This window comes from Chlorocebus sabaeus, chromosome 7 (assembly GCF_047675955.1).
Source record: "Chlorocebus sabaeus isolate Y175 chromosome 7, mChlSab1.0.hap1, whole genome shotgun sequence".
Lineage (NCBI taxonomy): Eukaryota > Metazoa > Chordata > Mammalia > Primates > Cercopithecidae > Chlorocebus > Chlorocebus sabaeus.
Genome location: NC_132910.1, coordinates 51,061,592 through 51,205,770, shown reverse-complemented (window position 1 = coordinate 51,205,770; position 144,179 = coordinate 51,061,592). Strand labels below are relative to the sequence as shown.

At 37.5% G+C, this 144,179-nt stretch overlaps 3 protein-coding genes and 1 pseudogene across 6 annotated transcripts; 2 read left to right on the top strand and 2 right to left on the bottom strand.

Annotated features, from left to right (window-relative positions):
- The first annotated feature begins 35,355 nt into the window (after positions 1–35,355).
- On the top strand, positions 35,356–41,345 carry C7H4orf54 (chromosome 7 C4orf54 homolog). Its single transcript, XM_007999361.3, has one exon. The coding sequence runs from the start codon at positions 35,750–35,752 to the stop codon at positions 41,141–41,143; it is 5,394 nt and encodes a 1,797-aa protein (XP_007997552.2). The 5' UTR covers positions 35,356–35,749; the 3' UTR covers positions 41,144–41,345.
- An 18,738-nt stretch (positions 41,346–60,083) lies between these two features.
- On the bottom strand, positions 60,084–60,939 carry LOC103236696 (large ribosomal subunit protein bL27m pseudogene; annotated as a pseudogene).
- Positions 60,940–67,109: 6,170 nt separating this feature from the next.
- Positions 67,110–125,460, bottom strand: MTTP (microsomal triglyceride transfer protein). 3 transcript variants are annotated; one of them, XM_073017504.1, is made up of 18 exons: positions 125,443–125,460; positions 108,041–108,228; positions 106,617–106,760; positions 100,730–100,837; positions 99,142–99,258; positions 98,707–98,846; positions 95,610–95,760; positions 93,274–93,431; positions 89,758–89,926; positions 88,779–88,886; positions 83,633–83,845; positions 82,449–82,660; positions 80,184–80,281; positions 79,971–80,092; positions 78,280–78,507; positions 72,306–72,430; positions 70,178–70,348; positions 67,110–68,409 (listed from the first exon to the last, which is right to left on the bottom strand). In XM_073017504.1, exons 3-18 carry the CDS (start codon positions 106,758–106,760, stop codon positions 68,238–68,240), a joined length of 2,436 nt encoding a protein of 811 aa, XP_072873605.1. In that variant the 5' UTR covers positions 108,041–108,228; positions 125,443–125,460; the 3' UTR covers positions 67,110–68,237. The 3 variants fall into 3 exon arrangements, with proteins under 3 accessions (XP_072873605.1, XP_007997556.1, XP_072873604.1); XM_007999365.3 differs by lacking the exon at positions 125,443–125,460 and adding an exon at positions 114,840–115,242; XM_073017503.1 differs by lacking the exon at positions 125,443–125,460.
- A 159-nt stretch (positions 125,461–125,619) lies between these two features.
- Positions 125,620–142,328, top strand: TRMT10A (tRNA methyltransferase 10A). 2 transcript variants are annotated; one of them, XM_007999374.3, is made up of 8 exons: positions 125,620–125,771; positions 130,425–130,632; positions 131,580–131,742; positions 132,368–132,439; positions 133,569–133,643; positions 135,834–135,983; positions 138,735–138,840; positions 140,371–142,328. In XM_007999374.3, exons 2-8 carry the CDS (start codon positions 130,448–130,450, stop codon positions 140,637–140,639), a joined length of 1,020 nt encoding a protein of 339 aa, XP_007997565.2. In that variant the 5' UTR covers positions 125,620–125,771; positions 130,425–130,447; the 3' UTR covers positions 140,640–142,328. The 2 variants fall into 2 exon arrangements, with proteins under 2 accessions (XP_007997565.2, XP_007997567.2); XM_007999376.3 differs by having other exon boundaries at positions 125,662–125,771; positions 130,436–130,632.
- The last annotated feature ends 1,851 nt before the right edge of the window (positions 142,329–144,179 follow it).

The following is a 144,179-nucleotide window of genomic DNA, read 5'->3' as shown; positions in this document are numbered from 1 at the left end:
TTTCAGCAGGCTCTAGGGTAGTCCCTAGTTTTCTGGTGCCAGGCCCTGGGGTGATTAGGAAAGTGGTATAGTGGCCCTGAGTGTGAGAGCCTTAGGGAGGAGGTGGTTGGGGGTATGGAACCTTAACTGGTTAGTGCACATATAAAAGACACTCATAGGCTAGTTTCTTACTATCTCTGGGAATTAGCTAGCCCTAGGTGGGACAGGCTTTTCAAAGTCAGCAAGGTTGGAAAATGTTAATGCCCTTTTCATGGAACTCCGCAATTCTACCTCTATGGATGGAAGCTGGGAAGCATGACTATTCTTATCCCATTAAGAACTGTGCTCCAGTTGGCTGTTTCAGTTTGGGAGACTCCATTAAGCTCACTCAGTCTACCCCAAATCGGTAAACATGGTACCAAATAAAGGAAAAGAAATTAATCAAGGGAATAACGAGCCCTTGTAATGACTCGACACCTGCTACACCAGAAGAGACTGGTTTTTGAAAACTCTGACTCCATCTTACTTGACACCTTTGCAGAGGTGCTATAAACTAGGAGAGATCAGTTAAAGGTAATGACAATGTTGGGAAATATTTCCTGATATTACTAAAGTTCTGTTCTGTGAATTGTTCCCTGAGAAATTAAACACCTTCTCATTGAGCCTGAGAACTAGCCCTGAATTTCATGAAAGATTGAAAAGCTCATCACCAGCAGGTCTATTTCTGCTCTCAAGAGAAACTGCTAATCCTCAGAGGCCAGCCCCTTCCCCACCCCTCAGAATAGCTATTGTAGCTCCCAGATGGTCAGAAGTTTTTTTTTTTTTTTTTTTAAGTTTTATCATTCTATATTATTTTAATGGTTTTGTTCCATTATGACCTTGTTCAATTATAAAATAAAATATGAGCTATCTAACTAAATAAGCTTTAGTAAATGCATAGAATTGTACACTGTGATATAGCTTAAAAGTGAGTGTAGAAGGGTGATATCAGCAAGATGGTGGAGGAGAAATTTTCAGCACTTGTTCCTTCACAGAAACACCAATTTGAACAACCATCCATGCATGAAAACATCTTCATAAGAGCTAAGGAATCCATATGAGATATTACAGCACTTGGGTGGAGCATAGAAATAAAAAAAGACACCCTAAAGAAGGTAGAAAGAACAGTTTCACCTTATCTGCATCCCTCCTCCACACAGTATGGAGAAAGATACCCTCCACCTGGGGGAAGAAGAGTGAAGTGAGCACCTGACTTCAACTCTAGTTAACCCTGGCACCAGGCCCACTCCAATGGACCCAAGTGCCAAGCCCATCTCCATGGACTCAGGTGCCAGGCCTGCCCCAGCACCAGACCAGCCCCAGTGGACTCATACTTAAGTCATGCTCCAGCACCAGGTCAGCTCCTACGGAAACAAATTCAGGCTCACCTTTGTGGACCCAGTCTCCAGGCTTGTCCCTGAAGACACAGACTCCAGGCCAACACTTATGGACCCAGTCATGAGCCCTGCCCCATTGAACTCAGGTTCCAGGCATACCCCTGCAGACCCTGGTGTGAGGTCAGTCCACCTAAGTACTCCAACAGGAAGCACACACATGGACCCCACCAGATGGTCCACTCAAAATTTCTAGGCAAGGTGACTGGAGAATAGCTTTCTCTGTTGAAGATAGTTTGTAAATATTGAAAGAGGTATCTATTTCTTAAATGTGTAGACACCAATACAAAGACACAGGGATCATTAATAATCAGGGAAGCACACCACCACCAAAGGAACAAATTAAAACAAAGAAACCAACCCTAAAAAAATGAAAATGCATGAACTGACGAAGCACTCAAAATAATTGTCTTAAACAAGCTCCACCTAGCTACAAGAGAACACAGACAATGAAATAAAATCAGAAAAATAATACATGAGCAAGATAAGTTTAAGAGACAGAAACCATAAACCATAAACAAATACCAATGAGAAATTCTGGAGCTGAAGAACACAATGACTGAACTAAAAACCTCCATGGCATGCTTTAACAGTAGGCTCAGTCAAGCAGAAGGAAGAATCAGTGAGCTCAAAAATACATCACTAGAAATTATGAGAAACAAAAAGAAAAAAAATGAAAAAGAGTGCATAAATCCTACAGAAGTTATAGTACACCATTGAGCAAACCAATCTATGCATTATGAAAGTTTCAGAAGGAGCAAAGAAAAAAGGAACAAAGAAAAAGGGAGCAAAGAAAAAGGGAGCCAAACTCAAAGAATTAAAGAACCTCAGATAAATAAAGAAATGGTCACTGGGACACATTACAATCAAATTCTCAAAAGTTAATTACAAAGGGAGAATTTTGAAAGCATTAAGAGGAAAGTGACTGGTCACAAGTAAGGAACTCTCATAAAACCATCAGTGGACTTCTCAGAAGAAACCTTGCAGACCAGGAGAAAGTGTAATGCTATATTCAGAGTGCTGAAATATAAAAAAAACTCTGTCAGCCAAGGATACCATATTTAAGAGAGCTATCTTTCAGAAATAGACAGAGAGTCATAGACAAACAAAAGCAGAGAGAGTTCATTACTGCTAGACCTGCCTTACAAGAAACACTAAAGGGAGTTTGTCAAGTTGAAACAAAAGGATGCTAACTAACAATATGAAAACATAAAACTCACACTAAAGATGAGAATATAGTCAAATTCAGAATACTTTAATAATGTAACAATGGTATATAAATTACTTTGACCTCTAGTATGAAATATAAAACTATTAAAAATAATCATAATTACAATAATTGGTTAATGGATGGATAATATAAAAAGATGTAAATGGTGATGTCAAAAACACAGAATATGGGAGGAGGAGAAATTAAGCATAGAGTTTTTGTATGTGATCAGAATTAAGTTGTTATCAGTTAAGTTGTTATCAGCTTAAAACAGGCTGTCCTAACTATGAGATGATTTATGTAGGCTTGATGGTAATGACACAAAAAAATGTCTAGTAGGTATAAAAAAGATAAAGGAATAAGCATAACACTGCAAAATCATCAAATCAGAAAGAAAGACATCAAAAGAAGAAGAAGAAAGGAACTACAAAATCATCAGAAAACGATTAACAAAAGACAATAGTAAATTCTTACCTCTCAATAATTATTTTAAATGTAAACAGATTAAAATATCTAATTAAAAGACATAGGGCCAGGCACTGTGGCTCATGCCTGTAATCCTAGCACTTTGGGAGGCCAAGGTGGTTGGATCACCTGAGGTCAGGAGCTCAAGACCAGCCTGGTCAACGTGGTGAAACCCCAACTCTACTAAAAATACAAAAATTAGCCAGATGTGGTGATGGGTGCCTGTAATCCCAGCTACTCAGGAGGCTGAGGCAGGAAAATTGCTTGAACCCTGGAGGTGGAGGTTGCAGTAAGTTAAGATAATGCCACGGCACTCCAGCCTGGGTGAGAGAGCAAGACTCCATCTCAAAAAAAAAAAAAAAAAAAAAAAAAAAAGACACAGACTGGCTGAGCGGATAAAAACAAAATTCAAATATATGCTCCTTAAAAGAGACTCAGTTTAGTCCTAAGTACACACATAGGCTGAAAGTGCAGGGATGGAAAAAATATTTCATAAAAATGTTAATTAAAAGAAAGCAGGGGTGGCTATACTTACATCAGACAAAATTGACTTTAAGTCAAAAACTATCACAAGAAACAAAGAAGGTCATTATATAATGATAAAGATGTCAATTTATCAAGAATATGCAACAATTATAAATATATATTCACCCAACATTGGAGGACCTAAATATATAAAGCAAATATAAACAGAATTGAAGGGAGAGTAGACAGCAATACCATATGAACCAGTAATCTCACTTCTGAGTCTATATCTAAAATATCTAAAGGAAATGAAATCAGTATTCTTTTATTATTATTGTTACTGAGACAGGGTTTTGCTCTGTTGCCCAGACTGAAATGCAGTGGCATGATCATGGCTCACTGCAGCCTCCACCTCCTGGGCTCAGGTGATCCTCCTGCATCAGCCTCCTGAATAGCTGGGATTACAGGTACCTAACACCATGCTGGGCTAATTTTTGTATTTCTTTTTGCTGTTTTTTGTTTGTTTGTTCGTTTGTTTGTTTGTTTGTTTTTGTAGAGACAAGTTCTCACTATGGTGCAGAGGCTGGACTCCGGAACTCAAGCAATTTGCCTGCCTTGGCCTCACAAAGTGCTGAGATAACAGGCATAAGCCACGGTTTCTGGTCCTGAAATAAACATCTTGAAGAGATACCTACACTCTCATGTTCATTGTAGTATTATTAACAATAGCCAATATATGAAATAAACTTGTGTCCATCAAATGATGAATGAATAAAGAAAACATGGCATGTATATACAATGAAATATTATTGAGCCTTAAAAAGGAAGGAAATTGCAACAATATGGATGAACTTGGAGAACACTATGCTAAATGAAACAGGATAGGCACATAAAGACAAATATTGCATGATTTCATATGTAGAACCTAAAAACGTCAAACTCATAAAAGCAGAAAGTAGAATGGTGGTTGCTACAGGTAGGGAGAAGTAGGAGAAATGAGATGTTGCTCAAAGAGTACAAAGCTTTGACTATATAGGATGATAAGCTCTGGAGATCGAATACATAGCACAGTGACTATAGTTAGTAATACTGTATTGCACACTTTAATTTCCTTTTTTGTTTTGTTTTGTTTTGTTTTTTGAGATGGAATGTCGCTCTGTTGCCCAGGCTGGAGTGCAGTGGCATGATCTCGGCTGACTGCAAGCTCTGCCTCCTGGGTTCACACCATTCTCCTGCCTCTGCCTCCTGAGTAGCTGGGACTACAGGACTCCACCACCACACCTAGCTAATTTTTTGGCATAATTCAAATGTTCTAAGAGAATAGATCTTAAATATTCTCAGCACCAGAAAAAAAAGCTAATTATGTGAGGTGATACATATGTTAAGTAGCTTGATTGTGGTAATAATTTCACAGTGTATGTATATATCAAAATATCACATTGTATACTTCAATATACACGATTTCTATTTGTCAATTGTACTTTAATAAGACTGGGGGGGAAGAAGACCCCCAAAAATGAGACGCATAAAATAAGTTGAAGAACAGTACATAAAATGTATTTTCAATTGTGTTATTAAAAAGAAAAGATATTTTAGTGTTCATGAAACATATCTGGACTGAGAAAATGGCTGTCATAGGGAAGAGGTGTGAGGATGTCAGGAGAGTGATAAGACACAGGAGATGTTTTTTTATTCAGAGGTTTTGAAAACATTGTCTGCTTTTCCACATGGGGATTCTCCAGGTGACAGGATGCCATTTAGGAGGCTCATGCCTTGTATGTAATTTAAACCATTAAGCTCTTTATTTGTTTACTAAAGGTTGTACTTTAATTATAGGTCAGAAAGACTCCTAATGAAATAAATTAGTCTTTCACAAAACTGTTTTATATGCCTTTCACTTTTCAGAATGGCTATACCTTCCACCAAAGAATATAGTGAATCTTTCAAGTAACTAATATATATTTCTCTTGTTTGATCAATGCCCACCTACTTGGCACGTTTTTATTGACTCGTAGCAACACTGATTTTGCGGTAAACAGTTACAATAGTTTCTAGGCAAAGAATGCTTTGTATGGTAGACATACACTACCCCCAAAAATGAGACAAGTCATTCAGTGGCTGATCACAGTTGAAAGCAGAATCAGTAAATCTCTGTAACATTGGGCTTGCCAAACAGAGAGAGCCCTGTTGCACTACAAATACACTGACTAGTGAGAGAGAGAACCTCCAGGTCACATCATTCACTCCACACCCCCGACTATCTTCTTCTCGTCCAACTTTTTTTTTCCATGACCATATTGCAGTCTCTGCTGAAACTTAAGAAAGACTAAAAATCAGGGACAGCTGTTGTAGTTGGAAACAACCATGTTTTCTGTGTTATAGTGGCCATTGAGCCCGACAGCTGCACATATGCAAGGCCAGTCAGTGTTCACTTTAATAGAAGTGTCTTCTCTGTTTGGAAGAAAAAAATGCCATCAGAACCTCAGATTATAAGCTGATACTGAGGGTTGGTTCATTTTTGCAGAAGAAATATTTTATCATTTGTTTCTTTCACACATATAAACTTAGATGATGGCACTTGCAGTTAATTTAAAGTCAAAGTGGGGAATCACATAGATATATGTATATATATTTAAATATTTTATTTTTTCTTAAACTATAGAAGTTTATTTATTTCCTAATGTCTAATGTAGAGCCAGTGATGATTTTGGTGTGAACACGGTGTTTGGAGTTCTCTTGTTGCCTCTTTTATGTGAATGTCACTTTGTATTTTGTACAATTTCTTAATGTATTATGCATTATAGATTTATTTAAAGTAGAATTAATACTCCAAGATAGTTATAAAACAATCTGAGAGTAGCTTCCATTTAGATTATTACAATTTTTCCCCAAAGAATTAACTCTTTCATACATAACTCCTCAGCAACACTTCTGGTAGTTTACTGTACTAATACTTCTTAGTATTCATAGAAAAAAATGTATTAGTTCATTTTCACACTGCTGATAATGACATACCTGAGACCGGGAAGAAAAAGAGATTTAATTGGACTTACAGTTCCATATGGCTGGGGAGGCCTCAGAATCATGGTGGAAGGTGAAAGGTACTTCTTACATGGTGGCAGCAAGAAAAAATGAGGAAGACGCAAAAGAGGTTTTTTTTGTTTTTTTTTGTTTTTTTTTGTTTTTTTACATAAACCAATCAAATCTTGTGAGACTTATTCACTGTCATGAGAATACCATGGAAAAGACTGGCCCTCATGATTCAGTTGCCTTCCCCAGGTCCCTCTCACAACACATGGAAATTCTGAGAGATACATTTCAAGTTGAGATTTGGGTGGGGACACAGTCAAACCATATTTTAAAAAACTACTCTCTTTTCACTCGATTTCACTGGCTTATATAATATATAATTAAATCTATATAATTGAAATAACAAGTACAACTGGCATTTACTAGCTTGAAGACAAAGTCCAACTGATCCTTGGGCAGTAAGTGGCTCTCCTGGAGGGAGGAGAGGGGGTAGGTATCTGTGGGAACAGCCCATAGGAGTGCCCCATCAGTCACCAAGTGCATCTATCAGCACATCTTACTTAACTCTGGGAGAAGGTGATGTACATGTTGGTTCAAGGAACATTTGCTGTTTATTAATTTCTTTTAGAAATTTTTAATGCATTTTAAGCAACATGACCCTTTCTTCAGTTGAAATCTTACACAGAAAAACAGAATATCCATCAAGAGAGGAGCTGTTCTGGGGGAATTATATTCCTCATCTCTATTCCCCCATGGTGGTCCTTGAGAAACATCTAGAACTGTCCCAGGCTATATGAAGCACAGTATAACAACCTATGACAGAGTCCAGTCCTTTTGCATTAAGTGATATGCTGGAATCTAAAGATCTTCTGACTGGAGCTCAGTTTTTCTGCTTCCTGGGCTTATACTTTTTCTGTTACATTTTCCATCTTTTACTTCCCATGTGACTTGCAGCTGCCTCTCATGGGGTCTTTTTGACATCTGATTATCTCTGAGTGGCAGCCCAGAGTCACTTACAAGTGCCCAAGTACTCACCTCCTTGGTGTCAGCCCTGATATTTGGCCTAGAGATTAGGAAGGAAAATAGCTTGGCTCAGCATGGCCTTACTCTATATAGTTAACTGAACTTACCACTAGCGACTGATCCCTATGAATCAGGTGTATGGTGGACCAGGCATGAATTTCTTTCTTTCTCAACTTTTCTTCAAGACTGTTACTTTTCAGTAGTCTGTGGGTAAGAGTTTTTTTTTTTTTTTTTTTTTTTTTTTCTGAGACAGAGTCTCACTCTGTCACCAGGCTGGAGTGCAGTGGCACAATCTATGCTCACTGCAACCTCCACTTCCTGGGTTCAGGCGATTCCCCTGCCTCATCCTCTTGAGTAGCTGGGACTACAGGCATGCACCACCACCCCCAGATAATTTTTTGTATTTTAGTAGAGACAGGGTTTCACCATGTTGGTCAGGAGGGTCTTGGTCTCCTGACCTTGTGATCTGTCCCCCTCGGCCTCCCAAAGTGCTGGGATTACAGGTGTGAGCCACCATGCCCGGCCAGAAATATTTTTATTGCCTTCAGATTGCTCCCAGGCGAGGTTGTATACAAGCTGGGCTTGGTCTGTAAAAGGAGATGGAAGGGTAAAAGGAAATTCTAGGCAGAGGGAGTATCAAATGCAGAGGCCTTAACTTGACTTCACCAAGCATGGTATTGCAGAAGCAAAAGGTAAGAACAAAAGCCAGAATCATGAAGGGTTTTATAACTGTGCTAAGAGGGAGTGGAAAGTTATCAAAGTTAAAAGCAAGCAGGGGAATGGTATGATCAGACTGTGATTTAGATGGGTCACCTGTCAACACTGGAAAATGAATGGGGACAAGGAGAGATTGAGGCAGGGAGACCAGATAGGGAGCTGTAACAGTAACTCAGGGGAAGATGATAGAGACCTGAACTAAGGCAATGATAATTCAAATAAAGAGGAGGAGATAGATTCCTAGATATTAAGCATGCCTATACCTAGGACACTTTCCAATGCTAACTGACTAGAACGCTGGATTAAAGTGCCAAAACAATCTTCGGGGACATGAAAGAGAGTGTAGATTTCACATGTAATCAAGCTTCAGTTTCAGTTTTAGGGAATATTGTAGAGCTTCTAGTTTTCCTATTGGGGTTGCCTTGTATGGCTAGATATGCTGTGCACTAACACAACTTTAGTTTTTAAATTTTTTAATTTTTTTTGAGATGGAGTTTCACTCTTGTTGCCCAGGCTGGAAGGCAATGGCACGATCTTGGCTCACCACAAACTCTGCCTCCAGAGTTCAAGTGATTCTTCTGCCTCAGTCTCCTGAGTAGCAGGGATTATAGGCATGCGCCACCATGCCTGGCTAAGTTTGTATTTTTAGTAGAGACGGGGTTTCTCCATGTTGGTCAGGCTGGTCTCTAACTCCCGACCTCAGGTGATCCACCCGCCTCGGCCTCCCAAAGTGCTGGGATTACAGATGTGAGCTACCATGCCCGGCCACAACTTTAAAATGTGCTATGATTATAGACCGGAATGCTTGAAGCCTCTTTGAGTTGTGCAGTGCTTCAACTCTTCTTCTTATGGTTGCGCAAACAAAATTTTCCAAAGATAATCTACTCAGCTTCTTGAGAAATGTCATGTGAGGTATATAAGCCCTAAGATCTAATGTAAGACTGAAACAGTTATTGCTCCACACAAGTGCTGAGAGAGGTAAGAGAGGAATGCCGATGGCAACAGGTTCTCAGGTAGCTGGGGAAGGACCCCACAAGAAGGTAATATAAAGCCCTTTGTATCAAAACAGACTGAGGGAAAACTTCCACTTCCATCAATGTGTCACAGCCTGGAAACCGGTCCCAGTAGGTCCACTCCACCATGGTGCCCAATTCAGGGGCTCAGGATATGGACTGCAGAAGAATGTGGAAGAGTCTCTAGATTGCAAAGCTCCTCCATAGGATCTGCTCCCAAAAACCAACAGTCCTTTTTCTTTCCATTCTCTTTTTGGGAAAGGCTAAGATACATGCACCTTCCTTTGCTTCACTGTAGCCAATAAAGTTTGTAAGTCTTCTAGAAGTAGGCCCTTTGTTCACAATCCATGGTGTATCTGAAATATGTGAAGAAGTAAATGAATGTCTGTACTTGCCCATTTCTGTACACAGTAGATGTATTTCTGATAAGTTGTAGATATACTTCATAGAAACCAAATTTTACTTTTGAATAGTTTTTATCATGATGACATTATAAAACTGTCTAGCAATTATAGTTTATTTAAACATTTATTAAGCATTTTAACCCAGGGTGGACGTCTGTAAGAGAGGAAAATTGCAGATGAAAGTACACACACTGTGTTGATTATAATATCAGTGCTTAACACATATATGTACCTGACATATAGTAGATGCTTGATGAATATTCACTGACCACAAATAAATGAGTCTGTTCAACCAAGAGCTTCTACACAAATTATCTCATCACTAACAAGTCTGTGAAGTAGGTGTTGTTATCTTTGTTTTGCATAAAAGAAAACAGAAGCTCAAAAATGTTAATTGACAAGTCCTAGTTTCTATTCATTTTGAAGATGGAATAATTGAGTACGTGAAGAATATACAACTAGTTGATAGGCACAAAAAGAGAAAAAGAAAAAAGGCAAAATACAAAAAAATCCAGGAAATTTTGACTTCTTAACTCTCCTATTTTGTTCTGCCTATTGTTATCACTTCCTTCATTTTTTAGCTAGCATTATATAACACTTATTTCTTTTTTTTTCTATCTGCTTTCAGATTGAAAGATTTGTTTTCCAAAATTGTTATCCTAATTTGCTGGGTTGACTTGACAAACTGATAAAATAGATATTTTCTGGTGAAGAACAAACAAGCTTCAAAAAAAATAGCAGGTGTTGAAAATGATGGATGGAAGGGGCCATGATTCACTGGGACTCTGATGTTTCCTCTGCACAAAATCTAATGCAGTTGACCCTAATGTTGGGGAAAGCTGGTTTCATAGTGTCACCTCTCCAATATACCACAAAGTAGAGACTCTGCCCATTTGTGGTTATTCAGGTTCCCACATCTCTCCCACCTGCGTGGAGACCTCCTGGGCTAAAGTCAGCTCAAACCATCACATCCTCTCTTGGTGATCCCCATGGCTTCCACTGGAGATCATGTTACTTGGTTCCTGTCCTAAACCAGTGCTGAGCTTTGTACACTTGATGTGCTTTTTCTCTCCTATCTTTTTTTAGGTGAGGGTGAACAGAAGTCCAAGGATCAGGTGCTGGCTACAGAACAGAGAGATTTAGTTTCTGTCAGGATCAAAGGTAAACATAAACCAAAAATAAGGACAGCACCTCCACTGTTAGGGTCCTTTCAGACAATAAAACAGGATACATATTTACAATCTGCAAACACCACTCAGGAGAATTTGTAGCAAGCAATGCACTGTCTTAATTTGATTGACCCAACCCTTTTTTTGGGGCATTGGGTCTCTGCAACCTCAGATGACATTTTCCAAGAACTGCAGAAACCTCAATCTTATCTTTGGTTAAACTTCTTTCATTCAACCTGCTCTGATTCAGAGATCTTTTTATTCATACTTTTTCTAAATCATTGAGCAGGAATTGATTAAATATCAGACTTTAAAACAAAAAATAAATTTGCTGGGGGTTTTAGTTGATAAAAGAATGTCCAATAAGATAGAAATAAATACATGCATGCATGAAATTTTGGTGGAGGTGGCAATGTACTCCCCAGCAAGTAAACTGCAAATTCACAATGGTGTTTACTGAAGTGCACTATTTTTAGAAAAGGCAAGTCTAATAGAGGTTGGCTTTGAGAGCTGTTTGATCCAGCCTTTCATCGCTATGAGGTGGAGACAACTTTGGCAAGCCCTCAGCAGGGAGAAATCACCACCAGGGCTTCCACTGCACGAACCTCTGCTCTGGTGACCAAACATAGACTTGCTGCTTCAGGAAGGTTTGCATAAAAAGGGATTGATTTTCATTTGATTCTGCAAATGGACTCTCTGAGCTAGCTTGGAGGAAAGGAAGAGAATAAAAAGGGGAACAAAATTTATTTGGCAGTTCTGGCCAGCTTCCAAACGCTTCAAGCTGCCAGCACAACTGGCTTAATCTGCTTCTTTAGAGCAGAAGACATGCTTAACTTTCAAGGCCAGAAACTCAAGACTTAATGAGGGATAATCTAAAATTCTGAATCTTTTTTCTGGTAAGAAACAAAAGCAAAAGAGAAAAAAAGCAAGTGACTATTCTTGGACTCTTCTGCACTTAAAAATTTTTTAATTGCAGGAATGGTGGTCGTTCTCCTTTAAAAACATTTTTAAAATTGTAAAAATGTGCAACATCTATAAGAAAGAATCCTCCTGCATGTGTTGTTATTATATTATTGAGTTAAAACAGTTTAAGACAAGAAAATATCTCTCTGAAATAAGATTTATTGAACTTGATCTAAAATTGCTACTTTTTTGCAGACCATTTATCATGGGCAGGCATTAATTTTAGTCTAGTTACAAAGATGAAAGATCAATAAAACATATTCCCTATACTCAGGGACCTCACAATCTAGCAGGAGAAACACAAACTCATGAATATATAAAGATATGTCTCCTAATTTTCATGCAGTATGAACAGCATTATATGAAAGATATGGGCAAGATGTGAAACAAGGTAAGGTAGCAACAAATCCAGCCTAGGTGGACAGAAGTTGATTAAGGCTTCACAAGGATATTAATGTTTGAGCTGGACTTTAAGGAAATATTATCTAACAAGTGTTGGAAGTGAGACCAGGACTAAGTGAGGACTTAGAAAGCACTTGCTAATGGTGAGGTCAGCTCTGTTCAGACAAGGGGGCTGGGCCACACACAAGATTGCACAGCTCCTACCACCTGGTCAGAGCTCCAAGAGACTTCACCAGAACTGGAGCACTAAGCTTCTGACAGGGCTTCTTGCTTTACCCATTATCCTTCTGTAGAAGACTTTTCTCCCCAGAGTGTTAAGACTCAATCCTTTAATATATAAATCATTTATTTCTTAAACACTTATTTATAGAGTGCCTACTATATGTCAGGCTCTCTACTAGACACTTGGAATACACCAGTAAACAAAACAGAAAAAAAGCCTTGCTGAACTAATTCCTTAGCAGTGGGAGATAGTCTCACCATGAAAAAACATAATAGATAAGTATAAACTAAAATTTATAGTATGTTAGAAAGTAGTATTATTTTTTAAAACTATGAAAGCGGATCAGAAAGACTGGAGCTGGGAGGAGGTTAAAGTTTTAAAAAGAGTGGTCATGGTAGACGGCACTGAGGCATTGGTCTTTAAGCATAGACCTGAAGGGGTTAGCCATGTGAGTGATTGGGGAAGAGTGTTATAGGTAGAGGGAATAGTCGATACAAATGACAAAAGTGTTTTCAAAAACCGCAAAGAGGTCATTGTGGCTGGAACAGGGATTGAGGGAGAAAGAAATAAAGTCATCTCACGAAGGGTCAGGGTATTACAAGATATCTGGCTTTGCTTGGTGGGAAATGGGTTTTGAGCAGAGGAATGACATGCTCTGATTTATATTTCAAAATGAAACAACCTGGCTGACTTGAGAATAGACTACAGGAGAAAATGTTGAAATGGAGCATGCTTGAGAGACTACATCAGCAACCAGGAGAGAGGAGGAGGAGGCTGAAAACAGGGAAATAAGTAGAGGAAGTTGGGTGAAGCAGTGAGAGTCTGGATATACTGTGAAAGCAGAGCCAATAGGATTTGCTGATGAATTGACTGTGAGGTGAGAATGGAAGGAGTTGGTGATGACACCAAGGTTTTTGGCCTGAGCATCTGAAAGAATGGAGTTGCCATCCACTGAAATGGAAAAGACTATAGGTAAAACAGTCTTGGGGATAAGACAAGGAGATTAATTTGGGTCATAGCATATTAAGTTTAGACACCCCAACAGAGACAGAAACCTGAGTTTATGGGAGAGGTGAGAATGGGGATATTCATTTGGAAATCAATGGTGTATAAATTGTATTGAGTCATGAGCCTGGGTGAGATCACAAAGTGAGTATGTATACAGGGAGAAGAAAAGAAGATCATGTGCTGGGAAAGGAACAAGCTCAAAAGACTGAGAAGGAGCAATGATCAAGGTAGGAGGAATACCCAGGCAGTGTAGTTGCCTGGAAACCAAATAATGAAAGTTATCATCAAAGAGTAGAAAATGGACAACCCTGTCAAATTCTGATGAAAAAAAGCAGAGAACTGCCCTTTGTATTTATCAGCATACAACTTATTGTTAAATCCAGGGAGTCATTGGTAAATTTTACAAGAGCAATTTTGGTAGAGTGGTCAAGGTAAATCTTGATTGGAGTAAATTATTCACAATTTCTGCTTTGGAGCCATATTCCCAACCTTTTCTTATTTTTGCCCTGCATCTGATCCTCCTACTCACCTTGCTGTTTTCTTTTTTCTCTTCTTCAACTTATATTTTAAGTTCAGGGGTACATTTGCAGGATGTACAGATTTGTCACATAGGTAAAGGTGTGTCATGGTGGTTTGCTGTACAGATTATCCCATCACTCAGGTATTAAGCCCAGCATCCATTAGCTATTCTTCCTGATGCTCTCCCTCTCCCCACTCCCTCAACAGACTCCAGTATGTGGTGTTCCCCACCATGTGTCCATGTATTCTCATCATTCAGCTCCCACTTATAAGTGAGAACATGCATTGTTTGCTTTTCTGTTCCTGTGTTAGTTTTCTGAGTATAGTGGCTTCCAGTTCCATCCATGTCCCTGAAAAGGACATGATCTCATTCCTTTTCATGGCTGCATAGTATTTCATGGTGTTATGTACATTTTCTTTATCCAGTCTATCATTGATTTACATTTAAGTTGATTCCATGCTTTTATTACTGTGAATAGTGCTGCAGTGAACATACATGTGCATATATCTTTATAATATAATGATTTATAATCCTTTGGGTATATACCCAGTAATGGGATGGGGGTCAAATGGTATTTATGCCATTTGTAGATCTTTTAGAAATTGTCACACTGTCTTCTGCAATAGTTGAATAAATTTACACTCCCACCAACAGTGTATAAGCATTCCTTTTTCTCCACAACCTCACCAGCATCTGTTGTTTTTGACTTTTTAATAATAGCCATTCTGACTGTAGTGAAAAGGTATCTTATTGTGGTTTTGATTTGTGTTTCTCTAATGAGCAATGATGTTGAGCTTTTTTCATATGTTTGTTGGTCTCATGTATGTCTTCTTTTGAGAAGTGTCTGTTCATGTCCTTTGCCCACGTTTTCATGGGTTGGTTTTTTTCTTGTACATTTTCTTAAGTTCCTTGTAGTCTCTGAATATTAGACCTTTGTCAGATGGATAGATTGCAAAATTTTTCTCCCATTCTGTATGTTGTCTGTTCACTCTAATGGTAGTTTATCTGGCTCTGCAGAATCATTAGATCCCATTTTTCAGTTTTTGCTTTTGTTGCAGTTGCTTTTGGTGTTTTTGTCATGAAATCTTTTCCTGTTCCTATGTACTGAATGGTATTACCTAGATTTTCTTCTAGAGTTTCCAGAGTTTTGGGTTTTACATTTAAGTTTTTAATCCTTCTTGAGTTGATTTTTGTATATGGTGTAAGGAAAGGGTATAGTTTCAATATTCTGCATATGGCTAGCCAGTTATCCTAGCAGCACAATTTATTAAATAGGAAATCATTTTCCCATTGCTGGTTTTTATCAGGTTTATTGAATATCAGATAGTTGTAAGTGTCAGGTCTTATTTCTGAGTTCTCAATTATGTTCCATTGGTTGATGTGTCTGTTCTTGTACCAGCACCATGCTGTTTTGGTTACTGTAGCCTTGTAGTATAGTTTGAAGTTGGATAGCATAATGCCTCCAGCTTTGTTCTTATTTCTTAGCATTTTCTTGGCTATTTGGGCTCTTTTTTGGTTCCATTTAATTTAAAATAGATTTTTCTAATTCTGTGAAGAATGTCAATGGTGGTTTAACAGGAATAATACTGAATCTATAAATTACTTTGGGCAGTATGGTCATTTTCATGATATTGATTCTTCTTATCCATGAGCATGGAATGTTTTTCTATTTCTTTGTGTCCTCTGGTTTCTTTGGGCAGTGGTTTGTAGTTCTCCTTGGAGAAGTTTTTCACTTCCCCTGTTAGCTGTATCCCTGGGTATTTTATTCTCTTTGGAGCAATTGCGAATGGGAGTTCATACCTGATTTGGCACTTTGCTTATATATTGTTGGTGTATAGGGATGCTAGTGATTTTTGCAAATTGATTTTGTATCTGAGATTTTGCTGAAGTTGCTTATCAGCTTAAGAGGCTTTCGGGCCAAGATGATGGAGTTTTCTAGATATAGGATTATGCCATCTGCAAATGGAGATAATTTGACTTCTTCTCTTCCTATTTGAATACCCTTTATTTCTTTCTCTTACCTGATTTCCCTGGCCAGAACTTCCAATGCTATGTTGAATAGAAGTAGTGAGAGAGGGTATCCTTGCCTTGCACTGGTTTTTGAAGGGAATGCTTCCAGCTTTTGCCCATTAGTATGATATTGGCTGTGGGTTTGTCATATATGGCTCTTATTATTTTGAAGTATGTTTTTTCAATAGCTAGTTTATTGACAGTTTTTAACATGAAGGAAAGTTGAATTTTATTGAAGGCCTTTTCTGCATCGATTGAGATAATCATGTGGTTTTTGTCTTTGGTTCTGTTTGTGTGATGAATCACATTTATTGATTTGTGCATGTTGAACCAACCTTGCACCCCAAAGAAGAAGCCAACTTGATGGTGTTGGATAAGCTTTTTGATGTGCTGTTGGATTTGGTCTGTCAGTATTTTGTTGAGTATTTTGCATCAATGTTCATTAAGGATATCAGCCTGAATATTTTGTGTGTTGTTGTATCTCTGCCAAGTTTTGGTATCAGGATGAAGCTGGCCTCATAGAACAAGTTAGGGAGGAGTCTCTCCTTTCTAATTGCCTGGAGTAGCTTCAGTAGAAATTGTGCCAGCACTTCTTTGTACCTCTGTAGAATTCAGCTGTGAATCCATCTGATTCTGGGCTTTTTTTGGTTGGTAGGATATTCATTAATGTATAAATTTCAGAACTCATTATTGATCTGTTCGGGGATTCAATTTCCTCTTGGTTCAGTCTTGGGAGGATGTATGTGTCCAGGAATTTATCCATTTTATCTAGGTTTTCTAGTTTATCTGCATAAAGGTATTTACAGTATTCTCTGATGGTTGTTTGTATTTCTGTGGGGTCAGGGATGATATCCCCCTTATCATTTGATTGTGTTTATTTGATTCTTCTCTCTTTTCTTCTTTGTTAGTCTAGCTAGTGGTCTATCTTATTACTATTTTTTTCAAAAAACCAACTTCTAGATTCATTGATTTTTTTGAAGGTTTTCTTTCTGTCTCCGTCTCCTTTAGCTCAGCTCTGATTTTGATTATTTCTTGTCTTCTGCTAGTTTTGGGGTTTGTTTTCTCTTGGTTCTCTAGTTCTTTTAGTTGTGACACTAAGGTGTTAACTTGAGATCTTTCTAGCTTTTTGATGTGGAAATTTAGTGCTATAAATTTCCCTCTTAACACTGCTTTAGCTGTATCCCAGAGATTCTGGTATGTTATCTCTTTGTTCTCATTAGTTTCAAAGAACTTCTCGATCTCTGCCTTAATTTCATTATTTACCCACTAGTCATTTAGAAGCAAATTGTTCAATTTCCAGGCAGTTGTGTGGTTTTGAGTGAATTTCTTAATCTTGAGTTCTAATTTGATTTTTCTGTGATCTGAGAGACTGTTATGACTTCAATTCTTTTGTATTTGCTGAGGAGTGTTGTACTTCTGATTATGTGATTAATTTTACAGTAATTCCCATTTTGCAAAGAGAAGAATGTATATTCTGTTGATTTTGGGTGGAGAATTCTTTGATATCTGTCAGGTCCACTTGATCCAGAGCTGAGTTCAGGTCCCGAATATCTTTGTCAATTTTCAGTCTCCATGATCTGTCTAATATTGTCAGTAGAATTTTAAAATCTCCCACTATTATTGTGTGGGAGTTTAAGTCTCTATGTAAGTCTCTAAGAATTTGCTTTATGAATTTAAGTGCTCCTGTATTGGGTGGTTATATATTTAGGATAGTTAGCTTTTCTTGTTGAAAGGTATTACGTAATGCCTTTCTTTGTCTTGTTTGATCTTTGTTGGCTTACAGTCTGTTTTGTCAGAAACTAGAATTGCAACCCCTGCTTTATTCTGTTTTCCATATGCTTGGAAATTTTCCTCCATCCTTTTATGTTGAACCTATGTGTGTCATTGCATGTGAGATGGGTCTCTCAACCACAGCATACCTATGGATCTTGGCTTATTATCCAGCTTGCCAGTTTGTGTCTTTTAATTGGGGCATTTAGCCCATTTACATTTAAGGTTAGTATTATTACGTGTGAATTTGATCCTGTCATCATGATGGTAGCTGGTTATTTTTTAGACTTATTTATGGGGTTGCTTCATAGTGACACTGGTCTGTGTACTTCAGTGTGTTTTTGCAGTGGCTGGTAACAGTTTTCCCTTTCCGTATTTAGTGCTTCCTTCAGGAGCTCTTGCAAGGCAGGCCTGATGGTAATGAATTTCCTCAGCCTTTGCTTGTCTGAGAAGGATCTTATTTCTCCTTCACGTACGAGGCTTAGTTTAGCTGGATATGAAATTCTGGGTTGGAAATTATTTTCTTTAAGAATGTTGAATATTGCACCCCAATCTCTTCTGGCTTGTAGGGTTTCCACTGAGAGGTCTGCTGTTAGTCTGATGGGTTTTCTTTTATAGGTGACCTGGCCTTTCTCTCTGGCTTCCCTTAACATATTTTTTTTCATTTTGACCTTGCAGAATCTGATGATTATGTGTCTTGGGACTGATCTTCTCATGGAGTATCTTACTAGGGTTCTCTGGATTTTCTAAATTTGAATATTGGCCTGTCTTGCTAGGTTGGAAAAGTTCTCCTGGATGATATACTGGAGTATATTTTCCAACTTGGTTCCATTGTTTCCCTCTCTTTCAGGTACCCCAGTCAGTCATAGGTTTCATCTTTTTATGTAATCTCATATTTATCAGATGTTTTATTCTTCCTTTTCATTATTTTTTCTCTATTCTTGTCTGCTTTATTTCAGCAAGATAGTCTTCAAGCCCTGGAATTCTTTCTTCCACCTAATCTATTCTGCTATTGATATTTGTGATTGCATTGTGAAGTTCTTGCATTCTATTTTTCAGCTTCATGTTCCTCTCTAAACTGGGTATTCTAGCTCTCACCTCCTGTATTGTTTTATTGTGATTCTTAGCTTCTTTGCATTGGGTGACAAGATACTCCTTTAGCTCAGTGAAATTTCTTATTGCCCACTTTCTGAAGTCTACTTCTGCCATTTCGGCCATTTCAGCCTCAGCCCAGTTCTGTCTTTGTGGGAGAGGTATTGCAATCATTTGGACGACACAAGGCACTCTGACTTTTTGAGTTTTCAGCATTTTTGCATTGATTCTTTTTCATCTTTGTGGGCTTATCTACCTTCGATCTTTGAGTTTGCTGACCTTTAAATGGGGATTTTTGGAGTTTTTTTTGCTGATGATGTTATTGTTTTCTGTTTGTTTTTCATTTAACAGTCTGGCTACTCTTTAATAGAACTTCTGTGGTTTGCTGGGGGTCCACTCCAGATCCTAGTTTCCTCAGTTTTTCCCATACCTGGAGGTATCACCAGTGAAGTGTGCAAAACAGCAAAGATGACAGCCTGCTCCTTCCTCTGGAAGGTTCGTCCTAGGTGGGTACCGACCTGTTGCCAGCCTGAACTACACCTGTAGGAGGTGTCAGGAGGTCTTACCCAGTCAGGAGGAATGGTAATAGGGACCCACTTAAAGAAGCAGTCTGGCTGCTTTTTGGTAGTGCAGCTGTGTTGTATTGTGGGTGACCCTTCCTCATCTGCACCATCTGAACTCTTCAGAACTGGCAGACTGGAACAGCTGAGTCAATGACACCACAGAGATTGTAGCTTTCCCTCCCCCTTAGAACACAGTCTTTCTCAGGCAGACTCTAGCCTGTTGCTGGCAGCTGGCTGGAATTCCAAGCCAGTGGCTCTTACCTTATGAGGTGCTGTGGAAGGGATTTAAGACAGAAACCAGTGGCTCTTAACTTATAGGGCCTAATAAACAATGCTGCTTGGCTCCCTGGATTCAGCCCCTCTCCTGGGGGTATGCATGGATGGATCTCCCACCTTGCTGGAAATCCTGAGTCAGAATATGCAAAACTCCTTGGTCTCTGTGCATGCCTGAGTGGCTGCTCTGCTGGGACTCCACACTGCTCTGCGTGTTGGAACCACGGCCCTGGTGGCATGGGCTTACAAAGGGATATCCTGGTTGCAAAGATTAGTGGGAGAAGCATGGTTTCCAGGGTGGGATCACACAATCACTCACTGCTTCTCTTGGCTGGGGTGTGGGTTCCTTTGGCTCTGTGCTGCTCCCAGGTGGGCTGTTGCCCCACCCTGCTTTTCTTCATTCTCTGTGGGCAGAGCTATTTGCCTAGTCTGTCCCAGTGTGAGAATCTTGATATTTCAGTTGAAAATGCTAAATTTACTTGCCATTTTCATTCCCTTCTGTGAGTTCTGCAGACTACTGCTGCTTCTAATCGGCTATCCTGCCTCACTGGGTTTTTTGTTTGTTTGTTTCTGTCTTCCTGTCAGGTTTGTACTTGGTGCGTGGCCCCATCTCCATGGTTACAACTTTGCTTCCTTTAAATAATGACTATCTGTCTCAGTCACATTGCCTTCAGATGTGTCAAATACAAACCTCTTCTAGCTCTCGCTGACCCTTATCTCCATGGCTTGTTGCTACTGGATTTTTTGTGGCTTTAGAAGGGACCAGAGACAAGTGTCAAAGAGCTTACTGTAAATTGAATTGTTGGCAAGACTTCCTGGTACACAGATCCTAAACCAAGTTTCCTTTTTCCCTTCAACCCAGTCTGTTTCATTTTCCCTAAGGCAGATTCACCAACCTGGCTGTAACGATTTGTCTACCTTTCCATAAAACTAGGATATTTCATGTCTTTATCTGGCCACAAGACGTAGTTTTTTTAATGGAGAGTTCTATCTCCTGGAAAACTATCTTGTTCTGGATTATTTTGAAGATATTTTGGCATTTTCTACTTCTAAGATCATCCCATATTAGAACTTCCACTAAGTTTTTGTTATCAAGAACAGGTCTAATATTCATCATATTTGCAACACTATATGCTAGGGTCTGCTGAAAGCTAGAGACACACAGATGAAAAGAAGGTCAGGAAGGTTCCTAATACTTTTCATCAAAAGAAATATGATATAGGGTATTCTCCAGGAGCTTGTGCTGATCCTTATGTTTGTTGTGGCTCCATTCAATATCAAGACGTGGCTATAACACCAGCATGACGGTAGATCTAGTATTTAGATTTCCATGAAAATTAAGGGGATGAGGGGATAAGAATAAAGAGTTGTTGAATAATGACTGCTAAAAGACACTCTCCAGGGAGAAAACTAATTTCTCTTTGTTCATATTCTTTAGTCCAAATATTTTATGATGGCTTCCTAAAAATAAACACAGTAGTGGCACCTTAGAATGGCCATAGTGCTTATGTAAGGCATCCTAATAGCAACTGTGTAAAATTCACCATTTACTTAATTTAACAATAATGGAAAATGTTGATGGTAAGCTCTTTGACACTTTGATAAAATGATAATAGCCAGCCTCCAAGATGGTCCCAGTGGTCTCTTCCTTTCAGTATTCCCACTCTTATGTAGTCCTCTTCCATAATATAATCAACAGAATGGGGCAGAAGTGATGGATGCGACTTTCAAAACTAGATTATAAAAGGTGCCATGGATTCTGTCTTGCTCCCTCTCTTTCTTGGATCACTTGCTCTGGGAAAGCCAGCTGCCATGTTAGGAAGCCATTCAAAACTGCCCTGTGGAGAGGCCCATGTGGTGAGGAACTGAGGTCTACCAACAGCCAACAAGGAACTAAAATTTCTTGCCGGTGTATGAGTGAACCTGGAAGTAGATTCTTCAGCCCCAGTTAAGCCTTCGTATATCTTCAGCCCTGTCTTACATTTTGACTGCAACCTCATGAGAGGTTTCAAACCAGAACCCACTAGCTAAGCTACTTCCAAGTTTCTGACTCACAGAAACTATGCGAGATAGTAAAAATTTGTTGTTTTAAGCCACTAAATTGTGGCATAATGTGTTACGCAGCAATAGATTACAAATACAGTGTTTTATGGAAACTTTTGAAGGTACTATCTCCTCTCAAATTCTAGAACGCTAATAAAATAATTGACTTTGTTTAGTGTCTCTGCGTACAATTTAATTTCCCTTTGAAAATGTTTTCAGAATTCTGGAAATTTTATTTCTTTACCTTGATATTTACCAAATTTTAACAATAGCACTAAATGATTCAAAAGTTGGGCCTTGGAATCAACAAACTTTAGTTTAAATCACAGTCCTGCTATTTGTTACCAGTATGACCTAAAGAAAGAAGTGCCTCTGTTTTCTTGTCTGTATCATGATTATAATAAACACCTAACCTAAAAGACTAACATAAGGATTAATTTGATAATTGCAAGATCCCCCAGTTCCTCTTGCTTTCTTCCTGTGTCCTTACTGAAAATCACAGAGTGCCTTGACCATTTTGTGAGCCAACCAGCCGCAGGTTTATCCCAGCAGGCCTGAACCCAAACTGGGGCCTTGAACATTCATAGATACTGATAAAGGTCTCTAGGTTGTTGCCCAAAACACTGAGAGGAACTGGCTCCAGCCTTGAGCAAAAAATTTTAAACCCTCATATAAACTCTGTACCCTGACCCCCTCTCTGCAGACATACCTAAGTAAAATATCATTTTTCTCTCACTATCTGTCACAAGGATTAGTGCAGCACTCTGTAATTAGGTTCACCTCATAAATGCTTTGGGTCGATTACCCTGGCATTTATTGCTTCTTTCTTTGGAATCCCAACTAGCTCCATCTCAGCTTGGTGTGTGGGCACTCCTCTGTAGGAATTCCCCTGACACTGCTTTTGGGGTGATTCCAGCCTCAATGTCAAAGGACCAAAACAAAAATAGATGTAAAACAGTATATTGCTAGCTTATAACAACTACTCATTAAATTGTACCGAGGATGATGATATGATGATGATGATGATAATGTTGACATGATGATGAGGATGATGGGAAAGGAAAAAAAATCTCCTTGTTTTTAACCTGTAGGTAAATTCTTTATGAAGTAAAAGATAGAACATTTGCATTTCTGTATTATGATGTTCTCAGTTTATTGCCCTGTATTTTCTTCTTGAACATGTATAATTACATCTTTAATAATCATTATTTAACTTGGCAACATAACTCCCTAGCTTCTTCACAGTTTTCCATAGCCCATGATAAAGAAGGCATGTTGCAGTTATTCTCATGATAAAAGCACATACTATTGAGTCAATTAAAGGACAATTTTAGCAATGAGTTTAATTTTGGTCATTATTTAGATTCCTATTGATTGCTTTTTCTGCGGTTAGTTTACTTGATAGTAAAGAGATAATGAAATGCATAAATTGTTCAACTATTCAACTCTTTGTAGAGATGTACAACCATATCCTTTGGCCAAGTGTCTGAAAACCTTGTGAGGTTAGTTAAATCTCAATAGTAGGATTAATTTTAAAAGCTACATAGAGTTCACTTTCTTTAACAACATTTTACTGTGTTTCAATCTCATAGTTAAATGTGAGTTTGGATTTCCTTTCCCCATGGAGTTTAACAAATGAGCAAAGAAGACCTACTTATTATCACTGATATGACAAGAATTTGGTGCTTCTCTTAGTCTTAATTTTATTATCTTTAAAATAAGTGGATTGAGCTAAATGACTTACAGAGTAATTCTTCTTACAGATTTCTACTCATGCTCCAAGCGGTGAACCACAAATCCACTTCCCAACAAAGGCTACAAAATAAATGCTTCCCTGAATTGTCTTTGTTTCTAAATGAATATCTAGCATTAGAGGAGAACTCTACCCAGCCTTTTATATGTCTTTGGAGTACCTGGGGTCAGTAAGTTATGAAAACTTTGCTAGATGTTCCCCAAAAGATCAAAACTCATTGCTAGGATGTCCTTTGTGATGAGACTGCAATAGAAATGATAGCAACAAACAACAATGATGGGCTCACTGTAAGCTGGGCACTGTTTTAAGCAATTCACATGTATTATCTTGTTCAATCCTAAATCTGACTCTATCAGCTATTGCTATATTTTACAGGGTCACCTGTTGTCTCACTAAGAATATTCTACATTCTCTACTTCCAGACACAAGAGAGATCATTCTTATTCTCTCTACAGTGTTCTGGCCTAAGCAATTGAGTCATCAGCATTGTCTTCTTCATGCCAGTAGCCATGGAAGCTGAACTTTTAAAAAGTGTAGTTCTGCAAACCTAGAACTAAGTAAGAAAATGTCCATTCACAGCAAAAGGATAAATGTGTGGTTTAGAAGTCCGTTTTGAGAGATATAAACACTTTGCTCAGAAGCTGGGAAGCCCAGTACTCCCCTACCCTTTCACTCCATTATAAACACAAATACTGTATACACATACAGGAGGAGTTCACTTGTGCCATTTTACATAACCTAAATTTGATTGCATACCAGAAGAAATGGACAACACATGTAATGGCTTTTTTAAAAAATGCAAGTAAACCAGGTGAATGAATCATTTTATACAAGAAAGGCAACAAAAAACAGGAATTTGAAAAGATCAGGGCTATGGCTAGGAAATAAAAAATTCTGCCTCTCTAGCTAATAATATGGATCAGTGGTTCCTAGATATGTGTTTCTTGTGTATATTTGATTTGTCTAATTAAGATCACGGGCATTTATGAAAGCGTTTTCATGGAAACAATGTCTAAGGTGAACAGCTGGTTCCAAATGACCTTGTTTCGGACACAGAACAGGAAGCAAGACTTCAGAATAGAACTCAGAGGCCAAAAGGTATATCTAATCTCTGAAATAGAGAACTTTCTTGACTCAAGTGCATTTGATTTATATAAATTCAACCACTCTGTGTGTGGGGGTGGGGAACTCGGAAATAAAATGTTTCAGTGTTATTTTGCATATATGTTCTTTATTATATACTGAATAAATATGTGCATTTATATATTGCATAAAAGTATGTGCATTCACATATTATGTTATGCAGGTTTTTACTCAAAATCCTGAAATCAGAACTTATGAGTGATTTAAAGGATTTCTAAGGATAATTTTGACTTTTCCTGCTTTTTATCTTAACCTGCCTTAGAAGCCCAACCAGATAGTAACATGAGACTCCACTGTGAATTAAAATGGCCCTGTGAGTGAGTGACAAGGCTGACAGGATGGATGTCTCCTGCTTCCAAGTATTAATTCAGATCTGTTTGCTAATAAAGTAGGGTCTCTCCCTTTCACATACTGCAATTCACCTGGAATAGAGAAGGAGGAAAAGTCAAAGTGGCTCAGGAGTGTATTTGATCAGTCTGTTAGATTTGATCCAGAATTGTGCAGAAGTTGCTTTCTTTACACTAGGACAATTGGGAGAAAACCCAGGTAAGAATTATCTTTCAACTAGGAGAACATATTCCAAAATCACTGAGAGAGGGTTTTGTATGGTATCATATTAGAACTGTGTTGTGTTGAGTTAGAAATGGTTTTCTTGCTCACAATTTTTCTTCCTCAGCTGCTGAAGGCATGCAGAGAGGATGACTTACCAGAGTTAGTCAGAAAAGCCCCCTGCACCTATTTCTATTCTTAGAGGCTTGTGCATGATAAAGGTACAGAGATCAACTCAAGTCTTGTGGAAGGGGGTATATGTTTCAGGGACTAAAATAATACCACATATAAGTCAGGCAGGTACTTGCCTAGGAATGAAAAACCATCCTCTCTAAAGAGTCTCTGGAAGTTTTTATTTAAATGTTTTCAGCAAAATAAACTGTTACTAGGAAAACATGTTCTCATAAATATAAGAAGGGTCTGCAAGCCTGAAATGTATCTGGCTGATGTATCTTTCTTTGTAATCCCACTAAGCCCAGATACTCAGCCATGAAAGTCAGAACTCCCTGCACCCTTCATCACCCATTGCTGCTGGCAGAAAGCAGCCAGTGTTCTGAGCTTAAAGTAAACAGTCTTTCTTGATTAATGACCCCTGACCTTTTAAAGACTATGTCTTAGTGAGCTATTTTGAACACAGAGGCTCTTACGTGATATATGGGCTGATCAACAGACTTGGAAGAATTCTGTTGTCCCGGTTTAATGAAGTGCTATAGCATACTCCAAAGAGACCTACTCTTGATTTGCCTCATCAATTTTTGAGCTGAATTATAAACTAAAATCATTACTTCAGAATTTGTTAATTCTGAATTTGCATCATTTAATAACAGTGTGTTAAGTATTTTATCGTTGCTTTAATTTAAAAAGCATTTTACTAAGCAAATTCATATGTAAACAAGATAAGGAAATTTTTGCTAACTTTTGAAAATTAAGTGTGTCTAAGGAGTTTGTATAAAACTATTTGTAAACAACTTGTTAATAACACCTATAGATCATAATGCTTTGATGCATTAATTATAAACTTTTTAGCCTATTCAATAAAGGAGGATTTTTTCCTAAATATTCTTGCTAGTTTCTCTCCAGTTATTCAAAAGTAATAATTAGACGGTTTAATTATTCATTCAATAATGTAGGTAAAATAGCATTTGCTGAGTTTCTATTGTTCAGTCATTACAGAGTTAATAAAGATGTATTGCATACTCACTGTGCTAGGCCCTTTTTTGGGCACTGAAGACAATATAATGAACGAAAGAGAAAAAATAAAAAGAACAAAAAGAAAAAAGAAAATTTTTGTCCTTGTGAAGCTTGTATTGTCCTAGATGTTACAATTAAAACAATAAATATGTTAGACATGATTCCTGCCTGTATACAGTTTTGATTCTGGTGTAAAAGATGGGCAACAAACTAGAAAAATAATTTTATAAAGAGAATTCAATAATAAGGTAATGTACAGGGTGATGGGATAGGACGTGGCCATTCTAACTCCCACTTTGGATACAGTGGTCAGAGAAGATCCCATGAAGAAATGATTAAGCTAAAGCATGAGGGATAAGAAGGAGCCACACATTTAGAGCCAAGGGAAAGGGAAGAGTTTTCCAGGCCGGTTGACAGCCCTAGGCAGAGAAGAGTTTGCTGGGGGAGGAACCTATGACTAGAGCTTAGTGTGAGCAGCCCTGGAGGTGCAGGTGGGAACCAGCTCATATGTGTTCTTGTAGCCTGAAGTAAGGGGATTGGGCTTTACCTAAATGAAATGGAAAGGGGTTTAAGACAGGGAGTAGCAACCAATTTCTATTTGTAAAAAAATATTTCTGCCTGCTGGAGAATGGATTGTGGAGGGGCACGGAAGGAGCAGGAGGGCAGCTTGGAGCCATGTAAGAATGGTGAGGGCTTGGACCACAGTAGTGACTCTGAAGATGCAGAGTAGGGAATGTGTTTGGGATGGACTTTGGAGGTTTATTTGAGAGCCTTATTTAAAAATGGGATGGGGATGAGCACAGCAAAAGGGAAGAACCAGGTCTAAATTGATGAAGTGCCACATATTAAAATGGAAAAGACCAGGGTAGAAATAAGATTTGCTGAGGGGAAAGTTGGCATGAACAATGACGAGTTCAATTTTTGATGTGTTAACCTCTGTGATGCCAGTCAGGCACCCACATGAAAACATCAAGTAGCCCATGGGATATTGAGTTAGAATTGAGGGCACTGTTTGGGCAAAGGCATAAAAATTAGCAAGCAACCATCAGCAAACAAAAAATGTTTAAAACAAAGGGCCAGGATGAGATCAATGAAGAAAATAATATAGATGAGCAGGGGCCAATTAGTCAGCAATTCTTTATTGTGTGCTCCTTGTGTGAGAGGCACCCTGCCTCGTCATTTTTGACAAATAAAGATGTATAGGACAATATCTTTATCCTCAAGAGACTTACATTAAAGGTGAAAGGAAAAATACATACAAATGAAAGCAAATGTCAATAAAACAATAAAAATGTATTAGTCCAGAGAGTAATTACTTTGGGTATCGAGAATAAGAGTCATTTTGTGATGGTGATGGTAGTCTGGGGAACCCTAGATGGGGGGCTGGTCTAGGATTCAGGGGGATTGTAAAACTTCCAAAACTAGATGGTTTGTATACATGTGCTTTTTTTTTTTTTTTTTTTTTTTTTTTTTAAAGAGTGAATTGTGAAATTCTCAAAGGGTTTTCTGAATCAAAAAAAGGATTAGAGGCATTGCCGTGGGAGATAAATTTAGTCTCAATCTTAAAAGGATGGGTTAAATTATAGAAGGTACAGAGAAGAAGGAAGGATATTTCAGGAAATGGGGAGAGTACAAAGAAACTTCCTGAGATAAAAAGACATTCAAGGCATCTGTGGGAATAGTTTTAGACACTGTGTTTGGGACAGGGGATTTATATAAAGCAGTGAATAAAATAAAACTAGAAAAATAGTTGAGAACTGAAATGGGGGACAACCTTAAAGGAGAACTAAGGAGATTTAATTTTCTTCTACAGACCATAGGGAATTATTGCATTCAATTCAGCTAAAAAATATTGAGCATCTGATAAATGTAAAACAATGTGTTGTGTCCTGGTGTGTGTGTGGTAGGGGGTAGAGACTCACATGTAGTAGGAGAAGGGTTAAAATTTCCCCATAGCATAATAATAGTTAGCAATTATTAGCATTTATTCAGTGCTTACTATGGGCCGGGTTCTGTACTAAGTGCATTAAATGTATTCTGTAACTTAATCGTCACAACATTATTGAAGTGGACCCTATTAGCATACAGGGAAGCTAAATTTCATGTCCTTGGTTACATGACTAGGAATGGTGGAGTCACTACTCAAACTCAGTCACTATTCAACATTCAGGGCCCATGCCCTGAATGTTGTCTCTGACTCCCTGCTTCTCACACCAGGGGCATTGACACCTCTAGAGGCACTCTGCAGTGTACAAACTGGCATGTGAAGGGCAAAATAAATATTGCATATTTTAATAAACCATAAACTTCTTTTGAAGATTTGAAATATATACATATGAAAACAGACATGATTGTAAAAGTCACATGAATTCTTAATGACCATATTGTATAACATTTATTCAGAAAAGTGCACAATCATAAGGATACAGCTCAATATACTTTCACAAAGTGAATGCATCCATGCAATTGCCACCCAGATGAAGAAACAGAACATTATCAGCACTCTAGAGTCCCAGAGTGCTCTCTGACACTGCAGCTAAAATTAACCACTATCCTGATTTCTTACTAATCACTGATTACTTTGTCTTGTTTTAGATTTCTATACAAATAGAATCATATAGTATGTTCTATTTGCCACTGACTTCTTTTCCTTAAAATTATGTTTGTGAGATTCATTCTTGTTGTTACATGTGACAGTAGTTTGTTGATTAAATTCACATCGTTTTTAAGATAAAATATGATGTCACAATGAAATTTTTTGCCTTTTAAGGGAATATACAACAATTTTTTGAGAATGCAATTAAGTCTCCTCTTCCTTCTGGTCACTCTAATGACAAAGTTTGAACAACACAACAGCAAGCCCTGATTTGAGGTCAGGAGAAATGGATTTTAGTCTTCCTCCACTATTCATAGCTCTGTGACTTGGGCAAGTCTCTTCTCTAAACGTCTGTTCCAGTACTGATAAAATAAGGAAGTTAAGCTAACATGTCTGTCTTTAGTCTACTCCATTGTGAATGTTCCTTGCTCTAACTCCAAACTTCAGCTTAGTTTGGGTTTAACTTTAGGAAAGTTATAGAGAAAATACATTTTTCCAAAACAAAATTATTTTTTCTATTATAAAAGAAAAGCACGTTTGTTTTAACAATTCAAACAACACAGAGCTACCTAAAGGAAAATGTAATAATGTACTCATCCCTTAGGTGAATTCTACCTTCCCAGATATACAAAAATAATGTTAGTTTTGTATTTATACTCCCATAATATTTTCTATGCTGATAGAACTATATGCTTACTTAAATGGATGTTACTGTTTGTTTGTTTGTTATTTATTTATTTATTTATTTATTTATTTTGAGACGGAGTCTCACACTGTTGCCCAGGCTGGCATGCAGTGGCGGGATCTTGGCTCACTGCAGGCTATGCCTCCCGGGTTCACGCCATTCTCTTGCCTCAGTTGCCCGAGTAGCTGGGACTACAGGCACTCGCCACTATGCCCAGCTGATTTTTTTTTTCTTATTTTTAGTAGAGATGGGGTTTCACCGTGTTAGCGAGGATAGTCCCGATCTCCTGACCTCATGGTCCCCCCGCCTTGGCCTCTCAAAGTGCTGGGATTACAGGCGTAAGTCACCATGCCTAGTCTGTTATTTTTGAAATGGAATGGTACTAACACATTTTATTCTTCAATTTTCTTTTCATGGAAATCCTTTCAAGGTCAAAACTGTTCATTTGAATTAATGTCTGCACAATGTTCCATAGCATGCATTCACTGTAATCAGTCAATCATTTCTCTATTGATTGATATTTAAGCGGTTTCCATTTTTTTCTATCATAATGCACTGCAATAAGCATCCTCATGCATATAATATTAAGCCCTCATAGTTTTTCTCATTTTGTATGATAGATAAAAATGGTCAGATTGTTTTCTAAAAAGTTGCTCTAAATTGCATCTCAGTACTTGAGGTTTCTGAAGTTTTGAATATGAGATTTAAAGAAAGGTAAGACATGATGTCTTAAATAATTTTCAAAAATATTCATAGAAATAGAAAGCTAAAAAATAAAATATTGAGTGTATCTTTACAGGCTCGTGTTTGAAATTGCTGAAGTCTGAAATCAGATGTATAGGGAGAAGAAACATTTTCCAAATGAAACAGAAACAGAAACATGGTTTTAGCCCCCAAAATGCAATATCAAGAATTAAAAGGCAAAAAACAATTATTTCTTAAAAAGTCACAGAAATAAGTCATTCATGTGATTCTGTACACAGGCAGCTGAGCTGGCTGCTTAATTAAACTCTGCTTCAACATCAACCTGAAAAAACTTACAGCAACTTCTGAAAGCCTAATGAGGCAGCTCTTCTGTCCTGCCCTCCACACTGGGGAGAGTATCCTTGGCCACTCACTTCTCTGGGCCCTATATCATTCATGCTGGGATAACAGACAGAGGTCTTGGATAAGATGGACCAAGATTTAGGATTAGGCTACTTGAAGTTGCCAGTATTATATAGAGAAAGAAAGATTTGTTTGTCCTGTTGATGTTTCATTCTGAGGCTGGTCTGGAAGCAATAATTTTCCATTATCCAGCAAAATCTGAAACACCAAAACTTCCACAACTCCCTTAAGAGAAAGCCAGATGAAAACTATTATCTGGGACAAGTCAGGTGCTAAGAGGAAAAAGAGGGGCAATGGGAGTGAGGAAAGGGAGGGCAAATGCCTAAGAGACCATTCAGAGAGGAGAAGGAGAGGGACGGAGATCAGAGAGGAGTGACTCCTTGATATACAACCTGACTCAAGGGGGAAGGTAGCAAACATTTTTGCATCACCTCTGGCCTCTGTGTGCAGGTTTGAGTGGCTGTTAGTAAGGTTTTATTTCTGGCGGTGAATTGTTTCTTCCTGTCCTTCCAAGTTTTAATGGCATAGCTAAGGGGTTACATCTACAATGTGTATGGCATGATTCTACAATAACGTGCTCTTCTTTGCACAAGAAGATAGTGCTACTTATTTATCCTCATAGTACATGCTGTTTTTCTATTCACAGGGATAGTTTATACTAATCGTGCCACTCCATTTCCTTGGACTCCATGGTGACCAGCTGTTCCTGTGTGCAGGCAGCTGGTTGAGGCTGTGAAACAGCTAACTGGCCAGCAGTGGGCACGACCCTGTGACCTCCACCAAATAGACTAAATGCTCAATCATCAACTTAGCATGAGCTCCAGTCACTCAGAGCTGGGTTCTAATCAAGGCTCTAGCACTTACTGATTATGAAAAGTCATTCAGGGCACGTGTCTTCACTCAGCCTCCAATTCTTATCTATACATGGGAATAATAGTTGTTCTTTCACAGTATGTTTGAGAGGACTAATGAGCAAAAATATGTAAAGCATTTACCCCAATAGACAAATAAATCATAGTCTTTGGCACCCTCAGGAAAAAGATAATACAGTACCTTTCCTTCAGATATAATTCTTTTGCATGCCTCCCTTGGCCAGGAAGAGAAACAGCTGGCCACCCTCTGAGTATTAAGCTGTGGCCCATGGAAGAGACTCCTTTCCATTAGTGTGTGCGAATAGCTGCGCAAGAGTCTATGGAAAGCCTGACATAAAATTTAAGGTAGTCAGAGAATATCCCTCGTCCATCACAGCCCAGAAAATCCTGAGAATGTCTGTGTTTGGTAAGTCCTTTTTCTGACCCCTTATTTGAGTCTGAGTTTGACTCTGTCTTCATTTCTGGTCCAGCGCTCTACCTTTGATAAACTGTTCTTCCTTTTGAATAACATATTTATTTGTCCTATTATGCCACTGTCAGAGACCCTAAATATAACCGTGTCCTTTTACCAACTGGTGGATAGTCTGGCCTTCATTCTTTTACATACCATCATCTCCAACACTTTCAGGGAATGCTAAGAAACTTTCTCTGCAGAGTTAAAAATAATGATACTGAGTCATTGCCTTTGTTACTCTTTGAATTCCCATATAAAGTTATCAACTAAGTGTACCTACCCTGGTCTAGCAAGTATGCCTGCTTAATATGGTTTAATGCTGGTGACATTAGTCACTGTTAATTGCTCAAGAGTTGAGATCAGGTAGGCAATCACTGAGTTCATCTGTAAAAAAAATGACTGTAGTCATATTAAGGAATAAAAGGCTCAATGGCTACCTAATAACTGCAAGTTATTTCAACAGAACTGACAGCATCCATTTTCATAGTAACATATACTACAGCAGAACTCTGAAAATGCCAGAGGGCAAGCAGTTTGGAGTTCTTAATTGTTTTACTTTAGCCTTTATCGTTTTTCTATTTATCAGTTGTTTTTGCTTTTAATAGAGTCTATTCTATTAAAATTTTTCAGCTTATATGGTTTTTAAAGAGAATTTGTGGTTTGAATTAAACCCGACTGGAAATTGACTTCATTTAAAAAGATTTCTCTGTAAATTTTTTCCTACACTGGCATTCATTTAGATAGAAAGCAGTAAAGGAGCCACACAGATACTTTGGAGGTAAGTACTACTGCCAGAACGATGTTCTCTCTTTGCCTCTTGGGGAATTTTAACTAGGGCTGTGCTCTGTGGAGGAAGCAAGATGCTGGAGGTAGATTTTCAGAACTTTGGGTGTTAAGCAATTATGTTTTAACCTACACTTATGGCATATGACCTTCCAATTTTGCAGTGTGCCAACTGCAGAGAGAAACTCTGCTGAAATCTGTTGTCATGACAGACAAGGCCATATGAAAAGTGCTGGAAAAATTCCTCCTTAGACTATAATTGCCTTGATGGGCAGAAACTCTGCCTTCTATTCCACTATGGAGTATGTATGCGCCACAGCCCTCACGGCTGTGTTCAGGGTTTATCGTCCAAGACACGGTTAGCCTCAAAGCAAAATTAAAATGGGACATTGAAAATATTTGGCTTGCCTGAAGGAGCCAACTATATTTTATTTCATTTTATTTCTAGGATTATGATCCTTAATCCCTGAGTAGATAAAGTGTACACAGTTTTGTTATATGAAAAACCACAAAAAACAAACAAGTTATGTGGTATATTTGTAGTCATGCAGATGAAATGAAATTGCCTAGTGGATGAGTGGCTTCCTTCTAATTGTGAATCTGGGTGCCCTGTAGAGTATTTGAGCATGGAAGTCAGTAACACTGTGTAGCATAATGGTTAAGGTCCAAGCTCTGAAGTCGGACTACCTGGGTTTGAAGTCTGTCACATCATTTCTAATATCATTCTGCCTCAGTTTTTCCATCTATAAAATTAGAACAATGATTACACCTAACTCATCAAGTTGTTAGGGGGATCAAATAAATTAATACACACATTTAAAAATGTTTCAAGTAGTTCTTGGCACATAGTAAATGCTCTGGAAGTCTTAGCTATGAATATTGTAATTACTATCATTAAGAATCTAAGGGCTGGGCACCGTGGCTCACGCCTGTATTCCCAGCACTTTGGGAAGCCGAGGCAGGTGGATCACCTGAGGTCAAAAGTTTGAGACCAGCCTGGCCAACATGGCGAAACTCCATCTCTACTAAAAATACAAAAATTAGCTAGGCATGGTGGGGTGCCCCTGTGGTCTCAGCTACTAAGGACTTGGCTGAGGCATGAGAATTACTTGAACCTGAGAGGCAGAGGTTGCGTTGCGCCAAGATCGTGCCACTGAATACCAGCCTAGGCAACAGAGCGAGGCTCCCTCTCAAAAGAAAAAAAAAACCCTAAGATTTTGTGGTATTAAACATGGTTCTCTATAATCAAAAAGTTGATTGCACATTTAGCAAGTTCTCTCTCTCTTTATTCTTTCATTCTCTTCCTTTCTTTGTTTCTTTCCTTTTCCTTTCCTTTTTTACTCTCTTCACCTAGATCTCTGGCTTTATGTCTGCATTCTGATTCTTGGTATTTTTAGTCTTGCCTTAAGTCATACTTTTAATGGCAGTGGTGTGGGCAGAAAGGAGTTGGGAGGATAATGGCAGGCCTGTGCTGTCCACAGCCCAAGTATGAGAAGGTAGATGCTTCAGTTGTTAGGGGCTCCCACTCCATACCTACCCACATGCCTATTCGGAGGAAAGAACATTTTTCTGTGTGGAGGTGGCATTCATGTTGAAAGGGGATGGTTGATGATGTTATTTTTGTCCCCCACAAATGTGGATGTTTAAAATAGTGCTTTATTCAATCGGCATAAGTGACACATAGACTATGTATAGTGGTGGAACTGGGCCTGGCAGGTGACAAGGGTCAGATCTCACCAAAATCAAGCATCATGGTTCTCCACCGATAGTACCCAAGGAATCAGCTCCGAGGATGGCCAGCACAGACCCCCATCTTAAGTGGACTGGCAAATTTGCTTGCACAACTACCGAGTTGTCTGAAATGGAGGTACCTCAGAGTCAGTGAACTGGGATTTTGGCTTCATTTCCATGGGTCATGCCAGTGGGTCACATTTCCTCTCTGAATCTCCCTCCAAGCTGCACTGTACTCTTGAAGGGTAAGTGTATTGGTTATTCTTTTGCTTTTTGACTCAGTGCCCTGCAGGCCTGGAATTCAGCCAGTGTAACTGAATCATGAGGCTGCAGCTCAGGCTATATTTAATTGGAGGTTTATTGTCTTGCCATGGTTCTACAAGTTTAGGGATCTTTTTTCAGATTGATTAAGGCACTGTAGGGATTTGAAGTAGTGTCAATTTTGGCTCCACATGCCCTTTTTAGTGACTATAATGAAAAGTTTACTTAAAGTGTTAAGTTTAGTTCTTTGAAAATTGCCCTTTTATAATTTGAGTCACCACAGCAAGGATTCCAGGAGAGATCCTTTTGAACCAAACAGGTCATGTTTCATAGAGTGTAACTTTGGGGGAAAAGGGATGGAATATTCTATTCCTATGAAAAGTTTTACTACCAAAACTCATCAGATTTGGCTCTCCAAAGAAAAAGAAATGCATAGATTTTGAGGCGAATATAAAGCTACCATATGTACCAGGGAGACTTTGAAATATTTCCAGAGTGTCCTTAATTCATTTGAAATGCGTGAAAATTTTGAATTTTATTTAAGAACAAGTGGGGGGAACCATTTAATCAAAAACTTGAGAGTGAAAGATGGCTGTGAGGAAAGAATAATTTCATACTTGCTAGACATCGCTATAATAGATTACATAGAACATTTGGCTGATTTGAATTAGAACCCACATGCCTCCTCCACCCCCAACCTTCTCTTTTCATCTCATTAGAGCCTCTTCTTTTTACCCTCAAGTGTGGTTTCGATATGACTAGGGAATGGACACTAAAAATATTTCTGGAATGACGTGACCCTCTCTCGCCCCATCCAGGAAAGGGACAAGGCTTCACAAGAAACAGCACATGCTTTCCTTTCATTTCTGGGAGTCCCGGGGTCAACCTACAGATGCTGCTTCTTCCGTGGCCGATGGCATTCAGACTCCTCGCTGCTGCCGACGGGGCCAGGCAAACAACTGGACAGGACAGCTCAGCTACAGAACACTGGCCACAGTCTCGGCCAGAGCAGCAGCCCCCCAGCCACAGACCACCTCCACCGCCTCATCCACGAGCCTTCCCACCTCCCTCAGGCTTGCTGCCGCCCCGCCACAGGGGCTGAAGAACTGGGAGGTGGTGGCAGCAGTGGCAGCGGTGCCTACAGCCTTGGGGCCAGTCCAGACACGTGGGACCCTGCTTCGGGCAACTCTGCAGCCCCTCCGGGGCCGGAGACGGACCCAAGACTTCCCCAGTGCTCACCATTGTCTTTTCCTGTCGCTGAAACCTGGGCAAGGGCTCATAATGGAAGCTGCCCCTCCTGAACTGAATTCGAAAGCAAGACAGGCGGAGGTGGGGGACGGGGTGAGCAGTGCTCAAGACAGCCAGGAGCCCAAGCAGCAGCTGTGGCCACTTCCCAAGCCTTCAGCCTCCTCCCAGCGAGAAGCGAAATACGTGGAGATGTGCGCTTCAGCTGAAGTCCAGAGGGAGAGTCCCCGGACCATGAAACTTACCCTGGGGCACTGCCCTGGGGATCAGAGGGCCTCTAGGAGCCCAAAGAAGAAAGCCCAAGATGAACCTAGCAGTCAAAAGTGCAAAACTCCAAGCCCCCAGAACAATCCTGCCTCCTCCGAACTCTCTAGATCCCAGCACTCTGCTTCTGAAGAGGGTGGCAATTTCTCATCTTCCTCATCCTCCTCCCCGATGAACAAAGCAGAAGAGGATGGCCTTTCCAAAATGGAGGACTCCACCACATCCACAAGGGCTCTGGCCACCTCCTCTTCATCCTTAGGCTTTGAGAGTGAGAGTGGTGAAAGTGAAGGTTGCCAGCCCGTGGGAGGAGAAGGAGAGAAAATATCAGGAGGAGGGGGAGGAGGAGGAAAAGGAGGAGGGGGAGGAGGGGCAGGAGATGGAACAGAGTGCAGGGACATTATTGCCAAGTCCCAGGGCAGCAGGGACCCCCGCAAAGCCGAAGAGGCTCACTACATCACCACCCATGAGATCCAGCTGAGTGAGGTGGAACAAGACATGGATTTCGACGTGGGACTGGCCTCCCGCTGGGATTTCGAGGACAACAACGTGATCTACTCATTCGTGGATTATGCTTCCTTTGGTGGCAGCGACGAGACCCCAGGGGACACCACCAGTCTGACCGAAGAGGACGACGACAACAGCTGCTACCTCAGCACCACTCCCAGCACCAACACCACCCGGACGCCCAGCCCTACCAGCAGCGACCTGGCCCGCCCCAATGCAGGCCACAGTGGCCGCGACACCAGCAGCACGGAAGTGGGCAGCGGCCCCTCTGACAGTGGCCCCACTCCCCCACCCACTGGGCCTGGCACTGCCCCCCTGACTGAGGCCTTGCCCGAGACCCCGGAGGCAGCTTCAGGGGCAGCAGCCGCCGCCGCAAGCAGCTGTGGGAGTGCAGCAAGCCAGATCCTCCTATCAATCAAACCGGCTTCCCGGGCTATAAATGAGCCTAGCAACGTGCGTGCAAAGCAAAACATTATTTATGCTGCCAAGCATGAAGGCGACATGAGCCTCCGCGTCTCTACAGCTGCTGAACACAATTCAAGTTCTCTGAAGCAAAACTCGGCTGCAGCAGTGGCTCAGGACCATGTAAAGAAATTCATTGCAGTTCCTGCTCGCCTGCAAACCAGGTGCGGGGCCATCCGGGCGAAGGAGCTGGTGGACTACTCCAGTGGAGCCTCCAGTGCAGTGAGCGAACTGGACGATGCCGACAAAGAGGTGCGAAACCTGACCTCCCGGGCCTTCCGGAGCCTGGCTTACCCCTACTTTGAGGCTCTGAACATCAGCTCCCGGGAGTCCTCCGCCACGCTCTCCGAAGTGGGCTTTGGGCGCTGGTCAACTTTCCTGGACTTAAAATGTGGGGGTGTTGGGGCCAGGGTGGAGCAGAGCCTCCTCAGGAGCAGCGCGGCCTCTGTGGCTGCAGGTCTGAGGAAGGGCAGTGGGGCCCGGGCCACTGCCGACCAGCTCTACATCCAGTCCAAGAAGTCTCAGACCAAGGCCTTGGAGTTTGTGGTTAGCAAAGTCGAGGGGGAAATCAAACATGTGGAGACGCCCCTGTGTTTCCAGAAGCAGGTCCAGACGGGCTCCCGCGTCGTCACCCTTTTGGAGCCCCTGAATGTACGCAGTGAGAGCAAAGCCAGCTCGGCCCCTGGGCCTGGCAAGACCACCAAAGGCCCCAGCAAGGGTCCCGGGTCGGCATACACGGACGACGGCTCGGAGACCTCCGAGGGCAGCAAGTCCGCCTCCCGCACTGATGGCCCCCAGAAGTCCAAGTTCGCCTCTAGTCTGCTAAAAAATGTCATTTCCAAGAAGATGCAGCGGGAACACGAATTCAAAATGGAGAGGGGAGAAGTCACGGATACATCCCACCACCTCACAGGCACCTCCAAGGAGACGGAGGGCGCCCCCGGGAGCGAGAGGCAGCGAGAGAGGGGCCTGCAGAGGCAGAGCTCTCGTCACTCCGAGGCCGGCTCCGAGTACACCGTGGTCAGCGTGTCCGACGCGGGCGGGGAGGGGTCCGTGGCGGGCTCCAAATCCCCCGTCTTCAAAGCCAGTACTCCTCGCGAGCGCAGCGCAGGCCCTGGCCGGAATTTCACCGATGGACACACAGAAGTGTGTGAAATTAAAAAGAGTGCCTCAGAGACCGTCAAGGGCATCTTCCTCCGTAGTCAGAACAGTGCGTTCCGGTCATGGAAGGAGAAAGAGGCCGAGAAGCGAGAGGAGCAAGCCCCTATCGGGAAGCTGAAGCTCCCCAAAGGAGGCGACTGGCGGGCTGATCTCGGGGAGATTTCTGCCAGCAAGAACACCATCATGTCACGCCTCTTTGTCCCCAACATCCAGCAGACACCCAAGGACAAGCAGCCGGGGAAGCAAGCCACCAAATATCCTGCTGCTCAGGCCACTTCCACAGCAGTGATCAGACCCAAGGCTCCCGAAATCAAGATCCGGCTGGGGAGTGTGCAGCAGCCGAGCTCAGACTTCAACATTGCCAAGTTGCTCACGCCCAAGCTGGCTGGTGGCAGCGCGTCTAACCTGTTCAAGACCATCGAGGACAATAGCAGGGCACAGCAGAAACTCTTCCGCGGGGACAACCTAGAAAAAGTGCCCCATTTCCAGGTGAGAGACATCAGAGACAAGTCCAAGGCTCAAGGCCCCCTACACCAGGTGAGAGATGTCAGGAAACTAATTAAAGGGTCAGGGGATAGCAGTGACAAGGGCAGTGTTACCCCAGAGCAGGGGCTGACTGGACCCAAATCCAGGCAGCTGTCTGCAGCAGCTGGCGGATCTGGATCCCTGTCTCCCATGGTGATTACATGCCAGGCTGTAGTGAACCAGAGGGAAGACAGCATGGACCGAGAGCCCAGGGAGAGCATGGGCAAAGGGGGCGGCAGCAGAGTCTTGAATTCCTCCTCCCCAGAAGGGACAGTCTTGGTTCACAGGGCATCTGGCAGGCTGCCTGTGGCTACCATTGCCCCCAATAAGCCCGAGCAGGGCTCTTACCTGCCTGTGCTCAAGATTGTCTCCAAGGCTTCCACCCAGAAGACCCCGGAGAAACTCAAGGAGGAGGAGGTCAAGGAGGAAGGGAAAGCCACAAAGCCAGCCCGGAATGCCCTGGAGAAGCTGACTGCAGCCGTGAGGTCCATGGAAGAGCTGTACAGCTTCAACAGGAATGAGTGGAAGCGCAAAAGCGACCCCTTGCCTATGATGATGGACAGCCACGTGCTGTCGCTCATTGCCAGTGAGGAGAGGGAAGGGGTGGTGGGTGCTGAGGGAGACCACGACAAGCTGTCCAAACGGCTTGGTGAGGTAGAAGAACGGGGCACAGGAAACAAAGCTGGTGTGGTCCTGCGAGGGGCCCCCATAGAACGTCTGCAGCGGAGAAACTCCAACCCCAGCGCTGAGAGTGTGTCTGCCAGGGCAGCGGCCTTTGAGAACCTGGCCAGGGAAAGACCCCGATCTCTCTATATTCCCCAAGTCCACAAGGATGTGGAGAGAACACAACCCCTGCAGCCCCTCCCACCACTCCCCAGCAACCGGAACGTGTTCACTGTAAGTGCCAGCAGCATCCAGAAAACTGGGGGTGTCGCTGGCAAGTTCCCACAAGGGCCTTCTCCAGAGAGTCCTTCAGCGGCTAAGGGCATCAAATCGCAGGGACTCCGGTCCCTCAAGATCCCTCCAGCCACCCGGACACCTCCTGATGAGGTGACCAACAGGAAAAGTGGCAGTAATTTGGAGAAGAGCAACAGTGACTGTGAGAATTACCTGACCATCCCTCTTAAAGGAAGCTCTGCTGCAGGGGAATTTCTTAGCAGGCCTGGGGTTTCCAGGGAGGGGCCCCCCAACTCCTCAGCTGCCACTCTCTGTAGTTTACCCCCACTGAGTGCCCGCAGTCAGGTCCCCAGTAGCTCCAAAGGCTCTCAGGTTAGTGGAACCAGCCGACCAGCTTGGCGTACCAAACCTGAAAACCCCCGGGAGATAGTAGCTGCCCCCCAAGGCTCCCAGAGCCCTGAGCATCCCCCCACCACCATCTACCACCAGCCTCCGCTGCCTTTCACTCTACAGGGGGCCCAGCCCCAGGTCCTCTGCTTCTCCCCACCCAGCATGCCTGCTCCTGCACCTGCAGGCTCAGCTCCAGTTCCCACAGACCCCTTCCAGCAGCCACAGCCTCAACAGACCCAGCGTAAGATGCTCCTGGATGTGACAACTGGCCAGTACTATCTGGTGGACACACCGGTACAGCCCATGACCCGGAGACTGTTTGACCCTGAGACAGGGCAGTATGTGGATGTGCCCATGACCTCCCAGCAGCAGGCTGTGGCTCCCATGTCCATCCCTGTGCCTCCCTTGGCCCTGAGTCCTGGGGCTTATGGACCTACCTACATGATTTACCCTGGGTTTCTGCCCACCGTGCTGCCCACAAATGCCCTGCAGCCCACACCAATTGCTCGTACTCCAGGAGGCAGTGAGCTGTCCCCAATGGCGGCTGAGCCTTCCAGCAAAGAGGCAGCTGCAGCGTTCACGGAGGCCCCATACTTCATGGCTTCTGGTCAGTCTCCAGCCGCCTCATCCTCCTCAGCCCCAGCAGCCACATCTCAACTTGTAGGGGCCAAGGGCTTTGCCCAGCTGCATGGCAAGCCTGTCATCAGCATTACTTCGCAGCCCCTGGGGCCACGGATCATTGCTCCCCCTTCCTTTGATGGCACCACCATGAGCTTTGTGGTAGAACACAGATGATGGGCAGCCACCAGGAAGTGGAATGAAACACTCTTGGTAAGTGAATTTCACTTTGATAATCAGGTTTAAGAGAGTAAGAACAATAATTTTTTTGTTTGTGTTTGAAGTAAGAGATTTACAACAAAGGAGGCTGTCTCTAAAAATGGATGTTTTGAGAGAATAGAACAAAACCACATCCAATTTACAAAGGGGATAATTTTACCAGGATTCCCCCCTCTCTCCAGGCTTCAGTCCCCAAGGTCAGCCTTTGCCCTTTGACCTTTTCAGATTGCCTGAGTGTTTTTTCCCACCTGAGAGTAGAAGGGGAATGAACCTTGGGTCTGTCCCTTCAGTCTGTGGTAAACGTTGTCAGGGCAAAGAAATGAAAATCCAGCTTGGATTTTGTGGAGTGAGCCTCACTCTGCTTGTGACAGCCCCAGGGACAGGAGGCACTGAATATCCTAGGAGGTCATTGCAAAACCCTTCAATCTGTTTGCTCCCCAGATGTATGGAGAAGCAAAGACAGATGTTTCTTGTAGGAATATTTTCTAAAATCTGCAGAAAAGCTTCTTTCTCCTCTTGTATCTTCCTTTTGAAATTGCTTATAAAAGTGGCTGCATTTTTTAAGCTCTTGTTTTTCAGTTTTCAGATAATCAGAACACATTCTTGGGATGAGTTCAAGGTCTTTAATGTGTCTTACACACACACACACACACACGCACACACTTTGATTTCTATGGAGGATTCTGGAGCTGCAGTTACTCCTTGCTTGAATGGAGTTGCTGTGTTTAATCCAGTCCTGTTCAGACTGAACACATTATGCTTTGCTGCTAATCCCCACAAGACTGTTATTTTCATGTCTGCATTCTTTCTTCAGAAAAGAATCAACTTCTACACCTACCCCCAGGTAAAGGAAATCAGAGTAAATAGATTCCTGACAGCTAAGTTAATCCAAATGTCCAAACAGGAATCCCTGGAAATACAGTACATGGAACTTGATAGGAAAAGGGAGCTTTACTTGTTTAAACCGGGACACTTCAGGTCAAACACATGACAAGGCAAAGACACCTTCAGATATGAGCGTAAAGGTGTCAGAACTGTGTGGGGACAAACTTGCCCCTTATACTCCTGTTCTCTTCAGATGTGGAAAGGGTGATATTATAAATGCTTCTAGGACTTTCAGTCTTTGGTAAGATCATATTCTGAACCAAAAAAAAAAAAAAAAAGAAGAGAAAACCTATTTATGCTTCTATAATAAAAAATAAGTTATTTCTCTCTTCTCTGTTATAATTGAAAAGGAACGGGAATATTGTTGCTTTGTGCAATGAAAGAGCCTTCATTCTGGAGTTAGGATCCTTGGATTTTGGAGTCACACAGCTTCTCACCAGCTGTGTGATGTTGGGCATTACAAGCTTTTTAGCATTCATGTGTTATCTCTAGTGGGGACAATAATATCTAACCCTAAATATGTATCTAAATATCAGAAGATATAACAGTGTATTGCAAGTTAAAAATTTTGTTCAAATTAAGGGATTGTTACTGAATATTATTACACTTATTGGACTGTAAGACAATATTAGGCATTGTTTAAAAAACCCTTAAACCTTTCTCTAAGAATTCAGTTGAAAGCACAAGCCTCATTTTAGCTGCAATCTAGAAATACATTATTTAAATTCTTCTTCTGGGAGAGTCTGCAACAGACACTGTGTGATGATAACATATAAAGAGGGGAGGGAGGAAATTAAAGCCAAATAAGTCATATTTTGTTTAGTATAGAAAATTAAAAAAATATTCAATATGCGTGGTAAGAAACTCAGAATTAGAGAATTAGTTTTGTAGAAGGAAAAGAGTAGCCTATAGGCAAAAGTGTTTTAATCGCTTAGACAGGTGGTGTGTTTACCTAGGGCTGTTTAGGACCAGCTAATGCTATGAAACCTTTGTGCAAGCTGTGGAGGTACAGAAGCAAGGGGAAGGGAGGACAAGGAAGAGAGGAGGGAGGATCGGGCACACACTTGCACAGTATCCTCTTAAGCAGCTGCCTTTGGCCTTTCTCCTGTCTGTTGAGTCTAGAGAGATTAGACTTGGGGTTGTTTCCAATAGACACGGATATGCATTAGAGTTTTTAGCATTTGGGACTTGAATGGTGATATTTGAAAATTTTTCCCTTTTTGAAAGCACGACCTTTATTTTAGTAAATAAAGCCCTAAAGATAGACAGAAAGGCCAAATCTGGTTGGCAACTAAAGATTAGCATTTTGTATGTAGGCAAAAGTTGACTTAGCCAAATTGAAATAATGAATTAAAAATTTTTCAAAATTCACGTTTTTGAACATTCAATACCACCCTCCAAAGAAAAGCCAGATGGATTTTTTTTTAAAGTGTGCAATTCTTCTCCTTGTGTAAAAAATTGTAAGTACTGTTCAGATGTTTCAAGATGCTCATATAGATGGTCAGTGTGAGAAATCTTGAAAGGTGATTTCAGGTCAAAATTTCCTTTAAAAACCAGACTTATTGCAGATATTTGTTTTGAGGTACGGTAGATTTATGTGCCCTTTTCAAATGAGAATTTATGTAAATAATTTTTATCTGACCACAATATTTCACAGAGAAGAAAACTGGGACTTAGAAAGAAATGGTTTGCTGAGGTCCCCAGAGAATGAGACAACCAGGATGTTTAGAACCAGCTCTTAACTCCTGGGCGACACCATGCTCCCTGCAGACCACTCTGTGTTCCTTGGTGTGATGCATGGAGCAAAAAAGGGACAGTAAAGAAGGTGTAATGAGCTCTGAACTGGCAGCAAGGACACCTGGGATCTGCTCTGTGGTGGCATTTGGCCATTAACCATCTGTGTTTCCATTTGCCTCTCTGGACATTTGTAAAATGAATGTTTCAACAAAATGCGCTAATTCAACAAGCATGAATTACATGCCTACATTCCACCAGCCACTGTGTACTCCCTGTTGGAGCCATAAACCCACATACAGATAACACAAATTAGGGGCTTACACTCCAGCAGGAGACAAACTTGTACACACAAAACTACAAAACAAGTGTTCAAGAACTGTCATAACCTTTAAGATTCCTTCCAGTTCAAATAATAAGTATTTCATCATCTATTTTTAGCACCACATTGCAACAGGGAGCTTCACTTTTTTTCCTTCCCGTATATATTTGGACATAAACAGCTGCTGTTATCTTTTTGTGATTATTCTCTTATAAATGTTCCCTTATTAAAAAAATTTTTATAGGTGAGTTTTTCTCACTTCTCTTCATCCTGTGGTCAATATTCCAGTATTTCTCAGACTTTGCCATGCCACACCACATCTAAAAAGTAATAATATTATTCATTTTATTATTATTTAGGACTCCCATCTCACATTGTGATTAATGGACAAGGCTGTGTACCACCTGGGACCCAACTGCTCAGATGGCTACAGCAGTAACCCAATTGCAACACACCAGTGCACTAGGCACACCAGCTGCAAAACTTCACCACTTTCTTTTTCATTGTTGTTAGGCCTTTTTGTCTGTCTATTTTGTTTTTTAATGTTCCCTCTTCACATGATCTTTGAAAACTTTTTAATGAGTTTTTGTTTTTGTTTTTGTTTTTTTTTTAGATTTCTGTTATTTGAGGCACATGGCTATATTTTTCTCTTCCTGACATACTTTCCTGCCCATCCACTTAGATGCTATATTTTTGTTTTAAGATTTTAATTGAGACTCGATACTAAATACAATTTACAAGGGCATAAAGATAAATATGTAATATTAATAAAAGAAAACTTTCATTGGCACAAATAGTGGATATCAGCCTAAGGGAACTGCAATTATTTTGTTTCATTTTTATGTCCTTTTTCTTTTACTGTAAGCCTTTGTTTCTTCATTTCTCCCTGTGTTTCATGTTGCTCCTGCATTGTTGGTCTTTCTTTTCTATTTACTTCCTCAGAGTTATTTCTACCCCCTGTGTAGGGCCCCATGCATCAGCAACAGAAGTAGGAAGAGCAAGGGCTGGATTCAGGGAGAGCTGTTTTATTATTCTAAGGGGTCCCTAGACTGGTCCTTAGACTATCAAACCCAGTCTCTTTGTACTAAAATTCCAAGAGGAAATTGGCATATAGAGAGATTAAGTGACCCTTCCTTAGTCACAGGACTGGGACTCAAAACCTAAATATTCCATGCCAAAGTCTTTTCCTTTTTTAGAGGTGGAGTCACTACATTGCCCAGGCTGGAATGCAGTGGTGCACAGGCGCTTTCTTCTTGCTGTCCATTTCTCCTTTTCCTTTTCTCCCTAAGGCCACTTTTCTTTGGAGTTACTTCCTGGTGTCTGTCCCACTAGTCTGTCTTTTTCCCATTGCCATTTACTTGAGTACTTGAGAATTTATTTTCTGTCCTTTGCTTTTTTTTTTTTTTTTTGGCAACTTGTTCCTTATTGTGGTTTCTCATTTTCCATTCACTGCAACTTGATTTAGTTCAATGTGCCGCCACCTTACTTCTTCCCTTTTCCTCACTTTTTTTGTAGTTTGTTTTTATCACAGATTAGACCGCTTAAAGGGTAGGACTGGGTGGGTTCTCCAGCTCCCTCACCTGAATGTTCTTAAAGCATTGTACTTGCAGCCCAGGCAAGTCATCTGAGGGACAGGGACTTTGCTGACTCAGCGCATGCAGGCCAGGTAGCTAATCTGCAGGCTATAACCTAGACATTTTATTTTCACTTCATTCCATAATTACCTTCATGAATTGATTAGCTTATTTCTATTTTCCCCACTAACTTGGTAGTGACTTCCTCTCCCCATTATTGTATATAGCTGCTGTTTTGTTTTATCTTCTTAATGTGTTTTTTTGTTTTTGCCTTTTCTTTTCTCCCTTTCCCTTTAATTGCATTGTGGCTTTCCTCTAGCTTACTATTTCATACCTTTCTTCACAATTCCACTGCCTTTATATTTTCTTTTTTAACTTACCTAAAATTAATAAAAAATGAAAAGTAATAGCTAGTGTGTATTAATCATTTAGTATATACCAAGACTTAACATCATTGAATTTCTAACACAGGTAGGTACTATTTTTAATCTCTGTTTGACAAATTAAACATTAACTTGTCCCACATCAACAAGTATTGAAATCCAGGCACTGGGAGCTCCATGCCCGTTCTTTTATAGATCACCCCCTTGTTCATCTATTTGTCTTATTCTCTGCTTTCTGGTCTCAGTTCTTTGTTGTAAATTGTACCTCTTCCCTTATCTGTTCTTTGTGTCAGGACTCTCCCACTACCTAACTTCTCCAAAATTTTTCAGCCCTTGCATTTTTCCTCTCAGCCACATCAGTCCGCTAAAGGGTTAATTATATGAAACATTAAAGTCCTTGTGGATGGGAGAAGAGAACACAATTGGCATTTGACTGGCTGCCCTGCTGCTAATTTTCCAAACTTCTGTTTCATTCAGAGGAAATATAATCTTCTGGCCATTTTACTGCCGTGGAGTGCGTGTGTGTGTGTGTGTGTGTGTGTGTGTGCGCGCACGGTGGTTTGGGGGAGAGGGCAGGGAAAGGGAATAAGGTAAGAAACTGACCCTGAATCTGTCAGTGTTCAGCATATACTAAAACTCTGTGTGTACTTTTCATTTATTAAAAAACTAGCTGTCCTTAGAACACTGTATGGCCCAAAAAGAAACCTGAGCCAGCTTAAGGACTCCTAGGAGCTGTGGCTCCCAGCGGTGGGAGAATTTTTGTTTATATAAAGCAGAAGAATGTGGGCTATAAAGGTAAGGGTGAAATCTTCTTGGATGCTAGTGAATTAAAGCATTTTAGTTGAAGGGGAGCTGTGTGGCTTTTACTAAAGCACAAGTACGTGTGCCTTGAAGTCAGGCAACCCCAACTCAGATTCCAATACTGTTACTTACTAGTCTAAGTAACTAATCTTACTTACTAGTCACAGTGTAGTCCAGGCAAGTGACTTGCTGTCACTGAGCCTCATTTTCCTCATCTGTAAAATGAGGTACATTTCAGGAGAGTAGTGAAGACTGAATTACAGAACCATGACAGAAGACAGCACATACACATGGCATGTAGTAAGTGTTCAAGCTCCCTCATAAATGCCTCAGAATCCCCTTATCTTCTAGGGCCCCTCACCAGAGAAGAAAATCAGCTCTTATCAATGCAGACTCCCAGGGTAAGCATCATGGACCTGTGCCCAGGATTGCTCTGTATTTCCCCAAACCGGAGGCAGTGCCCACAGCTCTGCAGTCCTCTTTGAGCTAGCTGGCTGATCTCTCAGGGCAGGCCAGTTGGCTGTGTGTCAGGGTACTCTAGTATCCCCCAAGGCCTTCCAGAATGTTATACAACTCTGAGTATAGCTTGCCAGCTGTGTGTGGTGATTTTCCCCTCTGTCTGGGCACAGGCCGGCGTGGAGAAAGGGAAAATCTGACCCAGGATCCCTGTTGAACTCTGTCATGTGTTCTGGTCCTAAAACCGTGGGAAGTCATCCAGTTAAACTCCCTGGTGACACAGTGTAGTCATCCTTCATCTTTACTGACTTCTTCATGATCCATTCTACTGCAGCAAATGTTTGTGAGGCCTCTGACAGGTTAGCTATATTGGCGATTTTTATTACTTTGTCTTTAATAGGAATTGGGAGCAACTTTACTAATTCTCAATTTCAAACCAAATTCCTCTGAAATTAGTGTAAGCAGAAGTGATATTCTGTGAATATCCAAAAAGGCAGTATCTATACTATCAATCCCTAAATATGATCCTAGTAGATTGTATAACCAGATTTCTCCTTCATTTCTCAGACTATTACTGTCCTATTGTGCAATGTCTCTCTTGACTGTTTCTTTCTTTTCTGTCTCTGTCTCCCTTCAATGTCTTCTCACTGCTCAAGGAGTCTTTGCAAAACTTGCCTTGTGATAGGACTCAGCCAGAGTTGTTGTCAAATCCTTGGATCCACATTGAAATTATTCTTCTGAGTCCCATATTTTCTTTTCTCCCTCTTGTAATCAAATTTTATTTTTCTATTGCTGTTTTTGATGTCCTAAGGTAGAAAAACTTACATTTAGCAAATGAGGGGTCTCCAGATTCACAACGGTCCCTTTCATCTTGCAGGTCATTCTTCAATATAAAATACAACACAATAAAATAAACATGGAGTATATACATATGAGCTTAAAAATTATTCTTATGGACTTCTTTTTTAAAACACATATTTAAACAGGTTTGTTTCTAGATGACAGAATTAAAATGTCCCTTGCCTTGCTACTCTGAGTGCATATAATTGGCTAGATAGCTGTTATTTGATACTTTTGGGAGGTTATTTTTCACATGAGTCTTCTTAATGCCTAACAAATATTACCTGTAGGCCACTCTATTTCTGTTTTCATAATATTGTGTTCAAATATCAACTCCCAAATGTTTAAAAAAAAAAAAAAAGCTTACTCAGGCAAAGTTCTGGTAGATATGCTAGAACTTATGTGGAGATAGAAAAGGCTAACCTTCAGTAAGCTTTTAAACATGTCAATGCTATTCTAGAATGGATTTAACTAAGTTAGGTTCTAATCAGTACATCTTATTTTAAACAAAATGTACTATGTGAATTTCGACATAATTTAAGTACTGGTCATTTGCTTTACAAGAATTCTCAGTATGGAGTTTACTCATTTAATAAGATTGATAACTAAATTTCAAATATTTCCATTTAGCTTAAATATTTCTGCATGCTAATATTAGAAATATATCCATTATTTTATCTTTGCTATGAATGATTTCAATGAAACTGAACATTTAACTTTAAAGTCATTTTTGAAGAGTTGATTAGATTTGATTCAAGTTCCAGTTGGGGCAATTTCTCGAAGTTGGCATAATGTTCAGTAAGTTCATAAACACATTTGCCAAGCACATTTTAAAATGTTAACTTCATTGTTGACATTGAAATTAGCCAAACAGTTAAATAAAATGTATTTTAATATTTTTCTTATTTCGTAAAAGTGAAATTTGCTTTTAGAACTAAAAATGTTTTCCTTGACTATGTTTTTTTTTAAATTTTTTTATTTTATAGGAGCAAGACAAAAAGATGGACTATTCTTCTTTAATCTGGAATTTGCATTGTAATAGCACTAAGAATTAATTCATCTGAAAAACTTCTTCCACATGTGTTATTCTTAATTTTTGCTTCTTATAAGCCAAGTGTGTAAGTTTCTGTATTTTTCTGAACAACCCTCTTAAGGCAGTTTTTATTTTAATTTTATTAAGTTGATTGAATGGTTGCATTTTTTCCCTTTATGACTATTTCTTTTTATACTTCAACACAAGATATAAACTTTCTGTTCACCTCCTTTCCCCCTGTACTTGTGACTAGACAAACAATTCCTTTGTTCCCATTGTTCAGTCAAAACATGCAACAGAATGGGATTGATTCTGTTGTGAACCAAGCTAGCAAATCAGTAATTTGGATCACAAATCTCCTTATAGGTTCTTGGAATATATCAAGACTAGCTGGCTGAGTTGTAGTACATATTTAAGTTTGCAATATGGTGGTCTGCTCTTTGAATAGTATATCAGCCAAACCTACCCATGCTCTTGGTTATGCTCTATGTGTTATTTTATTAGGTTTGGCATGATTTCAAATGTGATTGTGAAAAATGGTGGTTTTAATGTTTGTGCTTTATTTTATTTTCCCCATTTGTACAATGCCACGACACTATTTGTTGCCTTAAAATAGAATAGCTTGAAATACTGGAAAGCCAATGATTGCATCTAAAATTAAGTACTTAGTCTCAGAAAGGTATAAAATATCTATTTTCCTTTAAGAATCCAACATTTTTGTGGGTGTATAGCATTTTTCTTTTCTTCAATAATTCCCTCCATAGTTGCATACTCATGTCTCTCATGGATTGTTTGGAGTTTAAAGAGTGACCCTTTGGGGCAGTAGAGTAGAATACGGCACTAATTCAGTGGCTCTGATTCACTCCAGCCCTAGCCTTGCTATCCCAATAACAGTAACCTAGAGTTACAACACTTGCTCCTTATGAGGCAGGTTTGAAGAGATGCCAAGAATCCAAATCACGGAATCTTTTATCGACATTCAGTACTGTCTCAGTTGCAACCCAATTCTGAAGGCTATTTGAGTGAGTGAGTGCAGTGAGTCTTGAAGACTGGAAGACTTGATTGAACAGATAAATATTTAGCTTGCCATAATAAGTGTATCGATAGATACTTGGCAAATGTTATGTTGAAATATTACTTAATTACTTTTTAAAGGAATAATTCGAAGTTTTTCTCAGGCTTTTTTTTTTTTTTTTTTTTTGAGAATCTCCCTTTATTTACCAATTTGTTGAAAGATAAAGCATTCTGGTAATTTTTTAAATGCCCTATTATTATTTTAATCATCAGCAATATTTTATTTCCACTTAAAATTTCTTCATAAGCCACAGAGTTTTATGCTACTCATGACAAAAAGTGTGAGTAAAAAACTATGAGACTGAGTTTTGTATGATTTATATAATCTTGTTACTTTGTAGTTATGCTTCCCATCTCGGACTCTTAAAAAAAACTTAATTTAACTTTCAGGGTCTTCCTTTAAGGGATCTTACTCTGAAAAAAGCTTCTCTTGGGTATAGGGAAAGGTTTGAGGCAGGAAGTCAACTCTGATCATGATTCAATTGTTTGTTGTGCTGATGAGCTATGAAATGAAGCTATAGACTTTATGAGACACGAAATACGAAACATAGTCTCTATGCATAAAAAAGACGCCCTTGTGCCAAATTCAAGAAAAGATATTTCTTTATCATAGAGGTCTTCTTACCCAGGCATATCAATCAATTCCCCCCAGAACTTACTGAGGTTTTCTCCACTGGGGAACAAATCTTACAGCATCAGAGCTTCCTCGTTTTCAGAAGAGATTGGCTGGGTATAAGGTAACTTAATATTGACCCAAGAAAGTAGAATCCCTTTCAGAAATCTTTACACTTATTTTACTGAAAGCAGCACCAAGAAACCTCCAGTATTTGAATACACCTGGTGAAACCTATATAGGATTTGGGTGGATAGTACCAAACTTGTTAAGACTGGTTTAAAGCCAAATGTGACTTTCAGGAAAAACCAGTGGCCATGTTGAGTAGTGACCGCTCGCTTGCCAACTCTTCAAAAAGAGAAACAACTCCTTCCCTAGAAAATGTGGTAGAGTTGAGGGTTTGGGGCCCATAATCTATGTATCAGTGTTTCTCGCCAGCAGATTTGAGTTTTAAATTCTCACATTGAGGTAAATTAGGACACAAACTAAGGAAAGAAAGAAAAAGCTTTTCATTTGTTTGTTCTATACAAGAGACTTCACCTTTAGGAAGTTGCCAAGGACACAGTGATGTCCAAGTGGTTAAAAACGCAACTTTTAAATAATGTTCTATTAATATCACGTCATCTATTGATAATTTTATGGTTCTCTATTTCACCAAATCATACAAAGCTGCTAGGCCATTCACTACCTCCAGTGATAGGAAAAAATATTTTCACAGGCATGAGGTAAATCTCAATCTTTATTTTTACTGTTTTGTCATTTCTTGAGGTTGCATGAATATTTGAATGAAGTAATATACCCTTCCTTTTATAACTCAGGTGGAATCAAACAAGAGTCTATGAAGCCTTCTGACCTACAAAACTATTATAATGTCCCTTTAGCTACTGAACTTCCCCTTTATTTTTTATTATTATAATACCATTAGTAAAACATTTCCTAAATAGTGCCTTGAACTTGAATCTAATCAGATTTGCAGAGTCTGGCTTTTATAATATCCTCTTAAGGTTATATGTGTGGCTCAGTTTTCTAGAAGGGCCACTTTTTACTTCTTGATAAAATGGTCATATTTGAAATATGTTCCATTTCAATCGTTTCTGGAAAACTGAACGCATTTGTAACCATATAAAAATTTAATTCACCAGAATGTATTTTTTAAAAAAGTACTCACTGAAATTGCCCTCAGGATTAAGTGAAGGCCCAGATATGTAGGTAATGACATAGCAGATAGGCTCTCTATATGTCCATTTATCATGGAGTAAATAAGCTAAAGCAAATTACACTTTATATCTTTATAACAAATCTCAACTATTGACACGCATTTCTAATACATCCTTATGTCACTGGAAATATCTGGTGATATAAATTCCTTTTTCTTATTTTCAAATTTGACATTATCATCTTTACCTCTTAAAAAGATACGTAATTGTTTTCATACTTCATAGAAATCAAAGTCTGTGTTTGCTACAAATTGAATGCTCACATAACCTGAAATAATACTTTGGACTGCAGGACAGGACAGTATTGATTCCTAAGTAGACTGACTATAATCTCATGATAAGTATGTATATGTGCATGGGAAAACAACATTCAACAATAGTCTTTGTGTTTAAAAACTATCATGGTATACATTTACTTATGTGGTGCTTGAGGAGTTTCATTCTACAGTTTACAAGGTGTAGGTTTGCACCCCAAATTCTCAGGGTATGCTATTTCACCCAAATACTTGAAAGAAAAAGGTGCCCTGTGTTTTATCAGTACTGTTGAGGGGGAAATTTTTTGTGTAAGCTTGTTTGAGAAAACTGCTTATAAAAATCAAATTCACAAAATATGTTAGGCTTTCACATAATTTCTAAGGAGATATATGTAGAAATAAGATATATATTATCAAGAGACTGCTTATATATTCTTAACTAACTTCTGGGTCCTAAATAGACCTCACAGGTGCATAAAATCATTAATAAAGCATGTAGCACTTGCTAATTGGTGCCTTAAGCTTGAATCTAATCAGAATTGCAGACTCTGGTCCTCTGGGGTAAAAAACATGTCCATCTGTGGCACGTGTGAGTACTAGGCCCAGGGGAAGAGACTGAAAATTGAACTCCTTTGTATGTCTTGTGTCTCAGAAGAGAACTGAATGTTCAGAGCAGCGTTTGTAAGCTGTTAACATTCAGTATTTCATGTTGCAACTAGAACACATTAGATTTATTCCTGTTTAATTCATCATGGTGCAGAATAAAACACACACACACACACACATCTGATTTGATTTCTTTTTCTTTTTTTAAGTTTCATAATTGCTTTTTATGGCTAGTGTTAATGGCAAGAAGTCCTTCCCAGGGCTCCCTGAATAACCTACCATACCTGTATCCACAGCAGGTGATGCTTTCTTTTTATCCCCACTTTGAAGACATGTGTTTCTGTATTTACACATAAATTATACTATTGTATAGTAGAGACAGCAGTGGTTGAAAAGAATGTGAACACTGTAGAAGTTATGTTGGAAAAGAGGAGAGTAAATTGTGTGATTAATGGGGAAGGATATTGGATAATGTTATACCCCGGACTATGAAAAAAACTGGTGGTAAATGGGAAGAATGTGAAATTTTAAACTGCTCTCAACATAGGAACCTTGGTGGAAAAGGTTCCTACCAGAGGTCTGATATGATTCAATTGTAGAATGCAATGAACTTGGCCAAGGGAACTTTGAATCCAGCCAAGGGGACTTTGAATCTCAACAGCTCTGAGAATCACATTTTCAGTGCATTGTATATGGAGTAAACTATTTAGACAAGGATTCTGTGAGACTAGCCTACTTACCTTTAATTGCCAGCATTTGTAAATGATTGTGCAATCTTGTGTAATGGTCTTTTATTTTGACTGTTTTGGAAAAAAAAAGTTTTATTGGTTTTTTTTTCCCAGTAAAAATTACTTCAAAGAAAACACGCATTGTCTGTCTTTATTTTAACTCAAAAAACAAGCTTTGGATAGTTTTATTTTCTTCTACTTTAAATCCTTCATTTAATTAAAATACTCTATTAGTATTTCACATCCAGGTACTATTCATTTTCTATTGCTGTGGTAACAAATGATCACAAATTTAGTGGCTTAAGACAACATAAATTTATGATCTTACAGCTCTGGCTGTCAGAAGTCTGGTACTGATTTTTGCCTGTACCCAGAGTATTTTACTTCCTGTACCCAGAGTATTTTGGTCAACTTAAGGAGTCTGATCTCAGCTCATTAAGTAGCATTGTGAGGAACACCTACCAAGGTGCTGACACTCCACTGACACCAGAGAACAACACAGACAACCTGTGTGCCTGAGAGTCCACACTGGGGCCCCAGAAAGTAATGTGGCCATCCCTCTCAGAAACTACATATCAGAGACATACATTTTGGAAATCTACTGCACAGTGAAGATTAATGCTGTAATATGTCCCTTGAATAATCCACTAGTTAGGTAAGATCATTATAAACCTTAAGATTAAGGCCCCAAAGCACTTGAACCCATATTCCACAAAGACAGACATCCAGGATTCCTCACATCTGTCTAGTGGTTGGGGAATATAAAGCAAGAAAGGAAATTAAGGGCAGTTTCAGATCTTATTTGTCACTTCTGAGTCACCTCTGGCTTCCGGGTCTTGTTTCTAATGAATTCTCAAACTACAGTCTCCACTTTGCATCAAGTATGCGCCATTTTTCTCTGCATTGCATTGCCCTGCCAGCCTTCATTGCAGCATGCTCACCCAATCCTGAGTATTTCAGAAACAGGGACTGTATGTGTGCCAGGATTTGGCTGAAGGTGTACCGTAACTCGATGGAGATTAGCAGGTAGTTCATCATATGGCAGGCAGCTGCATTAGCATACACCTTAAACCTGAACCACTGGCATTCCTATTCTTAAATAGCCTCATGCCATCTCTGGCACAATGTCATTTTCACTGGTCATTGAGTTTATTCGTGCTCCAGATACTCTCCTAATTGCTAGAGCCCTCTCTTTCCTCCATCTTCCACTTCCTCTGCTCCCTAGATTTCTGACTCCCAATCCTCCACGTTTCTGTAATTTCTTTTATAAAGCAATTTACCTATCTAATGATCCCTACTGATGCAGACCCACTACACTATATCCAGAAGATCTTACTTTCATAAACAAGCATGCCCATTGTTCTAGTAATGTATTGCTGAGAAACAATCTACCTCAAAACTTAGTGGCTAAAAACAACAAAAATTCTTTGTTTAGTTCATGAATCTGCAATTCAGGCAGGGCTCAGCATGGCAGGTTTGACTGCGATTCACATAGTATCAGTCTAGGAATAGGAGAATCCACTTCCAAGATGGCATACTCACATGACTGGCAAGTTGATGCTAGCTGTCAGCTGGAAGCTTAGCTAGGCCCAAAAGAAAAGGGTCTTGATTCCTCTTCATTTGGGCATCTTTCTGCTTGGGCTTCCTCAAAATGTGGTGACTGGGTTTCAACAGTAAGTATCCCCAGAGACAGGAGGCAGACAGTGCCAGTTTCTTAAGACCTATTTCAGAAACTGACAGCAGCACTTTCATCATCTATTTGACAAGAAATCACAGAACCCAGATTCAATGGACAGGAACATAAATTCTACCTCTCGATGGGTAGAGTGCTGAAGAACTGGGGGACATGTTTTAAAAGCACCATACTCATTAAGGGGTGTTTTTAAACAGCTTTTTTTTTAAAAGGAATTCTAAAGTCAGTTCTTAGATCAGTATCATCTCTGTGAAATAAGTTTAGTAATAGCACTATTATTAACAGTATATAAAATACTACCGTTTGTGTGTGTATGAATATAATATACACAAACACAATATATTTAACAGTATTGCAATATAAAATATTATATTTATGACATATGTATTATTATAATGAGAAAATTACGAAATAATATGTATCACTCCCAGCTTATAGTTAGCATTCAAGAAACATTAACTGCTATGATACACCTCTCCATTATAGCACTTCTGAAAACTTCAAATTCACTGTTATACAGCGTACTTAAAAATAATCATTTTTTGGGATTCCTTGTATGCATTATATTTATAAATATAATATAATGCATATTCATTAAAAAATTTAATTACAATATTTTTAAAAATTAGAAAGCAGGGGGAAAAATTTTTACTTGGAGACCCACTGCACAAATTGCCTCTAGAAAATAACTATTTATAAGTGTATTTGATACTTTACATGCTATTTTGTTGTCTACTTTTTTTCGCTTCATAATATTGTACCTCTTCATTTACCAATTGTCAGGTTCTAACTGAGATCCAAGGGGAGTTGGTGGGCGAGTGCGGGTAGCTGGAAAAACACTCAAGGCAACATAGACAGTTTCGACATGGCTTTACTCTCTCTGGGCACGAGTGAGTCAAGGCACAAGCCATATGTACAGCGTTAGCAGGATAATTATATCTTTTACAAACAATAGTGGCACCAAGCCAAGCAGGAACACATATGAGTGATCACCTAATGCACTTCATGTGGCGCGGTTACACGATGAGCAGAGTTGTGCACCTCTGCTCCAAACTCGCTGCGTCATGCTGGACTGGATGTCTGCCTCAGCCTATTCTTGACCACAGCACATCCATTTTCCTTACACCAATATTCTACCTCTTTATCTTCCAACATTCTTGGAGGAATGATTTTTAACTGCTGTATCTTTTTTCTCATATGGCTGTATTATAATATGTTTAATCAATCTCATATTTTAAAGTATTTATAGTTTGGAGCTATGAAAATGATGCTGCAATAAATATTTTTGAACCTAAATCTTTGTAAGCATCTCTGATTATTTTCATGAGGTAAAGTCCTCTAATTAGAATTACTAAACAAAAGGGCATGAGCATTCTTAGAAATTTTGACACATGAGATTTTGAGACGTCTTCCTCCCTCCATCTCCCAATTCCACCATCCCCACACACACCTGAGTCACAAGTTCCTTCGAAATATTCTATTCTAACAAGAGCTGCCATGCAAACGCTCCATTTAGAAACCTCATATTTTAGTACTTCACTTATTTCAAATTATCTTGAAGGTGGAAGAATGAGCAGCTCCTTGTGATTTGCAGAAATACATATTTCATTGCAGAAAGTATTATATAAACTTTTACTTTGACATCTCCCTCACTTGCTACTTTACAGACATCAGGAAAGAGTAATGGACTAATGGTCTTATGTGGTCTTATGATTGTCATTGTCTTTCTTCATTCCTGGCTCAAGTTTCTCTAGAACAGGGCTCTCAAAGTGTGGTCTCCATATCAACAGCATGGGAAACTTCACCTGTTTTCAATGCAAATCCTTAGACCATCTTACACCTGTTAAATCAGAAATGGACAGGGAGTGGTGAGAAGCTGCAATCTGTATTTTAACAAGCCCTCCAGGTGGTTCTCATGCAAATTTGAGAACTGCTTCTCTGGAACACCATGCCCTGGCAACACAGTTTCGTCACCTTCCTGGACGGCAGCAAGACTGATATTCCTGAGTAGAAAACTCTGCTCTTGACCCATTAGATTAGTGTACTAGTCCCCAGTGAGATATTTTCTCTCCAATTCTCATTTTCTTCAGTGACTTTTAACAATTGGGACAATAAATGCCTGTCTCAAGGTTTTTGTGAACATTTCATTAAAAAATCGTAAGAAATATTGTTTTCCTTCCATAGTGGTACAATTAATCTAGCCTTTATTTTTTGGCCCTTTATCTTTTTTTTTTTTCTTTTGAGGGAAGTGTCAGAGTACCAGGGCATGAGGGGAGAGTAAATTGATTTGCTATGGAGGCTCTAACAGAAATCTGCCCACTTCAAATGGCACTTTGGCCATCCTGAAGAACAGTTTAAGTTATGGATGCCCTTAGCATCCATAGGGAATAGCTCAGTGGTCATTGAACACAGACTATACACTGGATGGAGGATACTGAGGATATATACATGGCGCTGAGTTTGAGAAGCTCACACTTTATTTAGAAAGATATTTACATAAGTAATCTTAAAGTAAAACTTCTAAAAAATAATGACATAAGGCAACAGAGAAAGGCAGTCAACCAAGTTGGTTTGGTTAATTTCCAGTTGGGTTGTATATTTAATAAACATACATGGGAAGCAGGTGTCTCTATAGCTGGCAGATTCTATGTGCAGGAAATGTAATAGGAGCTGGACTAGGTAAGATTTGTTTGGGCAGAAGGGAAGGGGGAAGGCAAGAGCAGAGCAACAAACAGCTAAGGGTAAGGTCTGTTTGGGACAGTGCATATTTCAGGGGCAGGAAAGGTGATATTCATGAAGAGTCATGCATAGGAGATGGGAATGAAGTGTGGAACCTGAATGTGAGGAGAGAATCGAATTCTAGTCTTAGGAGCTCAGACTGGATCTTGCCATAGGTAGCAGACTCCTCTAGAGTTAAATCTTTCAGAGTTAAATCCAGACTCTGCCTTTCACCAGCTGTGAGACATTGGACAAGTCACTGAATCTCTCTGTGTTTTGATTCTTCCTAAACAAATCAAGGGTATAATAATAGTTCCTACTTGGTAGGGTTGTTATGAGAAGGAATTGATTTAATGCCTGTAAAGGGCCTAGAGCAGTACATGACACTTAACAAGTGTAATATAAAATGTTTGCTAAATAATAAAGGTAGAGAAAACTTTGTTTAGGCATGTTAAGTAATGTTAATTATTGGGAATTGTCTGCTCATCTACCAAGTGCTTTGTATGTACCATAACTCTTTCAGATCTCATTAAAGAGCGAACGTCTGCTTCCTTTTTTTTTTTTTTGACAGTCTCACTCAGGCTGGAGTATGGTGGAGTGCAGTGGCATGATCTTGGCTCACGGCAACCTCCACCTCCTGGGTTCAAGTGATTCTCTTGTCTCAGCCTCCCAAGTAGCTGGGATTACAGGCACCCACCACCCTGCAAGTTTTTGTATTTTGAGAAGAGACAAGGTTTCACCATTTGAGGAATATATGAGTGTGTCTCTACCTTTAAGCATCTCTGTGTATCTTGGCAATTTGAAAGATTCATTGCACCCTGAAATTTTACTCCATGACTGTTTAGATGGTTAATCTTCAGGCAAATTGAGTGGGAGAAGTGGTTTAAAAAGATAGGTATCCCCAAACCAAATAGCATTGACTCATTTTCACTAACAAAGGGAATCAGTTAGTTTATAACTAAAGCCTATTCTGGAAAGAGAATGTCCACACTTTTACATGTAATCCTAGAAGATTATGGCAGGAATCTTTCTATTAAAAATAGAAGGGTGAAAATAGTTTACAGATTTACATCATGTTCCAGTTAACTATGAATAAATTAAGCTTTTATGAATAGGAAGGTAGCAAAGGATTACTAACATCATTCTAGACTAACTATAATCCCAAGATAGGAGGCAAATGATTAGCTAATATAACTCCATCAGTGGAATTTTTATCAATCTAAATATTCATCTTCTTTTCTACTCTCATCAAATATAATTGCAATTTTTACAGCAGGCTCTGTGAGACTGCAGATTATTTCTCTGCACACTCAAGCTGAAGACCAACAGACCTGACTCTATGCTGGGGTCTTAGATGTCGTTGACAGTAATGGAAGCTGATAAACAGTTAAAGTAAAATAGCAGTTGGTTCAGTAGCAGCTGGGGTTGAGGTAAAGGAACCATGTAGCTTAATTCAAATATCACCTTCTCAATGATGTTTTCTTTATCTTTTTTCTCTTTATGCTCCATTAGGATTTTGACTATGTTTCTTCTACACTTGTTTTATTGAACTAAATTATTTTTAGTTGTATTGCTTCCCTCACTTCACCGAGTTTCTTGACATAAAAGCAGCATATCTTGCCTTTTTAAAAAAAATCTAGCACGTTTCTTGATTCTAACAGATGTTCCATATTGCATAAGACAAATGATTAAATAAATTAACAAGTTGTAGAGAAGGACTCATCATATAAGCTTGGCTGGATTTATTTCATTTTCCCCTCCACCCTGCTCTTGACTATTTCTACCTGCTTTGTATATAGTTTGGATTAATAGGGCACTATTGCCCTCTGGCTCCTGGCTGGTTCAGCTAAGGGTTACCATCAACAGAAGACAGAGATGAAATAAAGTGAAAACAGAGTTTCCCTAGTTTCCACCCAGTGGAGATGGTGAGGGTGGCTGCATCCCTCTACCCAAGTCCACAGCTCCACACAGTTTATATCCCATGGGTGCCAATAACCACGCCCTCCGTTGACTTTTTGGGATCCCTATTGTTAGGAGCCTTAAGGAGCTACATCATCCCTTGTGGCTTTTCTATATCCTGTCCACATCTCTATGGAGTTTATTGAGCTCTCCTCAAATTACCCAGTTTCAGTTTCATGCAATAACCCTATTTCTTTCTTTTTTTTTTTGACTCTGGCTCACTTTATTTTTGGCCCCAGGTCAGGTCTCCCAAAGGGTTTCCCAGCAGTCACTTCAGAGTCTCCTGCAGAGTCACCATCATTCAGACCTCTTCCTTGGGAGGCTGTGTCATCGCCCCAACCCTTGACTTCTGGTACCACCATCTCCTGTCACCTGGGCTCCAGTCTCTGTCTGATGGCCTCAAACAGGACATCAAAGCACCAGTTTGAAGGTGCCCTCCGGCTTGGCAGGAACCACGTGGACAAAAGTCTTATAGAGTACAGCACCCTTGGGCAGCCTGGTGATCAGATCCACAGCCTCCGTGTTTCTGGGATGAGGCACGTAGACCTCCTTAGTGTAGTGGACTATCCCCTCTTCCAGGGCATACAGACATTTATTCTTCCCAAGACCTACATGGGAACCTGGGTGCCAGCGGAAATGGTGCTGTGTTCCAATGATGTTCCCAGCATGAACATAGTGGCCTTCCATTTTCTTAATGCCTAGGCGTTTGCCTGATGACTTTCCACCAAGGTTTTTGGAGCTATCACCCGTCTTCTTGGATGCATATCTGACAGCAAGAGCTGTAGCAGGAGTGGAGCTCAGCAAGGATGTAACAGCTGTTCGGGTCCTCAGCACCAGCACTACAGACGCCGTGTTTGCGTTCACTCACTTCCGGTCTCCAATAACCCTATTTCTTACAGGGGCCTTGACGTGGAAGGAGAAACTGATGTTAAGGAAGATGAAGACTGAGACTAGGTAGAAGTTTACACATAGATATGACATTCAGCTCAAGTCTTAAAAGAAGAATGACTGAGCTGGAGTGATGTCTTCTGGTATTTTCTTTCCTCTCAAAAATCCTATACATTTTACTTATGATGTAGAGTTCTTTTAAGATTTTCTCCAAAAACTTTATACTAGAACTTTCTTATTTTGTGGATGAATTTTAGATTCATTCCATGCCCCTTAGTGAAAAGACTTATTCTTTCCTCTTGGTAATTATCATATTTATAGAGGACAAAAGCAAAAATAAATAAATAAATAAAATAAAAGGTAAAGAAAGGATCAGTGAAATCTGAGGTCAATTTAGGTATGCAGAGAAACGGATGAAAGTCATGTTTTTAGAAACTGGAAGAATAATTTTTTTATAATGTGAAAGTAGTGTTTTCACAATAAGTAAACAAACAAAACTGGTTGCCATTCCAAAACTCATGATGTTCATGGATGAAAGTCCAGCAAATAGATTCACTCCATTGAGTCAGAACATAAAATGTTGCTTTGCTCAGAAATTGTATAAGACTGCACATGAAAAGTTAATATTAATGAGTACTTATTAAATGCTTGTTATGTACCAGGAACTTGCTTATTACCTTACTTCATCCTCACAACAGCCTATGAGGTACTGCTCATATTCCCAATGTGGAAGCTGAGAGGCTTGAAGGTTTATCTAGCAGCAGTAAGAACAAGAGGTGAGATTTCACGTATGCAGGAGTATCTTACTCCAAATCTCCTCACTGCTGCAATCCCCTGCCTCCCACCTTCCTGGAAGCTGCATGGGAAAGATTTTCATGCCATTCTGCACCAATTCTGGAGAGTTAGAGAGAAAATGACTACTATGCTCTCCAACTACCTGTAAGGAGGAGGTAGAAATAAAGTACAAACTCCTTTTTATTAAAACTAATCAGTTCTAAGATATTGCTCACTACATCTCCAAAATTAAAAACATTAACCAAATGCTACCAAGTATGTGCTGGGCAGTATGCTTCACATGCATAATCTCCATGAATCCTTAAAACAACACAGTGAAATAGAGATTATAATACCTATTTGGAAATGGCAGATAGGTTGAGTCACATGCCCAAGATCCAGCAGGTAGTGGAACTGGATTTCTAAGCCAGGCCTCCCTGTCCTATTCCCTTTGTCTCCACACTTCCTTCTGGGGGAGGACTAAGTTGACAAGGAACACTGAAGCTTCGACCAATCTGAATCTCAAACATATTCTTAGTGCTGGGACAGGCGCCTCAAGTTGTGTATCTCTTCTCTGTGCAGTCGGGCATCTAGACTATCTTGAAAGTGTTTTAAACGTTCAAATGAACTTTTATTAATTTTCAAGCACAGCAGAACTTACAATACTTCATATTCGTAAATTCTCCATCTATGGATAGATTCAACTAACTGAAAATCAAACATATACGGAAAAAAAAATTCATGAAGTTTCAAAAAGCAAAACTTGAATTTGCCCCACATTGACTACTAAGTTGAAGGCATGTGAATGAAGTGATGTTTAGACATTGTATTAGGTATTATAAGTAATCTAGAGATGCTTTAAAGCGTATGCAAGCACAGGTGTAGGTTATATGCAAATACTATGCCATTTTATGTAAGGGATGGAGCATCTACAGATTTTAGTATCCCCAGGGGTCCTGGAACCAATCCCCCACAGACATCAAGGAATAACTGTATATTACTTAGTGAAAATAGAACCAGAGCTACTGCCAAATGATTTGGGCCTTCCTTTCACATCCCGTGGTTATTAGTGTCTGTCACTGTTGTCAACACCACCACTTTTTTACCAGCATTATCATCTTTGGTATGTCTACTCTCACCACTTCTATTCAAGATTGTGCTGAAGGTTCTTGCCAGGGTAATTAGCCAAGAAAATAAAAAAATAAAAACATTCAGATGGGAAAGAAAGAAGTAAAACTATGTCCATTCAAAAACGACATTATTCTTTACTTAGAAAATTCTAAAGAATCTATTACCAAAAGATATAGAATGGATAAATGAGGTCAGCAGTGTTGCAACATAATTTATTTTTTACGTGAGCAATATATTATACAAAAATAAACTATATTTTTATATACTTGCAATGAACAATCAAAAAATGAAACAAAACAAATATATTCAGAATAGCATCAAAAAGAATAAAACATTTGAAATAAATTTAACAAAAAAATGTAAAGCTTATACTCTGAAAATTACAGAACACTGTTGAAAGAAATTCAAGATGTGCATAAATGAAAAGATGTTTCATGTTCATGGACCTGGAGACAATATAATTAATTTTTGATGCACAGGTTCAACACAATCTCCATTTGAATCCAAGCTGGCTTTGTGGAAATTGACAGGCTAATCCTAAAATTCATATGAAAACTTAAGGGACTCAGAATTGCCAAAACAATCTTTAAAAAGAACAAAATATGTGATTCACACTTCACAAGTACAAAACTTACTACAAAGCACCAGTAATCAAGGCAGTGTGGTACTGGTGTAAAGATCAACATAGAGATTAATGGAATAAAACTAACAATTCAGAAATGAACCTTCATGTTTGTGGATGCCAAAATAATTCAATGAGGACAGAGTTGTTTTTCAACAGTCAGTGATGGGACAACTGGAAATCCATACACAAAGGAATAAATTTTAACCCTCTACTTCATATTATATAAAAAATTAACCATAATGGACTAATTTAAGAGCTAAAATATGAAGTCCTTACAAGAAAACATAGGGTTAAATCTTTGTGACTTTGGATTTGGCAATGGTTTCTTAGATATTACACCAAAAGAACAAACAAACAAAAAAGAAAAAGTATAGATAAATTGTATCTCACCAAAATTACAAACTCTTGCACTTCTAAGGCCATTATCAAGGAAGTGAAGACACCAACAGAACAAGAGAAGATTTTTGTAAATTATGTATGTGATAAGGGACTTATACTGAAAATATATAAATAATTCTTACAATTCAATAATAAAAGGTAAAATATTCAATTTTCAAAAGGGCAAGGACTTGAATCTTTTTTTTTTTTTTTTTTTTTTTTTTTTTTTTTTTTTTTTTTTGAGACAGAGTCTTGCTCTGTCATTCAGGCTAGAGTGCATTGCCACCATCATGACTCACTGCAGCCTCAACATCCTGTGCTCACGTGATCCTCCCACCTCAGCCTTCAAGTAGCTGGGGCTACAGGCATGTGCCACCAAGCCCAGCTAATTTTTTTATTTTTATTTTTTTGTAGAGATGAGGTTCTTCCTATGTTGCTCAGGCTGGTCTCAAACTCCTGGCCTCAAGCCATCACCCCACCTTGGCCTCCCAAAGTGCTGGGATTACAGGTGTGGGCCGCCAAATAATTTTTTTTATGTATTTAAGCCAAATACTTTTTTTTATTTATTCAAAATATAGTGATAACTTCACACCCACTAAGATGACTATAATCAAAAAGAAGGATACTAATAAGTGTTGGTGAGAATGTGGAAATATCAGAACCCTTATACACTGCTGGTGGGAATGTAAAATGGTTCAGTCACATTGGAGAAAATTCTGGCAGTTCTCAAAAAGTTAAATATAGTATTACCATTTGACTTACCAATTCTACTGCTAAGTTCACAGAAATGTAAATATATGCCCACCAAAAAGTTTGTACACAAATGTTCATAGCAGAATTATTCATAATATCCAGAAGGTGGAAACAAACTGAATGCCCATTAACTAATGAATGGATAAACACATGGCATGACTGTATAGTGAAATATTATTTGACCATAAGAATAAAGTGCTAATACATGCTACAATGTGTAAGAAACTTGAAACACAATGCTAAGTGAAAGAAGTCAATAACAAAAGGCTACATAGTATATATGATTGCATTTATACGAATTGTCCAGAATGAATCTACAGACACAGAAAGTAGGCTAGTGATTTTCTAGGGCTGGGAGATGGGTACATTGGAGGTGGTAGCTAAAGGGTACAAGTTTCTTTTTGGAATGATGGAAACATTCTACAGTTGATTATGGTGGACTTCTGATTCCATCAGAGGAGGAGACTGAACAACCACAGAGAAAGGGCAACAACTCTGTCAGGCACGGTGACTCACACCTATAATCCCAGCACTTTGGGAGGCTGAGGCCGGCGGATCACAAGGTCAGGAGATTGAGACTATCCTGGCTAACGCGATGAGACCCCGTCTCTACTAAAAATACAAAAAATTAGCTGGGCGTGGTGGAGGGTACCTGTAGTCCCAGCTACTCGGGAGGCTGAGGCAGGAGAATGGCATGAACCTGGGAGGAAGAGATTACAGTGATCCAAGATCACGCCACTGCACTCCAGCCTGGGTGACAGAGCGTGACTCCGTCTCAAAAAAAAAGGGGGGGGGGCAACAACTCTTAGCTTTATAGCTGCTGTCACATGTTTGTCATTTTCATAAACTACTGTCTGTATTCATTTAGCAGCAAATCTTTAAAACCGAAAGCATATGGGAAACATCCTATAGTGGGTTCAGAGAGCAGGTTCTGAGGTGAAACTACTTATATTTGAGTCCTGGTTCTTTCACTTTCTAAGTCAGAAAGTGTCTTCTGTGGGGCAAATTAAATGTCTTGTGTGCCCAATATTGTACTATTCAACACAGCAGCTTCTAGCCACATGCATCCACTGAACACTTGAAATGTGTCTCATCCAAATTGAGATGTGCTTTATATACAAGATATATACCACATTTTGAAGATCTAATCTTCCCCCGAAAAGTAAAGCTTCCCATTAATAATTTTTATATTACTTACATATTGATACAATAATACTTTGAATATTTTGGGTTAAATAAAATATATTATTACAGTTTATTTCACCTATTTTAGTTTACATTTTTAGAGTGGCTACTAGAAATTCCAAATTACTTATGACTCATATTATATTTCTCTTAATGCTGATCTATAATATGGAAATAATGCTACCTGTTAAATATAGCTTTTGTGAAGATTAAATTAATATATGGAAAATGCTTTAAAATACCTTGCATATAATAGGCACTCAGGAAGTGTTAGCTTTAACACTTGCTTGAAGGTGGTCAGTTCAGAGAAGCAGGGAGCGACTTGTCACAAGCAGGACTGCAACATGAGCCAGGGAATGACAGCAACACTTCACAGAAGAAAAGAAGCCAGGCTAATTTTAAGGCTTGCAGGAAAGACCTGACTGGACAGAGGCCTGGAGATTCGCATTAGGGGGCTATACAATTCCCAAATAGGTGTCTTTTCAGAAGACAAATGTGTCTGTACGCTGACATTTGTAATGGAGAAGTAGTCAGAACTAGAGGGCTGCAAATGAGGTTTAAAGTTATTTTTCTGGCTCCGATACTATCTTATTTTCAAATGTGGACTGTCACTCTACCCCTCTTCATTTTCTATCTTGTTTATCTACAAAGGAGTTACTGTTTGTCCTATGCTGCTGCTTTCTTGTTTCTTTGGAGCATGTTAGAGTTGCTCAGGATCGTCCATTCTCCACTGGGTGGGCAGATACTTGGCTCAGCAGCCCAGTAAACAGTTGGGAAATGGCCAAACACTAACATTCAGGGCACCACAGTCGTCACTGTTAGATAAATGATTACATTTCACAGAGCTGGCTGTGTTTTGTTAAACCTCACAGGGCTGAAGTGCCTGAGTCCACAGCATATTCAGCTTAGTACCCTAGACCAACTCACTTTCCCTGCGAAGTCAGCATCTTTACAGAGTGGTTTCCCCAAGGCTGATGCTACCACCTACCATGTTCCACCCACCACCTTAGTTTCTGATTCCTTTCGTCCTTTATAGTAACATGAGAGTAAAGGGGTCGGTCCAGAGCTTTATGAAAATTGGGGTTATGGCATGTTTTCAAGCTCACAGGTCCTTAACAGGTTTTGACTGCTGATATTTTCAGTGGCCCATTTTTCAAATGGGTCTGGTCTCCCATCTAGAGAACCTGGCCTGACCTATATTGCTGCAGAGGCTTAGCTGTGTATGTGTCTAGGCTCAGAAAGTGTCAGGAATGAGAAATATGGTGTTGGAAGTAATGAAAGACAAAAGGAATTCAATATCATTTCTATATATTTATTTTATCACACTTTGTTTTCAATTTACAACAAATAGTGGGCTAGCTAAACTTTTATTTCATGTGTGTGTGTTTAGTGGAAAATAAGCACCTGTCATTTGTTTTGGGTTTATCACCACATCTGTTTATTAATAAATATTTGTGAATGTTCAACATGGCTCTTTTAATTCATGCAAATAAAGACATTGTTTTCTTGATTTCATATTTTGGAAATCCGTTTTTTGAAGCAATGTTCTCTTAGTCATCCTAGCTATTGTGCAAATTACAGTTAAGTGAACTAGAGCTCTCACCCCTAAAAAGTTGAGATAAAATGATTAATATATGAGGATGTCCCTTAGAGGACAGTATACCACAATACAGTCTCAAAAAGACACAGCAAAAGAAAAATCAAAGAGAGTTTCTGAAATTAATTTTTCAGATTCCTCTGTGCTAAGTTCAATATTTTTGCAGGGCTGGAGGTAGAGATCTGAATTTCTTTGGAGCAACCTCACTACATGGTCAGAGAAAGATGAGATATTATTTCTATGTGCCTTCTACCTTAAGGTTTAATAAAACTAACAACAGAGACATAAATATTAATTCTTGAAGTTGGCGAATAAAAGTCTTTTAAAAGTCTTGTCCTTTCTCCCCGAGCCCCCAACTCCAAAAAAGAGAAAAAAAATGGTTTCTCACTTTTTTTTTCTGATTAGGGAACATGTTTGGTTTTCCTGTCATGCTTAAGGAAGTCTTATCAAGGGCTTCATATACATTGATCAAAAATTGTTGAAACAAAATTAGGTTCTCCTTGTGTGGTTTTGTTTTTGTTTTTGTTTTTAACAAACACTAGTTTCCTCTTAGAGAATAACTGTTCTCACTGTACCAAATGGGATTTGAGAGACGTACAAGAAAACTAAGAATGTTGTTGAAAGTGTCACATGACGATTCAAAATGACATTGTGGGTAGCATACTGCATATACCCAAATTTGATCAAACTGCAGTTTTTTGTAGCTTTTTACAAAAATCTTAAATACAGGTAAATATGTAAACGCTGTGCTCTCAGAGAGCAAGTACTTAGTCATGTCACATCGTGTCCCTTTTGGGGAGACAAATTCAAGTAAAATATCACAGGTCAGTTTCAAAACCATCCGCTGGAAGTACTATCCGGCTGAGGGGCAAACACCACTTTGCACATCTCGGAGTTCTCTTGATGGAGCGGGAATTCACATCCTGCTAACACGCTTTCTTTTCTTTTCTGAGAGACATAACCTCTGCCTGTGGACAGCCTTTCGTACTTTTTCTCGAATTGCCTGTACAACAGCAACAATAACAGAATTACACACACAGTTAAGTCACCCTACACCTCTCCAGCCAAGTTACTGAATATATACTTGAAGTTTCTGTTCCAAAGCAATTTGAGAAAGGATATGAGTGTCAAAGGCTACTCCATGAATGGGTGATTTTCTTCTTCTTCTTCTTCTTTTTTTTTTGAGACAGAGTCTTGCTCTGTCGCCCAGGCTGGAGTGCAGTGGCGTGATCTCGGCTCACTACAAGCTCCGCCTCTCGGGTTCACGCAATTCTCCAGCCTCAGCCTCCTGAGTAGCTGGGACTACAGGCTCCCGCCACCATGCCCGGGTAATTTTTTTTTTTTTTTTTTTTTTTTTTTTTTTGTATTTTTTAGTAGAGATGGGGTTTCACCGTGTTAGCCAGGATGGTCTGGATCTCCTGACCTCGTGATCCGCCTGTCTCGGCCTCCCAAAGTGCTGGGATTACAGGCGTGAGCCACCGCGCCCGGCCTCATTTCTTTTTATATCAACAGAAACACTTCAAATGCCTGGGATATGGGAGTCCTGCCATACAGTTGTCTAGAATGAAAGACTAAATTCCTTTCAGCTTTTTGGTGATGCTGTTACGCTTTGCATGCTGTGCTGTGTCTCACCCTTCATTCCAGAAGCCCCACCTTGGGAGCACCCTCCTTTTGAGTAACAGGCAAGCCCCGCTGGATTTAAGCAGACAATGCGGACAGAGAAACATTCCAAGAGCTCTGGCCCAAGGGAAATGTAGAACCAAACCAATTAATCATGTGGGTAGGTTGGTGGTCACTGCATTTCAACCATTAGAAGGTGGGCTTTTTTTAATGCATTCGTGGAGGTTTATTCTAGATGTAAGTTAATGTAAGTTAGTGACAGCTTAATAGTTTATAATGCACAATCTTTTATTCGGTGAAAATACAGCCTATTCATGTTTACATTTGTATAATTTATGCATTTTTTAATATGAATCATGAAATGTCAGTAAAATAATGAAGGTGCTCAATTTTGGCCTACTTATCAAAGGAGATGATGTAAGATGTGGCTTGCTGTTTTAAGTCTACAAATGATCCTTATGGTTAGTGTAGGTCAACTACTATGAAAGGGTCAGTGCTACCTAGACCCAAAGCATTCTAGCTCTATGTGATAGTACTGGTACAAATAATGGTTACAAAATTCAAATGACACAGCATAAAGTTACATGGAAATTATATCTTTGTCTTTTAAAACACTAACAATTCTACCAAAAGCATTATTTAAGAAAATTCAGAATCCCAAACTCTGAAACTTGAGCCAAAACTTAAACAGGGTCAAGTTGCTGTTATATGGAATACTTAATAACTGCACATTCATTTTTGCCCTTAAAGACGGTAAATGGATTGCCAGGTGTTTTATTTGAAATGTTCTGTCCAGCAGTTTATTGTGAAGATACCAGAAAGTAAATGTGTATCTGGTATTTTTTTATGAAACTATGTGGCAACTCCTATGGTAAATCATAGGCCTTTCTTTCCTTGATAAATTGTTTCTGGATTAGAATATGACACTATCTCCAGAATCAAATGAACTAGTCATTAGACTTTTTTTGGTACCCCAGAAATTGACTTTTTTTGGCCTTATCAATTATTCTTCTACTTATTTAAAGAAAATTCATCTTTCACTGGGTTTCTACTATTTCCTTTTAATTCTGAAACTGAATGTTCTAGACTGAATGCAAGTTCCTGGTGCACTGGTGATGGTCCTGGAACATTACCTGAATGCTGCATCTTACCTGAATGGAGCTTCATCCTTGTCCATCTGCATGCAAACTAAGAACGGGTACTGAGAAAACTGAACTGTGGAGATGAACTCCAGGCCTGCTTCTGTTTCTGTACTGGTTTCCAGGCCAGCTTTCACAAATGAGGAGTCCACTGTGATGTCAGTGGTTATTACCACAGTCACCCTAAATATTTGAGAAAAAAAGAAAAAACCTGTTCATATTATATTTAATGGAATTGGACTGACAGCTATAATTTTACAGGATCTGAACTTATGATGCCAGTGACTGGAAGAAGACACTTAAGGGATTCAGAAGTGACCTGGATGTGCTCAGAGTTCTGCTGGTAACCAGGGCCTGGTGAGTCTCAGATATTGGGCAGGGAAGATTTGCCCTTCCCCTGAGCTCTCCCCTGCCTTCAGCTGCAGGTGTGGGGAGTGCCTATAAGATATTACATTGTTTTGTATTGGCATAACAAAGACCAAAATGAAAACATTCTTGGAACCCAGTCGTCTTAGGAGGTCAGAAATACTCAAGTTATATTAAAAGGGAGTCTAAACTTACCAAGAAGACAATTGATATTTACAGTTTTTGTTAACTATCTCTCTGTTGGCTTCTAGGCAGCTTTTTAATTCCATTTCATTACCTTCACCAAAGAATCTCTAGAGGTGTAAGCCCTTGGTTGCCAAGATATTTCAAAAAAAATATTGTGTTACAAAAAATCATTCTTAAAGTGGGGCATGTACAGTGAGTAGGTCCCAGGAGGAACGAATATGGTGGGTCCTTTAAGAACTGGATAAACAGATTGCACTGGCTGGGAGTGTGCCTTGGATAACAATGAAAAGGATAAATAATTTCAACAGAAGTTTTACCTCTACTTTAATTGAATTGTGGACTTTAAATCAAACTGCGATAAATTATTTTCACAATTAAATCAGAGTTCTATGCCCATATTTTTTGACAGGGGTATTAATTTTTGCTGTGCAAATTAAAACCCCTGCTGCTGTTATGATCAGTGTAAAAGTAGGTCACAGGTTGTTTTAATCCCTGAATCACTTAGAGTACCTTCTGATGTCCTATATTCAGCAAAGGCTTAAAATATTTTTTCAAATGAACAAGTGGAAATGGAAGACAGATTGGTTACACTATGGCTAATGGTAGATTCTTAAGGATACTGTGTACTTTAGAAAAAAATCCAAATTACTTTTTGTTGTTGTTGCTGTTGTTGATTTCTCTTTGCAAAGAATTCAATTCCATTTCATTTGGAAAAACTTCTGTCTAGAAAGTACTTTGGAAAGAGGTGAAAGATGACTGATTATGTGGGAAGCCCTAAGTTATATTGCTGAACCCTTTGATGACCAGTGTCATTTTTCATTCTGTGGTTCCTTTTAGTAACACTGTGGGTCACACTTCACATTAAATGTGCTGCTGTTTGATCGCTCTCAGTTCCTTCATCTGTAGTTCAAAATGAATCAAAAATTTGATTTTATCACGTATCTCACTTTTGCCCGAGTGTGTTTTTAAATATTAAAAAAGTAAAAATAAGTTGCATTTCTATTTCTTTTTTAAAAATTCTGTAACAAATAGAATACTAATAATTTTCATCTTCACACTAGTTCAAAGACATTGTTTCATGTTCAAAGTAAAACACTTTCATTAAATCTCACAGGTAGATTAGAAAAATTAAAGGAGCTTAGAGTATTTTATTTAGAAAAAGGAATGCTGATGAAAAGACTTAAGGACTCCTAACGTTTAATACTTAGTTTCTGCACAGATGAAATTATCTTCTTTATTTTTCCCCATTGAAGACAACAAAAGAGGAAAGTTTGCCTTAAAGTAAAATTTCTTCTTTTGGTGAAACACCAAAAGAAGATGAACCATCTGATTCACAGGGCATCCTGTCTATGTATGTCTTTAAAAGCAGGAAAATTCTTGGCTGAGTAGTGTTAGGTACTGACCTGCACATAAGAATCTATGGACAGAATAACTTCCTGTGATCAGTTCCAACTCTATCATTTTATGATTACAAATAGAAAGCATAGATTTTGAAAAGTCAGAAGGTTAATTCCCAAAACATATTTCTGAAGTTCTCTGCATATGGTATTATATGTAATTCATAAATGTATAATGCATAAACACTGACCTATTTTTCACTCGGGTTTTAGACTCACGATACCACAAGCTAAACTCCATTGCACCTGAAATATCAATAGCTAGACCACCCTGGACCTCTATATTGGCTTTCAGTCCAGATTGTAACTGAAGTTCCTAGAAGAAAAAAAAAAAAACATAATAATAGTTATAAAAATAATAATTACAATTTAGTTAACCCCCTTTCCAATGGCACATTTGACCTCCTGCTGTAGATAATTCCATTTGAATTGTGTTGATGTTGGAGTCTTTCTCTAGGCTTGGAAACATGCTGTCCTAATCTTGATCACCAGAAGTAGACTCTGTTGATTTGCTAAATTAATTAGTAAATTAAAACACCAGAGTAATGAAGTGTCAATTAAGAAGGATATTTTCCTTCAATCATTGCTACACTTTGAAAGGAACAATGGTTCTCAAAGTGTATTTCTGTGAGGAACAGCATTAGCATTGCCTGGGAACTGGTTTGAAGTACAGATTATCAGCTCCCCTTCATACTTATTAAATTAGAAAATCTGAGGATGGGGTTTAGCAGTCTATGTTTTAACAAGCCCTTGTATGATTCTGATCTACCTAAATTTGGAAACTTTTGAACTAAGGAAAATGACATCATCTCCATCAGAAATCTAGCTGTGGCTTTTTGTCCAGGGAAGTAAGGGGAGGAGGTTTGGATCAGGTGATCTCTTGAGGTCCCTCAGCACTTCTCTAGTTATGTGCTGTGTCAAAAACAGTCAACTGCATCCTGCTAGAAAATAACAGGCAAGTTTTAAAACTCCCGGTGGAGTGTGTTTGTCCGTTAGTTTCCAAGGGGAACTTATTACAGGACTACCTTTGCCCAGCCCTGAGTATAATAAAATCCAAGGGTGCTCAAGTCCCTTATATAAAAAGGCATAGTATTTGCATGTAACCTACACCCATTCTCCCACACACTTTAAATCTTCTCTAGATTACTTATAATATCTAATACAATATAAATGCTATGTTGCTGTTATGCTGTATTTTAAAAATTGTATTAATATTTACTGTCGTTTTGCTATATTTTATTGTTCGGGTTTCCTCCCCCCCCAAATATTTTTGATCTGGGGTTGGTTGAATTTGATGAGGAACCAGCGGTTACAGAGAGGCCAACTGTATACAAGTTCCAGGAACTGCTTACATCCAACTAGAAAAAGAAGGCAAACAATTTAACTAAGCCTTAATACGCTGCTGTTTGACATTTGAAATGACATTGAGTTAACGGTCAAGTTCAATGTGAACTCAGTAGCATTTTTCAGAGGGACAGTAATTATTTACAAACATGGTCCATCCTGAGCAATTTTATGGTTGTCTGAAACCCATTGTTTTGTGATGTTTGCTTGCATTTAGCCTTTAAGTCTTGCATTTTTTTTTTTTTCATGTACGTTAGTTGAGGTGATGTTGGCACAAAACTTTTTAGCTGGATTGGAATCAGATTGCCTGGGGACAGTGTTGAAAGTGATAATGATTTTGAGAAAAAGACTCAGTATTCTTAATTTTGATATTCCTCCAAAGATCTTAAATTCCTGGCAACCGGCAGGATGACTAACTTCTTTATGTAACTGCCCTACTCAGACCAAACAAGTCATGCATTTGCCAACTATAACTGCCATGATTTCACTTTCTAGAAAGAATTGTGTTGATCTCCTTGAGTTCTCTCCACTTTCCAAAAAAAGGTGACAGGAAATCCCAGGCAAAGGACTTGGTTTACAACCAGGTGTACTAAAAAAGTACGGTTGTGGCATGAAGCTATTTTCAGTCTGAAGGACACTCTTTGATGGAAGCATGAGATTCTCAGTGCCATGCTCAGGACACATTAGGAGATAGCCCTAAGGATACTTAAAGAGACATTTGGTATAGAACAAAATATGGCTGAATGGGATGAAGGGGTTGTCTCAGGCATTATAATTAATGTGATGGACGCAAACTATCCTGAGGAAACCACAATAGTCATGCCCACATTTTCACCTATGCCTGTGAACTACGGGACCAAAATATGAGAGTTCTGTATGTGTATGCAAATGTGATTGTTCCCAAATGAAAGCTATGGTGTGCCTCGCCTCAGAAGTATTCCTTTATTTGCATCTTTTTCTCTCTTTCTAATTTGAAAATTATAATCTTGGTCATCCACCCAGTCCAGCAGAGGCCAGTGATGTGGACCTTGGCCTTCCCACCAACCATATATTAAATGGAAGGCAAAATACACCAAGTGCCATTGAAAAGGCCATTTCATGGCTATTAGACAATGCACCTTTTGTGGGGTGAGAGCATTTCCATTGCAAGGTGGGTTATGAGGAGTGCCTTGGATTTCTGGGAAAAGTCTACTTCTTTACACAAAGGGACGATAGAAGAGTGTGTATGTGCAAAGAGGAATTTTCTTGGACCCTCTTATAAAGATAAACCACTGACCCCTGTAGAAAAATAAAGCACTCTTTCCTTTTTGAAAGGGACTAAGCCACATGGTGCTAATTTTTAAGCAATATAAAGTAAGTGGAACTAACAGGTTTTGAGTACCTACTGTGTGCCCAAAGCTCTATAAAGCTTTGATGTCTCATTTAATCCTCATACCAATCTTCCATGGTAGGCATTATATCTTAAGTTTGAAAGAAAAAATCAGTCTCAGCGGCTACACATCAAGCCAGAATAAACGATCCAGCCGTCTGTAGGGTGAAGACATTTCTTTCTTTCTTTGAGATGGGGTCTTGTTCTATCACCCAGGCTGGAGTGCAGTGGTCTGATCATGGGCCACATCAGCCTCAGCTCACCCCCACTTCAGCCTTCTGAGTAGCTGGGACCACAGGCTTATCCCACTATGCCCAGCTAATTTTTTTTTATTTTTATTTTTTGTAGATCTGGGGTTTCACCATGTTGCCCAGCCTGGTCTCAAACTTCTGAGCTCAAGGAATCCACCTGCCTTGGCCACCCAAAGTGCTGGGATTACAGGTGTGAACCACTGCACCTGGCCTGTGTGAAGACTTTTCTACTAATATTCATAGCTATCACAAGCTCATAACTCTCTTTTGTCTTCTGGTGTACAAGAAAGCCTGTTCTAAGAAATATTGGAAAAAAAAAAAAAAAGAGAGAGAGAGAGCGCGCATAGGTTTATATCCTTATTTGGCCCAGAGTGCATATCTATTTAGATTCTTTCCTATGAACTAGAGGAAAAAGATATTAGAACTTTGTATTTGTAGCTAATGTGACCGCTTTGATTCTCTTGGTCCCGTAAGTGTTTCTTATAGCTCAGATGCTGACATTCTGACAACTCATCCCATTGCTTCCATTTAGGGAAATATGTTCTTTACTGGCTAAAGAGGATCTCCCTTATTAAACTGACTTTATCAGACATCTTTCTCTGAAGAGTAATCCAATTAGCTGAAGAGAAAAAGTGTGAGCAAGCACACAGTAATTCCATCTGCCCTAGTGGCTGTGATGGGCTACCCACTGCCAATATTTCCTTCAGTGTCAGCACTTGACCTAGAGTGGTATGTGCCTCTGAAGCTAGGATGGCATTACTGGAGTGCTCTGCAGAGCCAGGGGGCCTCAGACAGCTTAATTTGTATAATAACCTCAGATCTGCCAAATACTCCAACCTGACACACAGACACTGGGCTATGTTTAATAGCTAGGGGACAATCTTTCTCATAGAATATGCCTTGCCTTAGCTGCCCTAGCTTAGTGAATAGAAAAACTGTACAACATAATCTAGATCAGGGATTGGCAAACTACGACCGGCAGGCAAGTCTGGTCCACTGGCTATTTTTGTACATAAAATTTTACTGGAACACAGCCATACTCATTTGTTAATGTATTGCTGATGGCTGTCTTCACTCTACAGTAACAGAACTGAGTGGCTGCAACAGAGACCATGTGGCCTGCAAAGCCTAAAATATTTACCTTCTACCCTTTACAGAACAAGTTTGCTGACCCAGGTCTAGATTACTCCTCGTGGTTTTACACCCCAATTCAAATTCTCAGGCATTGTTTATGGATGGTTAAGCACATACAGGAGGTGTTGAGGTGTTGAGCTGTCCTCTGTGTCTTAAAACGTGGACTACTTTTTCAGTATTTGTGCTGCCTTTAGATGATTCTTTCATTAAAACCAGAATTGTGCAATGTAAAATTCTGATATAATTTGAGAACTGTTTTTTTTTTTTTATGTGTGACTTGAGGATTAAGGGATACAAGAGGCACTGCTGTTTGTCCTTTCTACATTTGTATTGACAGAAACAATTTTGTTCAGACACCCATTGAAAAACTATGTTCACAAGCTTCCCTCTCAGCTAGAGGTAGCCATGTAACACCGTTTTGGTCCAAAACCTAGACAGGGATTCCAAACAATTCTTGAAAAAGAGTCAGACTCTGTGACCTCTTATCCTTCCTTTCTTCCGTCTTGGAATGAGGAAGTGGTTCTGGAAGTGGAACAGTCATCTGATAATCACAAGGTGACAAGCATGAGGTCAAAAGTCACAAGTAAGAACGGCTGAGCTGAAGGAAGGCAGCTTGAATTCGGGTGATACCTTAACTTTTCCATATTAACCCTGGACCACCTACTTCCAAATGTTTGTTACACTATAAAAGTCAAACTATTTAGTTAAGCCACTCTAAACTGCTTTTTGTTTTTGTTCTATACAGCTATCCTGAGCTGATATGAGGAACAAGAAAGATAGAAAATTAACACTGTTTAATCCCAAGTAATGAGGTTTTGGAGGAGTTTTAATACAATCTAATATCTAAGATGTCTCGCAGCCCTTAAAATCTATGATTTCTTAACCAGAATCTAACAAATCAGAATCCTCAAATTATCTGGCAAACAACAAAGCTGATAAAATCTTCAGACCACCTGCTCCAGGTGCCTCACTTTACTAGTATGAAACTGTGGCTTAAGGCTATTAAGTAACTGCCCAAAAGCACATAGCAAGAAGGTAATGGAAGCAAAATTCAAATGTAGGCTATTATCCATTAATGTATTAAAACAATAAAGCAAACTTTACAAGTCAATCCAATCATCTGTAAATTATCATTTCAATCTCCTTATATATTCTCAATATAAGTATGACTCAGAGTACACAGTGATCACTTTGATTCCCCATAAGATCTTATTTAGCAAATATTTCATTGTTTTTGTTGCTATGCTTAATGAAGCAGGAAATAAACCAAACTATTAAAGAAAAATTTTAAGCACCAAACATTCAAACTCAAAGGCTATTCAGATTAACCCTCTTCTGTTTTTCAGAAAATCTAATTAGGCAGACCATCTCCATCCCACAGTATCTTGGCCACTTAAATCTTACTGCACCAAAGATTGTATTGTCATTTTTTGGTACAGTAGCATAAGAGTTTGGGCCACAAAAATTGAAAACCAGTTTGAAGAATGTGACTCAAGAGAATGAAAGTACTCCTATACTCTAAGAATGAACACAATTTTCTAAGATTTTATATACATGAGACTTTTGGGCAAAGAGCCTTCATGATTTCTTGCATGTGGCTCATGGCCGTGGTTGCTTGTGCCTCTACTAATTTGGCAGGGTCAAAATGATGCACTGTACGCATCTTCATCATCACTGTCATTACAAATGTCATCAGTGACTTATAAGGCCACATAGTTCAGCCTCTGCCTTCAGGATAAATATCACCTAAGCCCTCATGCCTGAGAAAGCCAAGTGAGAAGACAATGGTAGCTCTATTCTCTTGTGTCCTAACCTTTCTTGTTTCTGTTAGCATCAACATTCTCTCTTTGCCTCAAATTAAAGACACTTATTAATCATCTAATAAATGAAATTATAACATATCTATAGTAAAGGAGAAAGGGCAACAATACCAAGGGCCAAGTGCTTGGAATATGAGCTCCAAGATGGGCACAATTTTGTCTTGTATCCTCCAAGAACCAAGCATATTTAAAACATGCCTGGTATATTTTAGGGACTCAATAAATACTCACAGACTGAATGAATTACCTGAGAATGATCTATTAGCAGAATAAGTCCTTTCACCACACTGATAGGGTCGCCAGATGCTGACAGCATTTTGGACATCAAATCACTGTATCCATTGAAAAAGGTGACAGGTCTGAGCTGAACATCAAAGAGGATGGCTGACATGCCAGCATAGGAGTCAAGGTTCTCCTCCCCCTCGTCAGGGGTGGCTGCGATTAAGGCTTCCAGTCCTTGGGCTTCAATAACTACCTGGAGAAAATCAATATAATGTTCATGATGCAAGCTCCCTGCCTGCTCTGTAAATAATGGTGAAGCTTCTGAGCTGCAGCTAGAACTTCTCAAGGGGCCAAAAACTTAAATATTTGCAACAGCTAAAAACAGAAAATAAAACAGACAAAAACCTCTATGCCTGAATATAAGGTGGGTTAGTTTTTTATTTAATACTCACAACCACTCTTTGAGGTACATATGATATTACCCATTTTGTAGATGAGGCAAAAAAAAAAAAAAATCTCAAGTTTACTCAGCTAATATGTCAGAGGCAGGACCCATACCCCTTCTGTCTGACTATGAAGACCATGAGCTTTCTATTTTATGATGTCATCCTAGAAACTCTTAGTCTTTCCAGGACTGTCATATACCATGCATCAGCTATCTTGCAGAGCATCTAAAAGGAGATGGAAAGGTGTTGGCAGAGTCATTCTAAGGCTGCTGCTATGTGAGGACATGGTATTCTTTAAACCATGACTCACCCCATTCCATGTCAAACTTTTCTCCCTAGCCAAAAAAAAAAAAAAAAGTCGATAAACACCATGAGGGGACTAACACCCTTATTTCCACCAAAAATAGGAATCTTACATATTTTCTGTCCTCCATACCCAGCCCTTTAACTCCTGAGTGTTTTGCATTTCAAAGTACATATCAGAAAACAGATGGTGATTCCTCAGGACAGAAGGGCATAGTATTCTGACCACAGTACTACCAAAAGGTATAGTAATATAAGATTGATAAAAACTCAAGTTTTTATAGCATTGGATTATTTAAAAAACTTAAATGGCTGTATTTATGAGGTTATAATTTGATGTACATAAAAACTAAAAAGAAAGTACATGTCATTATTAGGAAGTCTTTACAGACCATCACCTCAATTTGGTTAACACTAAAGGGATGGAAGTCAGCCAACTGTTGAATGCCTACATTTTATTCTTTTCTCTCCTAGCAGTGTTGGAGAAATATAGATTGACCCTTTAGAGCGTCATATTCTATTATGAAAGGTTTTATTATGGGGAATCAATCTCTTCATAGAAACATCCAGTAAAGGAAAATATATTCTAGAATTAAATACTTGGGGGTGAGAGTGGGCTAAGAAATATATCTGTGAATAAAAATAAAATATTATTTTTAAATGTTTATGTGAGAAATATTGGTACAATTTCAGTTTTTTGAATATGTGCACCTTTGAAAAGACAAATGGACATCTGGCAAGTTCAATGGATCAAATTACTTAGGTTTCAAGTTCATATTTGAAACGTTCTCTGAGTGACTAAAAACCATACAGCCTCTTACAGATAAGGGAACCTTGGGCAAAATAAGACAGAAGCCACCATTAACTTACACATTCTATAGCATTACCCACAGTATATATGTTTTATTTTACCTCAGCCTGATTTCTTGCATACTTTATTAAGCAAAATCCATGAGAAGTGAGTTACCTGGCTACCATGAAGACCAGCCTTCCCAATGTACTGAAAGATGTTCAGGTTACTTCTCCTTAGAATGCCAGAACCCGAGTAAAGAATGTCTAGGCTGTAAGTAGATGCCGAATGGGGAGTACCTGATGACACACAATAACTGTAATTTAATAGCAGTTCCAGCAATGCTAAGTTGTGGGGTACAGAAGGAGAACCTCTTTTTGGTGTACATACGTTCTATGTAGCCAGTGTAGGCAGAAGAAGATCCACTCCTGGAGAAACGGTCATAATTGTGAGCAACCATTTCCTTCAGAACTCGACGGACAATTTTGCTGCAACATATGAGGGGGAAAAAAAGCTGCACATTCATTGTAATGACTGTTTCCCAAGTCAAATTTGGAAAAAAGAAATCCTCAGTGGAAAAAAGAGGAAGCCAAATTTTCCTCATGCCTTTCCAAGAGCCGGGGCGGTGCCAGCTGGCGTGGTAGCATCAGGATTAGGGCTAGCCCCTTCATTACTCAGATATTTGAAATTTAGTTTGGTATCAAAATGACAGCAAGGCAAGGGTGTCCAGCTTTGAGGTGGCTTAAGTTGACTAGTAGACACATTTCAGGCATGGCAAAATTCGTCATGGCTTTATTGTTAAATAGTGCATACACTTAAAGGAAAATTGTGCCAAACTGGAGAGGTTGCAAAATATTTCTTTAAATGTTTTTCTTCATTCTCTAATAGTCTCTTTCACTAATGACATATAACAGTACATTTCCAGTATTTCTTCTATATCTGTGAAGTTTCCAATTACAGAAACAGCTCAGTAATACCCATATAGAAATGACTGTCTCCTCTGGAGCAAGTCTTAATCCTTACCCCATGCCTCCATCTTGTTGTCTAAGTAATTAGTGTTAAGATGTTCATTTCTGATTACATAACATTAATCATATCAGTAATAGCAACATTACGACAACACAGCAAAACATCAAAATAATCAACTATAGAAATCTGGTCCTAGGTCTGAGGTAGAAAATAATTGAGGGGAAGCGATGGCATCCTGAGAGGTTTCCCCTCCAATATCACTAGGTTATAAGATTTTAGCCTAGAGAAGCAAAGATGAGGAGGGTCATGACAGCTGTTCTCAGATATTCAAAGGGTCTTCTTGTGAATGAATGACTAGATGTATTTTGCTTTGCTCCTGGGATAAAACCAGAGCCAATAGGAAGATTTCACGTTATACAAAGACATAATGTTGAGAGTCTCTGAACAACACTGGCACAAGTTCCCTCAAAGATGGTGAGCTTCCTGTCACCGGGAGAGGGAAGCAAAGTCTGAATACCACCTGCTGGGAGACCACAGCCCTACAGTGGAGAGATGCCAAGCAAGGGAGCCTTTAGTGTTCCTCCCCACTCTAATGTTTTTGGTTCTGAGACTCTGACCCATAATGTTGGTGATACTTTCCTCACAATTTCTAGTCTGTTCTCTACCCCACTGTCTCCTCTTTCCAGGTCCCTGAAATGCTAGGGCCACAAGACAAAGGCAGCAAGTACACCCAGGATCTCCTCCACAGGGTCACATAAAAGCAAACAAAGAAATAGAGGGAGAAGCTAAATGCATTCTACTAGAAATACATGGCTGCAGAGAGGCTTGGCTTCTTTTCTCACTTACTCACCTGCTCCCTTCCTCTTTCCTGAATGTCCTGCTTTTATCTCTGCTCTACTCACATCCATTTCTTATGTCTTCCTTCAGTCTTAGTCCTTGTTTCTCTTTCTTTCAACCTCTTAATGCCATCTTTTTTCATTTTTTTTCTCTTTATTTTCCACCCTTCCAATCTCTGGTGAATGCTTAAATCTGATCTTTCCTGGGGGCAGTGTTCTGCATGTAACTCAGAAAAAATGAAACTTCCTTCTCTGACCCTCTAATTCCAGGGAGGAGGCACCTTGGCGGAGCCACTTTGCATTTGGGAGGAGTGACTTGGGAACTGGAAGGAAATTAATTCAGCAAGAGTTATAGAGTGATGAACTCTACTGAATGCACTCTTTAAATTTTGAATCATCTTAAAATGTAGGCAGTGCCTAAGATTTTAAACTTAAATGGGAAATTTATTTGATCTGTGATAAATGAGGTTTCAAAAATTCCTAACACTCGAAATGTTACAATAAAAAACCATTTGGTAAGAATTTACATTGTTTTGTTGTACGTATTTTAAAAATCCTGTTGAAAATGCAGTTAGCTTTTAAAACATTTGGCAATATACACTTTCCAGACTGAACAAGACAACCCTAGTAAAAATTATACCCAGAGTTCCCACTCATGGACTCATAATGCCAAACTGAAGTTGTTTCATCTGGTCCCCTAAATAGCCCTATTATGGGAAATCTGGCACTCTTTGGTTTTATGCAACGTAACCCTGCATAATGGCCACATCATTATTACCAGCTACATGGGTACCACATGAACACACAAATAAGCTTGACTACACAGAGAGACATGTGCAATATATTATACCTTGCAGGCATTTCAAAACGTAGGATGTCTTGAACAATGGCGAGCATGTATTTATTCATTTCTTGGGGAAGCTCCCCAATAGACAGCAGGATGTTCTTGACTTCCATGTAGGATGGATTGTTATTTAAAATGATAGCAGCTGCAGTAGTGCGCACAGTCTTTTCGTGAACTTTACGGTTTTGGTGGTATATTCTGTTCAAGGTCTTTTTCACCTGTTCATGAGATGTTCAAACTTAGTGCACATCTAGATATTTTTTAAATGGACATTTCAGCAGGAATAGTGAGTGTTCACAAAAATATATATGTGTTACTACATTTCTCAGATTCCTTTGTGATTTGCTGGGGGCCACGTGACTAGTTCTGGCTAATGGGCCATTGACAGAATCTATGAGGATCACTTCTAGGCTGAAGCCATTAAGAATGCCAAAATAATTGCATTCCATTGTAACAAGTAACTTCATAGATTATTAGAACTGCCTAATGATATGCAATATGTAAGGATCTATACTAAGCATCTATATTTATTTAATTCCATTTCCCCTTACCTTTTACTAACTCCCTCAAATCCTGGCTTTACGCTCAGCTATACAGACGTTAAATAAGTCACCCAAGAACAAACAACCAGGGAAGGACAGAGCCAGAGTTTATATGTAGGTCTGTCTTTCTCAAAAGCGTGCGCCCCTAACCGTCATGATTTGCAGCCACCAACTTCAACACAAAACTGGTGGGCAGGTGCTTAGCTACAAACTGGAAACACCATTCTCGGCAGATGGTTTATCTTGAGATTTGTAGACATTGTCTGCCCTAACAAAGGTTTAATTTAGTTGGCTTCCTGAAACATGTAGTTGTAGTAACAAACAAAGTTATATTTAAACCAGGATATTTCAGTATTGAAAAATGTAACAGCATCTTAAAACTTATAAAAGTAAATATATTTCAAAAAGGAATTTATTTCTTAAAATAAGAGAATATGCTTCAATATTTACACTTCAGGATATAGGATGTTACCCTGTGAGGATATTTAGAGTAGCCTCAAATGCAATTTTAGAGTTATTTTTAAGCAGGAGAGAAGACTATTTGGAGAAAATATAGAGTGACTTGAGAGGAATTTGCATTTGACTCATGTTCAGACATGCTTTTTTTTTTTCTTCTGTTAATGTCACAAATATTCTCAGAGATTTTACCTCATCAGTTATGAAAGGGAGATCATATCTCTGGAGAGTAGTGGTAGCCAGGTGGCTGATGGGCCCTTCTCCTGCTTCTGCGTACTTCAGAAGACTTGGGATGCCTTCTGGAAGCAGGGCATTCTTCAAAGCCAGCAGATACATCCTGGTGTCCTCTTTTTTCTCTGCTTTTTCAAGTCCTCCCAGGATTAACTTCTTAGCTTCCACTACCGCCTGAAAAATCATATACCTTAGATATATGCATGACCATACATTGAAGAAGACTTGGGCAAGGCTGGCTTTATTCTTGGGTCGAAGAAAGCAACCTACAGTTTTACAAAGTTTTCCATTGGTTGCTTGACTGAGGCACACAGTGGAATAAAAGCAAACAAGTAAAGCCTGATAAAGGTGTTGTGCTTTTTTTTTTTTTTTTTTAAAATACATATACATTCTTAAGAAGCAGTGAGTATTATCAATTGCTAAAGCAGCAACTAGATGGAGCCTTAGTGTCACCATGCACCTTTCCTTAAGTAAAAACTCGGGTGAGACCTCTTAGAGCTCAACCATAAGGTCTGGCTCTAAATGTTTTAAAAGTGCTTGTTTTTACTTAATTCCAAATTTAATTAGTGCTGCAATATAGTTTTAAAAATATTTCTTAAGTACCTCCTATGTGGTAGGTACTTTACTAGGTACTTTTCAAATACATTCTATAATGAGAGAAGTCCTTTTGTCCTAGTCTGAGAAAAAGGGGGATTGAGTGTAAGTTAATAGTTTAATGGGAAAGCAAATTAGAAATAGGGACATCTGGGTTCTGGTCTTATATTTGCCACTATATATGTATTAGAGACTTCAGTTTCATGTTTAAAATAAAGATTCTTTGGATGACAGAGCCTAGGCTGAAAAAATTTTTTAAAAAATAAAGGGTTTTAAGATCTAATTCATCCACAGGATTCATAACCTCTGAAATTAGGCTACAAGTACACACACACACACACACACACACACACACACACACACGGGGTTGGGGAGAATGAATGATACGGGGAAGAGTGGAGAAGTATTAACAAAAGGCTCCCAATAGAAGGGAAGATGCTAAACATCACACTTAATCAGAGAAGTGACATTTCTCAACTACCAAATTGGTGAAAAATTCAAAAGTTTGCTACCATATTTTGTAGGTGAGACTATGGTGAAGTAGGCCTTTTCATAAATTGCTGATGAAAGCCTAAAACGGTACAATTCCTATGAAAGATAATGTGACAAAAACAAACAGAACTGGTTTTTGACAAGCAACTCTATCCCTAAAGCTACATCTCAACAATAGCAAAAATCTGTGCCTGAGATTAGTCACTTCAGTATTATTTGTAATAGCAAAATAGTGGAAGCCACTTACATGACCATTCATAGGAGATGTTAAATAAAACATAGTCTATAGACACAATGGAGTACTAGGAAGTTGTCAAAAGGAATGAAAAAGATCTCTATGTAGTGAATATTTTCATGATATATTAAGTGAAAAATGTAAGATACAAAAAGAGTATATACAGAATGATATATTTTGTGCAAAAAGGTATGTAAATGTGTGAACATCTGTTTACTGTTGCAAAAGGAAACATAGAATTTTTTTTTTTTAAATCAGTGATTTTGTTTACCTAGAGGAAGTAGGTAAGATTGGGGGAAAAGCATCGAGAAGCGAATGAGAACTCTTTGATAATACTTTTAAAACACAGTTTTGTCTTTTGAACCACATTACTATTTCACATGTTCAAGAAATAAAATTAAATCAACAGGATGAACAATTATCAAAATTCAGTTTAACCAGAAACAAATGAAACCAAATGTCTATCAACTTGTTAATATGACTAAACAGAAGAGAATAAAAAAGAATTAATCCAAGTAACTTTTGAGCATAAAACTTTGTACATATGCAATGGAATATAGTCTAAGGACAAAAAGAACTATAATAAAATCTTGAACTTTACTTAGTTTGTTTCTGTAGTAATACTGGTGTAGCAATTCCAAAAAAATATTGTGTATGTTTTAGAATTGAGCAGATGAATCAATATATTGGTGTTCTCGAAAACCACATTTGTCACAGTGGGAGAAGGAAAATATAATGATGAAACGAGGGAAAAAAGAACCCTATAGTGTTGAATTAGAATTAGAATTAGAGATAGCAGTGGGAATTCACAATTTGGTAAATACATGTATTTTTTTTTTCATTGTAAGATACTATTTGCAATGGCACTCAAGTAATAAGAAGTAAAAGTATTTAGAGGTAAATGTCAGATGTCTGCAAATTACTGTCAAATTATATAACTAAAATAAAACAGAAAGAGATAAAGCAAAGATGAGAATATGTTAACAGCTGATGAATCTAGATGAAAGATATCCGGGTATTCATGGAATTGTACTATTCTTACAACTTTTCCTTAGGTTTAAATTTTTTCAAGTACAAATTCAGTGAAAATAAGCAATTAGGATGCAGGGAGGTCAAAACATAAGCAAAAGACAAACATAAAAAAACATGTGGCATAGTACTGGTTGTGCACTTGTCTAGCCACCATTCAGACTGTCACAGGACAGTAGCTTTTATGCAAGTAAGTTCTGGAAGGCTATAGAACTACATAGGATGGCAGATACCTTTTATACAGTATGCATATAGTGTGCCCAGTAGCTACCTTAAATTTGTGCTTATTTAATACAAGACATCATTTTCTTTCCGTCCTTTCATATATCTTTGATTTGGGCAAAAGATAAATGAGTGTTCCACAGTAGAAAATTCAAAACAAAAATTGAACCTTTACTACAGTTGTTCAGTAGTAAATTCACTATGGCCAAATCTCATCATCCTCAAAGATGAAAAAAAAAAAGTTTGCGCAAAAACATGAACAAAACTGAATGCCAATGATAGTAGATGGTCTGCAGCTACCTTCAAGGTAATTTTAAAGATGTGATGAGAACTGGGTTGTCCATTATCAGAAGAACTGTAAATTTGATCGTTTGCTCTGTTTCCTTATGCTACATGACTTTCCTAGGTAACCCTAGTCTCTTTCAAGGTTTCAGCCTCTCTCTATTTCTGACCCTAACTTCTCTCCTGAGCCATACGTGAATATGGACACCTGTCTGTTGGACAACGGAACCTGGTGACCCAAAGGATTTCAAACTTAACATGGCCAAAACAAACTAATAGCTCTACTCTCCTCCCACCCCCAAACCAGGCTGTATAAACCTTACTTAAGTGGTTGGCATCACCATACACCTGGTATCCTCAACTGAAAGCTTTAGAGTCACCTGGATTCTTATATCTTTCTCATTTCCCACATCTTATCAGTCACTAAATAAAATGGCCCTTGAATCTATCTCCTCTCAGCCCCCCGCCCCTACATTAATTCAGACCTTTACTAATTCTTGCCTAGGTTATTGCAAATGCTTCCAGTCAGATCTCAGTAACTCTAATCCAGTAAACAATCAGTCCACACAACATCTTGCTTCTGTCTTAATAAGAAATCTGAGTATGTCATTCATCTGCCTAAAGACTTTACTGGTCTCTTTTTTCTGTAGAATGAAGGCCAGACTCCTTAGCTTGTTATTAATGAACCTCCAGCTCACCTTCCGTCTCTATTCTCATCTTTCCTGTGTCTCCATTCTCACTTATCTGCCCCCAGAAACATACATATTTTATGTTCCAACCCCACAGAATTTCTCACTGTTCCCAAGCATACCAGGCCCATTTTGACTTTGGGCCTTTTCATACATTGTTGTATGTCTCCCAGAACATCTTTCATTCCATACTTTGACCTCTTCACTTAAAAACCTCTTCTAGACTAAGTTTAAAAATTGTTATTTTGGTGGAAACTTCTCTAGCACACTCAAACAGAAAACATTGCTGCATCTTCTGTATTGTCTGAGTACTTTGTTTATATTTCAATATTATTTATTTGTTTATATTTGATAAACAGACTAGGAGTTCTTTGAGGATCGTAGAATATTTTACGTATATTTATATTTGAGGATTAGCATCATGCCTTACACAGAGTAGATGCTCATTAAATACTGCTGAATAGATCTTTCGATATGTAGGTTTTATCTTTAGCCAAGATATTTAATACACGAATAGCTGAAGTAAATCGGCTACTCAAATAATTACGGAAATTGAAAAATATAAGAAGTTATGCTTCTCTAATATAAAAATAATAAATTTAATTTCTGCCAGAACTTAATAAGTTAATACTCAAGCTTTTTCAGTACTACTGGTTTCAGTGATCTTTTTCATACTTAATGTATATTCTAGTTTTGGCTTGCCTCTTTTGGGACTATTTGGTTTCAAGAACATTTTCCCTACTATTTTTAATAGCAAGCACTTAGTAAGCAAAATGATATATAGTGCTGTCTGAGGTAGAAAAAACGCTGATGGAACACTGTCTGTATAATGTGGACAGAAAAAAGACTTATGTTTTTATATATTTAGCATCTTTATTTGCATTATAGAAAGACGGGCTGTGTTAGACATTAATCTATTTTGGTTTTCCATATTTAGTTATACTTAAAAAGTGTTTTTGCTTTTTGCTTTTTAGTAAGAAAGATGTGAAAATTGATAGTCCACTCAGGCAAGTAGAAAAGCTTTAGGCAAATGAAATTGAAAATAAAATATAAAGTTCTCTGTGATTAGAAGTAACTAAATTCCTACTATCAAAACTTAAAACTGCAAACCACACTTAACTATAGACAAAGTTCTGCTCTAGGAGATAGCCTTAGAGTCTAATATTTCTCTGAAAACAAGAAGTATATCATACACACCATTTAAAACTGAACACATAGTGGGTACTCAATAAAGTATATGGGTAGGGAGGTTATCGTACTTTCAGTTTTTAGCAAGTCTTTATTAAATATTATCCATGTACCAGGAACTGGTAAGCAATTGGTGTTGAAAAAAACTGAGTTCCATTTCTTCATGGAACTTACATTCTAGTGAAATGGAAATATACAATAAACATAATAAGTGAGTGAATTGTAATGTATGTTAGATGGCAAAAATTGCTATGCAAATAAGGTAAGTAGAATAGAGTAAAGAGAATTAGTAGTGCCAATAGTAGGCAGCATGGTGAGTATCAAATAGGACGATGGTGTAGAATGATGTAATACATGAGATTGGATTTGCACTTACTTTGAGTTTGCAGCCTTCGTTCTGACACAACTTTCTGACAAGTGTCCCAATGATGATCATAACAGTTTCTCTGATGTCACTGCTCCCAATAGAACCTTTGAACTTACTCTATTAACCAAACAGGGATAAAATAGGTTACCAAGACATTTAAATATTTCCAAGGCACACTTTTAGTTAAAAAATAAAGTAACCAATACATCCTTGGGAAGTATTTTTATGTTTCTAGATTGCAAACTCAGAATTTTGCTTTTGAGACACTTACACATTTGCTATGTAGCTTTGAATTGAAGAGTTAATCCCCTTTTCAGGGATTTTTAACCTGCGATATAGGGAATTCTTAACCCTGGAGGTTTATGGATTGGATTCATTGGGTCAATGAACAAAAAATAAAAGTGGGGGAGGGGTTATAAAATTTTATGTATGAGTAAAAAGGGGCTTCATCACTTTTATCAGATTCTCAATGGGTACATTTTCCATAAAGATTATGAACTATTCCACTAGATCAAAGGTAAACAAGTGCAATTAAAAAGAAAACATTCTTGGACACAAGAGAAGTCTAGCTTTCATTTTCAATATAAATCTTTAACAGCAGAAGAACTGTCTCTCTTCAATGTAGGTATACTAAGTATCACGAGAATTTTTGAAGTCGAAACAAATCTTGTAAAATTGATTACTGAAGCATAACCCACACTTCTCCCCTCTGAAATTCTGTCCTGTGCTATATAACATGATAGGTGAACACAATCTTTAAATTACCATATAGTTTATACTATTTAGTGAAATTGCGAATAAGGCACTAAGTGAAATAATTTATTATACAGTTAATAATTAGTGGATAGAAAATACCCCAATTTGGATATGAATACTCAGAAGTCTCTAGTTGATAGCCTTCATTCTGATCTAAGAAACTTTTAATTACTGTTAATAGTCTTAAGAAGTTTTACAGGAGCTGAGGGTCTTTATTTTCTATTTGACTTACAATGAGGGCTCTCAGGAGTTCTTCATCGGGATGAGATGCAAATCCACAGGCATAGAGAAATCTCTCCTGGAGGATAATGCTACTGTCACTTTTGAAATCCAAAAAGTCCAAAATGGCTTCTAATGAGTCTGAGGTCTGAGCAGAGGTGACAGCGTCCACCAGCTGAGGTCTATAAAAAAAGGCATAATCATGGATATCAATGTTTAGGGGAAGGAATGCTTAAAAATCTCTACCATTCACAGAGTCTCTATTGGCTTGAGTATTCTCAAGAAGTGATTTTTTAAAATTTGAACCAATGAAGAAATGATTAAGACTTTCTCAAAAAGACCCCTCCCCATTTAATTTTAATTTTCTCCTTTAACACCCCTCTCTCACACTCAAACAGTGTATACTCAGAATATACAAACTAATTTTACTATATTAACCTAAGCTAAGTATAATTTGGAGATTTGTAAATAAAAATTATATAAATACAATTAAAAATTAAGTTCAAATTCCTTCCTATATAGTAATACATAAAAGCTATGAGTCCCCAAATTTATTCTCTTTCTTTAATTAGCTTTACAAATACACACATTTCAGAAGTGCCTACTTGAACTAAAGCAGTCTTATTTGATGGAAAATCTTTTAACCTTATATCCAAGGAGGAAGGTTTTGTTCTTTTTAAAAATTAAAAAAAAAAAAAAAAAAAAAAAAAAACATGGTATAGCTCTATGTTTAACCACAATGAATACGTGTGAGCAGAATAGAACCCCTACAGAAAAACTCTAGTTACATATTCTAGTCATCAAAAATCTTTGTTTTTTTGAGCCTGGGACGGTAAAACTTCTAAGAGTAGTTGCCATATTAATGAACACATGTATGTAAATATTACATACTACATCTATTTAAACACACCAGACAATGTGACATGTGCTTAGTAGTTCATACTTTTAAAAAATGATATACTTGTACTATTTTGATCCTAACAAAAACCTAGTGAATTAAGCTTAGATAACTAGAAGACATAATACTTATTGAGTTTATATTGTGCAAGCTCTGTACTAAAAATTTTATGTGTCCAACCTCTCTTTAAGTTCTTCATCTGTAAAATGAAGTTAAAGTAGTATTTACCTCAGGATTGTTGGGAGGATTAAATTATGTTATCTCTGTAAAACATTCAGAAGAGTGCTTGACACATAGTAAGTGATTGATAAATATTAGCTGTTATTAATACTACCACCTCATTTAATCCACTGAACATTCCTGACAGTGTAATATTAATATTCCCCTGTACATGCTAGGAAACAGACACAGATATACCTAGTCATTTGTTCAAGGTCACAAAGCTGGTAAATGGGATTGCTGGAATTGAAATCTAGGTTTTTCTGACTCTGGAGTCCATAGTTTCTTAATTACATTAATGTTTCTCAAAGTGTTTTCCATGTTAACACTAGTCCTACAAAATGCTTTAAGAAAAGGGATTTTCAAGGTCGTGTATTTTAGAAAATATTCAAAACGTACCAGAATATTATCTGATTAAAGATACTAAAAAATTCTGCAACAGAGAGAAATTGACATGGTTTCATCCAGTTTTGCAAACTCAGTTGCTCACAGAATCTTTTCCTTTTTGCATACCTGTTAACTTCCTGCAAATTACAGGATACAACATAGAGGCTCTTTGGGAAATGTTACATTCCACCACCCTGCCTCTCACTATCCTACAATAAATAGAAAAAATTATTATCCTTATTTTACAGATGTTGAAAGTGAGGCTCAGAGAAGCTAAATATAAAAGACTTCCTTGGCTGGGTGTGGTGGCTCACATATGTAATCCCAGCACTTTGGAAGGCCGAGGTGGGTGGATCACCTGAGGTCGGGAGTTCGAGACCAGCTTGACCAACATGGAAAAACCCCATCTCCACTAAAAATACAAAATTAGCCGGGTGTGGTGGCACATGCCTGTAATCCCAGCTACTCGGGAGGCTGAGGCAGGAGGATTGCTTGAACTCTGAAGGTGGAGGTTGTGGTGAGCTGAGATTGTACCATTGCACTCCAGCAGCGTGCGCAATAAGAGCAAAACAGAGTCTCAAAAAAAAAAAAAAAAAAAAAAGACTTCCTTGAAGCATATACTGTTACTGGAGGTTAGAATTTAAACTAGATGTTCTGATTTTAGTTCATCTTAGTGTCCTTTCTATTACACTACACTACATGTGTGTTGCATGTTATATGGTTCAATATTGTATAAATAATCTGATTTAGAAAATGCATCATGCAGTCCTCCAAATTATTGCTGCCTTAAGATTTTTAGGATACAGATAATGCTAAGGTTTAGTGTAATCTCTATTCTCAATTAATACCTAATGATTCCACTTTTATTCTCAGTAATGTCTGCCTTTAATGTTAAGACAATGCCTATGTACTTTGAGAGTGGTAAAATTTTTAAAGAATCTTAAAAATACAAAAAGTAATGTTAAGACAAGTCCTTCTACCAATATATTTTAACATGCTGTAATTGAAACAGAGCCTAAGAATTTATGATTTTGCTTATTTTTCAATTTCTGGTTTAAATATTTATTTTTGAAGAGAATAACCAACTTTGAATAGTCATTTGGAATTCCTATCAATTTTTTAATATCCTTAAGGCAAGTAAATAAATGCAAGTGAACATAAACAGACTATTCAGAAAAAAGCTACAATTTTCCTCCTGTTGGGGAATTCAGTCCTTTGAACTCAGTGACTGCTACTGCTGTGTGCTTGTGTGTAACTTGGCTAATTTCCACTTTTGATTATGTTAATGACTGTTATTCACTGTCAAATTAATTGAGCCTTGTTCTATATCATCAATGAAGATAATTGGTATCATAAGCTCAATTTGTATATATAAACAAATTCTGTATTATAGACTAAAAATACATTGTATTTAGAAACAGATGCAATGTTTTGGGGAAAGAATTAAGTCAACTCTGTTTATTACACATGTAAAATGCATCATATTTTCACCAAATATTAAATAATGTATGGATTTATTTTTACAGATTCTTTTCACCATTCACCTCAGTTCTCAATTTTCTACATAAAACGTAGTTTCAACTGGCTCTTTAGTGAAATCACATTTTCAACTGAACAAGTCAAACCTTTCTTCTTGTTTTTTTTTAAAATCAACTCAAATCTGTTCAGGTGTCAACAGCACGAGGAACACAATTTCAAAAACAGCGAGGCAGCACATGCCCCACGGTGTCATGACGAATCCCTGCCTTCACTTATCTATGTACCAATCTAGTCCCGATTTAAACTCATAAACACAACAACATATTTATTCCAAGTTCCTGCCGAAAATCTGCTGTTGTATTTCTGGTCAAGTGACTATTAAATTACAGAACTGTGGAATTACTGTTCAATGAAAATGTAGTACAACAAAATAATTGTTTTGGAGGTGGGGCAGTCGGTTTAAAAGGGGTCTTTCTTGCTTCAAAAAAACCAACAATCCAGAAATGTTTCTGACAGACAACCCCACACAAAGGTTGGGGAACTTACAATACTTCCTTGCTTTCCATCTTTAGGATTTGAAGGATCTCTTCTTTCTTCGCAGTCCTGAGGTGCTGAACGAAAGCCAGGAAGTTTCTGACAGCCTCGGCCTTGGAGAGGCTGTCAGGCTGCAGGTACTTCCTGGTGGACTGCCAGTGCTCCAAGATCTGCAAAACATAGCTGCAGGCTCATACCCCACTCACAACTGTGAACATCCACATTTACAAAGGGTGTTCTCCCAGAAATAAAATGTCCCTTGTGTCTGAAGCAAAAGCAGCTTTTTGTACCTTACCTCAATATACCTGATAGTTCTCTGCCCATATCACACCCCTGGGACTTCCAATCACTCTGTGTACCATTCCTCTGTAGGAGGACTGTTTTTGTCGATTCATATTTAGCTTGAAGAGCCTAGGGCAATAATTAACTGGTTTCTGGGTATATAGGTCATTTCATGGCTACACCAAGGGAATTGTATCTGAGACCAGGCTTTGACTACCATAGTGCAATTTAAATTGGGCAGAATTTTAATTAACAGCAAAATATTTCAGTGATAAAATAATAGAACTGCTGAAGAATTGTATCAGGTTTCTAATTTACCTGCACCTCACTGAAAATCCATTTTTTGGTGAGCTCCCCATTCTATCTCTTTATTGTATTATTTGTATGAAATTCAATGTTTTGCTATTGCTAAGGTCTGAATTATTCATTTCTTATATCTATGTTTTTTAGAGTAGCATTTAGATAAAGGTAATTCTCACACACACTAAGTTACTCTATTGCAGTTTTAAAAATAGTATTAGGTTGTTGCAAAAGTAAAGGCAAAAACCACAATTACTTTTGCAACAACCTAATAAGTAGTTCTAATTAATGGCATCTCTTGGCTTTGAAACTAATGAAATAACTTATTTTTCATACTTTACTACTTCCCCCCGCCCCAGTTTTATGAAATCCTATCAGTGACTTCTAACTCTCTAACTCTATAGTAATAACTTGCTGCCAGTTTTTAAATTATTCATTACTTCTAATAAGCAATGGATCCTTTTTTTCTCTTTTTCAAGTCCCTTTTAGCTATCTAATCTTAAGAAGATATTCCAAGTGAAATTCCAGCTGCACTTAGCTAAAGATTTACTGAGTCATTTCTGAAGGCAGAGAACATATCAATATTAATTCAGGTGTTTTTGTTTTTCTTTAAAGAGCTGCAACAGAATTTACAAAAGCAAATTTGGAATTTGAAATTCCAAATTTGGAAAAGCAAATTTCTCAATGACATAAATAAATCATTTTCTATAATAATTAGGAAATAATTATCAAAAATATTAGATGGCTCATAATGTTTAATATCTATGGGATAGAAATTAATAGTGCAGAGCATAAGAAAAGATTAGCTTTATTAGCCACCTTCCTAATTTCCATCTCATACAACATTAGAAAATTACATTAGAACATTAAATGACATATGGAAAAAAAAATCCAAGTAAAAGAAGAAACAATGTTTGAAGATGATGATTTTGTGTTTTAAAATGTTTTGTTTTTCCTCTAACTCAATTTCAGAAACTAATAAGCAATTACTGTCTTGTACTTTAAGCAAATTATGGTATTACATCTTGATGATTTCACTTTTCTGAACAAACACCAGTAGTATTGAAGGAAAGATCATCTCCCTGTAGTTACACACAGAGCATGAAGCCAATGGTTTGTTCTTATGACAAAAGATTACAGATAAGGAAATGCTGGATGGTAAGTCATTTCTCTGACTGTATATCATAATTGATTCATGCAATAAAAAGAAAATTTTCTTTGTTGGATTAAAAATGTTACAAGATAATCTACACTTTGCCCTGGGGATGAGATATCGCATTTCTGAGAGTAATTTTAGGGGAAACTGGGGTAAATAAATGTTTCCTAATTTAGGCAAAGATCCTGGTATCCTTTTTCAGTCCTTGCAGCAATACTCAGAACACTGAGGCCAGTAAAGTATGTCACCTGTGGACAAATCACTATTATGTGACAGAAATTTCAGGGTTCAGCCTTTGTCCACGTTCTTGATACCATATGCTTCCCCCTAACTTCATTAAGCCCTCTATCCTCCCTGAATTCTAGATGACTTATTAAAAGCTGCCCTTGAGTTATAACACTTTTTGAGAGGAATGAATGGTAACTAGTTGTTAATTATTGGTGTGTCATGCACCATGTCAGGTGCATATTGTGACTGCTGTCATCACAACTCTGTGGTAGCTGGTAGTTCTTCAGAAATTTTCTTCATTAAATGAGCTGATGTTTTCACTGGAGACAAAAGGAAAACAGAGTCTGATGTCATGATTATTCACACATTTGTCTGCACTTACAGAAGGACATCCTTTACAGTGGCTCTGGAAGACCTGCCCCACAATGGGAATGGCCGTGTACTTTGAATCAACTGCTTTGATTATGGTTGCAGCCTGTTTTCCAGACATCAGTCTTGGACCTGCCTCGGTTGTCTTCAGCTCTAATTTCTGCCTGCATAATACCAAAGGGAAATGCTATATTATAATCATTCTTTTGAGTGAACAAGATACTAATTGCCACTCTTTTGGCAAACAAGATAGTAATTTATTCAAGTTGTATATAGCCATGTCTTTCAAACTGTGATATCTCCAGAGGTAACTGAAAGCTCATTATGAAGTCTTTCTGCAGCAACAATTGTATAAAAAGATTTGAAAATTTAAGTTTGCATTTTCAAAATATTATGTCAACAGTATACAGGGAAGAAAAAATGCCTGGATGATGTATAAGATATGCGATGTCAGCTCTTTTGAATTTAGCCCAGCTTTCTGAAGATGATACTGTCAATAAAACCATGTGCTACTTATTAACCAAGACAGCTAGAAAAGCTTATTTTCCAAAAATAGTCTCAACTATATTTTTGTCTGACATGCTCTTCCAGAACCTGTCTGTCTCAAAAAGTAGGGTCTACATCCCTCTCCTTGAACCCCGGTAGGACTCTGCAACTGCCTCAACTAATAGAGGAGAGTGAAAGTAATGCTACGTGATCTCTACAGCTATGTCTTAAAAGAGGATTCAGCTTTTCTCTGGCACACTATCAGCACATGTGCTTCGGAGCCTCGAGCTACTACGTAAGAAGTCTGACATGAAGCTGCCATGCTGAGAGGCCACAGGGAAATAAAAGATACTGGCGCAAGGAGCCTCAGTTGTTTGAGTCTTTCCAGCCCATGCACCAGATACATGGGGGAACAACCTTTAAATAGTTTGACTGTCTGCAACTACATAGATGCCGAGCAAGGCCAAGGCAAGCCTATAAATTATGACAGAGAACAGTACGGTGATTGTTGCATTTTATACCACTAAATCTGGGGTTGTTTGTTACATAGCAATGGAAATCTCATAGGCCTGATAAGTAACTTAAAATATTGATTTTATATGAAAATATAATAAAACATTATAGATATACCGGTAGTATATGAAGTAGAAAGCAAAATTCTACTCCAGATGAGGCTTCCATAAAATTTCAAGTAATGAGGCATTTTTACTAATATTTTGTATCTATTTGGTACTAATATTAGAGCTACTCCAGGGAAATTTTTTGAGAAGCAATGGCATAAGGTATAATACATTCACTGTTAGAAAACATTGTTTTCTGAATTAAAACCTGAAAATAACAGAAACTCTAAGATTTAAAATTCTAGTTCTTAATCCTGTTAGAACAATTCTGTCCAGAGAAATGGTCTTCAATTGAAAAACAGGCCTAAATATTTAAGTTGCATAAGTCATATCAAAAATTTTGTCACATCCCTTTACTATGGAACTTTTTATGTGTTTAACAACAATATTCATTTTAAAACTCTTAAAGAGAAAAATTACAAATGCTACCACTTTTTAACCTTAACATATAAAACATTTGTCAGAGAAATTAGAAAATGAACTAGAATGAATCAAGTAGTTTGTCTTTTTAAAACTTAAAATCTGTTCAATAAATAATTGATTTTTAATACAATTTTATTTAAAACGTAGTTATTTACCATGTGCCATGAATTGTTGTAGATGATGTAAAAAATAAAGATGAACAAGATATAATTACTACTTTCAAGGAGCTCACAGCTGAAATGAGGAAGCACAATAAATACAGTCATGTGCTGCACAAGGACATTTTGGTCAATGATGGACCCATGTACGAAGGTGGTCCCACAGGATTATGAAGCTGAAACATTCCTCTTGCCTAGTGACATCATAGCTGTCCTATCATCATAGTGCAAAGCATTACTCACATATTTCTGCCAATGCTGGTGGAAACACACTACTGTGCTACTGTTATATAAAAGTATAGCACATGCAGTTATGTACAATACATATTTGATAATGATGACAAATGACTATTAGTGATATCTGTATTTATTATATCATACCTTTTATTATTATTTTAGAGTGTACTCATTCCACTTATTTAAAAAATTAACTATAAGACAGCCTCAGGCAGGTTCTTCAGGAGGTATTCCAGAAGAAGGCATTGTTATCAGAAGAGGTGACAGCTCCACATATGTTATTGCACCTGAAGACCTTTCAGTGAGACAAGATTTGGAGGTTGTAGGTGCCTTCCACTGGAGGAAGACAGTGATATTGATGATCCTGACCTTGTGTAGACCTAGGCTAATATATATGTTTATGTCTTCAGTTTTTAACCAGAAATTTTTTAAAGTAAAAAATAAAAATAAAAAATTTAAAAACAGAAAAAAGCTTGTAGAATAAAGATTTAAAGAAAAAGTATTTTTGTACATCTGTACAAAGTGTTTTAAACTATGTTATTACAGAATAGCTCAAAAGTTAACAAAAATTAAAAAGTTTTTAAAGTAAAAATGTTACAGTAAGCTAAGGTTAATTTATGATAGAGGAAAAAGGATTTTTAGAAATTCAGTGTAGCATAAGTGTACAGTGTTTATAAAGTCTACAGTAGTGTACAGTGATGTCCTAGTCTATGATATTCACTCAGTGCTCATTTGGTGATTCCTCCAGAGCAACTTTCACCCCTGCAAATTTCATTTACGTACCTTTTATGAATAAAGGTACACCTACATAGTATCTTTTATACTGCATTTTTTTTACTGACTTTTTCTATGTTTAGATACGTAAAAACTTATCATTGTGTTTAATTGTCTACAGTATGCAGTACAGCAATATGCTATACAGGTTTGTAGCCTAGGAACAATAGGCTATACCATATAATGTAGTGTAGGCTATGCCATCTAGGTTTGTGTATGTATACTCTATGATGTTTGCACAATGATGAAATTGCCTAAATATGCATTTCTCAGAACTTATTCCCATTGTTAAGCAACACATGACTACACACACACACACACACACACACACACACACAGATCTATTTACAAATCAAGTATAATAATATAACAAAGAATAGCAAAGAAAATAAAAATTTTAGCATTATCTTACTTTGATACTATTTTCCCTGTAATGGTTTGTAGGAAATTGAGTCCAAAAGCATGTGTTTCTTCAGCAAGCACAGCTATAACAAAGCTGTCTTCTATCTTATAGGTGGTGACAGATGTAGCTTTTGAACTGACACCCAAGACCTAAATAAATAAATAGCCATCTTTATAACAAGTAATCATCTTTTAAATTATCGAATCAAGTAAATAGCAAACTGTCTTTCGGTCTACAAACCAACTTCCTCATTACACCCATCCCTCATTATTAACACCTACAACTTACTGAAATGGGTCTATTCATTTCATATATGTGAATTTACAGCCTAAACTAAAAATTATAAATGCTTCAAAATTCTATTTCTACTTTATTTTTCTATTACATTAATCTCTACAAAATGTAATTATTTGAATGCCTCAAAGAAACTGGTATCTATCATACCTGATTTGGGGTCGTAAATCCAGACCTCGCTATTTTGCATGAATCCAAGGCCTTAATTTTGATCACTTTGCCTTGATGAGCCTGGTAGGTCACTTTACAATTTCCAGAGATATCTACCTAAAAAGAAAGCAAGGGCATAATGTTTGGGATTCCTTGTGGGCCAATTGAGTTCTAATGAGAAGTGACTTGAAAACTGAGGTCTCTAATATGCCACAGGGGACTTTTTTTTTCTCCCCCAGGATGATAAGATACAAAGACAGGAACAAGGTTTCTGGTAGCTTGTTGATTCCTTCCCATTCTCTTTGGTTGAGTCTTACTAGCGCCTTCTCATTTTTTTCAGGAATAATGTAGGATTTCCTACTTCTCTCTAAATCCAATCAGAATTAGACAAATGGCCTGGTAACAATTGAAACTTCTGATAAATGGGTAATTCTGTGGCAAGGGAGTTGATTGTTAAAGTTGTATCTAGATTCTGTGCGTGTGTGTGTGGTGTGTGTGTGTGTGGTGTGTATGTGTGTAGTGTGTGTGTGTGTGTGTGTATGTAACTTCAACTAGCTGAATATGATTAGAAATTCTTAAAATCCTGTGGGACTAACTCAAATCATCATTAGTTACACATCACTAGTTTGAATTTAGGCAAATGTATCCCAATACAGATTCTGTCTAGCTTCTCTGAGCTTTCTCCTGGGGCCTCTGCCAGCATCACAGAAGCAGAGGTCTCTTTTCTAGCAAGCTAACCAACATTCTTTTGGTCCAACCCTACCATCAGATTTTTCACCCACTCATGGGCTGGTTGAATTCAGTCTAAGAAACTTGGACTCCAGTCTTGACCCCAGGTATGATACTGGAAGGTCCACCTAACTTCTCTAGTTTCTTCTTTTGCAAAATGAACAGTGTTGGTACAGACGAGTGGTTCCCCACCTTGACAAGGCATCCAAATAATCCACAAAGACTGTTAAAATACAGATATTTGGCCAAGTGCGGTGGCTCATGCCTGTAATCCCAGCACTTTGGGAGGCCAAGGTGGGCAGATCATCTGAGGTCAGGAGTTCAAGACCAGCCTGGCCAACATGGTGAAACCCCATCTCTACTAAAAATACAAGCTGAGCATGGTGGTGCATGCCTGTAATCCCAGATGCTTGGGAAGCTGAGGCAGGAGAATCACTTGAACCTGGGAGGCAGAGGTTGCAGTGAGCTGAGATTGCGCCATTGCACTCCAGCCTGGGCCACAGAGTGAGACTCCATCTCAAAAAACAAACAAACAAACAAACAAACAAACAAAAAACAGATATTCAGTCCTCCCTGATCTACTGAATCAGAATCTCTGGGATGAATATAGGGAATCTATATTTGTAACAAGCCCCTCCATGGTACAGTGGTGCACAGTGACGTCTAGGAACCACTGGAATGATCCCCACGACGTTCCTTTAGTGTAAATAATTCTAATTCTCTAGGTAAACAAGACTTCACTACACAACTCACCTTTTCTGAGCATTATCTTAGTAGTAACTCTTCTACTTAAATTGTATAAGTAGAATTCCTTACAAACTTATTGAGATGCTGAATCCTTAATAATATTTGTAAGTACCTCATTGGTGGTTCCAGAGCTTAACTGTGTCTGAAATAGGCTAGCCAGGCCTCTTTTGATATTTTCTATGGCCACTGGTTCATTTTGATATGAGTAGAACTCTTTGACCTGGTGGAGAGAGGGGAACAGAGCACAAATGAAGCAAAAATGCATAATTTATCAGATTTAGTCAAATAAGTGTCAGGCAAAGTCAGATGCTTACCTGTATTAATCCTGGGAGAAAGAGATCTGACACTCCAAATCTGGAATTCCGTTTTTGTGAAAAGAAGCTATTTAAAATCTCTGAGACCATCAGAATATGAAGTTTAGAGAGACTGATAATGAAGGCTCTTGCATGATGGGCACAGCATTGGGCAAGAGCACTGATATAAGCTGGGAGCCTCATGAAAACAAGGGTGGCCCAAGGGAAGAGAAATGAACATTCTGTTTGAACATGTCAGCATGTTCTCTACCTGTAATGGTACTTGAAACAAAAAGTAACTAAAGTTTAAAATAACAGCAAATAAAAAAGTCCTTGGCCGAAAATGGCAATCACTACCTTTGAGATTCCTGAGATGGCACAGCCTCTATGGGCTATCGCAAGGCCCCAGGCGTGGCCATAATACCCATGGTCAACATTTCACAGGGGCAATGTTCTTCACCCTCCAGAGTATTTATGTTGGTATTGGGTAAATGTATACCTATATATACACACATATATATATACACACATACAGAAGGCTGGGAAATTTGAGGTTGAGATTGCTACTGCTCAATAACCTGCCCCAGGCACTGCTTTGAGGTTCCCATCAGAAGGCAGAGAAAGGAGGTTGAAATGAGGAGGGTGACTATGATTTGGCAGGAATAGTAAGCCACTTAGCTTTGTTTTATCATCTTTGATATCTATACGCACAGAGATGATAACAGTGTCTTTTGCCATTTTGATAATTTAATGTTGAAGAAACAAGGATAAAAGTACAAAGCGAATGTAATGGAAAGCAGCTTGTTGGTTTTCATCCTGTAGACTTGATACACATCACACAATTTAGAAATACAGGATAGATACGTGTTCCCTGTAAAAATTCCCAAGGTCTATGATAATTACAGTTGAGCATTTCTACCAGAAATATCCTGAATGCCTTCCTAGTACTCTTTAAAACCAACCACAGCTTCTAAAGTAAAACATAAAGCTCAATAACTATGCAATGAATCCAAATAATACCAAGCTCAGTAATTTAGCCTACATAAAGACTCTCTTGTGCCTTAGAAGAAGAGAATATTTTTCCTGAATTATCCAAACAAGTGTCTCAAATCTCTATTTTTACTTCCTACATATACTCTGCCTAGTGATGGATTTACTAGGTACTTTATCTGGCAATCAGTTTTAGTCATTAGACTGGACTAACCTATAAATGTTGGAATAGTGTTTGTCCAACTTAGAAAGAAACTGGAATAATGACCTCAGTGTCTGAAAATTCACAGTATCATATTCTCAAACAGATCACTGGCAATATCTCAGACCCAAGCCTGAGTTTCTGAAGTTCTATTTTGTAAACTGTATCTCCTTCCTTTAATAATCACAATGTAATTTCCTTTTCAAATATTTGGAAGTGTACCTCCAGATATCATGACTATTAGAAGTTCATAACTAGATTACCCCAAAATAGTCAGAAAGTGTTCACTCAGTGGCAATACACACATGTCTATATGGCCCATGTCTTTTGGGTATGAACCATAAACACTTTAGAAAGCAAGATCTCCTAAGTGGGAAAAATAACAGCATTGTCACCACTGTGTCATTTTCCTTCCAGGCTACAAAATGTACCTGAACTATTTTTAAAGTTTTACCTAGAAGGTAAGGAAACCCAGTTCTTGGATTTAATCTTTGGACTATATATAAGATTAAGTGCTTATCTGTTATTGACCCAATGCTATGGACCAAGTTTTGATCTTGACCTCTGGATCCCTTAGAAAATGGTGTTAGAGCCTTTTTTTTCCCTCCTGGCAGGCTGAATGATAGATATAAACTGTGAGACACAAAGAAAAAAGTTTTTTTCATCCTTTCTATTAGTTTTTATTGCTTCTCCAGAACTAGAAAAGTGAACACATCTCTTTTTCTTTTATATGACTGCTACTTCTAGGGCCTAAATTCTTTTTCTTTAGTGCAGACTGATGAGATCCAAAGTGAAGATAGTACTGATATCCATACCAGCTAAATGTCAAAACTGTTAGAATTGAGCTGCCTTGTAATAATTTAAAAAATAAAAATATGAAGTCAGAATTTTGCAGTTCAAGCCACATGGCTGTCACAGCAATAATCTTAAATTTATTATTTCACAACAGGAACTGAGTAAGTTTTATTATACTCAGGCCATAAAGTTGATTACTTCATTCAGCATTGAAATTAGTTCCGAACATCCAACAGCACAGGGCTCTTATCTAAATTCACAGTACTCAGAGCTTCCAAAGAGCAGCAGCAGGTATGACCTGGTTACAAACGAAGTCTTTAATCCAAGGAAACCACACCTAGAGGGAGACTGGGTAAAATGGCTAGGAAGGCAGTGCAGTACCTCTTCCAGCCAAATATGAGGGGCCAATTTCCTCTTGAAATAGGTAGTCATCATTCATATTGTTTTTTTCTTAGGAAGACGATGCCTTTCTCCACACCTTCCTTTATATATCTTTTAAAAATAAGAGGAGACTAAATTCCATTAAGTGGCCAAACAATCAAAATAATAAAAAGAATCCCAGCAAACAAAGATTAGTAATTTTATATTTGATATCTATCTAAGACAGAGCACAGCTAGGAAATGACACATTGGAGAACAAACAAGTAAAGGAATATATAACAAATTTCAGAAGGACTTTCAAGGTGTCACATTTCTTGTGGCAGTTCAGTGTGTGTACAAGAGCCATGCTGATTTAGAGAGCAAATCAATGCCTGGAAACAATACAAAATAAAGGCCCAACTCAGCAGCCACGTGGTTAATTTAATCAACACAAAGCCAAAACAAGAAATGGAAATCTGGTAATTATCCAGTTAATTGGATTAGCCTTTCAGGCCAAAAAAAGAATCCATAGTATAACTTGAGGCATCTTTCACTCATCAGCGTTAATCAACTTAATCAGATTACTGTCTCGTTTCCAACTCGATGATTTGTAGACAAAACTAGAGTCATGCCCACTTATGTAGGGAAGATGAGTGGGCATAGAAAAAAGATGTGCAATGAATATGTATCTAAGTATTTTAATGGACTCTCTTTTAAAATGTAAACATGAGACCCTCATATGGGAAAGGGAGAGAGGGGGAGGTCTGGAAGGACAAAAGTTACATGCTGATGAGCATCCTTGAAATCACAGAAACTTCAGGGAGCACAACTTAATTTGAACCTATGGTAGAAAATGCTCTCTAAGAAAGTAGCCCGTCTGCAGTTTACTCTGCCTGTCCATAATTTCTCTCATAGTAAACTGAAATGATAATTTAAGTAATGATCTTTCTGATAGTGATATGGCCAAAACTTCCTGTTGCCTTCTTAGTCTTCATTGTTAAGTTTTTTCCAACAAATACTTTATTATATATTTGAAAGATACGATGATGTACTTTAACCTGTGGTTACAGTAAATCATCGCAAATCAGAGCTCCTCTAGAATTAGCCCACTGCGTTACTAAAATAATGATGTGGCAGTTCCATCCTAGCCTTTGAACAGTGAGGGTACTGAGTCCTTTCATGTGTGTAGCAGAAGACTTTGTACTCAGCTGCTACCAAAGGAGCTATAAAATGATTGGTTGTCATTAAGATTATAAATGCAAATAATATCTATGAACTCAAGTGTCTTGCCACATTGGAAGCTCAGAGAAGAAAATAACAATATTTCATGTTATTAACAAAGTTGAGCCATAAGAAAATCAAATAAGTCAACTGATCTCATGATGTAAATAAGGAACACTGCAAGTCAACCAAAGAAGCAGGCATTTCTCCAAATACTTTCCAGCTGGAAGACAGTAGACATAGAAGTTTGAGCATAGACTCTATTTCAAATCCCACCTCCACCGCCTGCCAGTTGTATGACCATAGGCAAATTTCTTAACCTTTCTTAACTTTGGTTCCTCAACTATCACAAGAGGTTGATAAGGCAGCCCTTACTGCTCAGGGCCATTACAAGAATAAAAGAGACAATTCGTGTAATGCCTTTAGTCAGCACCTAGCACACAGTAAGTGCTTAGTTCGTCTTAGCTATTATAAAGTAAACAATAAGTAAAACCTTTATCAAAGTTCAATTCAGTTGAGCCCTATATAATCTTATTTGTTTATCCTTTATTTTAGAAGCGTCTATATTCAGTCCCCCCTATGAGCAAGGTGCTGAATAGACAAAGATACAACTCTGCCCATGAGAAACTTACTCTGAATGTGGAGAGCCAAGACATAAAAAGAGAATGACAATACACTGTGATAAATGCTTTGATAGAAATAGGTCCAAGGGTTTGGAAAGATGTTGGAGAAAGCTTCATAAAAATATGCAGTACAAGGCATGATTCTGGGTGCTTTGGGGAAGGAGGGAGTGGAAGGGCATGGATGTGAGGGGAGAGGCTGAAATACAAAGAGGAATTGGATTTTTTTCTATCCAAGATCCATAATCTAGCAATGAACACAAATGGCCAAAAAGAAAGTGATAAGGGTCATGAGTGAGCTGCAAAGTGCTAAGAGTATTCTAAAGAGTGATGGTTATTTCCAGCTGGCTGGAAGGGTGTGAACTTTATGACAGAAATGGCATGTGAGCAGTCAGAAACATGGGAAGTATTTTGACAAGTGGAGAAGGAAGAGAAAGCATTCTTAAAGATAGTGATTCATACTTGGTTGTAGGAGAGATGAAAATACAAGATTTCTTCTTGTGAGCTCCTTTTTAGAACTTCATACAAAAATGTGCATCATGATTAGCAATATACATATATGAAATGTCCAAAGTATTTGTTTTCAAATACTTTAGTTGAAAATAAATAAAGTATTACTTTATCAGTATATAAAGATAAGTTTATCTTTATTTTGAATTTAGAAAGTGAAATTTTAAAGATCATATATGGAGTTATAACTCTAATGTTCCCTTTCTGTTTTCCTGCTTTTGTTCCTAAAACTGAGCTCTCATCTTTAGACACATTTTTATGTATGTCAGCACACTATCTGTAATTTTCATAAACACACATATATAATGCCTAATAATTAACTGATCACAATTGTTTCTTAATTCCAAATTTATTAAGACCATTTTAAGTGACTAGACTCAAGTCATAAGTAATGCACACTTATAGAATTTTTAAAACAGAATTTCAAATAGATATTATAAAGTGTTCAATCATTATTTTAATATACAAAATGCTTTTCCATGTCATAGTTTTAAAATAATTTCTAAAGGCTTTAAAAAAACTCTACTTTAGACTTGTCATACCCTTTTAAGAGCTTTAACCTTGGACTTTAGCCAAATATTGATAATCTCATAACAAATCAATATTACTAATCTAAGTTGGATCATTTCAGTCTCATAATTTGTCTCCTTTCCTGAATTTATCCAATAATGCTTTGATGACTTCCTTTGTTACATTATGTTTGTAATCCCTTATAATTTGATAAGAAAATTACCTTTAAATAATGCCTTTCATCAATAAATAAATACTTGATTCTACTATAAAGATTTTCAGAAAAATAGGAAACAAATTGGCTAGTAAATGTAAGGGAACTCGGGGCATTGATTTAGTTTGGAAACATTTAATTTACAACCTCTGTTCTTTAGTTCTTGAAGAAATTCCATTTACCATAAAAGTAGTTATAATATGATTCCCTCAAAATAGTATCTGCTGAAGGGAAGAAAAATATGAAGTTGGAGAAGAAGATGTGGAACCTAAACGCCCCTTTACCTTTCCATGGATTAGATGAAGGAGCATAGGTCTTTGCAGAGCTTCCAAGTTTTCCTTTCCCATGATTTTAGGTGGACTTTTTCCTTTGAAGATGCTCTTCTCTCCTCTCTGCTGATTCACATTTTCAACATTTACATCCTTCATCTGGAGTAACAGAAAGAAACCTGTTTTAAAAAAACTTCCTATGTCTGTCTTCATCAGAGTCTCTCTGCAAATAAAATGGTAAAGAAAAAGACAGAGTTGGCCACAATTTCTTCTGTCATTTTTCAGTTCATGATTTACAGGACCTTGCCACTCACTTTAAAAGAATGGAGAAGGTATTTAAAAACTAGGTTTTTTAATAAGGCAAAAATAGCAATACTTAAAGAACTCTGTGACTTTAGGCTTAAAATAACTGTGACTTGAATATGATTCTTTCCTATCGTTGCCACTTTTCATTTGTTTTGTGTGGTTTCTGTCTGCCTGATCACTTCACTTTCTTTACCACTTGTTGGAAAGGACCCCCGCCCCCTTATACCTCATCTGTGTAAATAAAAATAAAGCCGAATTACTGAGTAAGGAGGAATATAATGTTTTCTGGAGAATAGTTTACTGTTGTATTGAGAAACGGCTCAGAGAGATGGATGATGATGCTTTGATCCAACTTGGAAAACACAACAGCAATGAGACATCCAAAGAAGCAAATATCACTTGTAAATGTATTGCTATGACACCTCATTATAAAGGACACCAGCAACTACTTGTTCCAAATACTTTGTCCTGTGTGCCTGTTTCACACCAAGATGCAGAATAATAACTGACTTTACTCAAGGAATCTATTATCTTTAGGTTCTTAAGAAACATATAAGGGAATCACCATATATTACCATTGGAAAAGTCCCCAGAGACCATCTAATTTGGCCTCCCTCTTCAACACATAAATCTAAACCATTTTAACTGACCAAACACTGTTATTCGGGGGAGTACTTGGTTCCTTCCTCAGGAAGAACACAGACTAGGTTTACTCTCTCTTCAGTAATTCTACCTGTTGTATCAAGGAATGCAGGAACCTCCTAACTGATCTCCTCTTGAGTTAGAGTGGTCTAAATCGTTTTCCATACAAAATGGATTATTGACACTTCTCTCCGAGAACATTTTGAAAAGACTCTAGTATAATGTCCCTATTAACGTGATCTATAGAATTGAACACCATACTCTGGTTGTTTACCAGTATATACCTTCTGTTGTCTGTTTCAACAATTTGGAAAGATCAGTTCATTTTTCATCAGCAAAAGCTTTAAATACGTAGAATTGCTTATTTTAGTGATAGATAACAAATTAAATGGATGTATAACCAAGAACCCAAAACAAGTGCTGTCAAATGGTAGACTTCTCAAAAACTTCTGACATCTAATCTTTGCATTTATCTGGTAGAAAATGCCCACCGTGATTTGGATCAGTTGGTCATCATCACCATCAGGATTCCTCCACAATAAGGCTACATCCACGTTGGAGGAAATGCGGTAGCCCACGCTGTCTTGCAGTTTTCCTTTGCCCCGATCAAGAAGAACTTCAGTGGAGTATGTGAGCTTGTACAGCCGGTCATTATTTAATGAGAGACCAGTTGTGTGACCTGCATAAAGATAATGACACAAATCAAGTTTTCATTGTAAGGGAACATGCTTTCTCACCATCAGTGCATCTCTTTACCACAGTGGGGCTCAGGAAGCTTGGTAAATATTCGCTGATTGAAACACAGTTCTACTTCGTCTGCTGAAATCTTTGACTTGTAAAATATAGATAAACAAACAAAAAACAAACAAAGAAGTTCCCATTTCAGAGAACTTCAGTTTGTATTCCTAATCAATTATCAGCTAGTGCCATGGTTGAACTATAGATATTTTGTTGTTTTGTTTAAATGCCATTGTATTTCTCTTAATTACATGAATATGATTTCAAGTAGATGACCCACCAATAATTGGTTTATAAATGTAATATGAGCCATTTGTAATTAACATATTATTTAAATGCAAGCAGATCAATTCCAAAGTAATTTTAGCGGTTAGAAGGAAGTTCTTTAATTTGGATATTTTTGATATTTAAGAAACATCTCTTCAGTGCAATTTACTCTATTAATGTAATTAGCAAACTTTTAGTACAAAGGTACATTTCAGGGTTGTACGTATGTAACTTTAAATTAGCTGTGCCCAAATAAAATAATGTCTTACTATATGAAATCTTGGTACAGGCTTAAACTTGGCATGGCTTAATTTAAAAAGATCAAATAGTATACAAATCTGTACTGTGATCCAAGAAAACTGATATATGAATGAGTTCACACAGTATCCAATTCAGTTTACCTAACCAAAAGAAATGCCAAGGAGCAAGTCTTTTCCCAGAGATGACTTAAAATGAATAGTCACATAAAGTTTTTTTCTTCTGTATATTTTCTATCTATGGTTCTCAGGAGATAGTTTAAAAAGACTTCAGTTTACCTTATTCCTCAATGCTAATGGGGTTTCATTGCCCAGTTTAATAGGAAACCATAATCTTTTTTTCTCTCAGGAAATATACATATGGGGAGAGGTACAGGAAAGGGGTTTGGGGTGACTAGACCACAGCAAAGCAGTTGAGAAAGGTGATAGCAAAAACTACTTTGCAATGCCAAAAAATTAAGAAAACCTCTGAAAAGGCCTTACCCACCTACACAGTAACAATCTGTTCACTGTCTCCTCTATCTATGACAGCACATACTTGCCCAGAGGAAATAGTGGTCAAAAATCCATCATCTGCATGTTATATGTATTAACTTATTTAATTCTCACAAAAATCTAATGAGGTAGGCACTATTATTAGTCTCATTTTATAGACGAAGAGACTGAGGGGACACAGAAACAATATAATTTACCTAAGGTCACTCATCATAGAGATATGATTTTTTTTTTTCTTTTTTTTTTTTTTTTTGAGACAGAGTCTTGCTCTGTCAGCCAGGTTGGAGCACAGTGGCACGATTTCGGTTCACTGCAACCTCCATCTACCGGGCTCAAGCAATTCTCCTGCCTCAGCCTAGCCTCCTGGGTAGCTGGGATTACAAGTTAAAAGGCATATGCCACCACACCCAGCTAATTTTTGTATTTTTAGTAGAGATAGGGTTTCACAATGTTAGCCAGGCTGGTCTCAAACTCCTGACCTCAGGTAATCCACCCATCTCGGCCTCCCAAAGTGCTGAGATTATAGATGCACGTCTGGCTGGAGACATGATTTTAATCCAGGCTGTCTGTCTGTAAAGATTATGCTCTTACCTATACTATATATCTCTAAAACTTTAGGTTGCATTATTTTCCATTCCTAGGTAGTGAGCTAGAAATTTATTCATTCATTCAACTAGAATATAGTGAGTACCTGTTGAACAGTAAGTACTTTTTAAGGCTCTGGGACTACACCAGTTAACAAGCAGAGAAAGGCAGAGAAAGTTTCTTCTTGTTTTCTTTACTTTTTTTTTTTTTTTTGAGACAGGGTCTCACTCTGTCACCCAGGCTGGAGTGCAGTTGTGTGATCTCGGCTCACTGCAACCTTCATCTCCAGGCTCAAGTGATCCTCCCATCTCAGTCTTCTGAGTAGTTGGGACCACAGACTCATGCCACTAAGTCCAGTTAATTTTTATATTTTGTAGAGATAGGGTTTTGCCTTGTTGACCAGGCTGGTCTTGAACTTCTGAGCTCAAGCAATCCGCCCACTTCACCCTCCCAAAGTGCTGGGATTACAGGTGTGCGCCATCGCACCCGGTCAGGAGACAAAGTTTCTACCCTCATGGAGTTTACATTTAAATGCGATGGAGAAGGGCAATTAAAAAGAATGAGTATATAAGCAAGTTATATAGTATGTTAGAAGTGCTCATGAAGAAAACTGAAGCAGGAAAGGGAATGGAGGTGCTGAGAGAAAAACCTCTGTGGAAAAGTGACATTTTGGACAAAGGTTTTTGGTGAGCCACATGGATATCTGTGGGAAGGGCACCCCCCTCCCCCAACTCCCATCCTTTCTACCCCTTCCCCTCACAGAGGAAACAGCAAGTGCAAAGGCCCTGAGGAGGGCTCCTGCAGGTGTAGTGAAGGAAGAGTAAAGAGCAGGGAGACCAAAGAGGCTGGAAATTAGTAAGTAAAAGACACAGTGAAGGAGATGAGGTCAAGGAGGTACCTATGGGTGGCAGGAAGATTTGGGGAGTTTGAGTGAGGTGGGACGCTGTCATAGAGTTTTGGGTAGTGAAATCACATAATCTGTCAAACCTTCAAAGAAAAGGGACAAGGATTTTCATAGGAATCAAGAAGAGCCAGGAGAAGGAAGTATGAAAGGATCTAAATGTGTATACACAAAACCAAGCTGTGTCCAAGCACCAAGTCAGGCAGAAACTGAGGTGTGAGATACAGAAGGCAAAGAGAGTCAGGAAAAACCTTGAAGGGGATGAAGGCTGGGATTCCCTCTTATCTCTATCTCTTCTGCATTTTAACTGGGGACTCTATAGCAGGTTCAAATACTGGCTTTCTGGTTAGGAAAAATATTTGGCCTTCTTTTTATGACACCTATCAAATTCCACATAGGGCTTAAAGGAAATACATGTTGTCTTATCTAATCCTCAGAGCAATTCTTAAAAGTAAGCATTGTGTGACAGCAGATAGAAGCTGACTGCAAGTTCAACCCAATATAGCAAATATAATGCAGATTTGAAGTCTAAATTTACCGAAATCCAAGTTTTGTGGACTATATTAAGATGTCTTCTGGTTAAAATAACTATGAAAAATTTGTAGGAAGGTAACCTTTCTTAAATTTCAAAGCTTTCCAAACTATTATGTTATTTACTTTTTTTCTTACCTCACTTTACTGGCCATATAATAAATCAATTTTTGACTATGACTTGGAAATGATAAAGCACAGGAAAGAATGGGCCTTTTATTCCTCCAAACTGTTTCTTACCTCTTTCAACAGGAGAAAAAGCCTAAAATGGTTCAAATAATTTGGACTGTGCTAGAGTGTTATCCGTCTTATACTTTCCTTTTTGATCAGTATTTCTCTGTTTACTTTTTGCAGAGTTCTGGCAACATTGGGCATTGGGGCATGTCCAATTTATATTGTTGACTTAATTCCTTTTGTAGGATATTGCTCTTCAGAGTATGTATAACAATATTTTTTGATAACTGTTGTTAGATAAAACCAAAACAGAAATTAGTATTAGCCAAAAAAAGTCAGAACCTCTTTAATTTGCCCTTCAAGTGCATGTAGAATTTTTAAGTGACTTAAAAGCAACAAAACTGTTAGTTTTGAATCTTCAAGAAATATTTTTTACATACTCCTCTGTCAGATTTATATGAGTACAATAACTGATAATTGGCTTAGTCAAGAAGATAAAGCAAACATAAGTTAATGGTGAGGTTTGAAGAGATGTACAATGATGATAAGGGTGATAGGTAACGGCATTTATGAACCCAACAGAAAACTAAAGGGTCAGAAGTTAAAAAGGAGAATGAAGGGTAAGAACAAAAAAGAACTGGAAGATGATTAATAAAAATTGACTAAAAAGTAAGGGTGGGGTGAGGGATTGAGAGAAAGACTGGAAATGAAGGAAGTATACAGGTTTAAAGGTGATGAAATTAAAAAGGTAAAAATACTTTATAAGGAAAACCCAGAGAATGCACTGAAAATAGTCCAATCATTACAAAGTATAACTAAGAAAAAGTAGGGAAAACTTAAGTATTTAGAAAGTTCACACAGCAAATCATATAGATGTGCTCTTGTATCCTAATCCTAACACCCTCTTCAGATTCCAATCTGCCATTCAATTTTTTCTTCCTTCCTTCCTTCCTTCCTTCCTTCCTTCCTTCCTTCCTTCCTTCCTTCCCTTTCTCTCTCTCTCTCTCTCTCTCTCTTTTTTTTTTTTTTGGTTGAAACAGAGTTTCGCTCTTGTTGCCCAGGCTGGAGTGCAATGGCATGATCTCGACTCACTGCAACCTCCACCTCCCAGGTTCAAGTGATCCTCCTGCCTCAGCCTCCTGAGTAGCTGGGATTACAGGCATGCACTACTATGCCTGGCTAATTTTGTATGTTTAGTAGAGACAGAGTTTCTCCATGTTGGTCAGGCTGGTCTCGAACTCCCAACCTCAGGTGATCCACCCACCTTGGCCTCCCAAAGTGCTGGGATTACAGGCATAAGCCACCACACCCAGCCTCAATTTTCTTTAGATTCTAACGTTCCCTCAACATCCACCCAGATCTGAGGATTTACTAAAGTTGCATTGGTAATTTAGAGATGAGTTTTGAGGCAATGACGCATGGGATCCTCAAATTTTAAATGGACTGATTTTAAGGTAAACTCTTCACGAGTTGTTTGCTAACTAATGTCAGTTGTTAAAAGGGCAAAGAATCTATAATTAAATCATGGTACCATAATGCAAAAAGTTATTCCATCTAGGTAAAGAAGCTCTCAAGTCATGCACTTTTAATTTATGAAATCAGCATAAGCAATGTACCATGATGCTAATGAAGCTTAAGCTCTCTTGCCCAGGATCCTTCCAAAGACTGCAGAAGAGGACCCTAGCAATGTATCCACATGCCATCTCTTTTTGAGCAACCTTTGCAATAGTAAGATATTTTTGTAATCTTTTCTCAAAAGTGGCCCCTAAATTATATGTTTCAAGCTTTAAAAATCTAGATTTACTACTAAGCTTGTACACAATAAACTGTAGCTACAGCTACCTATGATATTCTAAACCACATTTTCTCATTTATGCTGTTTCCCAATAGTCATTGTCTAGTGTATGTGTACATTTAAATCTTTTGTAAGTACATTTGAAAACATGAGGTCACCCAATTAACTAGTTTATAAAATGGGAAAAGAAGAGAAGTTCATGATAAGTACCATGTCTCAATTATTTTTCTCAAAATACTTATGGTATTAGGTTTGACATTATGGTATTTAAATCACACATATTTTGACTACTCAACAGTTTATTTGGCAGACGAAATAGTAAGTTCTCTATATAACAACTCTCAGTCAGATACAATTTACAAATCTTTTTCTCATTAAAAAATTTCTTTTGTCCAAGTAAGAACTGTATGTTTAAATAGTAAACATTTAGAAATTGGTGAAAATATTTTCTTTAGTTCAAGAATCTACAGTGTGATTTGCTTAGGTGAATTGGTTTAAATTTAGCCCTCTATCGCTCCAATAATGAAGATTAGGTTTTTTTCCTCATGTGGAAATCTTCTAAACAAAAGTCCTGAGGCAAACTTTACTTTAATATCAAAAGCTACATTTATCCGTAACAGGTTTTAGAAGTTTATAAGTGAATTGTTTTCTATCAATTACTTAGAGTACATGGTTTTAAAATTGGTCCCTATAATGCTAAGCTGTTTGATCAATTGGTTTTAACAGTGTGTCTTCTTAAGAAACGAAAGAGTATTCATTGTACATAATGCAGCATTTGGAAATCCAATGTTTATAATCTAGCTGATTTGAAACAAGATTCTATATTAATACATTTCGTAACAGTTTTATGAAGCAAGAAACCTCTTGCCTTTTCAATGGTATTAATGCATACGTATTTTTAAAATTAATTTCATCTTAAAATATAAACTGTAAGCAGCAACATTATTTTTCCAAAGATAATGTCTTATTTCTTAAATCTGTATCAGGAAATTTAATTTTCTTTAATTCACTATGAATTCTATCATTTTTGAATTATAACAGAATTAAATACATGCTGTGCCATTTCATTCATAATTCTTTGGCAAATCAAATGCCTTTTTCATTGGATCTAATTCTTCTTGAGGTCACATTGCTAAGCAACTAGAAGAAAATTTAAGAACTGGGTTTAAAAAAAAAAATCTTCATTTACAATTCAAATGAAGGAGCTGCATTCAGTGTGACCAACAGCAGCAGGTAACAATAGCGGGTATCTTTTTTCCTTCTTTTAAAAACAGACCATGAATGAGAAATTAAAGCAAGAACACACTGGTCTAAGGAACTGAACCTAAGAGAAATCTCTGTTTTCTTAATGTTTGTAGGGATTTGAATTTGGTTTTCATTTCAATTCAACCATGCTTTCACAAACATTCCAAAGTTACATGGTTTTGAAGATACTTTAGTTAGAAACTCTTTCACTATTCACTCATACAAACACACACACGCGCACGTATCCGCCTCCCACCCCAAAGACTGAAATTAAAGTTTAGCAAAAGGCAACACAAACTTACCTTTAACAGAAGCTGAATATGAGGAAATGAAGCAGAGAAAAAGCACAGCAAGGAGAATCATATTGACCAGCGACCCTCAACTGCATCCAGTGCCCAGCTAGGAGTCACTGAGAAGTAGGCTTTTTCAATGGCAGCCAGTGAGGGAGTGACCCTCTTCAGAACCTGCAACAATCATGTTTATCTTTGGGGAAAGGTCAGACTCCAAACTCCAAAACCACAACCTAAGTTCACTGAAGGGCTCACTATTAATGATTAAACATAGGTGGGCTGCAGTTTTCAGTCTCTCACTCTTTTTAATTTTTTTTACCCAATGAGGAAACTTTAAATGTTTTCACTTTTGAGAGCTAAACCAAACCAGTATACCATCCTATAAATGCAGAGACACTGAGGGACATTCCAAGAAAAAAACTGATGGTGATACTTTCTGCTTAATATATAACCATCACTATGCCTGTTATAGTAACTGCCTATATTCACATTACAATACTATGTGGGAGGGTAGTAAGGATTCTCAAACTCAGCTAAACCTAACCAAATTTTAATATTTCTTGTATGGACATCTTTGAATTTTTATACTATTTGTATGCTATTATAAAAAATTCACACTGAATTTTAGGATTTATATTTAAACTGTTAAGTCATACCACCACCAATCACTTCAAAATAATGTTAAAGTAGATAGAACTTTCATGAAACACAGATGATCATCCTTATGTGTGAAACTGTATGAGGTTTGAGCAAATCAGCATTGTCTGTCGTTAGCACACTAGCAAGCCAATTGAGTATTTCATAGTAGACCTCTATTTGTGTCTGTGACAAGACACATTTGTCTGAGTCTCCAAACTGGTTGGATGCAGTCCTGTCCTTTCTGAATCCCATTTCTAGGAAGAGATTAAGAGGCGGAATTCCAGCTCTTAGTTCTTTTGCTACAGAATATTAATTAGAAAACTTCTGTAGAATTAAAGTAAATACCCTAGTATGGCTGAGGCCATACTAACTGAATCAATCCTTGTCCCTGGAAACTCCCATGAGAGAGACCTGCTATGAACAAAACCTACTAAAATGAGGTGGCTTAGGCAGTATGTGGGAATGTTTTGGCAAAGTAGGGAAAAATGTGCTAGTGAAGGGCTATCTGAATGTATTTTAAAATATTTATGGCCATATTTTCATATAAAATGAATTCTTGAGTCTACCCTGGTCACTCTCAAAACCCTTTTCTCAAACCCTAACCTTGAGATTAAATCTTCCAGACAATCCAGGTAAAAGATAGTAGACTTGATAGGGACACAATGAAATTTAAAATTTTAAAATCTACGAAGTTAAGCATATTTCCTTTTGAATAATATCTTTTTTTTTTTTTTTTTTTTTTTTTTTTTTTTTTTTTTTTTTTTTTTGAGACGGAGTCTTGCTCTGTCGCCCGGGCTGGAGTGCAGTGGCCGGATCTCAGCTCACTGCAAGCTCCGCCTCCCGGGTTTACGCCATTCTCCTGCCTCAGCCTCCCGAGTAGCGGGGACTACAGGCGCCCGCCACCTCGCCCGGCTAGTTTTTTGTGTTTTTAGTAGAGACGGGGTTTCACTGTGTTAGCCAGGATGGTCTCGATCTCCTGACCTCGTGATCCGCCCGTCTCGGCCTCCCAAAGTGCTGGGATTACAGGCTTGAGCCACCGCGCCCGGCCGAATAATATCTTTATATAAAGATCGAAATATGAAAATTGTTCTTCTATTGATAATAGAATTTCATCTGCTATCACAATTTTGTATAAAAAATATAGCTATAGTAGCAAGCAAAAATAAATTGTTTGGTTGGAAATATCACCTTCAAGTTATAAATACAAAGTTTTCCTGGAGTTAAACAGAAAAGTAGCTTTGTTAAAGAAATGTAAGTTTTTATGAATAAAAGGGATTACGAATATAAGGTAATGTGAAAGTGCTTTACTTTCCATTTGAATAGATTTCTACAGTTTACCACAATTTCTGTAATACATACATAGGGATATAAAGCCATTATAATCACTTGAACTTTATTTACATATTTATTTAAATTAAAAGCTAGTTTGTATCGTATTTGATTGTATGAAAACTGTCCTTACATATTTTCATTTGAGGCTCACAGTTGCAAGACCTTTAATGTTTGTGGTTAGACTATGTGGTGCATGATACGTGTCCTTCGGGTAAAGTACTATTCGTTGTCAAGTGTTTTCCAGAGTCCAACCAATAAAAGATATATCACTATTGCCTAACAAACTAAATTCTGTTTCATTTGAGCATTTCATTTCCACTAGAAAGCTCCTATGAGTCACTGTTTTAAGTAGTCATTTCAACATAAGATGTTCAAATAAGGCTGCTTCTGCTGGTTATAAATAGCATTATCTTATAAAATATAAACTTACAACATTTTCTTTTTATAAGGACAATTTAGAAAAGACTTCTTGAGATTGTTTCATTACAGATGAAATAAGAATGCCAAAGCCTTTCCAAATTCAGTGAACTCTGTGTATCGAAGAAGTATTCTCTTCTGTTACTCTGTTGATCAAGCACAGCAAACACCGTGCAAGTATTTGAGCACTACCTCCTAAAACTCACCAGCTATTTTACATAACATGTGAAGCAGGGCAGAAGCAAAGCACAATAAGAAAAAAAACAAGAGCTGCCATCTATGGAACAATTACATACTTTGTTAATCACCTTACATTTTTATAGGAATCCTTACAACAGTCATTTGGCATATTAGATAAATGCATCTCAGATTAATTTACTGAAGTGATTTTAGGACTATAGAAAAATAAACCTTGAAACCTAGACTCAAGTATTCCTCTTTGCTGTCTTCATAATAAGTCATCACAATTTTGTATGAAAACTAACAGAGCCCTTGATTTTTGTGAATTTGTGGTTAGACATTCAGGCTGAACATACAGGGGTAAAAGTTGATCTATGATAGTTAAATTAAAATCAAATGATACATTTTGAAACAATGCTATTGCAATGAAATTCCTTTGGTAGTACTGTGAAATATTTGCTATACTTCCATTTACATTGATAAATAAGGAGACTATGAAATAAAGATGGATGATTAATTCCAAAGTACAGTTGTGTTTCTGTTGAGTGTCAGAGGTTGTCAGGAGTTAACGTATTTTCTTAGATTAGAAGACAAATGAACTTCACCCCACTAAAGGTTGGAAGGAAATGTATTACCCTACTAGATATAGAAAGTCAGGATGTGTGAAAGGTATGTGAAAAAAAAAAAGTCTGTTTACAACATTGAAACACTTTGTTCTTAGAAAGAAGCACGACATTAATGAAAAAAAAAATTTAGAAGGACACTTTAAGTTATCCCTACATGGTCATAACAGTTTAAATCGAAAAGTATTTTCAAATCAATGAGAGTTAGCATTTTGAAAGAATCTTGAAAAAAATTCTTAAGTTAAAAATATTCTTAATGTGATGACTTTTTTTTATTCCAAGGCAAAATTATATAGGAATACATACATTATTTTGAAAGGTATTGTTTAAAGAATTCTCTATAAGAAAATAAAGATTCATTGAATTCCTTATCAAAAGCAAAACTGGTTTGAAACACTGGGAATCTAAGAATCTAAAAAGAACATTCATTTTTCCAAAATAGAGTCATTAACCAAATTTTATGTCCCCATACATATATACACGCATATAAATTTGACAACCAAAAAAAGCCTTTGTATCATATCAGTTACCATAAAAGGATTCTAAATTATCTTTGACCACACAAAACTGAATTGCTAGCATTTAAAGGAGAGAATTGATGGAAACTCTTTTAGTAGACTACTGTAAATACAATAAGATTTTAATTTTGATCAGAATAAATGTATTGGACATTCAAAAAAAAGAAATTTCAAAACCTAAATTAAATTATATCCTAGCATAAATGCAATTTTCCTTTTAAAGTATATGCAATGCAACAATTACATTTATGAAATAATTCTTCATATATAGGTATAAAAATATGAATTTATTTGAAGTGGAACCAGAAGTCAATTATTTTAAATAATTACCCAAATAAGAAAATAAAAAATGTTAAAGAGAGATCAAGAGATATAGAGGATAGAGTGAGTGGGGCAAAGGCAATATTTGGGGAATATATTGAAGAATTTCCAAGAACTATTGAAAGGCACTGTATCAGTTCTCCATAGCTACCATAACAAATTACTACAAAATTTAGTGTTTTAAAATGCAAATTTATTGTCTTATACTCTTGGAAGTCAGAAGTCTAACACTGGGGTCACTGGGATAAAATGAAAGTATTGGCATGTGTATCCCTTTCTGGAGGCTTTAGGGGAGTATTTGTTTCCTTACCTTTTCTAGCTTCTAGAAGCTACCTGCATTCCTTGACTCATGGTCTCTTCCTCCATTTACAAAACCAGCATGAGTAAGCTGAATCCTTTTTACTTCATGTCACTCTGACCATCTCTTCTGTCTCCCTCTTCCATTTTATGAATCCTTGTGATTATACTGGGCCTGCCTAAATAATCCAGGATAATCTTTTTATCCTGAGGTCTGCGGATTGGGAACTTTAATTTCATCTACAACCTTAACTTAGAATATCACAGGTTCTGGAGATTAAAACATTTAACATCTTTGGGGTGCCATTGTCTGCCTATCACAGACACCAATCCACAGATTCACAAGGCTCAATAAACCTTAAGCAGGATAATTTTTAAAACACACATACACACATCATAATTAAACTGCAGAATATCAAAGAGAGAGAGAAGATATTTAAAGGAACCAGATAGAGAGGATAGATTATTTTCAAGGAGAAAGAGAAGCAAACAATTACTAAATTATTAACACTATCAATGAAAACTAGGAGACATTAGAATGTTGTCTTCAATGTGCTGAGAGAAAATAACCGTGAATTTAGTATTCTATATATATTCTGTAAATATGTCTTTTGAGTATAAACTTGAAATAGAGATTTTCCAGAGAAATTAAAACTGAAAATTTATAACTAAAGGACCCCTCCAAATGATATCTTTAAAAATCTGCTTCAATTAGAAAAAAAAATTGACCCCAGATAAAATCTGAGATGCAAGAAGGGATGAAGAGCAAAGAAAGTACGGTGGAGAAACACACTAGCTCTTAATAATAGTGTCTTGTGGGGTTGAGCATAAAATGCACAAAAATAACATTAAAAATGTTACCACAAAGACCTTTGTGGTATAGTGAAAATTTGGATACCATAATGTTTAAGTACAAAAATTAGTTCAATAAATTATGGTGTATCAATTCAGCAGAACTCCACTAAGCCATTTTAAAATAATACTATATAAGCATGTATTTTGTAGAATATGGTATATGTAAATATGCAAACATGTAAATATAGTATATTTACCATATTTACCATATCTTAGTAAGTAAACAGTCTTAAACAGCAGATGTAGATATGGTTTGAGATTTCTTGTTTAAACAATATACCTACATGTTAGCACAGAAAAGGATTAGAACAATATTCACTGAATACCTTAATAATTATTATCTCTGAGAGATGGAACATAGTTTGTTTTTGCATTTTTTTTTGCCGTTATATTTTCTCACATACTATAATGTATATGTTACTTTAAAATACGTTTTATTGTTTATAACAGTTTAGATTCACAGAAAAATTGCTAAAATAATACAAAGATTTCCCATACAGCCTGCACAGTTATTTCTACTGTTAATATCTTACATTAGTGTAGTTGATTTGTTATTATTAATAAACCAATATTAATATATTATTAACTAAAATTCATACTTTATTAGATTACCTTTGTTTTTACCTAATTCTTTTTTTCTGTTCCATCCAGGGTACATCACATTTAGTTCTCAAGTATCTTTAGGTTCCTCTTGGCTGTAATAGCTCTGAGGAGAACTGGGCAGATATTTTGTAAGATACTCCTCTAGTGAATTTTTGTGATATTTTTCTCATGATTTGACTGAAGTTGTAAGTTTGGAGGAGGAAGACCACAAAGTGCCGTTTTCTTGATACCACATTACATCAGAGGTACATAATATCAACATGATTTATCTCTATTTACATTAACTTTGATCATCTAGCTGAGCAGTATTGTCAGATTTCTCCATTGTAAAATTAATTTTTTTTCCTCCCTTTTTTTCATACTGAGCTCTTTGGAAGGAAGTGCTATGTACATCCCACACTTAAGGGGTTGGGAGTTATGTTCCTCCTCCTTGAGGGTGGAGTAGCTACATAAATTATTTGAATTCCTCTGCATGGGAAATTTGTCTTTAATTTCCCATTGACTTATTTAATCACTATATCAATAAGGACTTGTGGATATTTAATTTATACTTTAGGTTATAGTCAAATCCTTCTCTGTTGCTACAATTGTTCTATCTTTAGCCACTGGGAGTTCCTTCAGTTGGCCCTGTGTTCCTTTGACATGCCCATAAATGTCTTTTGTTTGGGTTCTGATTCTGGTTTTGGTTTTTAGCATCTCCTTATTATCTGGCACTGCAAGATGCTCCCAGCTCATCTTGTACATTTTTACTCCAATCTTAGAATCAGTCACTTCTCCAAGAATCCCTGGTTTCCTTTATTGAAGAACTGTACTAGAAACCAAGATCTGGACACCAAGATTGGCTGATTTTTACAGCATCAAGTCTTTCAATCTATGAATACATCTCTCTCCATTTATTTAGATCTTCTTTGACTTTTTTCATCGGTTTTGCAACTTCTTCATGTAGATTCTGTTCAAATTTTGTTAGATTTATACCTATTTCATTTTGGAGGGGTTGTTGCTTTTTAATTTCAAGTTCCAGTTCTGCCCTGCTGCTGTATAGGAAGGCAATTGACTTCTGCATGTTAACCTTATATCACAAGGCCTTACTATAATTGTTTATTAGTTTAGTGAGGGTCTTTTATGGTACATTTTTGGGGATTTTCTAGATAGATATTCATGTCATCTATAAATAGTTTTATTTCTTCCTTTTATTTGATTTTTAAATCTTATTGCACTGGTTAGAACTTCCAGTATAATGGTGAATATATGGGTGTGCTTTCTATATTTCTTATTTTCTGAGTTCTGTTATTCATCTTCAAATATTGATTTTTGAATCATTTTCATGTTGTTCTTCAATATTTTCTATTATTTAAAATTTGCTGTTTTGAAATACTGCATTATAGTTTTCATCCAATTTTTTTTTCTTCATATTCTTTTTTCTATTATAGCAACTTTAAATGAAATTCGACCACGATCCTTTTCTGTGGTGCATTTTTAGGCTAATTAAGTTATGCTGTATTTTTAAGAGGGAGGATTGGGTAGAATAGCTTTTCCAGTTTCATGGCTCTAGAGGTTCCTTTTCTAGTATTTCATAAAATGACACACGTGTCTTTATATTTTCTGAGATCTGTCTCCTCTCTATTCTCCACTTTTATCTGCATCTGCTTTTTTCTTGGCCGCTATTGTCTCTGTTTTGTTCAATTTGGATTCAACTTTCAGCAGTTTCTCCTTAGTGTTGGGCTATGTTCAAGAATGGAGATCCAGTTTGTTGGTTTCGAGACTTCACAGGCCTCACGTCCCTCCAGCAGCTTCAGACCCTCCTGCTCATTCCTTCACACTTAGATGAGCTTAGAGTCAGATGAACAACCTGCCAGTTTTGCCGCCGACCTCACATTGGTTTCCTCTGTTTTTTAGTGATTATTTGTTTGGCAGTTTTGGGGCCTTCCCATTCTGAGGGTCTTCAGATGATCTGTTGTTTTCCCACCACTCCCTCCTACACAGTTGCCGATATTAGGTTGGGTTTGCTCCTTCCTGTACATATTTTGAGGTTTGTAGGGATTCCTTTTCACCTAGTTATGTTACAGCTATCTTCTGGGATTGTTATTGTCTATCCTAGATGCTTTACCTGTTTTTATGAGGAGATTCAGGAGGTTCACAGACTACACTGCCTCTCTAATCATCTTCCCAGAGTCTTCAACATTCATGTACTACTTGGGAGGATATGAGTAATATGTATGTATATGTAAATGTACAAATACATTTTAAACTTTTTTTCTGTATTTTTGGAGTCAGTCGAAATGCAGGTTGAAATGATTATAGATGAGTGGTCGATTCTTCCTTTTAGCTACCTTTCAAGTCGTGTTTAAAAATGGGTTTCCTTTTGGCTTTCCTAGACTGAAATTAAAGTACTCACAAGTGTTATTCTATTTCCACATCTCCTCACTCACAACTTGCTGAAGAGTATCCTAAGACTTAAAATCAGAATTAGCTTAAAATAATGAAATTTGTAATGATTGCCCAATATTTTGAAATCAAAGTTATGGAGGGGTTCATAATCAGTTATTACTGTATTTTTATGTTCTAAAGTTCCAGTTCTATCTGTGGCCTCCTTCTTATTCTAACAACTAGGGTCCAATTTAACAAACTGGTTATCAATTGTCTGAATATGGCCCACAGACATATTTTATTTAGTCTGCTCAGTATTTTAAAACAAACTAAATAGCTGCCAACACTTTAAAACCAGATTTCATATTTATGGCTGTTCTTAAAAAAATAATGCTATTAGACTCATATTCTGGAGTCATTAGGCTCATATTCTCTCTTGGAACTTGCACCCTGATTAAAGAGGAAATGCACTCTCAGTTTTGTAATACTTTGCTTCCAGACGCTTCTCTCATTTGCTAGCTTCCAGTCCCCGTAGATAGTATGCATTTGTAACCCACGGAGTAGTATCTCTTTGAGTTCAACCTCTTATATTGGCTTAAACTACAAGTATGTGCTCATTCTTTTTAAAATCTGTTTCTACTCAGATGTCCTGCAGACTCCCCAGAATCTACATATTTTAAAACAAAACTATTTTTTCAAAACCTATTTTTCTTCCAGTATTCCCTAAATGACCTCGGTAATGTTACTGCATTGCTACAGTTGTCCAAGTCAGAGAAGCCCTTAGGGTTTTTATCTCCTCCTCCTTCCTCATTCTATCCACAGCTTTTCAGTCATGTGCAAAACTATGACACGCTTCTTTGCTTTCACTGTTTCCAAATCTTAAACTTCTTTACTGTTCTGACACCTGTACAACTCCTACTTACTTTCCAAGATGAAACAAAATTATTTAATCTCCAAAACTATGTTTTGCCTCAAGGAGCATTTAGTTGCTTCTTTCAAAGTACAAGCATCTCAAGTACATGTTGTATTTATTTACTGCTGTCTCCCCTATTAGATTAAGGATTCCTTAAGGACAGAGAGGATGACTTAGTCATTTCTGTATCACCAGTACTAACACAAAAAGTATAGAACTCGATACATGTGTCAAATAAATAAACACATAAATTTTACAAATCAATGAAAATATTGTTTCATATGATTTCACCTTCTTAAACTTTCTATGTTTCAATTTTTTGTTAAATTGACTTTTTTGCTGGTGCTTTTTTGGTGCTTACTTTGGATTAATACTAGAATCATTTTAAATTTTGCACCAAGTGACTACAAAGTTAAATGTCTATGTCAAAAGAAAATTTATTGACTTCATTATCAGAATATGAAGTGTTTTTGTTTGTTTGTTTGTTTTTGCTTTAAAACTTTGCTTAAAATATCTAAGGATGCCAGGTATTAACTCTGAAAAAAATGTATAATTATTTATAAAACAGATCCCATAGAAGCAACTGAACAGCTGTGGAAAGATTTGGCACATTACTTTGCCAGCCTGAATTTAATGACCTACATGTGAAGGGCTACATATCCAATTACTAATCCTCCCTCAGCTACTCTTTGCCCTGATATGGAGGCAGCTGAAAAAAGATGCCCTACTAACAGATCAGAAGTGGATCCAGACTTTTTTGCTAGTGCTTAGTTAACAAAGATCTTTTAGGTTTGAGATGAGGAAGAAACAGAAGAGGGACTCACAACAGTGTTATAGCTGACATAGTGTTTCAAGTAAAATTTAAGGGCTTATGGCAAGACTGTAGTTTTGTAACTAAAGTCAAAGAAATTTCGGCTCTTTTAGAGAACCTCAAATTCTGGATTTAATTTTCTATTCATTGAAGCCTTTAAACATGTTCAAATACCTTCAAGCATCAAGGATAATTTACTTCAAAATTATTTCTATATGAGAAGCCAGTCTTCTATTCAAAGATGCAAACCTCATTCTTATCTTCGAATTCTGCAATAATCACCTATTAGAAGTAGAGGGAAAAAAACTAAATAGAAAACGACAATCTATGGGATTGTGTTTCATTTCTCTCTCAGTTGACATGGTCTATATATAGCAAAAAGATTATATAAGGTCAAGTATTATAAACAATGAAATGTCATCTGATGTTATGCAAAACAGCATAGGAAAAATAGCTCAAGGAATGAATAAAGAGTAAAGCTATGGCTGTTTTACTTCAGCCATAAAAAAGCCTTACAGATTCTAAATTTAAATGCATTTTATTGTGAATCTGACTCACTTTTCGAATTTAATTTTCCACTTGAGCTATGTAAAATCATGTGATATGGTAATTTTCTGTATAAATTAAAAATAATATAGGCAAGAGATGCGTTTCATTTTGAACACAAATTACAAACCTTTCTTCGTTGTTTTGCATTTTTAACAGTGGGACTATCTTAATTCCTCCATCCAATACTCACAAGAATATATGAATGAATAAATACACGTCTCCAGGTACACACTTACTTCTTGAACGTGAAAAAACAGACATCACTGTAACTACCTCCCACTCCCAAAACCCTAACTCCACACCCCGCCCCGCATAAACCCCTCCCCTTTCTCCCATTGCGGGTTCGAAATTGGCGCAGTTCGATGACGTAAGACGCAACCGCCGTAGCCTCCACTTTGTAACTACCGCCCCTGCCTCTGGGAATTGAAGTTTCTGTGGAAGGTAGCGTGAGCGGTAACCAGGCCAACCTAGAAAGGCTTTCTTTCTGAGATTTCACTTCCCTATCAACTCCTCAGCTCGGTAAGTGTCCTGCACTGGCTGGTGCTCCCCCGCACTATGATATTATTTGGGCGCAAAGGGGTGCGTGCCATGCAGCCCCCGGCTAGCAACAAGGGCTTCCGGGGTAGAGGGGAGCAGTGGTGTGGAAGTGGTTGCCTGCGGCGCTGTTGCTGAAGGAAATGACGCCGTTGATAGGCGCCTCCCGCGGCCTACCCAGCTGCTTCCTGGTTCGCCAGCAGCAGCTTAATCCCGCCTCTGAAATGCGTTCGCTGGCTGGGAGCGTAGAAGGGAGAGTGGGCGAGGCTCCGCCCCTGTGGTTGTGCTATTTTCGTCGGCGTGTGTTTTGGGGTTGCCATCGGCCCGTAGTATGTTAAAAGTGAGTTTGCAAAGAATGAGAGGGAAGTCTGCACTCTAAAGGGCCGGAAAGCGTGTTATGACCCTGCTACTTCGTGGCTAGAGACTGTGGGCGTTACCTCTTTAAAACTGCCTTACCTCATTTTTCCTGCGAAGGGCTGACGTGACTGAACCCTCTGAAATGTAGAGAGCCCGAGGGGAAATTGCTGCAGGTGCTGTGAGCTGAGGACAGTTTTAAAAAGATCGAAGTGTTACTTGATTTCACTGAACTACTTTAAATTTTGGGAATTTTTCTAGAGATATAAAGAGGATGGCGACACATTATTTGTCACTTTCTGAAAGAATCTCCTCTGCCCGTTGCATTCCCAACCCTCTGCTCAAAAGGCTCGACAACTAAAGTGAACAAAGGACTTTTCGCTGCTCCACGTTTAGCCAGCATGTCTTTAAAAAGGGCATTCCTGACCAGGCGCGGTGACTCACGCCTGTAATCCCCGCACTTTGGGAGGGTAAGGCGTGTAGATCACCTGAGGTTAGGAGTTCGGGACCAGCCTGACCAACATGGTGAAACCCCGTCTCTACTAAAAATACAAAATTAGCCGGGCGTAGTGGCGCATGCCAGTAATCCCAGCTAAGGAATCTGAGGCAGGAAAACTGCTTGAACCCGGAAGGCGGAGGTTGCAATGAGCCGAGATTTCGTCACTGCACTGCAGCCTGGGCGACCTAGCGAGACTGGGTCTCAAAAAAAAAAAAAAGAAAAAAAAAGAAAAAGGGCATTCTTTTGCTATTGCTGTCAAGTCATTAATTCTAATCTGCATTATTCCCACATTCGTTGAGATTTTTCTGAAAGGGAGACTGTCATAAATTACGACGAATATTTATTTTATCCCAATCCATAAATTAATGCCGTTTTAAAAAAACTTTTTTATTTCTTTTGGTGCTCATTGATTTAGGATGTATCCTCCTTGCCTTAAGCTGTGCTAAGATATGTAAATACAATGTGAGATAGTTTGTGAGCCCATCTGATAACCTATATCTGCAAATGAACCCTACAGATTTTTAAAATTTTATGCAAAAGTAAAATTTCACACACACACACACACACACACACACACACATATAGGAGGCGAAGTCTTGCTCTGTTGCCCTAGCTGGAGTGCAGTGATGCGATCTTGGCTCACTGAAATCTCTGCCTCCCAGGTTCAAGGGATTCTGCCTCAGCCTCCCGAGTAGCTGGGATTACAGGCGTCCACCACCACGCCTGGCTAATCTTTGTATTTTTAGTAGAGACGAGATTTCGCCATGTTGGTTTCGAACTCCTGACCTCAGGTGATCCGCCCACCTCGGCCTCCCAAAGTGTTGGGGTTACACGCATGAGCCACCGCGCCCGACCTCACACAAATATTTTTATAGTTACTGTAAAATACGTTCTTGAACATTTGTTGAACTTGGTTGAATGAATGAAAATGTACTGTGAGCATCACTGCATGTGAGAAAGGAATGAAAAGCTGCCCCAGAATTTTATAAATTATTGCCCAAACTAAAACGATTAGAAAGCAAGTATACCTAATAAAATGCTATGTTTTGCTTAACATGTAATCTGAACACGCTGGTACATAGTGCAGTGTAGATATACATTATACTTATTGTATAGTGTAGACAGTGCGAGTTGGTAGATATCTTTGTAAAGTATACTATAAGGAATAATTTATAAGATATCAAGCTGGCATCATTTTTGTTGCATTCCATTTGTCTCAGTGCACCTGGCTTGTTTAAAGCCTAAAAACTTCACTTAGTACAGTGTATTTTGTTAATTAGGAATAGTTTTTAAAAAGATGATGGTGATGATGATGGTGATGATGAAGATGAAGATGTTGACCAGCTCATGACCTTTCCTTGTATTTGGGAGACTGAAACATTGCTATACTATGACGGGTCAAATTAAATTTAACAGCAGACTTCTTGGGTAGGAAAAGCAAATGCTCCCCCTGGTGTACATAAACTGTAAAACATTAATTGCTTTTTAAAAAGTCTTCACGTAGGCCGGGCCTGGTGGTTTTTGTCTGTAATCCCAGCACTTCAGGAGGCCGAGGTGGGCGGATCACGAGGTCAGGAGTTCGAGACCAGCCTGACCAATGTGGTGAAACCCCCTTCTCTACTAAAAATACAAAAATTAGCCAGGCATGGTGGCGCGCGCCTGGAATCCCAGCTACTCAGAAGGCTGAGGCAGTGGAATCGCCTGAACCCGGGAGGCGGAAGTTGCAGTGAGCCGAGATCGGGTCACTGCACTCCAGCCGTCAGGAGTTCGAGACCAGCCTGACCAACGTGGTGAAACCCTTTCTGTACTAAAAATACAAAAATTAGCCAGGCATGGTGGCGCGCGCCTGGAATCCCAGCTACTCAGAAGGCTGAGGCAGTGGAATCGCCTGAACCCAGAAGGCGGAAGTTGCAGTGAGCCGAGATCAGGCCACTGCATTCCAGGGTCAGGAGTTCGAGACCAGCCTGACCAACGTGGTGAAACCCCTTCTGTACTAGAAATACAAAAATTAGTCACGCATGGTGGCGCGCCCTTGAAATCCCAGCTATTCAGAAGGCTGAGGCGGTGGAATCACCTGAACCGGGGAGGCAGAAGTTGCAGTGAGCCGAGATAGGGCCACTGCACTCCAGCCTGGGCCACAGAGCGAGACTCTGTCTCAAAAAAAAAAAAAAAAAAAAAAAAAAAAAAAATTCTTCACATAGAACTAATCAACATGTGCAGTTTTCGAATAAAATAGAGAACTAACTGAAAATAATGCCACTGATAAACAGAAATGTGCTCTCTTGGAATATTATTATTTCATGAAGAGAGCAGTTTGTTTTCTGTGAATTTTAATTGTGCTTTTAAGTTTCCTCCACCCGGTATTGTTTTGGATACCTGCATTGCTGAATTTTATTTAATGTATTGTATATTGAAAGAAAGAAAAATAAAAGTGATCCAGGGAATCAAAATATATATTTTAAATTTTTTTTGCCATGTAGTCTTTTTAGGCTTATTCAGTTTCTCCACCTCCAGTTTCTTAAATTGAGTGCTTACCTTACTTTCTAGCTTTAAAAATAATAATAATAATAATAATAATAAGTGCATTCAAGGCTATATGTTTATCTCTAATTACCTTGTTTTTCTTTATCTCTCTCATTCTGTTATCCAAGTCTTTACTGCTCCTCCATATTGTTTTTCTGTTCTATTTTTGTCTGCATCCTGAGTCAGATTGTCAGGATGTCTTCTAAGTCATCAGTTACTTCTTGGGACTCCAGATAATCTGGAATTTGTCTCTTCTATTGAACTTTTTATGTCTTCATTTCCTAGTTTTCAAATTGTTCTTTTTCTCAGATTCTTGTTTTGCTTTTTAGTAAAGCCTGCTTTTATATCACAATTTTCTGTTTTGTTCTTATAGTTATTGTTCCCTTATGACCTCTCTGAAATGTTTCAGCCAAATTTATTTTAAAGTCATTTTCAGATTGCCCTATTTTTAATTTGTATCAAGTGAATTTATTTCCTGGTTATTGATTTCAGTTTTAAAAATCGGTTCTGTCTTTTCATAGTTTCCCTCATTCTACAGCATTAAAGAAGACTATAGAAAAGATGCTTTTCATCTCTTTTTAAAATTTTTTGTTTTATTAAAAACATTTTCATTACATAACTTTAGAAAATGTAGAAAACCATGGGTAAGAATCAAACTTGTGTGTGTATATACCTTTTTTTAAAAGTTGGTCGTAACGTATATATTGTTTTATTTGGTTTTATTTAACGTATAACCGTTTCCCCTTACTAAATAATTTTGGATATATACGTTTTACTGGCTGCTTAGTATTCCTTGCCCATGTTATAGATTAACCATAATTGTTTAGTTTCCTTTCACTGACATTCAGGAGGTTTCTAACTTTTCACTGTTTTTTAACACTGCATTCATTGCATGTACTCTTGTGCACATTTTTGTGTGCATTTCTGATTTATTTACAGAAATTTAAGGAAATAAATTACTGGGTCAAAGGGTGTCTAAATAGAGATTTTAAAGCTCTTAAAACATGTGTGTCTTGCCTTCTGGAAAAATTGTACCATGACCACCAATAATATATGAAACACCCCATTTCTTTAGACCTTTGCTAGCATTGCTGATGAATGATATTTAATTTATATTAAATGGTATTTAAATGATAGTTACCAATAAATGACATTTATTTGTCTAAAGTTTTATTTCTATTTATTGTATGGTTTAACTTTAATCATATTGATTGAGTTTTTTAACTTTTTTGTGCTTGTAAATTATCTGTTCATGTCAAAAGTTGTTTTTCAGAGGCACCAAATAATGTCATCTGAAATGTTGCCAGCATTTATTGAAACTTCTAATGTTGACAAAAAGCAAGGCATAAATGAACATCAGGAGGAAAGCCAGAAGCCAAGATTAGGTGAAGGGTGTGAACCAATATCTAAACGGCAAATGAAAAAACTAATAAAACAGAAACAATGGGAAGAGCAACGGGAGCTCCGCAAGTATGTGTTTCAAATGTATATGCTCTCTTCCTATTTAGAAATATGGAATGTTAGACCTTGCATAGCCCTTTGGCATATTAAATGTAATTTTGTTACTTAAAATTCATTTACTAGTTTTAGACAAAAGCGGAAAGAAAAACACAAGAGAAAAAAATTGAAGCTAAAAATGTATATTGTTAGCTAACACTGTCAACTGGCTGTTAAGACTATTTTTTAACATTATTATTGGGGTATCTTTTAGCACTGTTGATGATCTTGCACTCAACACTTTTTCTCATGCAGAACCTTATTATGAGTAGCAGCACAATTTTTGAAACAACTGACTTAGATAAGGGATGTAATTAGTGTCCATGTGCTAGTTATGGAATAAAAACAGCCAACTCAGAAAGATCAAGTTTTGGCCTAACATTGATTTTGCCACAAGAACCATTGCAGGTTTTGGTGAAAGCAGTTAGTCTAAATTTGTTACTATGATAAATGCCAAAGTTTGTGGAGAGAAAATAAACTATAGTTGGTATAAATTAGAGCAAAAGTATGTAATTTTTTTAATGAACAATTTTATTTTGCTTTTTTCTATACCTTATAAATGTGGCTTAAAAATCATCTAGGTGAATTATGAAAGGAAAATTCAATACAACTCAAACTCAGTATTTAGAGAGTTTTCTTAGGGATAATATGATACCAATAACAAATGAAGCTATTCAGGTAGTATAGTTAAGATTTAGACAGAAAGCTTTAGATCATTTTTGGAAGCTCATTTCCTTCCTATCTGAAGCTTTTAGATGTACTGTATAAAACTGCTAATACTTGACCGTTTTTGAATGGTCACAGAAGTGACAATTTCATATGGCTTAACTTGATGGTTTTTAGAAGTAATTGTTTATATAGAAGAGTTGTGAATAACTGAATACACAATAACAAAATGTTATTTCAATTACTAATTTTAGACAAAAGCGGAAAGAAAAACGCAAGAGGAAAAAATTGGAGCGACAATGTCAAATGGAATCAAACTCAGATGGAAATGACAGAAAACGTGTTCGAAGAGATGTTGTTCATAGCACCCTTCGCCTTATTATTGACTGTAGTTTTGATGACTTGATGGTATTAAAGGTATCATGAATCATTGTCAGAAAAATCTTGTATATGAATTAGATCGAATCATTTTTGTTTTAATATGTAATATCCCTTTTATATAAATTTGTGTATTGAAATGAATCTTAAGTTTTTCAAAATTTCTTTCCCCTAAGTTAATTTAGCTAGCAAATTGCATTGATATAATAAATATGTATATTTATATGTGTGTGTGTCAGTATGTATGCAGACAGGAAAGAGAGACAAACACACACACTTCACAATCTAGATGACGGAACTAAATTAACCACTTATTAATCATAAAGATCTGCGGGGTTTTACCAGTGTTGGTAAAACATGAAAATAGTAATATGGCTCTGAAAGTCTTTTGTTGTTGTTGTCTCTTAAGACAGTAACTGTTTTCATGAACTAGCATTTTAAATAAATACAAAATATGTAATAATGGGTCACTTACAGAGCATTAACTTACAGTAATTTTGTTAATGTAAGGAAATCAAATAACATTTATCAGAATGCATTTGTATTTAAGAAGAAAAATTGTGTGTATATAGTCATCCCTTCTGCCTATTCCATTCCTTTAAGATTGTGGAATGGCCATAGACAATTTTAATAACTTTGCTTTAAAAATTGAACTCTGTAATAGGACATTAAGAAACTTCATAAGCAGATTCAACGATGTTACGCAGAAAACCGACGGGCACTGCATCCTGTGCAGGTATGTCTGAAGATTTTAAAGCAGACTCTAGTTTTCTTTTATATCTTTTGTGGCAAAAGACATAGATAATTCCTATAGTCTTTGCAGGAGTCTTACAGATAATCTTTTTTAATGCCTATTTGAAAAATGTTTTCTTTTTTGACAAAAATAAAGCAAAATATTTTAAACATCTTTTAATATGTTATCTTAGACACACTCTTTCCAGTAATCATCAGTCTTATACAAATTGGCCTTTTCATTGCCTGTAGTTGAATATCTTCTTTATGGGACGTACATATATTTTTATACCAGTTTCTCAGTTTACAATTACTTCCAGTGTGGGAGAGAGATTGGATGGAGAGGCAGAAGCTGTGGCTGCCACCGCTTGATATATGCTGTGGTAGCTGTTGTATAGGTTTTGTCTACTTAAAGGTTTTTAGTTTTCTTTTGAGTCACTGAGAGTTTTGTCAAGTCTTTTTTAAGCTGAGATGAGGGAGTGATTTGGGAGACTATTTGGCTACTGTAAGAATAACATCTTTCTGTTGGAATTCTAGGTGACCTAAAAATTAATACTGGCTCACTGATGTTAAGAACCAGGAACTGTTAATATATTTTGGTTAGATATTTTGTTTTTACCAAGTAATAGTAATTTTAAATTTTTGTATTTTGTACTTTTTGTTTTATAGTTTCATATCACACTTCTGTGATAGTCCTTTTATCCCCATTTTTATCTGTAGTAGACCCCTTCTCACCTATGATTCAAACTTAAATAGGTATCAGAGTTTAGAATCAAAGAAAAATTATGAAGACTTTGTATTGTTTAAAAAAAAAGAGGAGTGGGAACTTGACATGGAAGCAGGGAATTTGCAGGCAAGTGATGATTAAGGTATAGCCATGTTATAACTACTTGGAATGAAAATGTAAATGGGATACTGCAGCTACTGGGTTATGAAGCATGCACACGAAACATACTATTTCTGCCACAGTTTATTGTATGTTCAAAGCATGTCACAAATTTTTTTTTCTAGATAAATGAGAATAAATATATTTTGTGTTTCATTGATCATCAGATGAGTAGATGAGAGAAATAAAACATTAGACTTAAATGGTCATTTGTTCTCTCTTTCTATACCTACAAATCTTTTATCAGTTTTACTTGACAAGCCATGGAGGCCAGCTGAAAAAGAACATGGATGAAAATGACAAAGGATGGGTCAACTGGAAGGTAATTAAAACAGATAAACTCTCACATAATTCCAAGTATTTTTATGTTTCTAAAGGTCTACATTTTGTACCTAAACTCTATATAATGCTACTTAATACAACAATCTCCAGATGCAATCTCTGAACCTAAGTCTAAGATTACAAATCAGAGATGCTGAAGAAGGGAGTGAGATATCTGGTAGCTTGTATTTGTTCTCATTAAATCTTACCTATTTTATGGTCAACTTTTAAAACATATTTTTAAAAAGAAATAATTTTAAGGGCCTTTATATAATATCTCCCTGGCATACTAGCTATACATTATATGTTACCTATAAAAATGAAGTCACTCTAAATTTTGGAAGTATGCCTGCATTCTGTTTCTTCTTACCCTGTGCTGGCCACTAACTGCATGTGGCTATTGAACTTGAAATATGACAGTCTGAATTGTGAATTGAGATGTGCTATGAATGTGAAATACATACAGGATTTCAAAGACTCAGTACCACAGAAGAGAGAGGAAGAACGTGAATATCTCCTAGATAATTTTTAAAATATTTATTATATGTTCAAATGATAAAATTTTGGGTATACTGTGTTAATAAAATAAATTGTTAAAATTAATTTCACCTATTTTCATTTTTTAAAATGCGGATACTAGAATATTTAAAATTGTGTATGTGGCCTCACAATTTTTTCTATTGGACCAAATTGTTCTCAGTCATTGGTAAAGGTAACTAAATAGATTGGCTTTGGTACCAGTCCCTGAGGAACTTGATCCTATTTAGAGAAGTACTGGGTTATCCCTATACCTTTTTTCTTTCTCAAAGTCAGTTCTCTCAGTGACACATTTTCCCTTTCACACTCACTAATTCCATAACGAAGGCATTTATTTTATTAATAGCCTATGATATGAAACATTTTCAAAGGCTTTTAAGTTTTTAAGTACAATATATTTATCAAATCCTACATTTGTGTCTGGTTTTCCAAGAAGTAGTGTAATAAATTAAAAGAGGCATGTTTTTAGTTATTTTGCAACTTGTTAAATTTATCATTTATACCATCAGCTTTCCAGAGAGACTTGAGATTAATTGGTCTGTAATTAGGTTCTTCTTGGGGCCTTTATTAAATTTATAATATAACATTTTCCAGAAAAGTGGCTATTTATTAATTATACATTTTAGGAGAGAGTTCTTTTGCTTCATTCTTGGTTTCATTAAAAATTATGGATAAATGTCATCTGAGCCTGGTGATACATCTTTTATGCAATCAGTGTGGCTTACAAAATCATGTCTGCCAGCTGTTGTTCAATTTTGTACCTGTGACCTGACAATTTTGGTGAAGAAGTTTTCAAACGTGTGTCTCTGTAGAAACAGATACATGGAATTAATTAAATCTATAAGCTGTTTCCCTTTTTTTTTTTTTTTTGAGACGTAGTCTCTTGCACTGTCACCCAGGCTGGAGTGCAATGGCACGATCTCGGCTCACTGCAACCTCTGCCTCCTGGATTCAAACAATTCCCCAGCCTCAGCCTCCTGAGTAGCTGGGATTACAGGCACCTGTCACCATGCCCAGCTAATTTTTATATTTTTAGTAGAGACGGAGTTTCACCATGTTGACCAGGCTGGTCTCGAACTCCTGACCTTGTGATCCACCTGCCTCAGCCTTCCAAAGTGCTGGGATTACAGGCATGAGCCACCTCTCCTGGCCAGCTATTTCCCTTTCATGATTCATATAGATGGAGAGGAAGTAATTGGAGAAGGCATTCTTTGGTCGTAGAACAATATAAGCAAATATGTGGCAGTAAAAATGCATTTGTTTTGTTGGAACCAGAAATAAAGCTGGCAAAGTAGATTAGTGCTATATTCAGGAAAGAGTTTCTAAATTAAGGAGTTTAGATTTTATCCCACAGAAAAAGATAAAATGTTAAAAGTAGTGTTTTTAGAGCCTGCTATCAGTGTGTGGAAGTAGGTTGGAGGGGTCTAAGGCCAACAATGAGGAAATAAAATTAAGAGGCTATTAAAATGATCAAAATGTGAGATTATAAGAAATTGATGTAGTAAATTCAAAATAATGCATTGTAATTATATTCTTTCAAACTTTGTTTCATATGTTTTTGAATGGATTTGTTTTGGGAAAATAGAATAATCATTTTTAGCCAACTTTCATAAGGTCCTATTAATTAGTAATCTCTTTCCCCATTGTCTTAAAGGATATCCATATCAAACCAGAGCACTATAGTGAACTCATAAAAAAGGAAGACCTGATTTATCTTACATCAGATTCACCTAATATACTGAAGGAATTAGATGAATCAAAGGCCTATGTGATTGGAGGATTAGTAGATCACAACCATCACAAGGTACTATTAAATTTTTATTTTTGCTTTTGCTTGTACTTAAAATTGATACATCACCATTTCCTGAAAGTAACAATAATACTAACAATAGCTGATGTTTATTGAGTGCCTACTATACGTCAGTCACTTTTTGAGCTAAACAAAGTATTTCACATATATTAGCTTGCTTAATCTTCACTACAACCCAGTGAGATTAGTGCTATTATTATCTCCATTCCACAGGTAAGGAATTCACAGCACAGAGAAATTAAGTCTAAAATCAACAGTAGTAGATGACAGAGCAGCTATTTGAAACCAGGCCGATTGCTCTGGAGTCCATCCACATGCTTAAATGCTCTGCTTTATTGATAGAAGAATCTGCTGCTAATCAGTTGCTAATCCGTTAGAACTTAACTAGTTTTTAAATATGTTATTTTCATGGGATGTTTTTTCTATTCTCTTTCATTTGTACTTTTCTCTCTTCCCATCCATACCTTTATTTGGATGAAAAATTACAGAAAAGCACTTTCTAAAAGAAAATGTCATTTTGTACTTCGCCAGTTACATTGCAGCATGCAAAATTCTTCATATCTGCTTGTCCAGTATGTTAGCTCTGTGGCTGTTGAGCACTTGAAATGTGTGCAGTATGACTGAAGAACTGAATTTTTTAAATTGTAATTAATTTAAATTTAAGTAGTTACACATGGCTACCAATTGGACAGTTGCAGCTCTATTGCATCATAGGGAATTTTATCAGAATGATCTTTAGCCTTTTTATTTTTTTCTTTGTGGAAAAATTCTATTTTGTTATTTATATAGAACCACATTCTTTCTCATGTTTATGTTTCTCTGAACTAAAACAATTTTGTTTTCAAAAGCACCTGCTTCAATCTATTATTATTTGTGCCCCCCAAGTATACAAACCATCAGTTGAGAAATTGAGCTTTTCTTTCTCCTGTACTCTGTTTTTTGACCATTTCAGTTCCGGTTAGACATAGGCTTCAAAGATTTTAATTTTGAGAAGAGATGAAATTCATATTCTGTATTTTTTTAATTGACAGGGAAAAATAAAACTTATAGTCAGTTATTTAAAATTTCTCAATTCAAGTTTTCATTTAACTTGTCTTTGCCATTTGTGCAAAGTAGTGTTATTGGAAATTTATTTTTTTTTTTTTACATTTATGGGAATAATGATGGTGATTCTATAGGAATTCAGTTTAAGTATAGTCCTATGTTGCTTAACAATGGGAATATGTTCTGAGAATTACATCATTAAGCGATATCAATATTATAGAGTGTACTTACAGATGGTACTTACTAGACGGTATAGCCTACTACACATAAGCTGTATGGCATAGCCTATTGCTCCTAGACTACAAATCTATACAGAATGTTACTGTACTGAATAGTGTAGACAGCTGTAACATAATGGTCTTTGTGTTTCTAAACATATTTAAACATAGATGATATAAAAGGTTTTAAAAATACAGGTTATACGTGGTATACATGTGTGGAGCACTTACCATGAGCGCTGCTTACACAACTACACGTTGCTCTAGGTGAGTCAGTAAGTGAGTGGCAAATAAATGTGAAGACCTGGATATTACTGTACACTACTGTAGACTTTATAAATACTGTACACTTACTCTACACTAAATTTATTTAAAAATTTTTCTTCAATAATGAATTAACCTTAGCTTACTGTAACATTTTTACTTCATAAACTTAATTTTTTAAACTTTTGGACTCTTTTGTAATAACATTTAGCTTAAAGCATAAACACATTATACAGCTGTACAAAAATATTTTCTTCATATATCCATATTCCATAGGCCTTATTCTATTCTTAATTTTTTAACTTTTTAAAATTAAAAAAAAATTCCTCTTTATTTTTTAACTTTCTAAACTTTTTTGTTAAAAACTAAGACACAAACACACACATTAGCCTAGGCCTACATAGAGTCAGGATCATCAAATCACTGTCTTCTACTTCTACATCTTGGTCCACTGGAAGGTCTTTAGGGGTAATGACATGCATGGAGCTGTGATAACAGTGCCTTCTTCTGGAATGCCTCCTGAAGGACATGCCTGAGGCTGTTTTATATGTAATTTTTTTTTTTAGGAGTAGGAGGAGTACACTCTAACGATAAAAAGTATAGTAAATACGTAACAGGTAACATAATTATTTATTATCATTGTCAGGTATTATGTACTGTACATAATTGTATGTGCTGTACTTTTATGTGACTAGCAGAAAGTTTGTTTCTGCCAGCATGAGCACAAACACGAGTCATGCGTTACAGTGTGATGTTCCAACAGCTCCAAAGTCACTAGGTGACAGGAATGTTTTAGCTCCATTATAATCTCATGGGACTACCACTGTAAATGAAATCTGTCCTTGCCTGAGACTTTGTTATGCAGTGCGGGACTGTATTTTAAACTAAGATAAAGGTAGGGTAGAATGGGGAAAAGTTATTTGAGTCAGGAGATACGTGAGCCAGATTTTTCTTGTGGTTCTGCTGCTGAGGAGCTTTGTAACTGGGCAGGAAGCATGTCTTTGGTTTCCTCATTTGTAACTTGAGCTTAAAACAAATGCTCTGCACATTGACTATACTTATTTTCAAGAGAATGTTTCCAAATGAGCAGTAAAACACACACACACACCCCATTCAGGTAGTCTCTGAACTATAAATCTTATCTAAAAATTTTTTATACTATTACAGAAACTTTAAATAATTTAATGTTCTTGTCGAAGTCATAGTGTCTTTGTTTTAGGGACTCACATATAAACAAGCATCAGATTATGGAATCAATCATGCGCAGCTCCCGCTTGGAAATTTTGTGAAGATGAATAGTCGAAAAGTTTTGGCAGTTAATCATGGTAAGCTATAAGGGATAAACTGAAAATACACCTGAGCGAACATTGTGAGAAAGAATATTGCATTTAGTATTTGAACAGGTAGAAAGTATTACACCTTCCTGGAGACAAAATTGTAAAACGTAATCATTTATAATTTGTTTAAGTAACAGAATGCATATTAGAAAATTTTGAAAATGTACGAAAGTGTTAAAAAATTAGCTATGTCTTACTGCACAGAAATACTTGGTATTAACTTTTTGGTGTTGACTTCTAGTTCTTTTCCTATGTATATATATTATTATTTATTACATAATTGGATTTTTAGTATATTATGTACAATGTTATAAATCTGGGATATTTTCTCTCCTTTATGACTTTATTTTTTCATGCCATTGAATGATTGTTAATGGTAGCCAGGCACAGTGGCTCACGCCTGTAATCCTAATCCTAGCACTTTAGGAGACCGAGGCAGGCAGATCGCTTAAGCCCAGGAGTTCGAAAACAGCCTGGGCAACGTGAGGAAACTTCATCTCTACAAAAAATACAAAAATCAGCTGGGCATGATGGTGGGTACTTGTAGTCCTAGCTATTCAGGAGGACAACATGGGAGGATCACCTGAGCTCAGGAGGTGGAGGCTGCAGTGAGCCATGGTTGTGCCACTGCACTCCAATTTGGGTGACAGAGTGAGACCTTGTCTCAAATAAATTAATTAATTTAAAAACTTGTTGTTAATAGCTATGTAATAGTCGATCATTTGAATATGCAATAATTTAACCATTCTGCTGTGGTTGAATTGTGTTTTTTTCTTTTTGCTGTTGCAAATAACATATCCATTCTTGTACCTGTCTTTGCCTTGACTTTGCTTTAAAAAAAATTTTAAGCCGAGTTTTTAGTCAATACACAACTACTTATTAAACTTCTTACACACTAAATACTTTCTATATAGCAGGTTCTAGGGAGTTATAAAAATGAAATTATTGATTCAACAAATGAATTGCCTCTAAAACCTTTGATATATAGTGGAAATTACTTTTTCCACAAAGTAATTCAGGTTTGCCCTTCAGCAGTATGCTGATGTGAGTACTCTGGAGACAATATTGATACTGTTTACCACAACCAATGGGAAAAGAAAAACAAAATAAAAAAAGCAGGCAAGGAGCTCCTAGCATGAGTGACTCTTTACAGAAAACATGAAGAAAGTTAAATGAATGCTAACTAGATTGTTAGCATGTAAAGGATAAAGACCTGAAGGGGCTAAAAAAGAGTAGGAGATAAACTGAAAAGGTCTTTATTGATTATAATTGACATGGGATACTGGTAAATTTCTGAGTGCTTAAGAACTGAACTGAGAAAAAGCTAGATAAGAGGTAACAGGCTTGAGTACCTTGGGGCAAATTGGGCTTGACAGACAATAGAAAGAAGAGATAAGAACAAAGTAGTTATTAGGAAAAACTAGCACTCTTAACACAAAGACAATGTATTTTAAAAGACATTGTGCAGCATTGTGATGAACTTGGCTAAGAAATGTATGGAGTTTGTCTTTATTGCAGTGTTTGAGATTATTCTGGAATACCTGGAAACAAGAGACTGGCAAGAAGCATTTTTTACTATCTTGCCCCAACGGAAAGGAGCTGTTCCCACAGACAAAACCTGTGAAAGTGCTTCTCATGACAGTCAGTCTGTCAGGATGGAGGAGTGTGGATCGGACAGTGATTCCAGTGAGGAGGAAGATAGCAGAAATGAACTATATTCACCACGTGAAGAAAAGCAGGATAAGGAAAATCACACTGAATCTACAGTGAACCCTCTGCCACACTAATGTTACCTGGTTTCCTTTTAGTTTAAGGAAAAATTAGTAGAAAGCGAGGTGCTGTATAGAATATTGAAATTGGAAGAACATTTTATTTTCTGTTATTTCTGTTGTGAATTTTAAAAACTTTTTTTTTGGACCTAAATAATAATAAAAAAGCCCTTTAAACTTATAAGAAAATATTTTTGATTTAGAATAAGAAGATTTAAATGTGTATTTTTTTGTTTGTTTTTAAAGCCTCAAATAGTAGTTTCTAGATAATTTTACTTTATTAATATATTTTCATATTCTTTAGAATGTGCCTTCTGACCTTTCAGTTTTTAAATTTTATAGTCACATCAACATCTTTATGATCTGTTGCCTACGTATCTGTGAGGGCACATATTCATAAGTATACTGTCAATCTATCAGAATGTTGTATGTGGTAGGTTACCCTCTCTTTGTAGCTTTTATGTTTAACTTAGTTACTTGAAAGAAATTTAGTAATTTTAGGAAGAAGTATCAGTTTGATAGACTTAGTTCATTTGTTTTGGACTATGGAGCGCATATCTGTTCCTTCTTTGTGATGCCTTTTTATGGTTCTGAAGTAATTACTGAAGAGTTGAGAATCTCTTTAATGCATTTTCTTAATTCTTACAATGGTGATAAGTTACTTCAATTATAAAATTGAATTTTGCAGACTAAATTATTTTGTAAGGCTGTTGCTGTTGAAAGATCAATTTTGTCTTTACCTGCATTTAAAATGGAACAGCTTTTAGCAGCTTTGTTTTTTTTTCCATATATATTTTTAAATTGTTGTCTCTTAAGATGAATAAAGTTTATATGTGCTTCTGCCTCCACTCCTATAAGAATATGCATACTAATGTATGTTTCTATAAATCAAATACACATGTGAAAATATGCATGTAAATATATATTTACATCTGTCCTCATCATGTATGGTTCTCAGTTATTAGTTGTTGATAACATGATTGGTTTGCCATATATCTGTATTACTTGAATAATAGTGAAATACTTTATTATTCTGTAATACTGAATACTTATTTTATTACTTGAATGGTTGTGTTGAACACCCTAAGAACAATTTGAATTTTATTAAGTACAAAAATCCTTAACTAAACATTTTTATGGGAATGTTGGCAAGAAATAATAGTGTAAAAGGGAGCTGTTTTAGTTTCCTATCAGTAATTGTACATGCAGTTAAATGTTTAAGGTAAAATGGTCTCTGTCACAGCTAAAAGATTTCAGTAGCCTTCATTGAGTTTGGGTAAAATGAGTTGCTATTCTTTTGTCTTCTTTTTAATATATAAAAGTTGTATTTTAAAAATGTGTAATATACTATATATGTTACTAACATATATACACAGAAAGTTTATTGGATTTAGTACTGATATTTACTGTCTATTTTTGTTACTTTGTTCTTAGTAATCTATTATAGTTACCTATTTTAAGGTGAGGTCTATAGGCAAGATATGTAAGTAAAGACAAGCCCTACAATTTTAAAATAACAAAGCTTATGTCTTAAGTTGTATTTTCTCAAAGGTTCATGTTTTTCTGAGTAAAAAAAATGTGGTTTATTAGCATGAAATATTATGCCTTTTACTTAAATTATGTAATGTAAAATAGGGCACTGTTTAATTATGAAAGGTGGGGGAAAATCATTCCAAATAAAAGTTTAATTTTTATTAATTATAAAAACCCTGTATTAGTTTCCTAGATGTGCTATAACAAATTACCACAAAGTGGGTGGCTTTAAACAACAGAAATTTAGTGTCTTAACAGTTCCAGAAACTAAGTGTCTAGATTCACAATGTCCCAGTGCCATGCTTCCTCCTTAGTCCCTAGGAAAGAATACTTCCTAACCTCTTCCTGGCTTTTGGTGGTTTCCAGCAATCCATGCTGTTCCTTAGCCTATAGTGGCTTGACTCCAATCTCAGTTTTTGTTGTCAAGTGGTCTTCTACCCTGTCTTCTATGTTTGTATCCGTGTCCAAACTCTTTTTCTAGGGAGACCAGCATTGGATTAGAGTTCACCATGATCCAATATGACCTCATCTTGACTACATCTGCAAAGATACTGTCTCCAAATAAGGTCACATTTACAGGGTGCCATGTGTTAGGATTTGACATATCTTTTGGGGGACACAATTCTACCCACTACAGGCCCATATCTTATCTAGGATGTTGGTGGCAAGAAGGCGAAAAGAAGGCAAAGATTACTACCTCTTTTGATATAACTAGTTTCTGAGGTATTTAAAATTTTGGTTTTAAAAATATTAAGCTTTTTGCTCATTTTAGTGTATCCTTTTCTCTCAACATTGTTTTGGTTTATTTAGGTTATGTGTTAAAACTTAAGTAAATATTAAAGTTACTTGTGTTAGAACATAATAAAGGTAGAGAATTAAACTACCTAAATAAATGCATCAAAAAATATGTCTCTGGAAATATAGAATTTCCTCACATTTAATTTCTTTAATAACCTATAGTCATCATAAAGCAAGCTCATTCTTAAGAACCATGCTTCATTCTGATTCTCCAGAGATTGGTGCTGTTGACATTATAGCATTTGAAAATGCTCAGAATGGAAAAACCAAAAACGAGAAAAGAAAGTAATTCTACTGAATAAACATCTTTTGGGAGGTGAATGAGCAATGATGAAATCCACCAGTGACTGGCAATTATAAAGCAAAGGGACATACTATTTCACTTTATAGACAGAAAAGGTCACAGAAATGATGTAGATAAAAGGCAAGAATTGTCTATAGAGCCCTGAGAAAGTATACAGACAACAGGTGTAAAATTAGATAGAGAAAAAAAGAAAAGAGAATGGCAGGGATTCAAATTAAGGGCAGTAAAGGCATATAGTAGTCATTAAACTTTGATTTCAGTTAGCATGCAGGTATTTATCTCTGTTTCCCTGTCTCATTACCAAATACAGTAGTCATCTAATAAATGTGAAGAAGAGAAGCAGTGACAGAATCAAAAGGTGGTACATGGACAGAATCAATGGAAATAGTAGAGAACTGGACTAAGCATAAATCTTGCCACTGCCACTGTTTTGAGACTTTGGATGAGTTATTCAACCTTTGTTAGGTCTCAGTGTTTTTATATGTAAAATGGAAATGTTACTCCATTTACTCTCTCTTAGGGCTTGAGCAAACAATTGTCAAGCAGTAGCTAACAATTCTATTGGCTTTCTCATTTCTTGCCTCATTTCCCTTGTTTCTCAGTCTTTTTGACATTGCCTGCCCTAAAATGGTAATAACATATAGGCTTTCTGAGGAACTCAGGCTTAGATAAGATTTTTAAAATGTAAACTTTCTAAGGTACCAAATGAACACTCACTAAACAAAACAAGGAAATTACAGATCATTTAGTGAAACATTTATAAAAGCAACAAAAACAATGCTAACATAAAACACAATCACACGACAAAATCTATATGTCCTATCAGCAAATTTAAATGATCCAAAAATCTCCCAGATTGGATTTAAAAAAGAAATACATGGTGTATTTAAAGCTACTCAGCAATATTGAAAATAAAAAATAGA

Bases quoted from the DNA above. Each gene is read 5' to 3' on its own strand.
- MTTP (XM_007999365.3), bottom strand. From the start codon at position 114,900: ATGATTCTCCTTGCTGTGCTTTTTCTCTGCTTCATTTCCTCATATTCA. The intron at 99,259-100,729 runs GTACTTACAAAT...CTTTCTTTTTAG, and splicing joins GCTCTGGAACCACCAATGAG to GTAGATATCTCTGGAAATTG. The intron at 83,846-88,778 runs GTAAGTGCAAAT...ATGATTTTTCAG, and splicing joins ACGAAGGCTGCAAACTCAAA to GCGGTAGTGGAAGCTAAGAA.
- C7H4orf54 (XM_007999361.3), top strand. From the start codon at position 35,750: ATGCTTTCCTTTCATTTCTGGGAGTCCCGGGGTCAACCTACAGATGCT.
- TRMT10A (XM_007999374.3), top strand. From the start codon at position 130,448: ATGTCATCTGAAATGTTGCCAGCATTTATTGAAACTTCTAATGTTGAC. The intron at 133,644-135,833 runs GTAATTAAAACA...ATTGTCTTAAAG, and splicing joins AAGGATGGGTCAACTGGAAG to GATATCCATATCAAACCAGA. The intron at 135,984-138,734 runs GTACTATTAAAT...TCTTTGTTTTAG, and splicing joins TAGATCACAACCATCACAAG to GGACTCACATATAAACAAGC.